Consider the following 144,179-nt stretch of genomic DNA (forward strand, 5'->3'; position numbering starts at 1 on the left):
TTAGGGGATTTGGCAGTAGAATGGCCTTACTGAAGAGCTCAGTGACTTTCAACGTGGCACCATCATAGGATGCCACCTTTCCAACTAGTCAATTCATCAAATTTCTGTCCTGCTAGAGCTGCCCCAACCAACTGTAAGTGCTGTTATTGTGAAGTGGAAATGTCTAGGAGCAACATTCGCTCAGACGTGAAATGATAGGCCACAAAATCTCACCGAACGGGATCGCCGAGTGTTGAAACGCGTAGCGTGTAAAAATCGTCTGTCCTCGGTTGCAACACTCACTACTGAGTTCCAAACTGCTTCTGGAAGCAAAGTCAACACAATAATTGTTTGGCGGGAGCATCATGAAATGGGTTTCCATGGCCGAGATCGGTGTGGAAGAACTTGACTGGCCTGCACAGAGCCCTGACCTCAACCCTATCGAACAACTTCGAGATTAATTGGAACGCCGACAGGTCTAATCGCCCAACATCAGTGCCCGACCTCACTAATGCTCTTCTGGCTGAATGGAAGCAAGTCGCCGCAGCAATGTGTGTATGCTAGTGGAAAGCCTTCCCAGAAGAGTGGAGGATGTGTAGCAGCAAAGGGGGACCACCTCCATATTAATGCTCATGATTTTGGAATGAGATGTTCGACGAGCAGGTGTCCATATACTTTTAGTCATGTAGTGTACCTTACAGTAAACCTAGTCAGTTTTTTATCCTTCCCATTTCCTAGTCCTGCAGTTTTTGTGGATTTCAGAGATTTTCCATTGTTCAGACTCCACAATGATCTGGCACTTCCTTCCTTCCCCTTATAACTTGTTCCACAATTCTGTCAGTTGAAAGATACGCATTTTGCACATTCACATAAATTCTACTGACCAAGTACTCAGTCAATATCTATTTTAGTAATGGGCTTGTTAAAAGCTACTAATTCATCATTTTAAATTCTACTAGCTTAATGTTTCACCTAATAGATTAATCATTGTTCACTGTATGAGGAAAACAATCCCTCTTGGTCTATCTGTGCCCATAACAGTGGGACTTTCTGCAGACAAATTCCAGAAAACTCATTACCCCATTGGTTAGACTATCACAGAGATCAAGATGAATGTATGTGAGAGCACAGCAGCATCCTCTCCACATAACCAGCCATGTGTGAAATCAGAGGTCTGGACAGGACTGATATCTTGTCATTATATTCCCCTGAAACCAAAATCCAAATTTATGTGATCTGCAAAGAAAATCTTCTCTTCGATAAAAGTGAAAGGGCAGTGTAATTGAATGATGTGCACCTGCAAATATCTTGACATGTAAATGTAGGTTTCTGATAGGTTGTGTCCTTCACAAGAAATGACACATTCAGCTCTCTACCATCAACACTTTAAAAAGATGGGATAAAACATGTTTCATCCGGTGGGCTTAGTTCTTCTCTGATAACTGATGGATGCAACGTTTGTTCAACATTTACTAATGTGAATGACCAGCATGATTAATAGATCATTACATATTTCAACCACCTTAGCTAGCTACAGTATGTCACATGCAATGCAGAGCAGAGCAGATCAGAACAGCTTGCAGATATTTGTTGATATGGGTAGTTCAGCAGGTTCAACATCGCTTGTGCGTGGAGCGTGCGTTTACGCAACGGAGAGCGCGTTTCTGGCACAGCTAGTGGGAAGTTCGTCTGTTCTGTGAATTGGCTGAAGGTAGGAGGCGGGGTGTGGATGGATGGAACTGTGCGCGATAAGGATATGCACCGGCAGCTTTGCTTCCTGGCTCCAACAGATCAGTAGTCTATAGAGAAAGATCAGTGGTTAATTGTACCTTTATGAGTTTTACTTGGTTACAGCAGAAGAGAACCCTGGTGGAATAATTTGTTTTTATCCGTGCGGGTAAAAACCTTCTGTTCATACAAAGAGTCCTGGAGCTCAATTCGATCATAACGTCGACAATAAAGACAAGGTAAGGAACTGTCCAGTTGCTTCTCAAACGAACCAAATCATGTTTTATTGATAATTGAAGCAATGTTTATCGATATCAATACTGATGAGGCTAGCAAACATCGGTCATTTGTGCCAAGCCTAACTTATTTATGGTATAAGTTATAGTTTCACCTGTTTTTGTAGGCTACACGCGGAGATTTTGTTTTTCTTCAACAATAAACCAACCTAAACTGGTACTTGCTCTGTGTTCTCTCCCTCAGTTCTATTACATTATCCTGTTGCCATTATCCATTACTTGGCACATGTTATACACTTAAATATTTTAAACAAGCTAGGAACCTACAATATGAATACCTAGTATTGTTATTATTATTATTATTACTACTTAGACACTGTACAAAAATGCATGTATTGACCCAGCTTATGGTGCCATTATCTACCAATTTGAGAAGAGAATTTACACATGCACATCAGGTGATGACCAAGCTTGGTCTCAAACTCACTACGCTTGCTATGGTTACCTAAAACAGGGAAGGATACTTAAGGTAAAAACAAAAGTAGGGTGGGTGGGCGTATAACGCGAACGTCTAACAACTCAAAGGTTGCCAGTTCGAATCTCATCTAGGACAACTTTAGCATTTTAGCTAATTAGCAACTTTTCAACTACTTTGTACTTTTTAGCTACTTTGCATGTTAGCTAACCCTTCCCCCAACCTGAACCCTTTTAGCTAACCCTTCTTCTAACCCTTTAACCTAATTCCTAAACTTAACCCCAGCACCTAATCCCTAGTCTAGCTAACTTTAGCCAGCTAGCTAACGTTAACCACCTAGCTAGAATTCGTAACATATCATACGTTTCCAAATTCGAAACATATATGTTTTGCAAATTCGTTACATATTGTATGTTTAGCAAATTCATGACAGAATTTTGTAACATATCATACGAAATGGGTGGCGGATATCCACAAATTAATACAAACCATACGAATCGTAACATAATACTAAAGTAAATTTACGTACAGAATAATACAAAATGCCCCGAGACCAGGTTGCATGACTGACTGAGGTACCGCACCAAAACATGCTTGTTTTCTTGTAAATATGCTGTAAACATGCACACATGCTGCTTTTCGACAGTAACACCAGTGTTACACTAGTGTATACACCCTAATGTTATACTAGGGAAATCGTGTTTCCACAGCTAGGGCGGACAGTGACGATTTGTGAAGAGCAGAATCAACTACATGATCAAAGCAGTTGCTTTGTGAGAAGGTGTTAAAGTTCACAGTTAACCATTGTTATGTAAATGTCAGCTGAAAAGTATCAGTGTCCTGGCTTTGGCCCCAAGAGAGCAGGTCCATCGAAGCCATGGCCCAGTGAGACACAGGTGCCGGCCTTTTGGGTAAAACACGGGTAAATCCTGTATGGAAATGCACCAACAAGGTGTTATTTATGAGCACAGCACGAGTCCAGGGGGACAATAAAGACATAACAGACAACGCTCACAGACACGGGCAGACACAAACAAACATCCAGCCACAGACTTACAACTTCTGCCTGAGTTTCCTGTTTCCTGGGAAAGACCAACAATGGGAGAGAGAAAGCATGTGATATCCTGTACGAGTTTTGTGTCACTCTGGACTCAAGTACCAAAATAAGGCCATAACACAATTTGATTGTAATGAAATAAAGTGCAATTGTAGGCTACACATAGGCTACTCAAAGTAGGAACTTTATAGTACAGTAAAGCCACAACTGACTGTAAACAGCAACCCGATCAGTACAAAGTTTGATTCACAAACCTCAGTTTACCTCAGTAGCTCAGTTCACTCGCTTACCTCAGTTCATTGGTGTCATTCAATGGTCGTTGAAATAGCTATACATGTTAAGCTATACAGTGCTAATGTGCCTGTCGCTACAGTGATATTGAAAAAAAGCATGAGGTTGGTTTGTAAAGGGGTCAATATTGAATTTGCAGTTCATAAAGTAAGTGTTACACAGGCCCGCAGAGACAGATGCAGAGGCAGACAGACACAGATGCAGAGCTATGTCTTATTATACTTGTGAGGACTTTTTGGGGACCAACAATTGATTCTCATTCAAAATCCTATTTTCCCAAACCTTAATTTGAAATCTAACCCTGAACCTAACCCTACGCCTTTTTACAAGTGAGGTCTGGCAAAATGTCCTCACTTCTCAGAATTTTAGTTGGTTTGCTATTCTTGTAAGGACTTCTGGTACTCACAAATACAGTAAAATGTGTACACACACACACACACACACACACACACACACACACACACACACACACACACACACACACACACACACACACACACACACACACACACACACACACACACACACACACACACACACACATTACAGTAGAGTACAAAAGCAGGACAGCATTGTGTTGACTTTAGTCTAGGATGTTCAGTTGCTTTTAATGGGCCCAGCGCTTCCAATTCAATAAAGCTATTAACTGTCACAGAAGATTCCATCGCTGGTGCCCAGCCAGCACAGATAAGTTATTTACCAATCAGAGCACATTAATGGACTCATCCATACAATCTAGCCTTTCAGAGTGTAAACGGTAGAAACATACCTTTTCTGTCTAGACGTAACTGTTTAGCCTACAGAAGCAACACTGTAGGCAACAATGTAGAAACCTGGTCCTGGGAATAGTGTGATTTCTCACCTTTAGACCAATCCTTTCTTTTGTCTTAAGATTTGGTTGTTGGCATTTTCTGTTTTTCCCACGCACCTATCATTTGAACGTTTTTCATGCACATTGAACAGGAAGATTGGTAGTTATTCGATACTGTGGTCATGCAGGTTTGTACAAATCATGTAATCTGACAGAGTGAGCAGGTCCTGTTGAATAGATTTTCCTGAACAGGGAATTCTAGTCTACAGGCAATACTCTAAACCCTTTACCGAATACAGATTACGACAAAAATACAAAATAGGGAAAAAAAGACTAATGCAATAAGTTAATGACCTCTCTCTTCTCAAAGTTATTAACTTTTGTAGAATTTCAAATATTTTCTCCAGTTCAGTATGCTTGCTTTAATGAATAGGCCTACGAGTGTGGCTATTCAACTTGATTATGGTAGTGCCTAATGTAAGTTCATGCCCCAAAGCAGTGCTGGTCAATGCCTGTTTGTGGGTCAACCGTAATCTTTAGGCTTAGCAGTGGAAATCAATTCAAAGCCCCTCCTACTGTAGATGGCAGGGTTGTCCAGAAAGGAAAGCTGAGTTAAGAGTTGAAGTAAATAATTAGAGTTCCAATTAGGAGTTTGGCAGGGTTCATTGTTTGTTTTTATGCCAGAGATCATGCCAGAGACAAGGGGGTGAAATTACTGTGAAATATACATACAATGCAAACAGAAAAACATCAAATGACTTGCACTTAATACCCTCTGTGCTCCCAGTCTCTCAAGGAAGGGAACTGTCACAAACATGGTTGACACTGTCAACAGGACTCTTTTTGTTGTTGGCTGTTACATTGCCTGTGCCCTGCTTGGTTGGTTATCTCTGGACCTTTTCCTTGTTTTACGTCTGCTTTTGTCCTTTCACAGGACATCCTGTGTATAACAAATAGTCTAACTTATTTTCATGTACTAAACCATGGACATTCTGAAATGTCCCTTTGTCAATTTAGGCACAGTCTTTTGAAAAACATAAATAAACTGAATGTTTTTGTTTGATTTAGCAGACATTTAAGAAGCAAGTGTGCTTCTTTGTCCTGTTCGATTTTTTTCTGTTATGGTTTCTGAGTGACTGTACTCATCCTCTTACGTGAGTGGAAGGTTTGAATCTCCTACTGTGACACATTTCATGCTTTGGTGTTCAGTGCGATGCAGAGTAGAAAGCACAGGGATTCGGCCTGAAAGGGGCTCCTCAGCTGGCAGGGAAGTCCTTTGGGAGGCAGGGCCCATATCATTTAGATGAAAGAGAATGCATTAAGCCAACAAGCAATCTATTTAAGGAGGAGAGAGGATTGCCAGTTTGTGGACAAATTCCACCCAAAATTCCCAGAGCACATGCATCTCCTTATACATAATTTAGAGGATGGATATAAGGATGGATTTATAGATTACCCATTTGTGTCAGTGGACATTGACTGAGGCACTTCACATTAAGTGCCCCTGTCTCATGGGAATAATGTGGGTAATGTCACAATTCCAAGCATCCAGATTCCAGACACTCCGTCTTTGGGCATGGCCCCATTCATACACAAAATGGAAACGGAAAATAGATTGTTATTGACCTATCTTTTATATGCCTATTTATGGGGAGCTCTAAGAATGAACTTTGTTGCTTTGAGAAACCGTGCTGCGTGTACGTTTGGTCACCTTACACCTCTCAGTGGGTATTGTGGTGTATAGGTAGGCTTTTAACAGGAGTGAGATGGAGCCTGAGGTATATACCAACCTCTTCCCCAATGGTACCACTGGCAAGGGTTGTGCACTGAGGAAGGCCAGAGGCTGTAGGGTAATATTTCCCTTGAGAAGAGCCAACATTAGCCGCACCACAGTGTAGAAAGCACCATCCTTTTGTTATTGTTTGTCTCTTCCTCAGTGTTGCAGACCAGCACTCAATTACGCTGAGGCTTGGGAACTGAGAATACCAACAAAGCAGACCCCGTCCCTGGCCTTTGCTCTGTGTCTGTCTGCTGGCTGTGGATGCTTTAGTATCCTGCTGCTTTGCCTGCAAGCTGGGGGAAGCTGTCGATGATCCTTCCTGTAATTACCGTGTGTGTGTCTCCCCTTCTTTTTATTACTCTCTCTTTCTCACTATATCTCCATCTTTCTCTCACACACACAGACAGACAGACAGACAGACAGACAGACAGACAGACAGACAGACAGACAGACAGACAGACAGACAGACAGACAGACAGACAGACAGACAGACAGACAGACAGACAGACAGACAGACAGACAGACGAGAGAGGAGCTGGAGTGCTCATTTAGGAGGTTTTTGAGGGCCTGAATGATAATGACCACTGAGAGAACTCTGTGCTGATTGGGGGGCTGGATATGGATGGAGAGACCTGAGCTGAGCAGCTATTATTCTCTCACTGTAGCAGCAATAGAGATGTTCACGGAGGCAGCTGTGTTCAGGGAGCAGACATACCCCAAAGCCTTGAAACCAGAGTGATCAATACTGCTCAGTGGTTAAATCCCCATGTGAGTGTTTCGCATGGCTACTGCTGGAGGGGTTTGCTTGGTAAAGACACGGCTAGCTAGCTACAGAGCCCTCTGAACCTGTGATGTATTGAGTTTTCTCCTCAATAGCTTGTCTAATGCCTGAAGTGTACTCTTTATTCTTATTGTCTTGTGTTTGCGAGATTGCCTCTCCTTGGACATGCATATACTCTGTTTGCTCATATTGGAAGACTGTACTGATCATGAAAGGTGTATATGTTGTTGATTTTAGGAGTAATTTCTGTGCTGTTTGGCAGATGGAAGACAATGTGTATATCCCACGCGTGGATGAGCCCTGCCTCATTAATGTTGTGTTCTGTGAGCCCCCCTCTCTCCCTCAGTAGAGGCCACCTGTCCTTTCCCCCTCCACACTGCTGTCCCTCCCCACCTCTTCAGATTCACAGAAGCAAGCTACTAAGCAGGTAGCCAGTAGCAGTCAGTCACCCTCACTGCTGCAGCTGCTGCTGAGAGGACAGGGGACTACCTGCCCCATGGACCAGCACCCTGCTGATCCATTTAATACAATGAGAGCCCTGATCACTACTACAGGAAGACAGCTATATGGGAATACGGCCCTGTTACAATGGGAACATTGAGATTGATATAAAGACACAAGGATACATTGTGATACAGACAATATAGAGAGTTCTTCAATGGTATACTGTCTTTTGATACTGTTAAGGGTGGCTCCACACTGTAGTGTAGGGTTCAAACGGGCTTGGTCACTTCCTAGACAATTCAATGCTACAGACAGTGGTGTAAAATACTTAAAACCTCTAAGGGATCGGTGTCCCTATACCGGAACGGTTTTTGCTAATGTGCGCTAATGTGACTAGAATGACGTTGTAACAGCCAACTTTCCAGGACATATGCATGTCTTATATGTGCAGAAAGCTTAAATTCTTGTTAATCTAACTGTACTGTCCAATTTACAGTATCTACTACCATGAAAGAATACCATGCTATTGTTTGAGGAGAGTGCACAACAACAAAAAACTTTTATCACGGCAACTGGTTTGATACATTCACCTCTGAAGGTAAATAATGTACTTATATTCAGTAATCTTGCTCTGATTTGTCATCCTGAGGGTCCCAGAGATAAAATGTAGCATAGTTTTGTTTGATAAAATAAATGTTTATATTCAAATGTAGGAACTAGGTTCTACAGTTTGAACCGCTGCTGTTTTTGGTTTTAAATATACTTAAGTATCAAAAGTAAATGTAGTTGCTAAAATATACTTAAGTATAAAAAGCAAAAGGGCAAATAATTAAATTCCTTATATTAAGTCAACCAGACAGCACAATAATTGTATTTATTTACGGATAGCCAGGGTCACACTCCAACACTCAGACATAATTTAACAACAAAGCATTTGTGTTTAGTGAGTCCTCCAGATCAGAGGCAGTAGGGATGACCAGGGATGTTCTCTTGATCCATTTCCTGTCCTGCTAAGAATTCAAAATGTAACAAGTACTTTTGGGTGTCAGGGAAAATGTATGGAGTAAAAAGTACATTTTAAATTAGTACTTCAGGCATTAGACAAGCTATTTAGGAATATAGTGAAGTAAAAGTTGCCAAAAATATAAATAGTAAAGTACAGATAGTACTTTAAAGTATTTTTACATAAAATACATATAATTTTTTTTTAATGACAGCATTTGCTTTCCAATCTACATTTTTGGCGCAATTGTATTTAAAAATTTGTGAAAAAAAGGCGAACTGACAGCTGCAACCAACCATAGAAGTATAATCCGAAGATTATTCCCATTCAAATCAAGACTGGCAACCATTGCTAGCGTAGCCATGAGTTTAACAGTCAAATTGCCAGGGTTAGAGGTTTCAAAAGCCTTCTATGGAGTATATGTCTATGGCCACAAAGCAACAAACTGTTCCACAGATAGAAGGAGCAATGGCAGTGGTCAAAAGGTGATTGAGCAATGATAAGCACACCAAATAAGGCATTAACGATAAGTAATAAAATAAAGACGGCACTTCTAAAAGCCTATTTCATACCATAGCCTGTTGAATTTGCAAGATCACTTTTCTTTCATTTAGATTTCGGCACAGATAAATGTTGCACTGGCTCGCCCATGGATTGCTGTTTCAGCATTGTCTCAATGAAGAGTTTGGCATTCGACTAGCCATGTGCGCCATGCACGCACAGCAGAGTTTCCATTAGGAAAATGTGGCAGACATTTTTTAAATTTACCGGACCCATATGCATAACCTGATTAGGGCATCCACCCATGGTGCTCAGAATGACAGAAATGACATTTAGTCACAGTGGAGGCTGCTGAGGGGAGGACAGCTCATAATAATGTCTGGAACGGAACAAATGGAATGGCATCAAACACATGGAAACCACTAGCCCATCCTCCCCAATTAAGGTGCCACCAACCTCCTGTGCATTTAGATGATTGTAATTCATATTAACAGAACATGCAAATCGAAGATGCAACGATGTGTGGTCCTTTTTTACCAAATTACAATGTGCACTTTGAAGATGTTAGAATAACTGTCCACATTCACTTTTCCTCAGCCAACAAGACGAGTAATGAACAGAAAAATCACTAGCCTCTGTCAATCTACTATAACCCATATTACTATTCACCCCAGTTGCCAAACTAACCCTGATTCAGATGACCATCCTACCCATGCTAGATTACGGAGACATAATTTATAGATCGGCAGGTAAGGATGCTCTCGAGCGGCTAGATGTTCTTTACCATTCGACCATCAGATTTGCCCCAATGCTCCTTATAGGACACATCACTGCACTCTATACTCCTCTGTAAACTGGTCATCTCTGTATACCCGTCGCAAGACCCACTGGTTGATGCTTATTTATAAAACCCTCTTAGGCCTCACTCTCCCCTATCTGAGATATCTACTGCAGCCCTCATCCTCCACATACAATACCCGTTCTGCCAGTCACATTCTGTTAAAGGTCCCCAAAGCACACACATCCCTGGGTCGCTCGTCTTTTCAGTTCGCTGCAGCTAGCGACTGGAACGAGCTGCAACAAACACTCAAACTGGACAGTTTTATCTCAATCTCTTTATTCAAAGACTCAATCATGGGAACCCCTACTGACAGTTGTGGCTGCTTTGCATGATGTATTGTTGTCTCTACCTTCTTGTCCTTTGTGCTGTTGTCTGTGCCCAATAATGTTTGTACCATGTTGTGCTGCTGCCATGTTGTGTTGTTGTCATGTGTTGCTGCCTTGCTATGTTGTTGTCTTAGGTCTCTCTTTATGTAGTGTTGTGGTGTCTCTCTTGTCATGATGTGTGTTTTGTCCTATTTATTTTTGTATTTTTATTTTACATTTATTCCCAGCCCCCGTCCCCGTAGGAGGCCTTTTGGTAGGCCGTCATTGTAAATAAGAATTTGTTCTTAACTGACTTGCCTCATTAAATTAAGGTTAAATAAATAAAATACAAATAGAAGAAAAGTTGACCTATTCTATTGGTCAGCTTGTGTCAAAATAAGTAGCCTATTCCAAACAGACTCTGGGCCAGTTGTGGGATGATAGATCCCAAATGCATACAACCAGTAGGCCTTGACTACTTGTTGTGAACGTGAACAGATCAGAAAGTTTAGCTTAAAATATTGATAAACTATTAGGCTATTTATTCACATTATAAGTGCAGCAATGCGCACAATGCAGTATAGGCTACGGGTAAATGTTCGTTCCATAAAGCAATTAGCGGGAAAACACCGTTGCCAATAGCGCACAGCACATGTGAGCTGTTTCATGTGTAAGATATTAAAATATTTTACACGCAGCTATTAGCATTGTTTGCTAATATGACTAGGATTGTGCTTTTGGCTACTGGACAATGAAAGAAAGTTGATATAAAATAATTGCCTCCACGGATGTGGTCTGATTTTGGCTAGGCTACTTTAAACCAAGGTACACATTCAGGTTTCAAACAATTTAAGTATATGTTTTGAAAATGCATAGCCTACTGCCTACAGTTCATTGCAAAGTGGTGTGTGACTCGCTGATAAAGCCTGCCTTCTGTTGCCTATGCATCTGCTGTTTGAGATGCTGTAGCATATTTCCTGCTCAAAGTCTCTGTATCTGTATGCTGTACGCGTGTGATACATAAGATGCATAACTAACATACTGTACACAATCGCAAATTTAATTCCACTAAATTATGCAAATTACCTATAGACCGATAAGCATGACCAGTCTAATGTATTTCCATCATATGGTATTCCATCAATGAATAGGTTAAAATGCATTATTTTGCAATGGGATTTTTCCTTCTTCTCCCGGACAATTGGCCTGCCTGAGTTAGCAGCAGGCGGAAGAGCAATATCCACCGTTGTAGTAAGGATAAAGCCTGACCTGGAATGTGATGCTAACGGAAGCTGGCTAGCTTTATAAAAGCCTAAGCAGGTCTAGCTTGTATACCTCACTGGACATTGAGAAAAACCTGATTCAGTGGCAGTGGGCTTGGCTCTAAAGCTGGATGCCTCGGGATCATGCAATAGAGACGATGCCACCACCCTCCCATAAGAGGGTGGCAACAGGTGTCATCCACACAATGGTAAAGTAATATTCACCCCTGAGGGAGAATGCAGAGACAGGGGAGGGAGGTTGTGTTAAAGGGTGCAGGGTGATGACCTTGATTATATTTCAAAGATATGCTACCCTTCAGGGATACGTTTGTCAAGATCATTCTTGTAGTCTGCTGTAACAAAGTAAAAACAGACAGGTTTACCCGTTGGCACTTTTGACAGTACAAACCACCTATGCTTAACTGTAAGCAGTATGGTTTCAAATGTCTTGCTGTATATGTTGTGCTTGTGTGTACGTATGAGACGGTGAGTTATAATCCTTTCCAGGGATTGTAGAGTATCAGAAGCAGTCTGCTACTACGCTCAGCACTCATGAACCCCCCCAACCCAGCACCCCTCCATGCCAAATCGTGAATCTCCAAAAGCTCAGTTCCCCGCCGAAGTGGACTAGAGAGACCCTGGGATAAGTGTTCACACGGTGACAGATTGAGAGGTCCTCTGTCACATTGGTGGTTTGCTGCAATGGACCAATCGTGACTAATCCAAATTGACTGCTGTGTATCCGCTAGCGTTTTTTCCCATAATGCCTCAGGGACTGTTTTGTCTATGAAATCCACACTCTGAGTAGTCACGGTCTGAGGTTTTCATTGTCCTTCTGTCTGTATTCCCAATGCATGTTTTGCTTCCCTATGCATGTTTTGCTGCCCTGATAAAGCTATGTAATTGATCTGATTATTTAGTTAGAGGATTGTTTGATAGTCTCATTACAATATCTAATAGTTATAGTAGTTATCACCTGGCAAACACTCTCTAATGGAGGATGTTATCTTTGTACAAGGACAAGAAAGAGCAGTGTATCAAATAAGTCAGTAAGTGATATGATGGGGTTGAGTTTAACTGCAGAGATGTACGTATTACGTGTGGTAGTTATATAGCTCTTTGAAGCATTGGTTTTTAGCATTGACAATACCCTATTTCTGCTGTGTGTGTCTGCGTACTTGACAGTTGGTTTATCATAGGGCTGTTACCGTATTACCGCCACACCGGTAGTCACGAGTCATGACCGCAGTCAAATTCCATGTGACCGTTTAGTCACGGTAACTCGGCTTCTTCAAGCTCTGATGCTGCTGATGGTCATTAGTAGCCTACCAGACTTGCTAACTACCTGGTACTCAGCACTCTCTTGTCCCTCTAATCACTCTGACATCAATGCAAATGTAATCGAAAATCAAATCAAACACTTCATGAGAGTCCACAAGCTTATGTTTTGCAACATTTCTATGCAATTGTGTGAGAAAACAAAGTTTTGATGGCCTCTTTTAAAAATAGGAGTATCCCATCAGCTTTCTATAGGCTAGGCCTACTATATTTATTTCTCAACATTCCTAATATTAAACACATTGCTTTGCTTTACAACAGGAGTATAGTCTACCTGGCTGGCATGAAAATGAACCACGGGAAAAGCGTCCTCCATTCGCTATTTAAGTGCATAGATGACATGTATTTTTCCCCCTGCCCCTGTTCTGAGACACATGCATGAAAATGGTCCATTCTCAATCAAAACAAATTTCACACATATATTATTTAGTATATGTAAAGACAAGATTAAACCAAGAATAGTCTGATGGGTGACAATATTAGCCTATCACTTGTGAATTATATATTGTCACTTGTGAATGATGTCCAGCTTTTATGCAGTAAGGCAAACAGAGCAAGTCTTTTTTTTGCGACTTTTTCAAATCATAGTCCCTCAACTTATGTAGCCTAGCCCATAGGCCTATATGTTTTGATAAGGTTTTTATCACAACTAAAGTGGCCAAACAGCTTCTTCAAATTAAGCACATTAATCTGCTTTACAACCGGTGTAGAGCCTAACATAGTTGTCAAGTGAGTTTCAAATTTGGGGAAGCTAATTTTCACCATTAAAATGTACGTTTATAATAAAGCATTACATGCATAGTGGCATTTGTGGTCAGTTTTGAGAATGGTGTTTTCCTGCTAACTAATTGCATTTTAGAACATTCGCGCTTAGCCTACTACCGTGTGTGCATTGCTGCGCTCATAATCTGAAGAAATAGCCTAATAGTTGATCAACATTTTTAAGATAAACGTTCTGATCTGTTGCATCAGCCTCATTGCTTTTAAAACGTTTTTGGATGTGAGTGGTTGCATTAATCTGGGATCTATCACATTCCACAACTGTCCCAGGACTATGTTTGGAATATTGATTTCTCGCAATAGAATAGGTAAACTTTTGTACTGTGGGGGATAGTAGATTGACTTAGGCTAGTTATTTTGCTGTTCGTTAAGCCTACTCATCTTGTTGGCTGACGAACAGTAAATGTGGACAGTTCTAACATCTTAAATACGCGTCTTGGAATTCGATAAGAAGGATGCGCGCAGTTGCATCCTTGATGTGTCTGTCTTTTACTTGTAGCCTACTTCGGGGCTGAGATGGATGCCTGTGAGGAGAACCTGATCACGTGACTGCATTGGCTAATAACAATTACGATATCTGAGAGAGCTATGTGAGTGATAGGTACTTAGGGAACATGCAGCTGGGAGAAGGGAATTATAATATCAACAACGGCCGCTGGCCGCAAAATGTATGGATGTTTTTAGGGGGCAGTACGGCCACACTAGGGGGATGCCGCCAGGAAATTGAAGGCATTATCAAGTGCTTGTCAAATTGTGAATGAGAGACTGATGAAGTGTGTGCAGCCTGTGCAAGAAACAAAGCAGAGCTCATGCCTTTCAACTTTTTTCAAATCATCATTAGAGTCTCATCATGCAGCCTTAGAATGTATAAAACATCTAAACATATAGCCCAACGTTTGTATCACAACTAAAGTTGCATAAATAACTCGATATTAAGAATATAGGAGGACCTGTTTCTTTGTTAACCGCTCAACACAGAATATGCGCACTCCCTCAGAAATTGTTTGGAGAAAACATCCTATTTTATTCAGCTATGTTAATTTGTATTCTTCATACTATACAATAATGCCACAGACTTCTAAGCAAATCTTGTCTGCTAAATGAACTAGTGCAGCCCATAGCCAGATCAGGGCCTAACATAAGAACAAGAGTATGGTATTCTGATCTTCTGAAATATACTACATTTTCTTCATATCATGTTTAAAATAAATTATGAATTTATTGTGTAGGCTATATTAAATGGATTTATTATACTTTTTAAGATGTAGATGTTCCAAAGGTCTGTATCAGTGGCTTGTAGGCTATGCGTGGAAGCCAGGAGATACTAAATGTTTTTATGTTAATTAATGGTCAATTACCGTGAGACCGGCAGTCATTTGCTTGACAATCACTGGCGGACAAAGCTTCATGACCGCCACAGCCCTAGTTTAGCATTCAGAATAACCTTTTCACTGGGTCCCTACAGACCTTCCTCTGGGCACCATTCACATTACTGTGGAAATTGGATGCATGATGGTGGTAATTCATCTATATTTACAGAACAAGGACAATTTCATTGCTGAACATAGCTATAAATAAAAACAGGAATTTTGCTATTGTGTTGAATAAAACGAGACAAGAAACATTTATTTTACAACATGACTGAACAGGGATGTTTTGTTGACCAGGCATAGCATGACACTCATGTAATTTATAGAATATTGTCACTTCCTAAACAAATACAGTATGTTAGAGGAGTTAGACAATCAAGTATGAGATATCAGCATACATGTTATATGAACCATTATCTGTCTCTCTCTCTCTCACTTGCTTCTTTACTTTCCCCCTGTCTTTGTCTGTCTCTTAGGACCCCCACAGAGAGCAGCCATTCATGACCTCCATCTCTTGCATATCATATTAAAACCCTGCAACTCCAGTTCATTTTTCCTCTCTCTAACAGCCTCTGCCTTTGCAAATCTCAGCAGCACCCACAATCCCTTGGGGCCGGGGGCTTATTTGATGAGGGCAGACAGTGTGCGGCTGACACCATGGCCTCCGTCCCACCCCCTCAGCCCCCTCAGCTCGGTGGCATCTGGGTTATGCACACTGGGTTTGTCACAGGCCTCCAGTAGGCCTCAGAGCAGTGTCCTGGAAAGCAGAGAACCAGGTCCAAAATCCCTGGACATAACAGATCTCAATGGGACGGTGGTGGCAGTACTGACCCCCTGACCCCTCTCCCTTTCCTCCACCCCTTGCCAGGCTGCACAAAGCAGGGCTTGACTGTACCGCCCCACCACACACAAAAAGCTTTTCTCTCTCTCTCATTCACCAACTGGAGCTTAATCACATGACTTTAATGGGGTATTATTGAGTGTGTGTGTGTGTGTGTGTGTGTGTGTGTGTGTGTGTGTGTGTGTGTGTGTGTGTGTGTGTGTGTGTGTGTGTGTGTGTGTGTGTGTGTGTGTGTGTGTGTGTGTGTGTGTGTGTATTAAACATATGCACTGAGAACTTCCCTTAAACACATAATGGGGACCTCTCAGTCACAGACATACTGAGAAAGAAAATACAAATCCTTCTCAGAATCTATAGTTTCATCCCTGGTTGATTGAATGCAGAATGTGTGCTTAATAGCAACCCTTCTGAATAGAGAGAGCTTATTGGAGCACAGGGGAAGAGTAAGTTATTAGACTTGATTTAATTTGGTAAACACTACAACGTACGAGACATGTAGCATAGTAATCAAGCGATCACTTATGCATAACTGCTAGACTTGATTATTTGAAGTGCTTTAATCCACTCATATTTTATTTATGACTACAAAATGTTCCCATCGGGATATCATGGTCTGGAACAGATTAGACACCTGCTCTGCTTCTGAACAGAGGCAGCAGTCAGGATACTTTCCATGTTAAGCCATGGCACTGCCCCTGTCACTCTGAAGGCATGGCATGGGCGTCATCTCTGAGAGGAAAGGGAATGCTAACACTGTCCACCATGCTGCCCTTGCCTCAGCCGTACTGTACTGTACGTGTTCGTGCCCTAGCCTGCCTGCCTGCCTGTCAGCTGTAGCTCTGTATGTGGAATGGGGCTGTGGCCCGTCAGCTGTAGCTGTGTGTCAGCAGCTGTTGCCCTGTACTGGAGCTGTATGTCTGCTGCTATGGAAGGCCATCCTCTTTTAGACAATTAACGGAGCGCTTACAGTACGTGGTAATTGCCATCCTAATGAAATTAGCTAGGGGACACAGATGCTTGATGATCATGGCAGCAATGTCATGCCCTCATTGTGTTCCCTATAGACCCAAGCCTATTAATACTGATAAGTTATGGAATTGGACTGAGAGGTATCTAAATTGAAACAGACATCCGCTGCCGCAGTACCAGAGCCAGAGCACGCCTGAGGTGTGTAATCATCTCCTCGAAGCACTCGCTAGTCAGATGAAAACGCTATGTGAACAGTTGTCAGGTAACACTCAAGACTATTGTGTACTCCTTAAAGGGGAAAATCATCCACTGATTTGGCCTCATTTTCTTTTGGCTTGCTCCTCCTGAAATGCTGGCGGCCATGACAGAAGCCAAATGTGAGTTGGCTTGGGGGTGTGGTTTGATAAGGGGTGTCAGAACCTTGCCCGCAGCTGTTTCACAACACTCAATTGCAACAAACAAACCTCTTGCAGGTTGTGTTCAATAACTACAGGCAGATGCATGGTGAGATGCCGGAGGACGCTTTGAATAGGTCAGTAGCCTCCAGAGTAATATGAGAATGCAATTGCTGAGTTTATGTAGATATTTTAAACTAAGTGTTTTTGATCACTTTAATGTAGTACATTTTTTAAATGAACCTTTATTTAACTAGGCAAGTCAGTTAACAAGATACTGTGCCTATCGGCGTTTTGTCTGGTGGTAATGGGGCTACCTTAGCAAACATGTCAGGGGTCATACCTTCCTTTGTGGTGTCCCGTATACAACAGGAGTTCCCTGATCCTAGTGCAGAATACACAGGGTTTCTCCCTCCACATATTGACTGATAGCATTGAAATTCAAAAAAAAAGAAAAGACAATACAAGTAAAAGTTGTGTGTATTAAGATTTTGATGCAGAGTGCCAGGTCTCTCCATTCAGAGACATCAGTATCAAGCCTGCCTGTCAGATTCCATCACATCTTGCAAGTCTCCAAGTGCTGGCTCCATAGATGCATTTGTGAACATCAATTACCAATGACAGTTAGGATAGGTGATATCTGACAAGGTCTTTGTGAGGTATTTGCAAGAGCCCCATTGATGGGCATGGCAAAGTAGATCAGTGAAATAGAATGGTAAACACAGCGATCAGGCTGGTTCCACCAGGTTAGGTTATGAAGTTGAATTGGGAAAAAACTCAAAACAGTTTTGACCTTTGACCAGGTCAAATGTCACCAACATGATTCAAGTGTCTTCCCTGTTCCTTTTATAGGAATCCTCACAGCTGGCCTTCTCTATGTTGCATGTTCAGCTGCAAACTGGACATCTCTCAAACAACTGCAGCAGGGAGTCCTCATAAACAATATATTTCCTCAACTTATGAGGTGGTGTTGACTAGTAGGGCCTGTGACAGGGTGATACAATAGACAGCCAAGTGGTGAATTGCATTTTGTTATCAAGAAAGAACAAAGATTTTTGATAATGCACTTCACAACCAAAATGACTCTACTACTTGTATCTGCTTGGCTGGTTAATTAACCTACTAGTTCATCAAACCGGGTAACTTTCAAACAACTTTTCACATAACACACCAATGTTAATGAAGCTGTCTGTCATCAGGGCAGTAACTCGGGTCACTGTCAGAGGCCTCATGGTGGCGTGTCCTTTTCATAGGAGTCAAGGGAGACACTGGCAGCAACGGAGGTGGTGTCACAGTGGTATTTGTGTCGCATGACACTTATTCTGAGCTTGTCTGACAAGCTGTGAAAATAACAAGTGAACAGTGAATAAAATTATTTTTCGAGGTCACTAAACCATTGCAATCACATTGCCTGACATGTTATAATACCCCTCTTTACTCCTTCTGGTAGGTCCCAGCATCTGTTCATGACCAGGGATCCAACTGTGCACTTTGTCTTAAAGAAAAACAGGGTCAATGATTGTCATCATCCCTCATTAAAAATATATTTTAAGAAATAACAATCTAGTTTGGAAGCTAATTCTGTGCTTTACAGATGTAGACTGACTGGCGCCAGATTGGATTAGATTCAGGCTGGTGACGACGTTACACTATGCAACCAACTGTGACATGTTTTGCTAATGCCACGGGTTGGTTTGGGTTTGTTGCTGCTACTTAGTACCATAGAGATCCTATTAAATTACTAGAGGGGCTATGTCATCAACCCTCAAAGTTCCAGAATGGGGTGAAAATGGCAGCCATAATTGGTCAGGGAGAAATCCAAACCAGTCTAATTGGAATGAACGGCAGTAGAGCAATAATACAGATTTTACTTATGCGGGAAAATAAAAGTAAGGGATGTGAATATCAGAAATTGTGTAAGAATTGTCAACCAAAAATGTTAATATAATTCTAAATACAATTGACAGGTTTTACACATTCTGTTTTTAAATAGCCTGTAAAATCATACATACACAGTGCCTTCGGAAAGTATCTGTTTGTCTTTGCCTCCATCCTGACTAGTCTCCCAGTCCCTGCTGATGAAAAACATCCCCACGGCATGATGCTGCCACCACGCTTCACTGTAGGGATGGTGCCAGGTTTCCTCCCGACGTGACGCTTGGCATTCAGGCCAAAGAGTTCGATCTTGGTTTCATCAGACCAGAGAATCTCCTTTCTCATGGTCTCAGAGTCTTTAGGTGCCATTTGGCAAACTCCAAACGGCCTGTCATGTGCCTTTTACTGAGAGTGGCTACCGTCTGGCAACTCTGCCATAAAGGCCTGATTGGTGGAGTGCTGCAGAGATGGTTGTCCTTCTGGAAGCTTCTCCCATCTCCACCGAGGAACTCTAGAGCTCTGTCAGAGTGACCATCGGTCACCTCCCTGACCAAGGCCCTTCTCTCCCGATTGCTCAGTTTGGCCGGGCGGCCAGCTCTAGGAAGAGTCTTGGGGGTTCCAAACTTCTTTCATTTAAGAATGATGGAGGCCACTGTGTTCTTGGGGACCTTCAATGCTGCAGAAATGTTTTGGTACCCTTCCTCAGATCTGTGCCTCGACACAATCCTCTCTTGGAGCTCTACAGACAAATCCTTCGACCTCATGGCTTGGTTTTTGCTCTGACATGCACTGTCAACTGTGGAACCTTATATAGATAGGTGTGTGCCTTTCCAAATCATGTCCAATCAATTAAATTTACAACCGGTAGACTCCAATCAAGTTGTAGAAACATCTCAAGGATGATCAATGGAAACAGGATGCACCTGAGCTCAATTTCAAGTCTCATAGCAAAGGGTCTAAATACTTACAGTACCAGTCAAAAGTTTGTACACACCTACTCATTCAAAAGTTTTTGTTTATTTGTAATATTTTCTACATTGTAGAATAATAGTGAAGACATTTAAACTATGAAATAACACATATAGAATCATGCAGTAACCAAGAAAGTGTTAAACAAATCAAAATATATTTATATTTGAGATTCTTCAAAGTAGCTACCGTTTGCCTTGATGACAGCTATGCACACTCTTGGCATTTTCTAAACCAGCTTCATGAGGTAGTCACCTGGAATGCATTTCAATTAGAGGTGTGCCTTGTTAAAAGTTAATTTTCTTTCCTTCTTAATATGTTTGTGCCAATCAGTTGTGTTGTGACAAGGTAGGGGTGGTATACAGAAGATAGCCCTATTTGGTAAAAGACCAAGTCCATACTATGGCAAGAACAGCTCAAATAAGCAAAGAGAAACGACAGTCCATCATTACTTTAAGACATGAAGGTCAGTCAACTCTGAACATTTCAATAACTTTGAAATTGTCTTCAAGTGCAGTCGCAAGAACCATCAAGCTCTATGATGAACCTGGCTCTCATGAGCACTGGCACAGGAAAGGAAGACCCAGAGTTACCTCTGCTGCAGAGGATAGGTTCATTAGAGTTAACTACACCTCAGATTGCAGCCCAAAGTAACAGACACATCTCAACATCAACTGTTCAGAGGAGACTGCTTGGATCAGGCTTTCATGATCTATTTTCTGCAAAGAAACCACTACTCAACAAATAATAAGAAGAGACTTGTTTGGGCCAAAAAAACACGAGCAATGGACATTAGACCAGTGGAAATTTGTCCTTTGGTCTGATGAGTGCAAATGTGAGATCTTTGGTTCCAACCGCCGTGTCTTTGTGAGACGCAGAGTAGGTGAATAGATGATCTCCGCATGTGTGGTTCCCATCGTGAAGCATGGAGGAGGAGGTGTGATGATGTGGGGGTGCTTTAATGGTGACACTGTCAGTGATTTATTTAGAAGGCACACTTAACCAGCACGGCTACAACAGCATTCTGCAGCGATATGCCATCCCATCTGGTTTAGGCTTTTTTTTATTTTTTTATTTATCCGTTATTTTACCAGGTAAGTTGACTGAGAACACGTTCTCATTTGCAGCAACGACCTGGGGAATAGTTACAGGGGAGAGGAGGGGGATGAATGAGCCAATTGTAAACTGGGGATTATTAGGTGACCGTGATGGTTGAGGGCCAGATTGGGAATTTAGCCAGGACACCGGGGTTAACACCCCTACTCTTACGATAAGTGCCATGGGATCTTTAATGACCTCAGAGAGTCAGGACACCCGTTTAACGTCCCATCCGAAAGACAGCACCCTACACAGAGCAGTGTCCCCAATCACTGCCCTGGGGCATTGGGATCTTTGTTTAGACCAGATGAAAGAGTGCCTCCTACTGGCCCTCCAACACCACTTCCAGCAGCATCTGGTCTCCCATCCAGGGCCTGACCAGAACCAACCCTGCTTAGCTTCAGAAGCAAGCCAGCAGTGGTATGCAGGGTGGTATGCTGCTGGCTTAGTGGGACTATCATTTATTTTTCAACAGGACAATGACCCAACACACCTCCAGGCTGTGTAAGGGCTATTTGACCAAGAAGGAGAGTGATGGAGTGTTGCATCAGTTGACCTGGCCTCCACAATCACCCGACCTCAACCCAATTGAGATGATTTTGGATGAGTTGGACCGCAGAGTGAAGGATAAGCAGCCAACAAGTCCTCAGCATATGTGGGAACTCCTTCAAGGCGGTTGGAAAAGCATTCCAGGTGAAGCTGGTTGAGAGAATGCCAAGAGTGTGCTAAGCTGTCATCAAGGCAAAGGGTGGCTACTTTGACGAATCTAAATTCTAAAGTATGTTTTGATTGAACACCTTTTTTGGTTACTACATGATTCCATGTGTTTTGTCATAGTGTTGATGTCTTCTCTATTATTCTACAATGTATAAAATAGTACAAATAAAGAAAAACCCTTGAATGAGTAGGTGTGTCCAATCTTTTGACTGGTACTGAATGTAAATAAGGTTTTTTTGTTTTTAATACATTTGCAAACATTTCTAAAATCCTGTTTTCGCTTTGTCATTATGGGGTATTGTGTGTAGATTGCTGATGAAATGGTTTTATTTAATCCATTTTAGAATAAGGCTGTAACATAACAATATGGAAAAAGTAAAGGGGTCTGAATACTTTCCGAAGGCTATGTGTGTGTGTGTATGTTTGTGTGTATATATGTATATACACTGCTAAAAAAATAAAGGGAACACTTAAACAACACAATGTAACTCCAAGTCAATCACACTTCTGTGAAATCAAACTGTCCACTTAGGAAGCAACACTGATTGACAATACATTTCACATGCTGTTGTGCAAATGGAATAGACAAAAGGTGGAAATTATAGGCAATTAGCAAGACACCCCCAATAAAGGAGTGGTTCTGCAGGTGGTGACCACAGACCACTTCTCAGTTCCTATGCTTCCTGGCTGATGTTTTGGTCACTTTTGAATGCTGGCGGTGCTTTCATTCTAGTGGTAGCATGAGACGGAGTCTACAACCCACACAAGTGGCTCAGGTAGTGCAGCTCATCCAGGATGGCAGATCAATGTGAGCTGTGGCAAGAAGGTTTGCTGTGTCTGTCAGCGTAGTGTCCAGAGCATGGAGGCGCTACCAGGAGACAGGCCAGTACATCAGGAGACGTGGAGGAGGCCGTAGGAGGGCAACAACCCAGCAGCAGGACCGCTACCTCCGCCTTTGTGCAAGGAGGAGCACTACCAGAGCCCTGCAAAATGACCTCCAGCAGGCCACAAATGTGCATGTGTCTGCTCAAACGGTCAGAAACAGACTCCATGAGGGTGGTATGAGGGCCCGACGTCCACAGGTGGGGGTTGTGCTTACAGCCCAACACCGTGCAGGACGTTTGGCATTTGCCAGAGAACACCAAGATTGGCAAATTCGCCACTGGCGCCCTGTGCTCTTCACAGATGAAAGCAGGTTCACACTGAGCACATGAGCACATGTGACAGACGTGACAGAGTCTGGAGACGCCGTGGAGAACGTTCTGCTGCCTGCAACATCCTCCAGCATGACCGGTTTGGCGGTGGGTCAGTCATGGTGTGGGGTGGAATTTCTTTGGGGGGCCGCACAGCCCTCCATGTGCTCGCCAGAGGTAGCCTGACTGCCATTAGGTACCGAGATGAGATCCTCAGACCCCTTATGAGACCATATGCTGGTGCGGTTGGCCCTGGGTTCCTCCTAATACAAGACAATGCTAGACCTCATGTGGCTGGAGTGTGTCAGCAGTTCCTGCAAGAGGAAGGCATTGATGCTATGGACTGGCCCGCCCGTTCCCCAGACCTGAATCCAATTGAGCACATCTGGGACATCATGTCTCGCTCCATCCACCAACGCCACGTTGCACCACAGACTGTCCAGGAGTTGGGGGATGCTTTAGTCCAGGTCTGGGAGGAGATCCCTCAGGAGACCATCCGCCACCTCATTAGGAGCATGCCCAGGCATTGTAGGGAGGTCATACAGGCACGTGGAGGCCACACACACTACTGAGCCTCATTTTGACTTGTTTTAAGGACATTACATCAAAGTTGGATCAGCCTGTAGTTTGGTTTTCCACTTTAATTTTGAGTGTGACTCCAAATCCAGACCTCCATGGGTTGATACATTTGATTTCCATTGATAATGTTTGTGTGATTTTGTTGTCAGCACATTCAACTATGTAAAGAAAAAAGTATTTAATAAGAATATTTCATTCATTCAGATCTAGGATGTGTTATTTTAGTGTTCCCTTAATTTTTTTGAGCAGTGTATATATCGTGTTTTTTTAACCTTTTTTATTGGAAAGCTATTTTCTTGTCTGCATTGTTTGAATGGAATATTGGCAGTGAATTTGAAAAATTTCTAAAATCATTCCTCAAACTGTCTGGCTAGCTAGCTAACAAACATACGGTGCAGATAAATTGTTCAAATTCATTTTTTTACACTATCTTATCCAGTGGTGGTTGGTGCCGTTTAAGATATAGAAATGTATGAGCCTTATTTCTATTACAGCATATCGGATGACTGTCATTCATATTCCATTCACCCAGCTCAGTGTAACATCCATAGGTTTAGGCTACTATATTATGCTCAAATTGTCCCTGTACCCATCATGAGGTTGCTACAACCTAGCTTTTTAAATTTAGTTTACAACGTAGGTGCAAAGGTCGAGAGAAAAATTTGAGTAATCAAGGTGACAGTGACACATTCAGTAACGCCTTGCACACTCTTGCCTGCATCTAGCTGATCTAGGGTGTAATCATTAGTCCAACAGTTGCAAACAACAGTTTCTATTCTATTCTATTTCTATCTATTAAAACCCCACCTCTTTAAGGAATACCTAGGATAGGATAAAGTAATCCTTCTAACCCCCCCCCCCTTAAAAGAGTTAGATGCACTATTGTAAAGTGGTTGTTCCACTGGATATCATAAGGTGAATGCACCAATTTGTAAGTCGCTCTGGATAAGAGCGTCTGCTAAATGACTTAAATGTAAAATGTAATGTAAATGACAAATTCATGTATGTTTATCCCCGTTTCGTTCCGTTTGCTTCCGTTTTAAGAAACGTTTTTCAACACAATCGGCAGAATTACTACGTCCCTGATCACACGCAAGCACAATTCACTTTCATAGCAGCCACATACAAGCAGCATCATCCCTTTGCTCATTATATAATTCCTTCTCACATCTACACGCTCTCTTCCTCTAACATTTTCCCTTCGCTTGTGCACAACACATCAGCTGTCTGTGACCAGGCGAAAAATCCTTTCATAGCCAAACATTCATATCATAACTGCTACACACAGCCTAAATCGTTGTTACCATATTAGCTAATGTCATAGTCAACATAGCTACTAGAACTAACGCGTTAGTTAACCCGCTACAATCATGCAGTAAGCAAGCTGTTTAGCAGTTACACCGGCAGGCCCCGGTGGCAATAAATTAATAAAATCAAGAGCCTAAGGTCTGCCGTCATGTTAAGTATGTTACTGTATAGCTACTGTATTCCAATTTAGGCATTTATAAGTGCTATTTTCAACCCGTATACAGGTATGGGTGTAAAAGGCTACACTAGATCAGGGATCTCCAACGCCTGTTCTGGAGCGCAACAGGATGTGCAGGCTTTTGTTTCAGCCCAGCACTAACACTGTGGGCTAGAACAAAAGGACAAATGTTGTAGACAACTTGCCTTACACTTATTCAGTAGTGGAGTCTAGTCTAGTAGTGTGATATTACTCCACCTACTGGTGATTTCTGGAAACTGCAGTATGTTCAACAAGGCAGCAGTTCCCTGATTCTCCACAACAATAGATTGTATTCTGGTTGTTAGAAGAGAAAAAACACAATTGGTGGTAAAGCACACTCTTGAAGTCATGAGGACAATAATTAGCACTGAAATAAATAGATTCCTCTGTGGAGCATATATGACTTGGATGGGGCTTGTCAGTGATGTGTTTATGAGAGTGACCTCAGAGTGAAGAGCGGGCCAGAATGTGAGGTCATGCTGCAGTCAGTGGTACCAGCCTCTCCAGTGGGTCTGTCATTATGGAGACATATGGGTGAATGAGCGTGAGAGGGACAGCTGGAGCTGTCCACTCACAGTGCGAGAGGAAAAGATAGATCCATACTTTCTTTCATCAGGGACTATAGGGAAAATTTGTAAGGTTTCACAGATCAGTGTGGCAGATAATACTGTACACGGCTCCTCTGCGTTGTATCACCACCACCATTCTTCAAAAGGCCCAGTTGAACTGAAAATGTGGATTTTGTGTGAAGGTAGTCTCATTCCCTTACAGTGCACTATAAGATTAGAAAAGCAAGAATAGTGTGAGGGGAAATGTCATAGAGCTGTAGCAATGTTTATAGAGCTGAATAGAATCTCCTCTTAAGACATGGGCATGGGTGATTTTAGGAATAGATAAAGAGTGGTTACTCCCAATGAGAGGTATACGGTTCTTACTTTCCTCTGAATTCACAGACAGTTTCTTGTTTTGGTCTCACCCCTACCTCTACCGCAAAGCTGCCGACTGGAGAAAAATCACACATGGACATCAGCTGTGAATAGCAGGCACCTGCAGACATTGTGCATGTGTGTGTTTCTGTCTTCTGGGGTTGCTGTATGTGCGTGTGTGTGTGTTTTGGCCTCTGCCTGTTATTTTGTCTCTCTTTGGAAGACAGCCCCTGCATGGCCATATGTGTTATAGGAGCAAACGGACCTTTCCCCTCTCACTGTGGAGGGAATCATCTGAATACTGCCTGGTCCAAGTCTCTGGATAGTATGGGATAGTAGATACAGTTAGAGGGAATGACACTACTCTGTTTAAAGTAGTATGTCATCTATAGGTCCTGCACTGGTTTTATATTGTATGTTCCTGCTTTATCTAGCGAAAACAGGCCACTGTTTTTATCAAACCAATGTTTTGAATATACAATTTGAAATATTAACCAGAAAGTATTTTGTAATTTTGACGTCGAAATGGAATAATTAAATTCCTCCTGAAGGTATATTCATAATGGAGCTAGATGTTAAAGCTACACTGCAGTGCCATACACTGTGCTTTATCTGTAGCAGATGCATTATTACAAAATGGTTCATGTTTTTGCAGTTGAACTTTACCCTGTGTGATTGTTTGGTTCAATAGGTATTTGTCTTTACCGCACTAGAAAACTATACTATAACTATAAGACTACACACATGTAGTCCAAAAGATGTAAGAATCATCTATGGCCTTCCAGTCAGGACAATGTGCAGATGGCACAGATGATGAGACAGAGATTTTCGATAGATGACAGTTTACACTTCTGAAACAGCTGCTAATGTTCCGTCGACAGTGGACAGTGCTGCTTGGGAACAATTGATTAGCCCATTTTTATGATGTAGCCAATGGTTTAGCTTTGTAGACAATATTTACCCACACAGTATTCAGGACTGTTATGAGTATTCATTCAACTTTGTTTCAAATAATCACTCGGATGTTGTTCAGAGGGCTTTGCAACGTGTTCTGTTGTACGTTTTGACTGCAGAATCTTTTGTGTTCTAGGAGACTCGGATCACTCAAACAAACAGCAGGATATTGTTTCCAGATGAGACACATCGTCCGACTGAACTATAGACTTATATAATTGGGACTCTACAGCCGAGAGCACATTTTCTCTCTTTTCACTTGTTTTCTTCAGTTTCTGTCAGAATTTTTATTTTTATTTTTTTTATTTCACCTTTATTTAACCAGGTAGGCTAGTTGAGAACAAGTTCTCATTTGCAACTGCGACCTGGCCAAGATAAAGCATAGCAGTGTGAACAGACAACACAGAGTTACACATGGAGTAAACAATAAACAAGTCAATAACATGGTAGAAAAAAAGAGAATCTATATACAATGTGTGCAAAAGGCATGAGGTAGGCAATAAATCGAATAATTACAATTTAGCAGATTAACACTGGAGTGATAAATCATCAGATGATCATGTGCAAGAAGAGATACTGGTGTGCAAAAGAGCAGAAAAGTAAATAAATAAAAGCAGTATGGGGGGTGAGGTAGGTAAATTGGGTGGGTAGTTTACAGATGGACTATGTACAGCAGAATGGTGTGTGGCTCTTTGGGAAAATATGAACATCCTTCTTTGCTAAAAGGAATGTAAAAATGCTTATTCTAAATAAATAAAAGAATTACTATTTTCCCACAGTATGTCAAATGTCAATGTTTGAAATCAAAAGCAAATCTATGGAAACCACTTTTCCTAAGCTATATCCATTACATTCGGTTTATTGTCAATTTCCAACATTTGACATTTTCCAAAGGAAGACAGTTTTAGTAATAGTGTTTCTGCTGTAATGCCTCTGCTGGTCCAAATCACACAGGTTATTTTGAGTTTTCCTGTGGAATATGATGGGCGGAGACATCTGCTCTCTTCAGGAAACTGCACCCGGAGTACTTTACAGAGAAAATGAATGACCTTCAGAAACCATCCTGAATCACTCAAATCTATAACAATATCTAATGTGATATGAGATATTAATTTAATATACCTGATAATAAGTGAACAACTACAGTACACTGTGTGCATTAAGACTGGGCATCAGAGGTTCCCAATCTAAGTTAACGACACAGTAGAAAACCTCAAGAAAAAAAACGATCCTGCTAGTCAGAAAGAATATAGAATGTTTATGAGGCGGAGATGGAGGGATTGAGCTGTCCGTCAGTCTTTGTGTGTCAAGTGTGTTTATGTGGTAAGCAGACCAATCTCCTATGGCTGGTTCTCTGTGGCTTTGTCCTGCCCTCCCTCTCCTCTTCGTCCTGTGAGTGTGAGCCTGTCTTGGACCAGGACCCATAGCGGGAGGCTGGGACACTCCACTGCAGCTCTACAACTCCAGCCTCTAGCCCAGAGCTGTGACTCACACAGATTACATCAGCAGGGAGACGTAGTAAAGCGAGTGTGTAGTAGTAGACTACTACTGAAGTTCCTCCAGGGTATTGACATTCACAACAGCATCTAGACACAGAGTGAAGTCGGTGTTCGACGCAGCAGCGTACATTCTCTTGGGCCAAGAATCTCTCAAGCATCACAGGCGTTCTACAAACTAGTATCAGTAGAGAAAGGCTGTGCTGGGCACCGGGAACCTTGTTCTCTGGGAGTGAGTGAGTGAGCGGTGAAGGGACAGCTATGGCTGTGAGCTTCATGTCTAGAGTGGAGGAGCTGCTGGCCTCAAGCAGCCAGGTTGTTTGGAGCTTGGCGGAGCAGACCCTCAGAAGGTGGTCCTCTCAGGGGCTCATGCCAGCCCGCCGCTTCCTACAGACATGGTGGCAGCTCGGGGACTTCTATCGGGTATGCTGAAACTGCATTACTAATCAATCCCTTTACTCCAGGAGAAAGGTTGTACTGTACATGCTGCTCAAATCAATGTGGCTTTTATTGACTGCTCTGTTGACAGGTACGGTGCCAGCTGCTAACTGGGAGGTACTGGTGCCTGGAGCAAGATCATGTCTGATCTATTCTAATTTGACTTGTCTTGTTGATATCTTGCTTTCTGTAAATGGGCATATCTGTCAGGAGTTGTCTGGGGTCTGTAGAATAACCATCATGTTGTGGCTATAACGGAGTATGTCCAAAGGGGAACTACATTTCAATTTCACTTTTAGAATGACATGCTCTTTTTGATAGATTGTCTTGGACTGGTTAGTGTCCAGTTGATGGTGTCTATTGGGTGAAAGTTTGCAGTTTGTACCTGTGAGGACTGATTCCCAGAGACGGGTTTACAGGGGTCTCATGGCACATGTGGAAGTCATCAGGAAGCAGCATGGCCAGTCTTTTGATCTCCCAGATAGAAGTGAAGCACTTTGAAATGCTGTCTTTTGCTGGAGCACCTGAATGGGATCTTGCGTGTGCACAAATGACACATCCTCTATAACTCTACGTACATGTCTGTCAAATCTTGAAAATGTTCAAAAATGTCAATAATTCAGATATGTCAAATTAGGAAAGGTTGGCCTTCATGAAGTACTACTAAACCAAATGACATGATTCATATTTGTAGATCATTATCAGTGAAGATGGATGGTGACAGGAGATGGTAATGAGTGAGAATATGTGGGGGTTATTGCAGTGAATTACAAGCGGGGTCTAACGCTGCAGGGCTGGAGCTAAGCCCATGTAGGTCAGTGTCTGGAGGTCGTGTGAAGAGGCCATGGCTGGAACGCCCCACCCCAATGACAGGCTGTCAAGGGGATGACCTCTGTGTCATGGCTATTACACATCACATGACCTTCCTTTAATCCTGTGGGTCAACCTCTCTAAAGCCATGGCCTCTAGCCTTCTGCAAGTGTAGGGGGAGGGGGGGGGGGCGCGCGGTCCATCCTTAGTGATTCTTAAAACTTAGTTACTTAAAGTAAAAAAATTGTTAGGATAGATAGTCACCAACAACTCTTATTTTACTGGCATGCTACTAGGAAAAAATAAATGAGTGAAAAAAACATTGTAGAGCCACAGCACGTTGTACATCTTTATAGTCTAAGGGTATTTTAGGCGTCTGTTTAAATGTTTTATGAGTCTCTCTGTCTTTCTGAAATTGGTTGTGCAGTGAGCTGTAGCGTAATTCTTTGGAGATAGGGTTCAGACTGAGCAGTAGCTCATTAGTTGCTAAGGCAAATTTAAAATAGGTGGTGGTATGAGGGTAGGTAAAGGGGGCTTTAGGGGGGCAAGAGAAGGGCACAAGCAAGGGGCAGAAAATCAGGGGGTGTAATTAAATGAGTACTACTGTTATTAGACTTTATCCCATTAAACAATGTTAGAAGACTAACACATTTTAGACCATGGAGCTACTGGCCTATTTGTTTTGATGTTTTGATGTCATTTGTCCGTAACAATGCAACATTGATAAATATAATGTGGTGTGGATCATGCACTGGACAACCGCATAATCCCTTAAAGGGTTACTATAGTGACTAATCCCTGCATAGACAATGGAGCTTGTGTTAATAACAGCTACAATAATTCTCTATATTAAGATGGATTACACAGAAAGCACACAATGTTCTATGCAGAGCGGCCCTATAGTATCTTCTGTGTTACAAAAACTCGAAGAATTTGATCGTCATTTTTAACTACTTTCCGAATGGCTATTGAACCATTTGGAAAGGGCTTGAATTCTCAAGGGAAATAATGACTCAACTTTGTTTTTTGAAATGCCTAAAAACTACACTTTGAGTTTAGAAAAAAGGGAGTTTACATAATTTTGTGTTTGCGCGACAGTAATTAAAACGCTTGGTCCAGACATGCTCGCTCACAAGTGAGTAAATTTCAATTAGGTTTTATGTATTCAAAAACAAAGCCAAAAAAGTAGCCTGTATAACAGCTTAAAATCAGCTCTGTTGTGGTGAAGGGTGATATGTTCTGGTAGACTGTAGTTAACATCAGCCCAGAACGTCTATTCCCACCCTGTGGTCACTGGTCCCTAACGTGACAGTCACTTTCCACCACAGAGGCCAGCCAAGCCAGTTGGGAGCCACATGTTTTTCACTCCAACGAGTCACAGAAATAAATGTCGTCTTCTTTGCCACATTCCTGAGTGTCAAGCAGCCTTGAGAGTCAACATTGACACGAATCCTGTGCAGCATCTTTCCCTGGTTTCCCTGCAACTTTCGCAGACCTCTTACATGGCCATTCTTTGTTTGTCTCTCAATTTTACCTGACCATTCAGTGTTTTCTTGTTTCTTACAACTGTGTTGGAAACAAATGTCCTTAATCATCTACACACTCTCAGAAGTAACAGAATAAGGAAAGCACATTATGGGTCTTAAAATATCACCAACAATATCACCAACAGTAGTTTGAATGCCCACTACGTGCCGTTCACTCCAAACACCTCCACACACTCATCTCACCCAAGGACATGGAATAATATACGGCAAGCACACACACACACCTGTAAAATGTGCTGACAGCACCCGAACACTAACATCCATTTGGACAATGGAAAAGGAATCCATTCATCTATTCAACAGCTATACTGTAGATTATACATTTTCTTGTCTTACATGGGAGGAAAGGCTCGGATCATTAGATTTGGTTCATGTTAATGAGAGTGGTGCAGAGGAAGGTCATGGATGTAGGGTGTGAAGCTGCCGTGCCGCTGGTTGGGTCTCAGCAGTGCATGGAGACACCAGGAATTAGATGGTGGTGCTAGAGTGAGAGTGTAGTAGCCGCTGTGCTGGGTGTCATGAAAGTGTCGCCATGCTGTCTGGGGATCTCATCATGTCTGTTCCCTTCCCACAGATGACGGAGGGCCGGCTATGCCAGGTGCACCTCCTGGACGACAGGAAGCTGGAGCTGCTGGTCCAGGTAGGTACGCACCCTCTACACAAACTCAACCTCTCTACTTTTAATTGTCGTTATTCTCTAGTGTGGATACTTCATGCATTTGTGTTCATTTGTACTCTACCTGGTTTCATTTTCCTAGCCAAAGCTCTTGTCCCGGGATCTGTTAGATTTGGTGTCCTCACACTTTAACCTGAAGGAGAAGGAGTATTTTGGACTATTCTTCATCGATGACAAGTATGTACAATTCCTAGCTACATTCTAGTTCACTGACATATGTCCAATATGTTGGTGTCAGATATAAAATACTGTACATGGGTGCAAACCAGTCTAGCTCTTTTTCCATGCTGCTGATTGCATCTCCATGACACAAGTTGAAATGATGCAACTTAAGAGAGAACTTTGTATTAGTCTAGCAGTTGACAGCACTGTTAAATAGATAGCATCTGTTGTAAGTAACATGAGTTTGAACAGAGTAGTCGTGGTGATGATAATGTATTCTGCCTATAACCCTTTAAATCTGCTTGTATCCTTCCCAAGTGGTCAGAGTAACTGGCTCCAGCTGGATCGCAGGGTTCTGGATCATGACTTCACTAAAAAGACTGGTCCAATGGAGCTCAAATTCCTGGTCAGGTGAGGGATCTCTCTCTCACTCTCTCTCTCGCTTTCTCTCTCTCTCAGCTGGTAGCCTACAGTATGGACCCCCATACTGTACCAGCCAGCTACCCTATAGTGTACCACATCTACCATCAGGCTGAGGCTTTGACAGTGTGTCTTACATGTTCTTAAATCCATTGACTTACCCTTCCTCTTTGCAAACTAGGCTATTAGGTTTATTTGAAAATCCATCGAGGGAAAGAAAGTAGGTATCTATAAATGTTGCCTAGGCTCAAAGAGCTATACTACATTGTTCATTCCCCCAGTGTTGATAGGAGGTACTTGTAACCCTGACCACATGTAGCTAGTCATGTCCAGTAGATGGTGCTAATGTAATATTCTGAAATATGAACGACTTCTGAAATTGGGGTAGGCAACCAGGAGCATTACCTTACACCTAATTCAAGTACTCCATTTAATTACATCATGTCTATTTGTGTTTTGCAGGTTTTATATTGAGAAGATAACATTCTTGAAAGAGAATACAACAGTAGAGCTGTTTTTCCTAAATGCCAAATCGTCAGTCTTTAATGTAAGTGGATGTAACTACTTTTCTTACATTTGTTACTCAATATGATTCTATTGAGCTTACCACGAGTCAGCTCTCCATAGCCTGTCCTTCAATTTCCATGCCAATGCACATATTGTGCTTACCCTGTTCCACTACATGCTCAGACATAAACCAATTGTTTGACCTGTGATCATTTGAGGAGTGAAAATATAATCCCACAAATGTAATTACAAGCCAAAGGTTCCTGTTGTGGAATCCTAGTTGATAGGATGAGTGGCTGCTGAAACTGAAAGTTGGCTCCAGACGTCAATATCTTAAAACAACAAGCATGTGGGCCAGAAACACAGTAGGTGGCCAGAGAATTCTTATGTCTACACATCATTTACAGAAGACAGTAAGGACTAGCTGTTTGACTGGACACTCTCCACTCTCATTACTATCAATTATTTTAAGCTCTTTCAAAAACAGTCTTTATAGTAATTCTTCTACAGAGTTATTTTCTAATGTGGGTTAAAGTCACTTGACTGCTGACTTCACAGAGACTTTCCTGCTTTTGTTTTATGTAGGCTACTCTAATGCAAAATTCTTCAACACAATGATGTCTTTCAGGCTTTCTCCAAGAGTACCAAATAGTTCCCTAATCCTTCAAAATATCATTTGACTTAGGGCTTTCTTTTGGAAACACTGCACTGTACCAACATGAAGAAGAACAATATCCTGATTCACTGCCTCTTCTCTCTGAGGCCTGTGCATATTTCCCATGCCACACACAGCTCAGCCAGACTAGCAGAAATCAATTTCTGAGCTGTGTTGCTGTAAAACTATTAGATAACCAAGAGGAGGAAATCATCTAGGCTACCATACATGTTGGATAATGCAGCTGGAGGAACAGGTCTAACATTTCATAATGTACACATACATCACATATTACATGGTCACACACACACATGTGAGAATTGTAAAATAAAGTAGTGTTATCTAGCAGTGATTGTAAAGGGTTGAGTGCTGACCTTTGACCATCAATTGCTTTTTTTATTGCAATTTGATTTTGGCAGATGCATTGAATAATGATCATCAATAGCACTCGTACTGTCTATTGCATTATTTTCTCCTCCTGTATTAACCATATGCTAAAATGTATTAGTCAATTCTACTGCCATTTACTTTATGTTCGTATTCGTATCTTTTGTTTTCTTATTGTTGTTGCATTGTCAAGAAGGTAAGCATTTCGTTGGACGATGTATACGTACATACGACAAATAAAACTTGAAACTTAATTACAGTTCTGGGTGACTTTAACCTCCCCACGTCTACCTTTGACTCATTCCTCTCTGCCTCCTTCTTTCCACTCCTCTCCTCTTTTGACCTCACCCTCTCACCTTCCCCCCCTACTCACAAGGCAGGCAATACGCTTGACCTCATCTTTACTAGATGCTGTTCTTCCACTAATCTCATTGCAACTCCCCTCCAAGTCTCCGACCACTACCTTGTATCCTTTTCCCTCTCGCTCTCATCCAACACTTCCCACACTGCCCCTACTCGGATGGTATCGCGCCGTCCCAACCTTCGCTCTCTCTCCCCCGCTACTCTCTCCTCTTCCATCCTATCATCTCTTCCCTCTGCTCAAACCTTCTCCAACCTATCTCCTGATTCTGCCTCCTCAACCCTCCTCTCCTCCCTTTCTGCATCCTTTGACTCTCTATGTCCCCTATCCTCCAGGCCGGCTCGGTCCTCCCCTCCTGCTCCGTGGCTCGACGACTCATTGCGAGCTCACAGAACAGGGCTCCGGGCAGCCGAGCGGAAATGGAGGAAAACTCGCCTCCCTGCGGACCTGGCATCCTTTCACTCCCTCCTCTCTACATTCTCCTCTTCTGTCTCTGCTGCTAAAGCCAATTTCTACCACTCTAAATTCCAAGCATCTGCCTCTAACCCTAGGAAGCTCTTTGCCACCTTCTCCTCCCTCCTGAATCCTCCTCCCCCTCCTCCCCCCTCCTCCCTCTCTGCTGATGACTTCGTCAACCATTTTGAAAAGAAGGTCGACGACATCCGATCCTCGTTTGCTAAGTCAAACGACACCGCTGGTTCTGCTCACACTGCCCTACCCTGTACTTTGACCTCTTTCTCCCCTCTCTCTCCAGATGAAATCTCGCGTCTTGTGACGGCCGGCCGCCCAACAACCTGCCCGCTTGACCCTATCCCCTCCTCTCTTCTCCAGACCATTTCCGGAGACCTTCTCCCTTACCTCACCTCGCTCATCAACTCATCCTTGACCGCTGGCTACGTCCCTTCCGTCTTCAAGAGAGCGAGAGTTGCACCCCTTCTGAAAAAAACTACACTCGATCCCTCCGATGTCAACAACTACAGACCAGTATCCCTTCTTTCTTTTCTCTCCAAAACTCTTGAACGTGCCGTCCTTGGCCAGCTCTCCTGCTATCTCTCTCAGAATGACCTTCTTGATCCAAATCAGTCAGGTTTCAAGACTAGTCATTCAACTGAGACTGCTCTTCTCTGTGTCACGGAGGCGCTCCGCACTGCTAAAGCTAACTCTCTCTCCTCTGCTCTCATCCTTTTAGACCTATCGGCTGCCTTTGATACTGTGAACCATCAGATCCTCCTCTCCACCCTCTCCGAGCTGGGCATCTCCGGCGCGGCCCACGCTTGGATTGCGTCCTACCTGACAGGTCGCTCCTACCAGGTGGCGTGGCGAGAATCTGTCTCCGCACCACGTGCTCTCACCACTGGTGTCCCCCAGGGCTCTGTTCTAGGCCCTCTCCTATTCTCGCTATACACCAAGTCACTTGGCTCTGTCATATCCTCACATGGTCTCTCCTATCATTGCTATGCAGACGACACACAATTAATCTTCTCCTTTCCCCCCTCTGATAACCAGGTGGTGAATCGCATCTCTGCATGTCTGGCAGACATATCAGTGTGGATGACGGATCACCACCTCAAGCTGAACCTCGGCAAGACGGAGCTGCTCTTCCTCCCGGGGAAGGACTGCCCGTTCCATGATCTCGCCATCACGGTTGACAACTCCATTGTGTCCTCCTCCCAGAGTGCTAAGAACCTTGGCGTGATCCTGGACAACACCCTGTCGTTCTCAACTAACATCAAGGCGGTGACCCGTTCCTGTAGGTTCATGCTCTACAACATTCGCAGAGTACGACCCTGCCTCACGCAGGAAGCGGCGCAGGTCCTAATCCAGGCACTTGTCATCTCCCGTCTGGATTACTGCAACTCGCTGTTGGCTGGGCTCCCTGCCTGTGCCATTAAACCCCTACAACTCATCCAGAACGCCGCAGCCCGTCTGGTGTTCAACTTTCCCAAGTTCTCTCACGTCACCCCGCTCCTCCGCTCTCTCCACTGGCTTCCAGTTGAAGCTCGCATCCGCTACAAGACCATGGTGCTTGCCTACGGAGCTGTGAGGGGAACGGCACCTCCGTACCTTCAGGCTCTGATCAGGCCCTACACCCAAACAAGGGCACTGCGTTCATCCACCTCTGGCCTGCTCGCCTCCCTACCTCTGAGGAAGTACAGTTCCCGCTCAGCCCAGTCAAAACTGTTCGCTGCTCTGGCACCCCAATGGTGGAACAAACTCCCTCACGACGCCAGGTCAGCGGAGTCAATCACCACCTTCCGGAGACACCTGAAACCCCACCTCTTTAAGGAATACCTAGGATAGGATAAAGTAATCCTTCTAACCCCCCCCCCCCTTAAAAGAGTTAGATGCACTATTGTAAAGTGGTTGTTCCACTGGATATCATAAGGTGAATGCACCAATTTGTAAGTCGCTCTGGATAAGAGCGTCTGCTAAATGACTTAAATGTAAATGTAAATGTTAACAGAATTATACTGAACGAAAATGTAAACGCAACAATTTCACTGAGTTACATTTCATGTAAGGAAATCAGTAAATTGAAATAAATTCATTAAGACCTAATCTATGGATTTCACATGACTGGGCAGGGGTGCAGCCTTGGGATGGCCTGGGAGGGCATAGGCACACACACTCGGGAGCCAGGCCTACCCACTGGGGAGCCAGGCCCAGCAAATCAGAATGAGTTCTAACCCCACAAAAGGGCTTTATTACAGACAGAAATACACCTCAGTTTCATCAGCTGTCCGGGTGGCTGGTCTCAGACGATCCCGAAGGTTATGAAGCCAGATGTGGAGTTCCTGGGCTGGGGTGGTCTGCGGTTGTGAGCCCGGTTGGACGTACTGACAAATTCTCTAAAAAGATGTTGGAGGCAGCTGATGGTAGAGAAATTAACATTAAATTATTTGGCAACAGCTAAACATTCCTGCAGCCAGCATGCCAATTGCACGCTCCCTCAACCTGAGACATCTGCAGCATCGTGTTGTGTGACAAAACTGCACATTTTAGAGCGGCCTTTTATTGTTACACAAGGTGCACTTGTGTAATGATCCTGCTGTTTAATCAGCCAATTGATATGCCACACCTGTCAGGTGGATGGATTATCTTGGCAAAGGAGAAATTATCATTAACATGGATGTAAACAAATTTGTGCATTTGAGAGAAATTAGCTTTTTGTGCATATGGAACATTGCTGGGATCTTTTATTTCAGCTCATGAAACATGGGACACTTTACATGTTGCATTTATATTTTTGTTCAGTGTGTGTATATATATTACATCAGTATGTCTGAGTAGCCAACAGCCATTTGCATTTGTTTATCACCTACAGTTGTTGAATTACTTAAGAGGAAACGATGGATCCCATTCCCAATAGTTCAGATGTGATAGCAAAACATGTACCCCCTATCTGGGAGGCTACCCAAGTATTTACGCGCCCTTGATCATCTCCACGCCACGGAGATGGTCTTACATCTTGAGCCGCAAGTCTGCCTTTCTACTTTAGAGGATAACGTTACTAGCAAGCTAACAACAGCACCGCCCTGTCCTCCATCGACTGACCTAAAAATTTCACCCACACCGCCAATTCATAACCCTGTATTGAACTTAAAATAAATCCATTTGATATCATACACACTATAAATACGTTATGGGATACGTGTATTTTGTGGATAGTGACCCAGCGTTGCCAGGAGTAACTTTTTTTCCCTGGGACACTGGAGGAACGTGAACCTGCTCTCAGAATGTACCATTTTGATTATAAGGGTGTTGACATTATATATAACTGCGATTATACTGGCTTTTTGTAACTATTGTATGCACGTTCGTTCTATGTTATTATCAACATAACAATAATTCGTTTCGAGCGTGGATGGAGAATATGAAAAACTCTTCTAATATTCCGACTCAACCTTAAACACGCACACCCACTTTTCAGTGACAATGGTTCAGTCGGTAACTGTGGAGCGGAGGTACGGGTGGTAATGAGATTTGCCTCAAGTCAAGTGCTACTGTTCGAATGCCGTACACTTGTTTTTCCACCCTATAATTTTGCCATTTCCTTTTTTTTTCACGACAGGAGATCATCGAAGTGGAGAGTGAAAACGTTTTCAAATTAGCTGCTTACGCCTTGCAGGTAAATTACTTTTTTGAAATGTGTGGAGTTGTCATTCATCAGCGATTTGAATCTAAACTGAATCTACACTGCATGCACGCTGTTACAAAAAGGGTTAGGGGTTTCGGGACTTTATTTTGAGAGATGTGTAGTAGTTACGTTTTCACTTTAATATTGAAATCGTTTACTACAATGATTGTAGTTCTTTAGCGTGCAATTATATGTTTTGCTGTAATGCTATTCAACACTGAGTGAGATTAAAAAGTGTTCGCGTGGTCCCAATGAACATTCAAGACTTGCAATGACATAGGCCTATTGCTGGTGAAATCCTCCAGGCTAGTAGGCTACTTGTTGTATCATCATTCTCACTAATAAGGGTGCTATTTTTTTCCCAGGAGGCCAAAGGAGACTACACAAAGTAAGGATTCACTCATGTCAACCCAAATCGATAAATAAATAATATTATTAGAATACAGTCAATTGTGTGAAATTATGATCTGCATGCCTCTTTTGTTAAAGACAATTGTAACAAAATTGCTTAACCTTACACAGGCTATTCACCCAGTCACATTTCCAACACGCTTTTGTGTAAGCTTCAAGTTTCTTAATTAAGCAGTCTACAGTCGTATTACAGTAAGCAATCTACACATTTGTTATTTACCCCATAATCAATGCTTCTATGTAGTTTGTACCACATGTTTGAGACCTGTGGTGTTGAGTCAAAGCTCAGTAGACAACCCTGGCAGGGAAGTTCGCTGGCTCATTTAATGGTTAATTACGTTGGTTCAGATTTTGGGTTTTATCTTAGTAGTTGATGATTTCCTTGATGTTGTTCTTTTGGTGTTGAGCTGGAATTTGCTTTACATGCAACTCTGTTTTATATATTCCCTGTTTTATATATTCCGTGTTGATGAAAGCATCTGTAGAACATACACAGTGATGCTTCTAGATGCAGTTGTTCTGCTCAGTTCTGATTGCGTGTTAAATGGGACGTGTTTTATTGTTTTCAATCTCCATTGCTCAGTAGCCAAATGCTATAGGCTCTACTCTGGAAAACCTGACCTCAATTGCTTTCTGTTGAGTTTGTGTCCTGGCTATTGCATTTCCTTTCCCTGCATCTAGTTCAGTGTAAGTATGTCTTGGGTTAGATTGTTATTTTGTGCAGGCAACAACAATCATTCGTCTTCTCCCTCAGAATGTTATTTGGGAACTAGGACTAATATGTTTTTGTGGCAGGATTAAGCACTTTAAGGCTTGACCTAGTGATAAGGTTTGTTATTTTAGTCGTCAGTTGGAGAGGGCTGAGGTAATCTGTAAATATTGTCCTGTCAGAGTGGACGAGCTGGTTATATTGCTGAACCTGTGGGGTGTTTTCCCCAGCTTGGGTCCCCTAGAGGCCCCTGGCCATTATCTGAACACAAGGCTTTGTGTTCTGCTCTGTAAGGAATTGTATGGTGTGAATGCACACAGTGATATTTAATGCTGAAAATGCAGTTTGTTTCTACGTCAAAGTCCCATCTTTGTACTCTCAAAAACTCTAGGACCTTCTTTTTTTTTTTTCAAGCCCACCTCTCAGCAAGCTTCAGAGTTGATGGTGATTGTATTCTATTCAGACCGGCCAGTGAAGCCCTTCACAGCTTTGTATTGCAGTATGTTAGGGGTGATTTACATATGTTTTTTAGCCCTGAGGTGTCAGGCAGCTACGTGAGTTAATGTTTCAGCCTGTGAGGGCGTGGGGATGTGCTGCACTTTGTCCTGACTGAAAGCACAATGAAACAGACCCTGTCAACAAAGTCTGTAAAATCAGTGTGGATGGCAGCCTGTCCAACTATATAGCCCAGCCTACTCTCTCCCGAGTTGTTCTTAAAATATGTATTAACCTTTCTCTCTGATGGTTTTCATTTGTACCTTTTTGGAGGAGGAAGGTTGGCAAATCCCCTCATATAACATATGCTGCTTAAGACAGGCATTGCAAAGGGCCCTGCAGCTCTGAGATTAGATGTGGAGGAGTTAGGGAGACCCCCTTTCCAATTTACAGCCTGTTCTAAGAGGGATGAGTCTTAAGAGTGCAGACCCCACTGTAAACTGCCAGGTGTCAGAGGGACTAACCATTATGATGTCATCTCTCGTGGTCAAAGCCCCCCCCAGTCAGATGTTGTTAGTATAATACATTAGGTCTATGGATTACAGCAGAGGTTTCCAACCTAGTGGGGCGCCAACATTTTGTGGGGTTCTTCCTTGATTTGAAGAAGAAAAAAAAAATATATATATATACACACACTGAACACAAATGTAAACGCAACATGCAACAATTATACTGAGTTACAGTTAATGAGGAAATCTGTAAATTTAAATAAATTCATTAGGACCTAATATATGGATTTCTCATGACTGGGAATACAGATATCCATCTGTTGGTTACAGATACCAGGACCTCAGGATCTCATCACAGTATTTTTGTGCATTCAAATTGCCATCGATTAAAATGCAATTGGGTTCATTGTCTGTAGCTTATGCCTGCCCATACCATAACCCCACCGCCACCATGGGGCACTCTGCTCACAACGTTGACATCAGCAAACCGCTTGCCCACGCGACACCATACATGTGGTCTGCGGTTGTGAAGCCGGTTGGACATACTGCCAAATTCTGTAAAACAATGTTGGCGGCAACTAATGGTAGAGAAATGAACATTCAATTGTCTGGCAACAGCTCTGGTGGACATTCCTGCAGTCAGCATGCCAATTGCACACTCCCTCAAGACATCTGTGGCATTGTGTGAGACAACTGCACATTTTAGAGTGGCCTTTCATTGTCCCCAGCACAAGGTGCACCTGTGTAATGGCCATACTGTTTAAGTAGCTTCTTGATATGCCACACCTGTCAGGTGGATGGATTATCTTGGCAAAGGAGAAATGCTCACTAACAGGGATGTACATTTCTGGGATCTTATTTTTTTTCAGCTCATGAAACATGGGACCAACACTTAACATGTTGCGTTTTATATTTTTGTTCAGTATTGATGCATTTTATTTTTTACAATTTGCGATTGTTTATACAGATCTAAAATGATGCATATATCCGTAACGCTTTAAGCTTGAAACAAGCGGTAAAATACCCTAGGAAGACACGACGCTGGTGCACATGCAAATATATTTGGTTGGTCTCTACGACAGTCAGAAGCAGAGTTACGACCTAAAGTCGACAAGTCAAATAAATTGGACTTTGCTTGGGAAGTAATCTTATACAATGTGTGACTCTGTTGCTATCAATTGATCTATTCACTTTCTGTAAATTTAGGGTTCATGTAAATTATCATAACATATTTGGTAGTGGAATAACATTTGGGTTATTCGGGTCTAGACTTTATTTTCCTTACGTAATTTAAAAATAATATCTAAAATATGCCTTGTCAAACTATGTAGAATTGCAGGAAAGGAACTTCAAAATAACAATTTTCCTAGGTCCCTCAAATGAAACAAAATCAAGCTAGTGGCTATGTGAAAAAGGGGCCCTGGGGGGGAAAGGTTGGGACCCCTGAGTTACAGCACCCCTGAGTTACAGCACCCCTGCCTGGCACTGTCAATTCACTCACTCGAGTGAAGATTCAGCCTGCTTTTACTGAGACTTTCACAGCAATGGGGACCACATCTCTTTTCACACCAGTCTCTTTCCCTGGATTTCCTTTCCAATGAACAACTCTCAGCCCACTGAAATAGCTGACATATGAGTGTTTAGCCTACACGCTGGCTGGCTGGCTGGCTGGCTGGCTGGGTGGAGGAGTTGCCCCCAGCCCACGCTGCAGGAAGATAAGACATCGTAATGAATTCCAGATTGCTGACAAGGCGATGTGGCTTCAGAGTAGATCACCCGACAACACCAGGCCCAGCGCCCTATAAAATGTATGCCATCAAACTCCATAGCAGTGAACTGCCATAGCAGCAGAAACCAGTGAACCTTGAAGCAGCTAGCTTGGGAGCAATTATTCAAGTGAGTCTCTCTCTGTAGTGTTTCACCTTTGTGTGGAGTAAGCAGGTTCACATAACTAGATCATTATGGCCTCTGCATGCTAGTGATTGTTTAGCTTTTTTCATTAACTTTGAAGATGGAGAAACCTCAAGTGAGATTATTTGAAAATGTAAGTTCAGCTCATGCGTTTTGTTTTGTTAGTACATCTGTCATTGTAAATAAGAATTTGTTCTTAACTGACTTCCCTAGTTAAATAAAGCTTACACATCCAATACGTTCAATGAAAAAGGACCCAAAACATAAGTATTATAAGTTGTCCTAGTAGTTTAGAACATGATAAAGATATGAAAGACCTGCCTGTCTGAGTCCTATCCCAGAGGCCAAGTCATATTTTTGAAAAGCTCTCTGAGTTGTACAGTACCTTTTTAACACTGCATGCCAGAACTGGTGAATGGCTTTTGTTCTGGCCTCCAATGCTCTGGCCTGCCAAGTCATAGCCCTCTTTGGCGATCAGTAATTGTAGAGCAAGTGCTCCCCCCTCGTGTGTTTTGGAGTGTTCACTATCACAGACCTTGATAGTGACATGCAGCACAGTTAGTGCAGAGAGATAACATGCTAATGCTGTGTTTTTATATCACTTCCAGACTTCTACATACTAATCGGTACTCAAAAGTGAGAGGAAATGGTATTCAAAATGACAAAGTATTGTAGACCTGTGTCTCATTCTTTGCACTGGTATCATAGATTATTGAAGTCAACACCTGTACTGTACACACCAACCTCAAGGAACGTTCAATGTGTATGTGATAGCATTAACAAACACATACTCATGAGTAGGGTTGCAAAATTCTGGGAACTTCAAATAAATTCCCAGATTCTCCCAAAATCCCAGTTGGAAGATTCCCGGAATCAGTCGGGAATGTTTACATTCTGTTTTACCCACTTCATATGTGTATATACTGTATTATAGTCAAGGCTCATCCTATATACAGTGCATTTGGAAAGTATTCAGACCCCTTCTCCACATTTTATGTTACAGCCTTACTCAAAGTCCTCAACTCTAAACACAAAGACCCATAATGACAAAGTGAAAACAGGATGAGATTTCTTTTTCAACTTTATAAAAAATAACAAATATTTACATAAGTATTCAGACCCTTTGCTATGAGACTTGAAATTGAGCTCAGGTGCATCCTTTTTCCATTGGTCGTCCTTGAGATGTTGCTACAACTCTATTGGAGTCCACCTGTGGTAAATTCAATTGATTGGACATGATTTGGAAAGGCACACGCCTGTCTATATAAGGTCCCACAGTTGACAGTGCATGTCAGAGCAAAAACCAAGCCATGAGGTCTAAGGAATTGTCCGTAGAGCTCCGAGACAGGATTATGTCGAGGCACAGATCTGGGGAAGGGTGCCAAAACATCTCTGCAGCACTGAAGGTCCCCAAGAACACAGTGGCCTCCATCATTCTTAAATGGAAGAAGTTTGGAACCACCAAGACTCTTCTTAGAGCTGGCCACCCGGCCAAACTCAGCAATCGGGGGAGAAGGGCCTTGGACAGGGAGGTGACCAAGATCCCGATGGTCACTATGACAGAGCTCCAGAGTTCCTCTGTGGAGATGGGAGAACCTTCCAGAAGGACAACCATCTCTGCAGCACTCAGGCCTTTATGGTAGAGTGGCCAGACAAACGCCACTCCTCAGTAAAAGGCACATGACAGCCCGCTTGGAGTTTGCCAAATTGCACCTAAAGACTCTCAGACCATGAGAAACAAGATTATCTGGTCTGAAACCAAGCTGGGACTCTTTGGCCTGAATTCCAAGCGTCACATCTGGTGAAGCATGGTGGTGGCAGAATCATGCGGTGTGGATGTTTTTCAGTGGCAGGGACTGGGAGACTAGTCAGGATCGAGGGAAAGATGAATGGAGCAAAGTGCAGAGATCCTTGATGAAAGCCTGCTCCAGAGCACACCTAATGGGGTGAAGGTTCACCTTCCAACAGGAAAACGACCCTAAGCACACGGCCAAGACAGCGCAGGAGTGGCTTCGTGACAAATCTCTGAATGTCCTTGAGTGGCCCAGCCAGAGCCCAGACTTGAACCCGAATTAACATCTCTGTAGAAACCTGGAAATAGCTATGCAGCAACACTCCCCATCCAACCGGACAGAGCTTGAGAGGATCTGCAGAGAAGAATGGGAGAAACTCCCCAAATACAGGTGTCAAGCTTGTAGCGTCATACCCAAGAAGACTCGAGGCTGTAATCGGTGCCAAAGGTGCGTCAACAAAGTACTGAGTAAAAGGTCTGAATACTTATGTAAATGTCATATTTACGTTTTTTATTAAATGAGCAAAAATGTGTAAATCATTTTTGCTGTGTCGTTATGGGCTATTGTGTGTAAATTGAGGGGGGGAACAACTTAATCCATTTTAGAATAAGACTCTTTTCTCTGTATACATAAATGATGTTGCTCTTGCTGCTGGTGATTCTCTGATCCACCTCTACGCAGACCACACCATTCTGTATACATCTGGCCCTTCTTTGGACACTGTGATAACAAACCTCCAAACGAGCTTCAACGCCATAGAACACTACTTCCGTGGCCTCCAACTGCTTTTAAATGCTAGTAAAACTAAGTGCATGCTCTTCAACTGATTTGCTGCCCCCACCTGACTAGCATCACTACTCTGGACGGTTCTGACCTAGAATATGTGGACAACTACAAATACCTAGGTGTCTGGTTAGACTGTATACTCTCCTTCCAGACTCACATTAAGCATCTCCAATCCAAAATGAGATCTAGAATCGGCTTCCTATTTCGTAACAAAGCCTCCTTCACTCATGCCGCCAAACAAACTAGATGTCGACCGATTATGATTTTTCAATGCCGATACTGATTATTGGAGGACCAAAAAAAGCCGATACCGATTAATCGTCCGATTTAAATAAAATAATATATTTAAAAAACTTAAAAAAAAAAAAAATGTATTTATTATTATTTATTTATTTATTTATTTGTAATAATGACAAATACAATTAACACTTTTATTTTAACTTAATATAATGCATCAATAAAATCAATTCAGCCTCAAATAAATAATGAAACATATTCAATATTCCCAGGTAGGAAGTTTTAGGTTGTAGTTATTATAGGAATTATAGGACTATTTCTCTCTCTACCATTTGTATTTCATATACCTTTGACTATTGGATTTTCTTATAGGCACTTTAGTATTGCTGGTGTAAAAGTATAGCTTCCGTCCCTCTCCTCGCCACTACCTGGGCTCGAACCAGGAACACATCGACAATAGCCACCCTCAATGCATTGTGGGTGGCTTGCAGAGCAAGGGGAACAACTACTTCAAGCTCAGAGCGAGTGACGTCACCTATTGAAACGCTATTAGCGCGCACCCCGCTAACTAGCTAGCCATTTCACATCGGTTACACCAGCCTAATCTCGGGAGTTGATAGGCTTGAAGTCATAAACAGCTCAATGCTTGAAGCACAGCGAAGAGCTGCTGGTAAACGCACGAAAGTGCTGTTTGAATGAATGCTTATGAGCCTGCTGCTGCCTACCACCGTTCAGTCATACTGAAATATCAAATCATAGACTTAATTATAACATAATAACACACAGAAATACGAGCCTTAGGTCAATAATATAGTCAAATCCGGAAACTGTCATTTCGAAAACAAAACGTTTATTCTTTCAGTGAAATACGGAACCGTTCCGTATTTAGTTCCGCAAATTAGTTTGCAACGAGCCAGGCGGCCCAAACTGCTGCATATACCCTGACTCTGTTGCACAGAACGCAAGAGACGTGACACAATTTCCCTAGTTAACTTCTTGCAACTATAGGGGGTGCTGTTCCGCATTAGCATATTTGGGTCTCCAAATTAAACTGCCTCGTGCTAAATTCTTGATCGTACAATATGCATATTATTGTTATTATTGGATAGAAAACACCTTCTAGTTTCTATAGAAGTTGGAATTTTGTCTCTGAGTGGTACAGAACAATTTCTACAGCACTTTTCATGACAGGGTTCAGATTTCAGAAATTTTTACCTCTGATCTGGAGTCTGTTTTTAAGGCGACAGTGAATGCTATGAAGAAACCGACACTGCCTACGTCTTCCTCTGGGTGTCTGTACGTCATCACGTTTTGAATGAAATCGATGGGACATTCACAGCCATTATAAAAGACCAAAATGTATAGGGACCGCCCTTTCTCGTCGTGCGCCTGAAGCGTGAAGGCCATCGGACTTGCCTCGTTCCAAATCGTTGTCTGACCAGCAATATTTCTCCGGTCATGTTTTCAATCGTTATAGTTGTTAAAAACATCATAATGTAGTTAATTTGGACCGTTTTATAGCAATTTATATCCGTTTAGTGCGATTTTGAGGAATTTATTTGTTGTGCACTCTGAAACTTTGGACACGTTTTGGGGTGTCGGTCGTTGGTGGTGGACATTTCGAAGGACAGAGGACATCTATCGACCAAAAGACGTTTATAACATAGAAAGGATACATTGCCCAAGAATCTGATGGAAGAACAGCTCAAAGTAAGCAATATTTAATATGATAAATCGTGTTTCTGTCGAAATATTTTAAACGCATATTTCGCCATTTTGTTTGGTATAGCTTCACTTGGCGAACCCTGTATTGAAAAGTAAGGATAATTTTAAAAATGTAAATCAGCGGTTGCATTAAGAACTAATTTGTCTTTCGATTGCTGTCAACCCTGTATTTTTTAGTCAAGTATATGATTAGCTTTCAATTAAACTAGATCACTCTGATAGATGACGTCAGACATATTGAGGCTTGATTTCCTAGTATTTTTATTGTGTAACCACGGTTTTGTATGGCTAAATATGCACCTTTTCGAACAAACTGTATATGTATATTGTAAAATGATGTTACAGGAGTGTCATCGGAAGAATTCTGAGAAGGTTAGTGAAATAATTAATATATTTTGGCGGTGATTACGTTATAGCGCTCTTTGGCTGGAATCGATGCTCTGGTAACGTTTGCACATGTGGTATGCTAACTTATCGATTTATTGTGTTTTCGCTGAAAAACGCTTAGAAAATCTGAAATATGGTCTGAAATCACAAGAACTGGGTCTTTCCATTGCTATGCTTTGTCTATTTTTATGAAATGTTTTATGATGAGTAAATTGGTCATACACGTTGCTCTATCTAGTAATTCTAGTCGATTTGTGATGGTCGGTGCAATTGTAAACTGTGATTTCTACCTGAAATATGCACTTTTTTCTAACAAAAACTATCCTATACCATGAATATGTTATCAGACTGTCATCTGAAGAGGTTTTTTCTTGGTTAGTGGATATCAATATCTTAGTTGAGCCGAATTGGTGATAGCACCTGAAGGAGTAAGAAACTGATGGAGTTAGAATAGTGGTGTATTTTGCTAACGTGTTTAGCTAATAGATTTACATATTTTGTCTTCCCTGTAAAACATTTTAAAAATCTGAAATGGTGGCTTTATTCACAAGATCTGTATCTTTCATCTGGTGTCTTGGACTTGTGATTTAATGATATTTAGATGCTACTATCTACTTGTGAAGCTATGCTAGCTATGCTAATCAGTGTGTGGGGGGTGTGGGGGGTGATCCCGGACCCGGGGTAGAGGCTCGTGAAAGGTTAAAAGAAATTCACGTTAGCAGGCAATATTAACTAAATATGCAGGTTTAAAAAATATATACTTGTGTATTGATTTTAAGAAAGGGGTTGATGTTTATGGTTAGGTACACATTGGTGCAATGACAGTGCTTTTTTTCGCGAATGCGCTTGTTAAATCACCCGTTTGGCGAAGTAGGCTATGATTCAATGATAAATGAACAGGCACCGCATTGATTATATGCAAAGCAGGACAAGCTAGATAAACTAGTAATATCATCAACCATATGTAGTTAACTAGTGATTATGTTAAGATTGATTGTTTTTCATAAGATACGTTTAATGCTAGCTAGCACCTTACCTTGGCTCCTTGCTGCAAACGCATAACAGGTAGTCAGCCTGCCACGCAGTCTCCTCGTGGAGTGCATTGTAATCGGCCATGATCCGTGTCCAAAAATACTGATTGTTATGAAAACTTGAATTCGGCCCTAATTAATCGGCAATTCCGATTAATCGGTCGACCTCTAAAACATACCCTCGTAAAACTGACTATCCTACCAATCCTTGACTTCGGCGATGTCATTTACAAAATATCCCCCAACACTCTACTCAACAAACTGCATGTAGTCTATCACAGTGCCATCCGTTTTCACCACTGCAACCTGTATGCTCTCGTTGGCTGGCCCTCACTACATATCCATCGCCAAACCCACTGGCTCCAGGTCATCTATAAGTCTTTGATAGGTAAAGCCCCGCCTTATCTCAGCTCACTGGTCACCATAGCAACACCCACCCGTAGCACGCGCTCCAGCAGGTATATTGTACTGGTCATCCCCAAAGCCTAACTGGTTAAATAAAGGTGAAATTAATAAAAAAGTCTGTAACGTAACAATGTGAAAAAAGTCAAGGGGTCTGAATACTTTCCGAATGCACTGTAACTACTGCTGTACACACCTTTTCTGTTAATATACTGTCCATACTGTCTATACATACACACACACAATCATATATTTCGATTCTGGACTCTGACATTGCTTGTTCTTATGTTTCTTATTTCCTTTATTTACATTTTAGGGATTTGGGTGCATTGTTTTGTATTGTTAGGTATTACTGCACTGTTGGAGCTAGGAATATAAGCATTTCGCTACACCCGCAATAACAGATGCAAAATGTGTACTCTACCAATACAATTAGAATGTGATATGAATAAGCAGGAAAACCGGTATCCTCCCAGGATTTCTGGAAAACTAGAGAATGTATCGAACGTTCCTGGAATTTTGCAACCCTACCTGTGAGTCATAAGTACCAGCACATACAGTTGCTGCCAAAGATATTAGCGCCCTTGCACTTTTCTTAAATAATTCCCTATTTCTAGTAAAATAAGTAGAAATGTAATAATAAAACAACTTTTGGTCTCCACCTTGTTATTGAATTTTCAACATAGCAAAACCAATAGTGTTTTTGGCATGGACAAAATTATTGGCACCCTGGGGCCAAGGTAACTGCCTACAAATTATTTTTGGAGCCATCAATGAGCTTGCTGCTACAGGCATTTTGGCCCACTCTTCAGCAGCAAACTGCTCCAGTTCAATGTTTGAGGGGTGCCCTCCACCAACTGCTGTTTTCAGCTCTCGCCATAGGTTATGGACGTGATTCAGATCTAGACTTTACGCTGGCCACTCCAACATTTTCTTCTTGATCCATTCCAGGGTGGTTTGAACGTGCGCTAGGCATCATGTATCACAACCGGCCGTGATTGGGAGTCCAATAGGGCGGAGCACAATTGGCCCAGCGTCGTCCAGGTTTGGCCGGTGTAGGCCTTCATTGAAAATCATTTGTTCTTTAACTGACTTGCCTAGTTAAATAAAGGTTGCATGTAATCAGCAGATTATCAGGTGTTGGAATCCAATGTTCGACCCAGTGTTCAAAAACGGTCTCCATTTAAAGGTTTTGGGTCTTCCAGCAGGACAACAACCCCAAACACATGTTAAAAAGCACCCAGGAATTAAAATTGTAAACTTAAAATCCATGTAAGGTGTGGTGACAAAGTTCAACTTATTTTAGAAGAAATAGGGAGGGACAAAGTGCAATGGTGTATTTGGCTGCAACTGTACATTAAAGGGGCCTTGACACGATGTAACTATTTGAATTGCCTTTTAAGGTAGACCCTCTGTTAACTTAAAAGGGCTCTTATCTGCTTCCACTGAGGCACTTTGGCAAGACATAAGTGGATATTAAGCCTAGTCTGTTGGGAAGCATTAATAGCCTGCCTGATAAAAATATGAAAAATGTTCAGACGTTGCACCTTTGCGTTTGTTATGAGTTATCACTTTCATGCTGTAAGACTTGGGAATTTAACTGTTCTGTAAAACCACAAACGCATCAACCAAACTCTATACAATACTTGAATATTCATATTTCGTATGATCTGTGTTCTGGTGTCATTGTTGGATATGGGGGTTTATTGAACTCCGAGAGTCATCATAGTGAGATCTAGGCTAGTAATTAGATATTGTAATACCAGTAATGACATTTGTATAAAAACAGTGTAATAATAACATATATTTTGACCAATTGGCAGTGTTGCTATTATGGAGCCTTTAAAATGTCCCCTGACCTTAAAACAATCAAATAAAATTGTATTTTTCACATGCGTCGAATACAACAGGTGTTGACCTTACCGTGAAATGCTTACTTACAAGAGGTACTGGCACCGGTACCGAGTCAATGTGCATGTTAGTTGAGGTAATTTGTACATGTAAGTAGGGGTAAAGTGACTATGCATAGATAACCGAGAGTAGAAGCTGTGTAAAAACAAAGGGGGAGGGGGGTGTCAATGCAACTAGTCCAGGTGGCCATTAGATTAATTGTTCAGCAGTCTTATGGCTTGGGGGTCGAAGCTGTTAAGGAGCCTTTTTGACCTAGACTTGGTGCTCTGGTACCGCTTGCCGTGCAGTAGCAGAGAGGACAGTCTGACTTGGGTGACTAGAGTCTTTGACTTTTTTTTTTTGTACCTTCTTCTGACATCGCCTAATATCTAGGTCCTTGATGGCAGGAGGCTTGGCACCAGTGATATACTGGGCTGTATGCACTACCCTCTGTAGCACCTTACGGTCGGATGCCAAGCAGTTGCCATACCAGGCGGGGATGTAACCGGTCAGGATACTCTCTGGTGCAGCTGTAGAACTTTTTGAGGATCTGAAGACCCATGCCAAATCTTTTCAGTCTTCTGAGGGGGAAAAGGCATTGTTGTGCCTTCAACTTTTTCTTGGTGTGTTTGGACCATGATAGTTTGTTGATGTGGACACCAAGGAACTTAACTCTCGACCCGCTCCACTACAGCCCTGTCAATGTGAATCGGGGCGTGTTCGGCCCTCCTTTTCCTGTAGTGCACGATCAGCTCTTTTTGTCTTGCTCGCGTTGAGGGAGAGGTTGTTGTCCTGGCACACTGTCAGGTCTCTGACCTCCCTATAGGCTGTCTCATCGTTGTCGGTGATCAGGCCTACCACCATTGTGTCGTCAGCAAATTTAATGATGGCGTTGGAGTCGTGCTTGGCCACGCAGTCGTTGGTGAACAGGGAGTACGGGTGGGGACTAAGCACGCACCCCTGAGGGGCCATTGTGTTGAGGATCAGCGTGGCAGATGTGTTGTTGCCAACCCTTAACACCTGGGGGTGGCCAGTCAAAGTCCAGGATCCAGTTGCAGAAGGTGTTTTAGCTTAGTGATGATCTTTGTGGGTACTATGGTGTTGAACGCTGCGCTGTAGTCAATGAACAGCATTCTCACAGGTGTTCCTTTTGTCCAGGTGGGAAAGTGCAGTGTGGAGTGCGATTTGAGATTGCGTAATCTGTGGATCTGTTAGGGCGGTATGCGAAGTGGGTCTAGGGTTTCTGGGATGTTGATGTGAGCCATGACCAGCCTTTCAAAGCACTTCATGGCTACCGACAGGGCGGTAGTCATTTAGGCAGGTTACCTTCGCTTTCTTGGTTACAAGGGACTATGGTGATCTGCCTGAAACATGTAGGTATTACAGGTCAAGGAGAGGTTGAAAATGTCAGTGAAGACACTTGCCAGTTGGTCTGTGCATGCTCTGAGGACACATCGTTGTAATCCGTCTGGCCCTGCGGCCTTGTTTAAAGGTCTTGCTCACATCGGCTACGGAGAGCGTGATCACACAGTCGTCCAGAACAGCTGATGCTCTCATGCATGCTTCAGTGTTGCTTGCCTCAAAGCAAGCATAAAAGCCATTAAGCCAGTTTGGTAGGCTCGTGTCACTGGCAGCTCGCGGCTGTGCTTCCCTTTGTCGTCTGAAATGGTTTGCAAGCCTTGCCTCATCCGATGAGGTTCAGAGCCAGTGTAGTAGGATTCAATCTTAGTCCTGTATTGACGTTTTGCCTATTTGATGGTTCATCTGAGGGCATACCAAGATTTCTTATAAGCGTCCGGATTAGTGTCCCGCTCCTTGAAAGCGGCAGCTCTAGCCTTTAGCTCGGTGTGGATGTTGCCTGTAATTCATGGATTCTGGTTGGGATATGTACATATGGTCACTGTGGGGACGATGTCGTCTATGCACTTATTGATGAAGCCGGTGATTGAGTTGGTATACTCAATGCCATTGGGTGAATCGCGGGAACATATTCCAGTCTGTGCTAGCAAAACAGTCCTGTAGCATCTGCGTCATCTAACCACTTCCTTATTGAGGGAGTCACTGGCACTTCCTGCTTTTGTTTTTGCTTGTAAGCAGGAATCAGCAGGATAGAATTATGGTCAGATTTTTCAAATGGTTCAACTGAGTGGCGCAGCGGTCTAAGGCACTGCATCACTGTGCTAGAGGCGGCACTACAGATCCGGGTTCGATCCCGAGCTGTGTCGCAGCCGGCCCCGACTGGGAGACTCATGAGGCAGTGCACAATTGGCCCAGCTTTGTCCGGGTTAGGGGAGGGTTTGGCCGGCTGTGGTATCATTGTCCCATCGCACTCTAGCGACTCCTTGTGGCCGGGCGCATGCACGCTGACTTCGGTCGCCAGCTGTATGGTGTTTCTTCTGACACATTGGTGCGGCTGGTTTCCGGGTTAAGCGAGCAGTTTTGACAAGAAGCACTGCGGCTTGGTGGGGTCGTGTTTCGGAGGACACATGGCTCTCAACCTTTGCCTCTTCCCGACCTTTGCCTCTCCCGAATCTGTACGGAAGTTGCAGCGATGGAACAAGACGAACTACCAATTGGATAGCACGAAATTGGGGAGGGAAAAAAGGAGTAAAAAGTGCTCAGAAAATAACAAATATAAATATATTTTCCAAATGGAAGGCGAGGAAGAGCTTTGTGTACGTCTCTGTCTGTGGAGTAAAGGTGGTCTAGAGGTTTTATTTGTAATTTTTAATTAAATGAAAAATGAAATGAGTTGAAACGGATTTAAGTTTGCCTGCATTAAATTCCCCGGCCACTAGGAGTGCCGCATCTGGATGAGCATTTTTTTCATATTGAAGATTTAAATGCCCCTTTTTTTTATGTCAAAACAACTGCTACAATGATGTTCTTGTGAACGAACTCTGTTAATCATTTGTACTATCCGTGTGTTTCCAGTGTTGAAAGCTCCAGATCGGACCTGAATACGCTACCAGTTCTACCTACCAGAGTCCTGAGAGAGCACCCCTCCCTGGCTTACTGGTAAGCAGTGCCACATTAGAAGCACTTTAACCACAAATGCACAGGGGGAATTAATCCAAGTGGATTACACACAGTCCCATAGATACCAGACCACTGCCTTGTCGATACCACCCCTCCCCCACCACATTCCCATTCCCATCAAAGGGTTTTTAATTGTAGCTAACACCTGGATGCACAAAGCAATTATTTTCCCATGCAGATGAGGGTGGATGTGCACCCAGAGTTCTGCTTGGTACCAGCAGCCTGTTTATCTCAGATGGGCTGTATTCATTAGTGCTCTGTTAATTAGACTGGCTGGCCAGTGGCTCTGCTCTAAGTGCGTCCTGCACAGCTAGGGAGGTGCTGACTTCATGTCCTCATGGGAGCTAGGCTGGAGAGGGAGGGAGGGAGGGAGGCAGGAGGCCAGGTCAGGCACTGTTTTAGAGCTCCTGTGTCTCTGTGCCAGTGTCTTGAGTGCATGCTGCCGTGTCTTCTTCTGCCTCAGCAGTCATCTGAGGCTGCAGCTCCGCTCACTGATGAACAGCAGCTGGAGTTGGATCAATGGGCAGATTGGAATTACAGGGTTGTGTGTGAGAGTGCGCACGCGCTGCAATCCCTCCATACTGTTAAGGAAAGGGAAAAGGGATACTTAGTCAGTTGCAGAACTGAATGCATTCAACCAAAATGTGTCTTCCACATTTAACCCAACCCCTCTGAATCAATCCATGCTGGATGATTGCAGTGGGAATGAGATGGGATGTGTGTGGAAGCTGAGAGAGAGAAATGAGATCCATTGGCTGGCCAGGTCCGTAGGCCAGCCAGAATTGTCTGCATGAACAGGCAGAATGTGTGTCAGGGAAGGACTGTCTCACCACATCCCTCAGTTTGGGGATGTTACAATCGGTGATGGATTAATCATTACAGCTTTTATTTCTCTGTTACAGTGAAGACCGAGTGATCGAGTGCCACGAGAACCTGAAGGGCCTCAGCAGAGGGCAAGCCATTGTGCAGTAAGTAACGTACTGAATTATCCTTTTATGTTCATCTGGGTCAAGTGCATGGAGGAAATGAGCTGCTGTGCACCTCTAGTCCAGCACGTTCTTCAGCACTGCTCCCTCCGCAGCCCCCTCTGTAGAGGCTACTCCTGGCTGTTGTTGTTTAAAGGGGATTGCTGTTGCGCTACCAGAATGTGTCATTTAATTAGGGGACAGCTAGCTCTTACTGTGGGCAGCCAGAAGTGTGTGGCAGTGGTCTGCTTTGTTTTACCTGGGAGAGATTAGCCTAGCGAGGTCATCCACACCCGGGGTGTATGATTTGAGTCGATCAGTGGACTGTCCTTCTTCTCTCTGTCAAGGCCATGTATAGAAATCGATGGCTCTGCCACTGTAAATGACAGTCTGCTAAATGACTGGGGCTTAAAGCCCATTCTAACCTCTGTGCAATGGCCGCTCACAGACATCGATGAAGTGTAACTGCCTGAATTACTGCTAACGTGTCTCCCTCTGTTTTGAAGGTATTTGGCCTTAGTTGAGTCCCTCCCTACATATGGAGTCCATTATTATCCAGTAAAGGTAAGAGCTGCACTCTGTATCAAACAGAAGGCATACAACATCTGTACTGTTGTGTTCATGTTTGCGTTCCCATCTGACTAACATTGTTTGAGATTAAGAAGTAGAGTTGTCACGATACCAGTATCGCGATACTACAATACCTGATTTTCCATTGGAAAAAAGGAAAACACAAAGCAGGCTAAACTCTTTGGTCCTTTAAGAAACCTACTGTATGGAAAATATTGTGTGCTATAGCTTTGGAAAAAAACATGTGATTCTGATGACAACATAAGGCTGCTTGTTTCCAACATTACGGCTGTTTTACTCAAGAAATTCAGTCCGCTTCATGTTTGGTTTCCTTGCCACGATACCTCTGAGTATCGTGATACTGGTGTTATGACAACCCTATTAAGAAGTAGTTATTTCCTATAGAAATACAGCCATTTTCCCTCTGGAGGCTGATTGGGGACTTAAGCTGGTTGTTTGCTCCGGCCGCATGCTTAGTTAACTGATGACTGAGTGATCCCTCTCTCTCCCAGAGCCCCAGCCACCTCCCAACTCACTCATTAAAGCAGGGTGTCTGAGCACATCAAACGCTGGTGTTAAAATGACTCCCTCATGCTGTTGATTTTTAGGGCTGCTTCAATGTATTTGATCTTCCTTTGTGCTGCTAGCCTAATGGGGTAATTGCCACAGTAATGGCCCTTAGTTTAAAACTGTACCACTGAAGCTGCTCTTAATGAGTGGTGTGCCTTGCCTTCTCAACAGGACAAGCAGGGCCTACCGTGGTGGCTGGGAGTCAGCTATAAAGGCATCGGACAGTACGATTTACAGGACAAGTTGAAACCTCGGAAGGTAGGTTGGCCTCCCTTTGTATGTCTTGTGGCTTTTGTTCCTTTTGTCATTCCTATGCTCCAACTCAACACCCACCCCCACTCCTCTGGTTAATAAGCCACCAAACTGTAAATAAAGGCAACAAAAAGCTTGTTCTTGGCCAGTGTCATGGAAAAGTGGAAAAAGAGAGGGAGGAAAGGGAGGTAAAATTGTGTTATCAATGTGGGTGTGGCAGGTAGCGGCGGCAGGTAGCTTAGCGGTTAGGGTGTTGGGCCAGTAACCTGAAGGTTGCTAGTTCGAATCCCGAGCCGACTAGGTGAAAAATCAGGTTAGTTTTATGGAGTAACTACAATGTTTATCCATCCTCAGTTTTCTCCTATCATAGCCATTAAACTGTTTTTAGTCACCATTGGCCTCATGGTGAAATCCCTGAGCGGTTTTCTTCCTCTCCGGCAACCGAGTTAGGAAGGACGCCTGTATCTTTGTAGTGATTGGTTGTATTGATACACCATCCAAAGTCTAATGAATAACTTCACCATGCTCAAAAGAATATGTCTCCCTCCTTCTCTAACTGATAACGGGGTGGTAGATGCCCAGTTTCCCTTATGGCTATGCTCAGGTGCCTACATACGCCATAGACATCATTTACACACACGCTTTTGTTGTTGGCTCAGACAGATTGCGCTCAGAGAGGCCAAGCTCATGAGCTCCATCAGCAGCAGGTTTTCATTTAGAATGGAAAATCAATGTGTTTATGTAACAAATGTTAGTGCCTGGAATCATATTGCGCCAGATCGTTCCTCTAATCAAACTGATTCACACCGAATCGTTTCAAACTAAAACGTATCAGAGCCCATGTATGTAGATGTGCATCAAATTGTCTTGAAAGGGAAAGATAAGATTCCTCATTTAGGGTGTAATGGTAATAACTACGACTGTGATTACAAATATGAAACAAAGTTACAGTTTTGGCCTTTTTAAATAAAGAAAATGCTACTTTTGAAATAAAGATTGTCCTCTACTCTATCATTATCCCTCTAAACATCCTCTGCTCACTAGTGAGGGGGGGAATCGATAATTACATAACGCAATATTATTTTTGCGCTAGTTGGCTGTACCTGCAGCAAAAGTCCAGTATTTATTTTCAGCACTTTTATTTCCATGACTGATCCAAACGTGTTTTCTCTTGTCCCTCTGTAGCAGACATATGGAGAGCAATGTATTTGGAACATCGATTTGCAATAAAATCACAGTATCGAATCACAATCCATGTAGAATCGCAATACATATCGTATCGGCACCTAAGAATCGTGATAATATCATATCGTGAGGTCCCTGGCCATTCCCAGCCCTACGTCTCACCTCATCTCATCTATTTTCAGGGGATTGTTATGTTACTTTCTATGCACGTTTTGTCTTGTGTGTTTTCCTCGGCCAGCTTCATTACTAGTATGTGTCTTATCTGTTCCATGTTGTGGACACCTGTTGACACAGCTGGATGTGCTGTTGCAGCGGATGCCAAGGCATTAATGGACATGTCCCACTTATTAAACCCAGCATATCGCAGCTCCTTTCCCAGCAGCCCTCCCAGTGGAAGGTGTAATTATGGCGCGCCATGGGGAGCAGGCAGGCAGGGCTCTGGGGCTGGAGGAGCTGGCACCAAGCCAGACTGGGCTGTCTCTGTGAGGGGCGCTCTGCTCTGAGAGAGAACCATGCTCCACCCAGACCAACCCAACCCACTGACCATAAAGGGAGGGTGCATTCATGCCAAAACTCCTCCTCAGCAATCCCTTGGTGAAAGGGTGGACTTTTAAAATTTTTACATGCTTTTTTTGTTTAGTACACAACTCTAGCCGCTGTTCTAGAAGGGCCTGTCATCTGGTATAATATTGATAGTACGTCCTGTTGAGGCTGGCGGCCTTTGTATTCAGCGCAGCCCCCCTCTGCACTTCTCCCAGCATGCCGCGCTCATTATGCAAAGCTGCCTGTCATTGTGTGTGTTTTGTCTCTTGGAGAGCAAACAATTGATCAAGTAATAAAACACAATCACCTTGGCAGGGGGGCTGAGAGACGCTTGGGAGGCTGGGAGGGGGCTGAGGGGGAGCTGCAGAAGAAGGAGCCCACTTCTGCACTCCACTCGTCCCCTGAGAAATCTTGGGGCATCGGGATGAAAAGGCTTTTAATTGAGGTTCTCCCAGAGTTCAGTGACATGCGCTGAAAGGAGTTACTGTAGCTTAACCTCTCATTATCCTCCTCCTCATGGATGTCAGTTTCATCACAACGTCATGAATGGGATGAACCAAAATGTCAATAGTAGCCAACATGTCATTCTGATAGTCTGTCTATTGAACTGCGTGTTCAAGCATACCACGACTATGGAAGAAGGGAAGTTTGCATTTGAATGGGTAGAGTACTGAAGACCATACAGGAGAATCATATGTATGCTAGAGCACCACATTTTACACAAAAGCTGTACTATAAATGAAAAGTGATTTCTAAGATGGCCGGAGGAGCAAGCATCCGTAGAGAGCTTTTAGAGCCCAGCTTGATTCATACAGGCTTGAATCATTCATGAGCTCTTTTTCACTCCCTGTCTCTCTCTGTATGTGTTTTTTTTTAAATAATAAATAAATTAACAATCACTTGCAGGTCCAGATATATGATCAACCAATGTAAGCACAGCTCAGTAAGGATGAAATTATTTCGGTAATGATCATATGACAGACCATACATTTTGGTCTTGGAACAGTAAAAGACTGCTCAAATATTTAAAAGGGTGTTAAAATCGAATGCCAGCTGTGGCAGTGGACCATACAAATCCATTCCACATACAAGCCATTTTCACACTTCTTTCACCCTAGTATATATTGGGTTAAAGTCATAGCCTTAATGCGTGTTTATGGAGTCTAGTCGACTGTAGCAATCTCTCCCGTCATGCTTCTGGTGGAAATGTTCCGTGTTACCAGCCAGCGTGCCATGTGACATGGTATGAGAAGGGTGTGGCCGTACGCATCCTGCATAGGGGTGCGAGTCACGGCCTTTGACACACAATCATTTTTTTTTTAATCCTCAGAAATGACTCTGTCAAGTCACAAAGCCCTGGGGGGTGGTCTGGGGTGGTTGTTGTGGGTTCAGGGTTGGGTCTGGATCAGAAAGTTCTGGGACTATCTATGACAACAGGCATTTTGGCATGGGCTCAGCCTCTAATGAGAAGTGTAACAACTGAAATTAGACCGAGATGGGGGAACTACTGTTCTGTACTCCAGATGACTGAACGGTGTCTCTCCACCATTTTCACCTCGTGTTTAGTTTTGGTGTTGGTTTGAAGGCTGTTAGCAGCACTGTCTTGGACTGTTCTCTGTCTAGACAGTGTGGTCTTGTAATCAGAGTTTGAGGTGTCACATTTTTTACATATTTTGGCAGTCACTACCATCGGCCACACTTGAGCACCTATTAAATGTGTGTGTTGAAATGATTGCATGACCTAGTTACGTAAATATGACTTATCGGTGTCTTTTCTGAATGTGCTCTACTATTAATTGAGTATTAAGTGGCCAGGGGGTTTGTGAATTGAAGAGGGGTGTCCCCCACAATGGGACGAGCCTGTGGGAAGTATGGAGGCTGCTGGTTCTCATTGTTCAGTAATTACCATGCTCCCAATCCACGGTGAGACTAGGAATCTAATTGATTAGGCTTGCAGTATCATCTGGAGCATCAATGGAGAAACTGGATGACTTTACTACTCCAGATCTCTGGAGATGCTTCTCTTTACAGTCTGTAAATCATAAACTACTACCTCTTTGCTTTTTTGGGGGGGGGGGCTAAAGTCTTGAAGTCTGAACTATTATCTTGTGAAACATTGCTACCTAATATACTAAATGTTATTGGCTACAGCATTTGTTTTGTCAGTTGCAGAGTTTGTGTTACATTTTTTCTTTGAAGACTACCTTGTGGTAGTTTGGTTTGCTGGTTTAAGTAACTGGCTTTAGAGGTGTAATGAGAGATTCTTCCTTGTCAGGTAGGGCCCGGTTCTAAGAACTGACCGAGCGCTGTCCTGTATTCACAGCGAGGTGAGGGAGGGGCCTGCTATTAATGATTAGACCAAAGTAGTAGATTCCTGACATATTTGCCTTGGGGGAGCGATGGGAGGCTGGAGTTGATGGCACTACAAACAACAGGGGTTGGCAAGGTATATAGAACACAGAACAACATCACAGAGGGTAATGAAGGTGCTAAGGGTCAGGTATGACTAGAAGGCTAATCTAAGATGTGTGGATAAACGGAACTGAAGCAGACTGAACGAGGGTAACAACGGTCAGTTCTCAGAAAATGAGGTAGAATACCTTTGTGTGCACTGTACACAACCTGTTCATCAGGTTTGACTGAAGAGGAAGTGAGTGATCGAGTGAGTAACACAGAGAGAATTTGAGAGAGAGAGGTGCAAGCTGGGTGAGGTGTTTGTGATGTCAGAGGAGGTGGGGGGGGAGGGGTGGAGCCTGCTCAGCTGAAACTCTTCCAACACCTTTCTGGCTGCCTGAGAACAGACAAGAGCGTATTGTTCAAAGAAGTCTCTAGCCCTGTGGGAAACATCCAGAGGGTTCAACAGCACCCTGATAATTCACCAGGGATTTAATAAGCACTAAAACCTGCTTTGGTAAGCCTTCCATTTTGTTCCCATTAACCTGACTAGGTAGTTTAGGATATATTCAGTTGTTATTTTGTTGTCATTCAGTTTTTTTGGGTTACCTGTTAGTAACTGTATGTTAACGTGCTGTGTAATCCACCATTTTACACCAGACTGACAGTATACTGGCAACATGTAGAACCTGTTTAAAAAAATAAAAAAATGGTTGCTGTTGTGGTATCATTTTTAAAAAAGTACTAAGAGCAGTTTTCAGATCAGAGAGGAGTGAAAGAATAGCCAATATACACTGTGATGTATGCTACATAGTACAGTGTCATGGGCTGGGCTTCTTGTGAGATGATTTTGATTTCTCGCTGAAGACTGTAGGTAGTCTATGATATATTACCCATATGCCGCTGTAGTCCAGGATAATGTGTTCTATTATTTAGAGCTCTGACTGTCTGCCTGGCTCGCAGGTACCTGGTAGAGAATGTTTATTTAGACCCTCTGTCATAAATCTACACCCCCGGATTCTGGTGTTAGTGGTGGTTTCTCTGTTTCTCACATAACATGAGAGCTCCAACTCTCTAAAGAAATCCCGTTTTCACCGTAAGCAGATGTTTCACCCTGACTAAAGTGCACTCCTTCTTGCCCTGTTTTCATTCTCCCTTCAGGCAGAATGAAATGAGAGGCTTCGTTTTCAGCTAGGCAAGTCTTGCTCTCTGCACTGGCTTCATTACTGAGTAGTAGCTGCTGTTAATGTTGCAAGTTCACTGGGATTTAACGAGGAAGGGCCAAGAGAAAGGCTGGTGTGTCTGGGACAAAGCGAAGAGTGTTTATCCATGCTTGTGGCATTTTCTTTGTGTTTCGATGGTACACATATTGGACGCCTCAAGCACTTTGGAATGAATAAGGATGTAAATGTTTGTTTTCATGCAGCGATGTATCAAACCACATCTCTTTGTAGGTCTGCACTCACTCAAACAAGGCATGGTCCCGTATACTATGTACTGAGTGGTGTGTCCTGTTTTTCTCTGTCTGCAGTTGTTTCAGTGGAAGCAGCTCGATAATTTGTATTTCCGTGAGAAGAAATTTGCAGTGGAGGTGAACGACCCTCACAGGTGAGAAAACCGATACTGGATACATCGATCGATCCTGGGTCATGTTCTGTTGGGCCTGACATGGCAAAAAAAAATTTGAACTGGAAAATGTTATTGGACAGGTTGCTGAAGCGCCTCAAAACGTTTTGTGCCTACTAGACTAGACCCAGAAATCACTCCTTATATTCCAATACTAGCCTTTCGGAAACGTTACAACTGGTATCCGAAGCCTTAGTTGTCTGTCTGCTGCCTCGAGCCCTTTTCAGAGCCTAGTGTTAATGAGCTGTCTCCAATACAACAACCTGCTAGTCACAAATGAAGGCCTTCCTTCCTGCTGTAAAGGACTGCTGCCGTCTGTGTTCTCGGGACATTGCGGCACTTCTAGCCTCGGTGCTTGATCACAGGTTTAATATGGTGCTGCTAGCCAGCTTGGCTGTGATTAAAAATCACTGGTGCAAAACCAACCTAATCTTGCTCTATCTCTCCGCCATGAATGTATTGAATTACAGAACCAGTCATGAGATTTAATTTGGATGCTGAGTGAGTTTATGCGAGGAATTGTTTTTGTAATCCCTGATTTGTGTATGATTCTGATATCAGTACCCATCATATCATGTTATTAAAAGTGTATCTACACGTGAGATCCAGGTATTCCCAGTCTGGATTAAAGAGATGACATTACTCCTAGCAGTAACATGAGTGATTTAAAAATGTGTGTGTCTATCTGTCTCCGTTAATCAACAGAAGGACAGTGTCCAGGCGTACATTCGGGCAGACCGGATCGGTCATCCACTCGTGGTATGCCAGCCACTCTCTGATTAAGACCATCTGGGTCATGGCCATCAGTCAGCACCAGTTCTATTTGGACAGAAAGCAGAGCAAAGTGAGTGTCTTCTCTTCACTCCCCCCTGCATCTGGAGGCTCTATGCTGTTCCTAGCCTTATCTCAAGGCCTCATCACCCTCACCACGCTATCGGATCTATCTCCACACACCATCTCTCCACTCCACCATGCACATCTGGCTTGTCTTTACCTTTTACTCCTCCCGGTTGCTAACATGTCTCTGCCCCAGTATCTTATGTATGTTGTACTATTGTTAGACTAGCCCAAGCTTGGCTATATGATTCTAGAAGTAATGCTGAGTTGCGTTGCTGTTTTTATTTGATGAATCAACGGAAGGGTCTTTTTGGATGTGTTTGTTTAGATTGTGCATATTTTAGTAGGTTGTTGTGCATTGCTATCGTTTCCAAGTTGAGTGTGAGCGATGAGATTTGTTCCGAGGGGGTGAATGAGTGCACGTGTGGCTGCAGTCAACAACAACAAAAAATTGCCTTCCAGAAGCAGATTGGGCTTCTACCAGTGCTCATCCAGGAATAGTGCTGAGGCTGATTAATGACAGAGAGACCGAGCTCCGCTCCCAGCCTAAACTGAAGCATGCAAACGGGTCTCTCATCGCACTGCACAATCATTAAGATGAAATACTGACTTTATCTTCTCTCCTTGTCTCTCTCTCCAGTCCAAAGTTGCCACAGCCAGAAGTTTGAATGACATCACCATGGACCTGACCGAGATCAGAGCGCCCAGGATCAGTAAGCTGTCCAGCTTAGAGAGTAAAGACCAGCTCATCATGGCCAGCAACGGATCCCTCATCTCAGCAGGTAGACAATAAGCTAACAATGAACTACGCTGGATGGACATATGTCTTATAGACTCCCATTTAAGACAAATGATGATTAGATTTGATGAAATTAGTGGTCATCATGGTCTAAATATAATGCCTGCCTGTTGCAGGATCAGCAGACTCTGAGGTGAGCGAGGAACAGAAGAAGGAAAAGATTGCTGACCTGAAGAAGAAACGGAAGGATCTGCAGGATACTCTAACTCAGAAACTGGAGGAGCTCAAGAAGATATGCCTGCGTGAAGCTGTAAGCATCTTTAGCATTCTCAAGGTCTTTCATGATTTCAAGTAGATTATATCCCAGCTGATATGTTCTGTTTTTTTTTTGTTTTGTTCCTCCAGGAGCTGACAGGCAGTCTGCCTAAAGAGTACCCTCTAGCCTCGGGTGAGAAGCCCCCCGTGGTCCGTCGGCGCATGGGGACAGCCTTCAAACTGGACGACCTCTTCCCCTATGACGCGGTTAGTGTGGCAGTCACAGGATGGGAGCGCTGGCTGTCATAAGTTTTAGATAATAAATCATGGGCTTGATTGACATTGTAGTGAAATATTATAATCATATATTTAGACTTCGTTCTGCACGTTTGTGTGTAAAATTCAGTTTGTACTGTGTGTTGTCCGGCAGGATCCCCACCTGAGGAACCTGGAGAGCAGGTTTGCCCTGCAGCAGAAGATCGTGGAGGCGGCGAAGAAACTGGCCAACGAGGCTGAGCTCTGTAAGACAGTGAAGAAGAAGAGGAGGAGGAACTACCTGGACGCCATGAGGAAGCTGCATGAGATTGAGGAGGAGATCAACGAATACAGGGTCAAGACGGGCAAGAAGCCCACCCAGAGAGCATCAATAATCATAGCAGGTAGCCTACACCATGCCATATCAGCCGGCAGACATCACAAACTGTCACAGTGAAAACATGGTTTACATTAGTGTAGCTTACAGAGGAGTCAGAGATCAGAAATCCTGCCATCAGCACCTTGTCTGTATTAGTCGGAAAGGAACTAGACTTCAGGCGATGGATTTTTATCAGATGTGGATTTGTTTATTTAATGGCTTCTAATGAAAAGCCCAAAACAAGCATGTCTAAAGCCTTAGTCTCTCCCCTTTTCTCAGATGATGTGAACCCCGCCGAACTCAGCTCCCTGTCCGATAGCCTTACTCTGGACGATGGTGAGTGCTGCGGAGGTTATATCATTCATTCATGCATACATACATGCATGCATACATTAGCTAAACCTCTGTATCATCCCCCATAGCTCTTAGCAGACCATGACAATGACAGTTCCTTCCCCTGTGTGTGTTTTAAGATGAGGATCTGGGAGACCAGAGGCAACGGTCCCGCTCGGTGCAGTACTCTCCCCGGCCCCACCACTCAGACACCCTCAGTCTCCACTACCAGTCTGATCGACGGGCCTCAGCTCACAACCAGCTCCAGGACCTCGGCACCAACAGCAGGTAGGCTTACTTGGCACGGGCCTGGCTAGTGGCTTCAGCCCTACTGGCTCTGGGCTGTTTTGTTATCCAGTCTCTGTGTTGCAGTTATTCTTGGGGCCCAGAAAGCCATAGCAGCAGCCAGTATAAACCTGTACAGGAGAACTAGGGAGGGCCGCCTGCATTCCTACCAGCCGCCTCCTTCTCTCCTACTGCCCCCACAATCTCCTCTTATCAGCCCAAACGCGCTCCACGTTTAAAAATAGACGGCAGTAAGCATGTCTCTGCCTGCTAAGGAACAGACTACAATCCCAAGGAGGGGGGAAAAAAGCAGTCTGGGACCAGAAAGCTTCTCTGGAAACGTTCAGAATTTTAATGTATTTGCTCACTGTGTGAACATTTACCAAATGACATGGATGATATGCTGTTGGGAGAGGAGAGCAGAATTCAGTGGTTCATGTAGGTTTCATACAGCTACCGTTTTTGTAATGTTATTTGTTTACCGTTCCATGAAGAGAAAGATCAATGAGCTATGAAATTACTGTCACCCAGGGGAAAGTTTTGAATGAAAACGCGGCACGTTTTTTCTGTTTTTTTGAGTAAAGACGCAGAGGTTGTGTTACCACGATAAAAGCTTCACCCTGAGGAAGTCAAGTGTGTGAAAAAGCATTGTTTTTATGTGCTTTAGATTAAATGATGGCGAAGTCCGGGAACCGTTCCACTACAATCACGCGGACGCCTTATCGAGCCACATCAGCCCTTACAAGCCTGCCTCCAGACAGCCGCGTGACGCACGCAGCATGCCTCCTACTCCACTCCTCACCCGCAACGCCTACAGCAGTACCCAGATCAGGTAGGCCAGGCATCCATGTCCCAATACACGCCTCGCATACACAGCTGCCTCCTGATGTTCACCACATCTGTCTCAGCACCAGCCATGAGCCCCAATTAGACTAACCTCCTGTCTAGAGTGTTGTTCTCTGTACAACGTATTGTAACCCGATGTGACACAGTTTTCCATATTTATTTGATATGAAAAGGACCGAGGATCCAATTCTAATGTTGTTTATTCCCAGGTCGGAGGACGGCCCTCAGCATTTCCGCCAGCGGAGTGGCAGTCTGGAGTCCCAGTCTCAGTTCCTGGTTGAGACTGCGCCTCCGGCACCCGCGTCCGTCTTGGCTCGCCGCAGCAACAGCACGGAGTTCCTGGACGACGGCTCATCCTACACCAGCCAGTCCAGCGTGGAGTACACAGCGCCCGGGAACCATACCCACCGCCCCAGGGACCGACGGCGGGGCAGGAAGGGCAACGTCTATGCCAACTCGGGCAGCATGCCCAACCTGGCACAGACTGATGCCCGCTACAACACATACCAGCCCCCCCGGGCACCGCGACCCACCACCACGGCCTACTACGTGACGGGCTACCCAGAGCCAGAGCCCTACTCTAACGGCGTCTACATGTACCACAACGAGTTGGAGGGTCACTACAACGTCCACCCCTCCTACAACGCAGCGCCGGCCTACCACGGACATGATGCGTACAGCAGTCGCTATGGTGATGACGAGACGGACAGTATGGCCCAGAACCCCTACGCCACGCTGAGGCCGCCCAGGAACCGCCACGCTCCGCCCAGAATGGAACACGTGACCAGGAACATCCAGAAGGCGCTGGTGGAGGAGCACCTGAGAGGCTGGTATCACCGCAACGCAAGCCACAAGCAGCCACAGGCCTATGACTACAATCAGAGGGGTTCCCATCAGAGCCTGGGCTACCAGACCATGCCAGCTCCCTACTGCAGGACCATGTCCTACTCCTCAGGTACAGACAGCATGCCAAAGTCTCTCCTCTCACATCACTCGCATCCAGTCTGTTATTCAAAGGCAATTATTTTGTTTCACTTGTATGAGCGGCGCAAAACGCCCACTCCTCCGCCAACTCTGCGTTCGTGCATGTTGACAAACGCTAACTTTCAGTCTCTCGTTAGCGCTCTATATCTTAGAGCTATGTCATCCTGTTCTAACTTTACTTTCTTCCTGTTTCTGTTCCAGTCTCGTCTCATCAGTCCTCTACAGCAGGAGGCCGGCCCGGTCACCTGGGTGGCGGTATGGTAGAGTACGACGCGCCCCTGCCCGTGCAGCAGCATTACCCCTCCTATGGCACAGCACATTACGGCACAGCTCACCACCCCGCCTACAGCAGGTGAGCTCCTGGCCCCATTTCAGCTTCTTACTTAATTAGATCTCCCTGATCCTACTTAAACATGGCCCTAAGAATCAATACTGTGTCATTATGGTGAATGGATGCTTGCTGGAAAATATTAAGCTGCTATTTGGTTTATCAGTCACACACCATTGTGGCCTGTGTGGCTGACATTAAGCTCCCTTACTGACCATGATATGTCCCAGACGTTTACAATACCCTTTGATAGTTGGTGCTCCCTCAGTCACAAGCCAATTAGCATGACTGCTTGGATTGGATTATAGCATATAACGTCTGTCTGTGCTGCCAATGGTCAGCTCTTCCTCTTACTGGGATTACGAATGGTGGTTCCTCTCCTGCTTTAACTGTCCACTGGACCGCTCTCTTCATAGATACGGCTCCTCTTCCTCCTCCTCCCAGCACTCTAAGGGTTCCTGGTACAGCCCTGATGGCCAGAGATGCTGTGGCTTTGTCCCTGCCAGCTCTTCCTCTGCTTCCTCCTTCCTCCCCTCCCCCTTCTCTTCCTCCTCCCCTCGCTGTGGGCTCCGGCTGGGCCCAGGGCTGGTAGGCCAGGGCTCTAGTCCCCATGCAGCAGCCCCACAGCTCCAGAAGCCAGATACTTAGTAAAGTCTCCTTTGCTAAGTGTAGCCCATGATGGTAGTAAGTAACCAGCTACCAGGCCTGTCTGTGGTTTTGCTTATCAGTCTGCCCTCAGCGTGACTTCATTGCTTGCTTGTTTTTCTTTTTTAAGTGAGCTAAAAACGTCCTGGTCTGTACCTTGGACTTCTCTTTTTCAATGCGTATCAAAGCTGTTTGTTTGAGCCGTCTCTCTCGCTCTCTCTTTCTCTCTCTGTCTCTCGCTCTTTGGTAACTGCATGGCTTTTAGGATTGTTTTTTACGTCTGCCATCTCTTTCAGCTGCCATACTAGTTCCAATTGTCATCCAGCGGTCACATTTCTCTTATGGGGTGTGCAAAGGCATACATACACCACTTAAGCTGCCTCCTCCCTCTCCGTTATTGCTATCACTCATCCTTGACCCTCTCGTGCACAGATGTCCCCCAGCAGAGTATGAGTGGAGGCGCTGTGGTAGACTGGAGCCGGGGCCAGCATGGGCTCCAGGGTCATTAGAGATGTATGACGCTGGTGCCTATCATGGTACTGAGTTCTGACCAGCGAAATGAAACCGCCTAATCAAAGGCACCGCACTAAAGAAAGGGTGAGAGAAAAAACGAACTACCCACAAAGATGCTATGGTGTTGGTGGGGACTCATTTTGTACGTGGCAGTTCTTCTACTCTTTACTCATGGTGGTGTCCACTGTTGGTGGTGGTGGGGTAGCAGCTCTGGAAGTGGTGGTATATGTGGAAGAAAATGTGACCCTGCCTATTGGATATCTGAATGCTGTGTGTTTCATGCTTGTTGTTCTGTGCATCTGCTTTGTTTTTAGGTGTGAGAAAAGTTTAATCCTGGGTCAAACACACAAACACATTTTGGCATTTTCAAACCGGCATAGAATTGTCCATTTTCATTTCTCTAGCACTGTATCCCAACCAATCAACATCCCAGGGTTAAATTATTCAAATTACTTTCCACCAGTGAGAAATGTCTATTTGCTTGGATTGTGTTACCAGCTTTGTTTATTTTTAGCCTAACCTGTTTTGTATCCTGTATGTGTTGCAGATCCTATGTAGATGTGAACCAAACCGATCCATTCATCAGCAGCCAAACCGATCCATTCAACAACAGCCAAACCGATCCATTCATCGGCAGCCAAACCGATCCATTCATCGGCAGCCAAACCGATCCATTCAACGGCAGCCAAACCGATCCATTCAACGGCAGCCAAACCGATCCATTCATCGGCAGCCAAACCGATCCATTCATCGGCAGCCAAACCGATCCATTCATCGGCAGCCAAACCGATCCATTCATCGGCAGCCAAACCGATCCATTCAACGGCAGCCAAACCGATCCATTCATCGGCAGCCAAACCGATCCATTCATCGGCAGCCAAACCGATCCATTCATCGGCAGCCAAACCGATCCATTCATCGGCAGCCAAACCGATCCATTCATCGGCAGCCAAACCGATCCATTCATCGGCAGCCAAACCGATCCATTCATCGGCAGCCAAACAAACTGCAGCTTGGATCCAGACGACCCGCGACTTTACTGGCACGAGGGCTCCTCCAAACCTGGAACTATAGTCTAGCGGTAAGACCCATCATGAACTGTCTCAACTTCCACTTTGTGACACTTTCATGTGCCTTGGACTGCACTTAGCTGTTTTTCTGGATGGAAGAAAGGACCCAAAGAATCAAATAACAACACTATGGAATTCACACAGGGAATGACCTAAAGTCGATGTACAGCTGATTTCAGTTCTCCTACACGGAATTGCTAAAGTGGGTCTACCTGCATACAGTCATAGTCTCTGAAAGCAGAATTACAACACGGTCACCTGATCTGAATGTTCTGGATTGCTAGATTTTGTGTGTTGGCACTTGTTGCGCACTGAGTTGCACTTGGTGTTGTGGCTGGTTGGATTAGTCTGAGGGGCTGGGATGACAGTAGGAGGATGGAGGACAATGAACATGACTTGTCCTGCGTGACCAATATATGGGGAAGCTGTATGCTCACCATTACAATGAAGGATCTTTCAAACAATGACATGTTGAAATTAAGGATGGAAACCAATGGTGACCTGCTGAAACATTCTCCAGTCTCTACCAGTTTCCAGAGCCCATTCTATGGTAGCGTTGTTTGTAGCTATGTACAGCCCTTTGCTATTCTTTGTTGGTCAGTCTTTTTGCACCAGCCATTTACAAGTATTTGGACCTCTCATTCTCAGCAATTTTATCATCTTTACTTCCAAACGCTTCAGTCTAACCATTAAAGACTCAACCGTGTCGGCTTTTATACCTTCAAAGACCATGTTAACACTTTATCAATGACTGTGATGTTAATCCTAAGTCTATTACAGGGCTTAATTTTGTCGATACAAGATTATTTTTTTTTATGCTTACTGCATCCCATGCTGGAATGGACTGGTGCTCTCCATTCCTCAAGAAGGAATTTGTATGTACCTGTTGATAATGTAAATAGATTGTATGGTTCTGTCTGTTTTTAGAGCATTTTTTTTTGTATTTTAAGAAGCATGTAATATATAGTAAACAATCAAATATTAAGCTGGTTCTTAGTTTTTTGTATAATTGAAATGCATTTGAATTAAAACATACATTTTGAACTATATCCTCAGTTCATTCATGTTTTACTCTCTAAAATGGTTGCTATTATGTGTCATGAGAAACACCGTTATAACTGAAAATAACAAATCTCCAGTAACTGATTCAGTAAAAGAGGATTTAAATCCAGATCCATTTAATCAAGCACTTAAATTAAATCGTCTCCGTTCAGCCAGTGTAATTAGTTCATTGGGTTTTACCGTAAAGAATGCTTTTTTTACTTAAAATTATGAATTTAGAGCTCAGGACAATAATATGATTCTTTTTAAAGTTCCAATGCAGCTGTTTTATATCAAATCATTTCTGGGTAACAATTAAGTACCTTACTGTGATTTGTTTTTAATTAAAATGGTCAAAAATAAACAAAAATAGCTTTTTATCAAAGAGCAATTTCTCATGTAAGAATTTTTCTAGGACTGTCTGGGAGTGCTCTGAGTGGGGAGGAGAAAACCAAAAACGAACTGTTATTGGCAGAGAGGTTTGGAACTTTTTTTATTGGCCTATTAACTAATTTACCGACTGGTGAGGTCACCAGGCAGGCCATAACACCATCCCACCAAAACAGACGGAAATCTCAGGCAGTCTTTTCAAACGGCTCTTACACTTATGTCACCCTCTGAATGGCACACGTACTCCATGTCTCAATTGTCACAAGGCTTAAAAAGTCTCCTCCCCTTCATCTACACTGATTTGAAGCTGATTTAACAAGTCACATCAATAAGGGATCATAGCTTTCATCTGGATTCACCTGGTCAGTCTCATGGAAAGAGGTGTCCTTAATGTTTTGTACACAGTGTATATCTATCCCCCTGCACTTGCTAGTGGCAACTTATTGGGGTGAAATATGACAATGTGACAACGAGTATATCAGAGTAGCAGAGTATAACCTGTCATAGCTGTTAACAACTGTTGCTAGCCTCAGAATTTAAGACTCAATTAGGCTGCTTTAGCTCCATTTTCTGACCACTGTGTAGTCGCTGGTTATGTGTCTGCAGAAGTTGTAAACCAGACAAACCAGTTTGTTTAAAGGCTGACACCCACTGCCCTTCCCATATATGACAAGCTAGAGTAAACTGCTCTAAACCTGGGCCTGTTCATAAGGGTACAACATTGAAGAACATTCAAAAAGAAATGCAGAAGTACATATATAATGGTCATGCTGAATAGGGAAAGGAGTCTGCTCTATTCATTAGATTTCTATCTACATTTTGCAACGTTTCACTTCACTTACTAGTCAAAACTCTGTCCATGTAGTTAGTGCGAGTGTGATTCTGGAACAAAACATGGAGCAGAATGTGACCCTTCACCTTTTTCCTCCCTCAGTCAGCCAGCCAGCACACATTTCTCAGCACTTCAAGTATATCCTGCTACCATTCCACCACTGTTGACCCTACTATTGAGGCTACAGTTCACCAGCTTGCTTTGTGTATCCCTCCTTGGAGTGTTATGGCTCTTAACGCCACTGAACTCTGGGGAGGTTTTGGAGGGTTCCAGGTCCTTGAGTTTACCCAAGACAGAGCGTGAGAGAGACATACTTTTGCAGCTGTCTTCCCCAGTCTCTCTCCACCTCCTCCCTGGACAACAGCTGTCTTCCCCAGTCTCTCTCCACCTCCTCCCTGGACAACAGCTGTCTTCCCCAGTCTCTCTCCACCTCCTCCCTGGACAACAGCTGTCTTCCCCAGTCTCTCTCCACCTCCTCCCTGGACAACAGCTGTCTTCCCCAGTCCCTCTCCACCTCCTCCCTGGACAACAGCTGTCTTCCCCAGTCTCTCTCCACCTCCTCCCTGGACAACAGCTGTCTTCCCCAGTCTCTCTCTACCTCCTCCCTGGACAACAGCTGTCTTCCCCAGTCCCTCTCCACCTCCTCCCTGGACAACAGCTGTCTTCCCCAGTCTCTCTCCACCTCCTCCCTGGACAACAGCTGTCTTCCCCAGTCTCTCTCTACCTCCTCCCTGGACAACAGCTGTCTTCCCCAGTCCCTCTCCACCTCCTCCCTGGACAACAGCTGCACCGGAATATCACGACGGCTGTTCCAGCTGACACAAGACTACATAAACAATGGGCTACTGTATGTGTCTATAGACCACAAAGACACTCCCCTGATATCAAGTGCAGACATGTGGTTAGCTAGACCCTGCCTGCTGCTTACCCTGCTCAGGGTAAAGCAGCTGTCAATCCGGATGATAATGGGTCATCACGCCTCAGGGCAGCAGGTCTTACTTCTGCTCAGGGAGCAATATTCCTGACCTGTAGTTGAGGGGTTAGCTGGATCAGTGTTCTGTACCTAAACTGGGGGGGGGGGGGGTATTGTTTGTGAGATCATGAAGAAACAGTAATATAGGGTAGATGTCTCATAGCACTGCAGGTTAAAGTGGTCTCATGCGGGATATGACCGACTGATACAGGGTTCTGATGGCATGATGGATTAAGGCATGCACAGCCAGCTGACAGTGTTGACGTGAGCCGGGATGAGCTGACTTCATGAATGTTGCATTATGCTGAATTACTCCATTTCATGCCCAGTGACTGACTTGTTCCAACAACGACAAGAAGAGACAGATGTTGTCATCCCCAAACCCATAACAGCACATGAGAACACAACAGCCAAAAAAATGGTAAATACAAAACTACATGTGCTGTCAGCAAACTGTGGTCAAATGCATTCACACAGCAAAGTTAATAAGCCTGATAGGGAGGATTACACTGGTCATGGTCTGCCAGTAATGGCTAGTTAGGAAATACCTTTTTGAATCCCTGTTCAAAATATGCCAAACACACTACAGCAAAGATGCGTGTGTTTTGGGGAGAGTCTCGGCAGCACAAAGGATGTTTCCTCACCGGGCTCCTTGCCAGAGTAACACGTATGTTCTTAAAGCCTCACTAAACATCTGTTCAGATCAGGAGGCAATACACCAAACACATGCCTGTTGGACGAGCTGCTTCACACAACAGACATGTTTGTGTAAATCAGCACAAAAGCTGGAGGGGAGAGAACAACAGCCTCCACCGTGTTCTCTGCTCTGAGACTTTACTTGAGTTTACTGCCGCTGGGGCTTGTGTGTTCGTGTGCTCCCAGGTTGCTCAATGTTGTCTGCATGAAAGAAAAGTGGCGCAGCAGGAGACATAAATCACACTTGTGCAGTTCTCTGAGAGGACCGATAAGGCCTTGCAGCTGAACTCTCTCTACCACTCACACTTAAAACACTGCACCCGAGTACACCCAGGCCATCAGTTCCTGCTGTCTATCTTTCTCTCTCTCTCCATCGCTCTCACGCACACACCCTTAAAAAAAGACACCGTTATGTAAATCATAAAACTTTCTCTCCAAGGCTTGTAAGTGCAATAGAATGATCACTTCATGATTTGAAATGAATTTCCAATGTGAGCCTATGAGAGGCCAAAGTAGCTGACACAGCAATCCAGAGAAGGTTTGGCGTTGAGTGACTGCAGATGAATCCACTCTGTCACTGACTGTGCAGTATTCCGCTCTTCACTATAATCTACTGCAGCCTATTGATTAGCATTGGGACAAGTGGAGAGAAGGTAAAAGTTAGGCCATCCATCACCCTGGAGGTACTGTGGAGATAAAACAGGGTGAGGCGCTGAGTGAATGCTGATGGGACATAGGTTAGGATCCCACATTCCTTTGAAGTTCTAAATCAAACGCTTGTTCAAAGGTCATTTGGTTATGAAATTATGAAATTCACAATATTGAATATCTCTCATATAGTTTATTAGGACACAATTGGCTCGGTTCTTTTGTTTGGTCCTTTTATTAGCGTAGAATGTCAGGTTACTTTCTTTCCCATGTTGTTATTAAATAAACCTTTGAATTCAGTGAGAAAAAAACACCCTAAGCATTTAATGGCTACAGATGTGAGTGCTACGGGGCGATTTAGACAGGTTACCTTGGCGTTCTTGGGCACAGGAACTATGATTTTCTGCTTGAAACATATTCAGTACAAGTCAAAAGTTTGGACTCACCTACTCATTCAGGGTTTTTCTTTATTTTTACAATTTTCTACATTGTAGAATAATAGAAGACATCAAAACTATGAAATAACACATATGGAATCATGTAGTAAGCAAAAAAAGTGTTAAATCAAAATATATTTTACATTTGAGATTCTTCAAAGTAGCCACCCTTTGCCTTGATGACAGCTTCGCACACTCTTGGCATTCTGTCAACCAGCTTCACGAGGTTGTCACCTGGAATGTGTTTCAATTAACAGGTGTGCCTTGTTAAAAGTTAATTTGTGGAATTTTATTTTCTTCCTAATGCGTTTGAGCCAATCAGTTGTGTTGTGACAAGGTAGGGGTGGTATACAAAAGATAGCCCTATTTGGTAAAAGACCAAGTCCATATTATGGCAAGAACAGCTCAAACAAGCAAAGAGAAATGACAGTCCATCATTACTTTAAAACATGAAGGTCAGTCAATCCAGAAAAGAGGATAAATTCATTAGAGTTACCAGCCTCAGAAATTGCAGCCTAAATAAATTCTTCACAGAGTTCAAGTAACAGACATATCTCAACATCAACTGTTCAGAGGAGACTACGTGAACCAGGCCTTCATGGTCGAATTGCTGCAAAGAAACCACTACTAAAGGACACCAATAAGAAGATGAGACTTGCTTGGGCCAAGAAACACGAGCAATGGACATTAGACCGGTGGAAATCTGTCCTTTGGTCTGATGAGTCCAAATGTGAGACTTTCTATTCCAACCGCCGTGTCTTTGTGAGACGTAGTGTAGGTGAACGGATGATCTCCGCATGTGTGATTCCCACCGTAAAGCATGGAGGTGGTGTGATGGTGCTTTGCTGGTGACACTGTCGTAATTTATTTAGAATTCAAGGCACACTTAACCAGCATGGCGACCACAGCATTCTGCAGCAATACGCCATCCCATGTGGTTTAGGCTTAGTAGGACTATCATTTGTTTTTCAACAGGACAATGACCCAAAACACACCTCCAGGCAGTGTAAAGGCTATTTGACCAAGGAGACCTGGCCTCCACAATCACCGGACCTCGACCCAATTGAGATGGTTTGGGATGAGTTGGACCGCAGAGTGAAGGAAAAGCAGCCAACAAGTGCTCAGTATATGTGGGAACTCCTTCAAGACTGTTGGAAAAGCATTCCAGGTGTAGCTGGTTGAGAGAATGCCGAGAGAATGCCAAGAGTGTGCAAAGCCGTCATCAAGGCAAAGGGTGGCTACTTTGAAGAATCTAAAATCTAAACTATATTTTGATTTAACACTTTTTTGGTTACTACATGATTGTGTTATTTCATAGTTTTGATGTCTTCACTATTATTCTACAATGTAGAAAATAGTAAAAACACAGAAAAACCCTTGAATGAGTAGGTGTGTCCAAACTTGACTGGTACTGTATTTATTTAACACTTGTTGAAAACAAAAATTCACAACTAATAATTTACAGTGATTTCACAATTTCTCCTTCATAGCCAAGCCGGTCAGTTGTTCCTCTTAATTGAAAATAATTAAGCATAGATTAAACACCTCCAGATCTTCTGAGGACTGAGACCAATAAGAAAGGTAGTAAAGCTTAGTAGCAAAGTACAGGTAGTAAAGTTCTACTCTCCACAAATCAGCATTTTCACATTGCAATGTTTGCATCAATAAAAGGGAGAATGCACAGCACTTTAAAAAGCTAATTCCCTACTGCTTAATTTGCGAGATAAATTGTGAATTCATCTATGGAACAATAAACATAGTTCTGTTTATTTTTCAATCCAAGTGACCTCAATCAGTCCGGTCACAGTTTTGCTTTTAGCGCCACAATATTTTCACTCCTTATATTTACAAAAGTCACAAAATATAAATAAGTTGTATAAATATTGCATATAGGGTTTGGCAACACTTGCCCAACTACACACACAAATCCATTCAATGGGGAAGACTCACGTGTGAACTATTGAGATGCAGACATCACTACTTTTAAAAAAAAAAGTGCCCTGACAAGTTTTGGGTGGAGTAACAAATATCCTGAGGTTAAACTAACGCGTGTTTTCAACACATGCTCTCTAGTCTAAACACACATACACTTGCATGTGCAATTATGCTCTCTAGTCTAAACACACATACACTTGCATGTGCAATTATGTTCTCTAGTCTAAACACACATACACTTGCATGTGCAATTATGTTCTCTAGTCTAAACACACATACACTTGCATGTGCAATAGGCAATACGGTTTCTAGCTGAAGTTTTCAAACAAGCTGAGATGTATTACAATCATTCCTATTCAACATTGACTGCATGCAATGAGACTGCACGTTAAAAGGGGGTGTGCAAAGGAATATTTTCCCATCCGGTCAGAGGCCAAGGAGGCTGATAGGGGACCTACGACAACACAGGGACTGTGTCTGTGTGGAGTTCTCATCCTTCCTTTAGTTTTCCTTCCAGGAATTCTTGGATCTTTTGCAGACTCTCTTCCTGCTGGCCCAGTGCATCCAGTAGAATACCTATTGGTGACTTCTTTAGCCCCGCCCCCTCCATTTTATTCTCCAGTTTATTCTTCATGTTGCGAAGGCGAAATGAGGCATGTGCAAAGATCACTGAAATCCAAAGAAATAGATGCAGATTAATACTCTTAAATTTGCATGACACCTCTCTGCCTAGAACTAATGTGATGACATAATGAAGTGTAAGCTAAAAGAAACAATTAATACAAAAATAACATACAGAGAAGAGGAAACGTGATCCCAAATATGAAGACCATGACGCCATCGAAGAGAGACATGAGGAAGTAGCTGGCAAGCATCACTGCCATGACAAATAATGTGGGGTTCTGCCTCTTAAAGTCCTTGATCATGGCCTTATTCTCTCCAGCCCACACTGAGCCCAGGAAGACCAACGACACCACCGCCATGCCCATGAACATCTCCATAGGGTTCAGGAACCTGCAGGGAAGCACAACATAATGAACGGGTAGGATCATACACTGGCTGGAACAGTGTGGAAGAGTTGAGCTTTCATACATTGTAGTCAGTGATACCATCTAGTGGTGAAAGACTGTCAATACATCAACATGACTTAAATTTTTCTAATGAAAATTTGTATTTCTACAAAACATTATTAATTAATAATCACAATAAGAGCAATTTCAAAGATTATGGTGACGTGTTACTGAAGTGAATCTACATCATCAAAAGATTACAAAGCAGTAACATTTACTATAACTGGCAAAAAAAAATGGCCTAATGAAGGATGAGAGGAACTTTTAAACAGCAAGTAGTTTTGACGTAGCCTATGAAGCAATGTTAGGGATGTTAGAATTCCCAATAGTTTGTCTCAGACTATATTCTAGAGTGTTGTTTTAGATCATACGACTCTCTGACGTTACATCTTCAGACTCAAATGGTGAGCTTTCCCCAACCCCCGGTTATTTTTATTTATTTTATTAAGGACAGCTTACTCTCTGTGCTCTATTCATCTCATATTCCTGTTATCTAGAACAGCAGCTGATAAGTGAGCAGGGATTAGGGGCTTAATAGCTGACCACCATAGCAACAGTGTGTCATCATAATCAAGTAGGTCTAGCCAAAATATGACTATTTTTAGAAACCCTAACTCCACATTTCTTAAGTGGAAACTCTTCCTCTTAAGTCATTTTTGTGATCAATTGTTAGTCATGTAGTCATGACGGGTTACATCTATGTTCCACCATTTGTGAAATAACAATGTCATAAATCTGAGCAATTCTAGAAACAAATGAAGAAATGAGACACTAGCAAGGCCTTTATATCAATTTTCTAAAGTGATTGTGAAATTAAATGTGAACATCATAACAGAAAAGCTTAACTACATTTGCAATAAGACTTTGCAAGTCGAGTTTCAGGAGGATGCAAGACACAAGTCTCTCAACCTGTGAAGCGTGTCCACATCCTCTATGCCCAAAATAGGTCTGGAGACTTTGTTTTACCAATCATGCACTCAGTCTCCCTTGGCATTAGCCAAGATATAGCCGTATCATGCTGCCAACCTTCAGACATGGCAATAGAAGGAGAAAGCTCATTCAGATGAATTGTAAGAAATTACAAAATGCCAACATATGCTTTGGTAGAAATGAACATGGCAGGAAGCTCCTATGATTAGACTTTAAAGTGAGGCTCTCTGCACCCATAATTCACAAATGATACCCAACACTTTAATTTCAGGCTGGCATCAGTTAAAAGTACAATCTTGGATCTGGGAATATGTTCATTGGTCATAGGTTACCCATTGAAAATTATTCTTTAAGAATGTATGCCTCAACTTTTAGCGCAACTGTTTTACCCTATCATAACCCAACATGTACTCCATTGTTCACAACAACAAAAAACAAGAAGCACCAATAATGTAGGCCTCTATACCAAAACAAGTGGCGGGGCTGTCATTTTGCTCAAAAACGAATCCCAGATTGTAGCTTTTATAGACGTCAACACAACAGTTAAGGTGATGGCTAGAGTTAACATAGATGAATAGACTAGGTAATGGTGGCCTACTGTAAAGCAGATTTCCAGATATTTTATGTTGTCGATAGAAATTGTGGAAAGCGTCTCATGCTACTTACCCCACAATAAGGAAAACCATGACAGCCATCGCCAAATAGTTCGTCTGATAGTAAAGCAAGTTGTTGACAACCCTGTTGTTCCATTTAGGTAAATCTCTCACGTCTGGTTTAGCAAATCGGTCAGAACTTGGGAAGAAATCGTCCCAGGGTCTCAGCGGTGTGAGTTCTACCTTGGCCATTTTGCTACTGTATGAAGACTATGAAATATAATTAATATGCTTGTTGTAGGCTGCATAAAGTATTTCTGGCTACAGCAAAAGGAAGATTATGCTCAAATGTCATGAAAAAATACCCCTTCCATTTCTCGCGATAGCTTTCAAACCAACCAGTCAACCAATGATGTATATAAACCAATTATTTATATACACACTAGATGACTTTCTAAGGCACTATTTTGAAGCCAACTCGCCTCCATCTCGCCTCCATCTTGGCACTACCCCACCGGCGTAAACAAATATTTTGGAAGGTATAGAAATGCATTTATTATTGTCTAAATGTGTTTTTTCCCACGTGTATTCTATTAGACACCTTAATGCATACGCTTAAATTATATTATGTGAGTTAAACATAAAAATAAAACATGAATATATATATTTTTTTCAAATGTCCTTTATTAAGAGTGAGTATTACAGTCCCAACTAAAAGAACAAAAAATACTTAAATACATGTAATTTTGAGACATGTAAAATGAAATACTGTAGAATTCCATTCATTCCTATGGAGGACTAGTGCTAATATGTCTGACCGGTGGCTACAAAGCCTCTCACTGACCAATACAGCGCATCAGCAATCCACGGTTTATATCCAACTGTGTTGGAGTTGACATGTATTGGCCATTGAGATGCTTTGAAGCCACCGGTCGGCCATATTGGCACTCCCCCAGTAGTGTTGTCGCGATACCAGAACTTTGACTTCAACCCGATACCAGGTTTAGTATAACGATACTCGATGCCATCATGATGCTAGATGCCATCAAGTAACTCAATACCAAAACAATACCACTACAAAAAGAAGGTGCTTTAGCCAAAGACGCAGAATGGAACTTGATCCAGACAGATCTTTTGAATTTAATATCATTACATTTTAAATGTATGATTTTTGAAGTATGCATTCATTAATCAATCTTACAATCGATTTGACTTTGTTTGTTTTTTACCAATCAAACTACATAACAACATAATGGTAATCATTTATTTGAATGGTATATCTCTAGTATATTGATAAACTGGGAAAATAAAGACGTAGCCTAGGCCTATTCATAATACAGTTTAATTCATATTCAATAGGAGTGTGTGCATGCATTGATTTATTGAGCTTGTTTTGGCTGATTTCATGGGGCTATAATCTGTTTCCCTTCCATTTTGGGACTTATTTTATTGTACTATTCAACAACATTTGCATAGAAGAAGCACGTTGTTTTGAACGAGGCATCAGTGGAGCAGGTATGGTGCTCTCACACTATAAGGGGGCATTTGCTGCACTGATAGACATGCCACTTTCAAAACAACTGGGAACTCAGAAATCTCCAACTTCAGACTTCAATGCGTTCAAGACAACTGTAAACTCGGGGGAAAAAACAAGCACCGACTGGGAAAAATCGTTTTGAACGGTCATCCAACTCGGAATTCCAACTCGGGACTTTCTGACATGAGGATCACTGACATCACGACCTCATATTTTTCAGAGTTTCCAGTAATCTTGAACGCACCAACATACTTGATCCTCTCCCAATCAGTAGATGACGTGGACATACTTGACAGAAGTACCGAAAGTACACAAACTATAGTACCGAAACCGTTTTTCATGTTCTAGTACTGAAAAAGTACCAAAGTTTCGGCATACCGCGCAACACTAATCTCTCTGATGAAGTTTGATATATTTTAGAGTGATCTAATGAATCAATATAAGCGTCATCAACCATATATTTCCAGTCTCTATTAATCTGTCTATAGCTCAGTCAAAATTAGCTGACAAGTGGAATTATGACATTAAGTATTTCGTTTAGGGGAAATGATAGGCTTAGGTAGAGACTGCCCAAAAGACGTAACAAAGTAACAGACCGAGGACACAAAAGTGTACAACAAAGTAACAGTTCATGCAAATAATGTTTGAGTGACATCTCACGTTGTTCTTCTTTACCCCGCCCTTTTTTTACGACGAAACGCACTCTCATTGGTCAGCGAGCTCGTGTTGTGAAAGCACACTTCCTGTTGTTGAATAAGCATGAAATGGGAATGTTTCTAACACTCCCAAAGTAGTGAAATTCTTCATATTTTGTTGAAGGTCAGTTCACATGAAATTGATACCCAGCTGCATGACGATATAAGTATACTTTACCAGATTTAATTGTTATATATATATATATATATATATATATATATATATATATATATATATATATATATATATATATATATATATATACATATATATATATATATATATATATATATATATATATATATATATATATATATATATTTCGCTCACATGAGCCAATATGCTTCAGTTGGCTACTGTACTGTAGCTAGCTTGTTATATGAAAAACATGGAATCCATGTCTGGAGGCTAGCTACTAGCTGTAATGAAATGTCTACGGTAGTTGCTTGGGTTATCTAACATTAGCAGAATGTGTGTTGCAACCACCACTAACGTTTGTTCATTCATTGCCACTGTACATCACAGCTAGCTAACCACAGCTAGCTATAGCTAACAGTCCCTCTGCTCAACATCATCTAGATGTGGGGGAGATTCCTGAATCCTGTGGTGATTAGCAGAGTTCGTTTCACTTCGAGTTTCAGAAGTCTCCTTACCATGCAGCTGAAGACTGCAGAGTTACAGTCCTTATTCAGTGATGGACTGAATGGAATAGCAGGTGAGAGCTGAAGCCAGGTATACTCTATCACATTCTCATCAACTTTTACTTAGCTAGCTACCAACCAATTTATCTGGATCAAAGTCTAGATATTCATAACTGCCTTTCAAGGTCTGTGGCATGCAAATTCATTCGTAGCACTGTTCAGAAGTTGATCCTCTCGAGTAATTTCTTTATACTCTAATTAGTGATGAGGCCAGGGTTTGAGAAGCAGGTTTGGATAAGAATGTATGAATCCGTGTGTCTACTTTTTTGTAATTATAATTGGGTGATGCAGGGGCCAATGCATGTCAACAGTATAGATCTTATCAACTTATGTATTTAGGCATGTCTGTCTTTCGCCATAGACCTCTTTGAGAAGTACACGTTTGAGCTGAGGATAGCAGGGGGTGCAGTGCGGGACCTCTTGTCTGGGAAACGGCCAGAGGATGTGGACTTGTGACCATGGCAACATCAGAGGATATGAAGAGCATGTTCCAGACTGCAGGGATCAGGAGGATCAACAATAAAGGGGAGAAGCATGGGACCATCACTGCCCGAGTAAGAGCATCTCAAGATTACTATGAAGTTTGACCAGCTATACACAAATATTCCCTGCGTTTACAATCCAATTAAAGATGCCGGATGTAAGACTGCTGTTGTAAAAGAAAGTGATGTTGCCTTTCATTAGCGACCTTTCTTTTTACACTCTGATTTTGCCATGATGAGAAAAATCACTTTCACACTACAGTCATTATAGCCTTTAAAACACATATTTGTCTTTTCATCTCTAGCTTCACAATGAGAACTTTGAGGTGACCACACTGCAGGTGGATGTTCTACAGACTGGCAGAAAGACGTAGAGACCTCGCCGTCAACTCCATGTTTTTAGGTGTGTTTATAGTATATATTCACCTCTTCTGGCGTTAATGTCAAACTTGACATTAGAAAATCAAAAAACGTGTCTGGTTAGATTTCTGTCCAAACAGGGTTAGATTGGATTCTATATCAGCGTTTCTGAAAGTTTGGTTTGCGGACCTGTTAATGGTGGGTCGCGACGTAAATGTATAATTATTTCATTAATTACTGGAATTGATTTGGCCAAGTGCAACTGCGCTCTCGGTTCAGTGCGCTCTCTGCTTAGCAGCGGTGTCTGCTCAGTTTGACAGCTGCGCGAGTGGGAGAGGTGAGGGGGGAGATGCCCGTGTGCTTTGCAGTTTTTTCTGCAGTTTTCTTGAAGTTCACTCCGCGACCCACACGCTGCTCTTTCATTCAAACTTTGAGAAATAACGAGGAGCGCCCACAATGTGTTTTGTGTGGGGAAGTGCTTAGTAATGAGTCTCTCAAAAACAAACAAATTAATAAAACGACACGTCCTGACCAAACATTCAGGCACAACATGACAGTAACCCAGGGAGTTATTGTGGAAAGTAAGTCAGCCAACAAGGCATTCTTGTCATTTTATAACATGTGATGATGATAAGCAGAAATAAGGGAGTACTATCTCTCATAGGAGTAGATGTGAGATCCTCTTTCAAACAATCCCCTGGCCTTGTGACGTTACACAGCTAATAACTAACATTAGCCAAAGCAACCTAGCTAGCTACTGATCGTGCAACCCTAAGAAACAGTACAGATGAAGATGAAAAATTCAGGCCTACTGTACATTTTACTGTATCAATTATTGTTGAAAACAAGTCTAGGAACTGTTGCTGTTAAGATAGTTCATTTTTATTCTGAACTGGAATAAACTGATTGAGGCAAGATGCTTTTTGAGGCAAACACACTGACACAGTTCTGGGTTGCTCATCTATAGCAGGAAGCGATGTCCTGCCTGGCTGAGAAAGCAGTAGATGTTCTGATCCAGTCTGGCACCACATACAATTGAAGTCGGAAGTTTACATTCACTTAGGTTGGAGTCATTAAAACTCGCCTGAAGGTACCACGTTCATCTCTACAAACAATAGTACGCAAGTATAAACACCATGGGACCACGCATCCGTCATACAGTTCAGGAAAGAGATGTGTTCTGTCTCCTAGAGATGAACGTACTTTGGTGCAAAAAGTGCAAATCATTCCCAGAACAACAGCAAAGGACCTTGTGAAGATGCTGGAAGAAACAGGCAAAAAGTATCTATATCCACAGTAAAACGAGTCCTATATCGACATAACCTGAAAGGCCTCTCAGCAAGGAACCGCTATAAAAAAGCCAGACTACGGTTTACAACTGCACATGGGGACAAAGATCGTACTTTTTGGAGAAATGTCCTCTGGTCTGATGAAACAAAATTAGAACTGTTTGGCCATAATGACCATCGTTATGTTTGGGGGAAAAGGGGGATGCTTGCAAGCCGAAGAACACCATCCCAACCGTGAAGCACGGGGGTGGCAGCATCATGTTGTGGGGGTGCTTTGCTGCAGGAGGGGCTGGTGCACTTCACAAAATAGATGGCATCATGAGGAAAGGAAAATTATGTGGATATATTGAAGCAACATCTCAAGACATCAGTCAGGAAGTTAAAGCTTGGTTGCAAATTGGTCTTCCAAATGGACAATGACCCCAAGCATTCTTCCAAGTTGTGGCAAAATGGCTTAAGAACAACAAAGTCAAGGTATTGGAGTGGCCATCACAAAGCTCTGACCTCAATCCTATATAAAATTTGTGGGCAGAACTGAAAAAGCGTGTGCGAGCAAGGAGGCCTACAAACCTGACTCAGTTACACCAGCTCTGTCAGGAGGAATGAGCCAAAATTCACCCAACTTATTGTGGGAAGCTTGTGAAAGGCTACCCGAAACGTTTGACCCAAGTTAAACAATATAAAGGCAGTGCTAGCAAGTACTAATTGAGTGTATGTAAACTTCTGACCCACTGGGAATGTGATGAAAGAAATAAAAGCTGAAATATAAAATACTAAATAAAGTGGTGATCCTAACTGACCTAAAATAGAGAATTTTTACCAGGATTAAATGTCAGGAATTGTGAAAAACTAAGTTTAAATGTATTTGGCTAAGGTGTATGTAAACTTCCGACTTCAACTGTATATACTGTATTTTATTCTATACTACACCACTGACTTAAACAGCCATCTCCAGCACATCAGAGGCTGCTGCCTATAGACATAGATTAGGTATCACTGGCCACTTTAAGGAAATGAAACACTAGCCACTTTAATAATGTCTCCGTATCTTGCATTACTCATCTCATATGTATAAACTGTATTCTATACTATGCCACTGTATCTTAGTCCAATGCCGCTCTGATATATGTGTATATTCTTAATCCATTCCTTACTTAGATTTACATGTATTCTTACCTGTTAGATATTACTGCACTGTCGGACCTAGAAGCACAATCCATTCCTTACTTAGATTTACATGTATTCTTACCTGTTAGATATTACTGCACTGTCGGACCTAGAAGCACAAGCATTTCGCTACACTCGCAATAACATCTGCTAAACACATGTATGTGACCAATAAATTTGATTTGATTTGAATATTACGATACTTCAGGTAATCCAGAGATCTCTGTGGTGTAAATGGGACGGGTGTTAATGTTGGACTTGGCTATGGCAATTAACAAATTCAACTTTAGTATGTGAGGGTTTCTGTATGGCGTTCTTGTCCTTGTCAATATCTCCCGGTCTGCCCCCAGGTTTTATGGTCATTGTCAGTCAAGGCAGGGGAACATGACCCCGCACCCCTGGAGGCTATCAGGGAGAACGCCCGTGGTCTAGCAGCCATATCAGGGGAGCGCATCTGGATTGAGCTGAAGAAGATGGTGTTAGACACCCATGCTGCTCACTCACTAGAGGTCATGTATGAGCTGGCCCTGGCTCATTCCATAGGTGAGGTAGAAAGCCCTGTTTCCTAGGAACTATGGTATGGGGAGATGTCAAATATATCAACAATCCTTACTCCAAAGGACCATTTTATGGATTAAATGTATTTGAAGTTCCAAAAAAGCCTGGCCTTTCTATGTCCTGCTTTTGTGAGGAATCACCCAAAACCATTATAGTAGTGCTGAGTAATTAGTGCCTTTTGAGGTCGTTTCGGTTAGATTATTTTCGATTTCTGGAACTTAAAAAAAATATATATACACATTAAATGCATTATGACATTATGACAAAAATAGTGAACATTCAATTACCAAAACATTGAAAATATTCCATGGTCTCTGTCAGGTCCACATTGGGTAGATATCAATATAAAATAGGAAACTACTATGAAATAATACAATATTTCAGTTGTGTATATTACCTAGTCTTTATTTGACTTTATTATTTTTAATTCCTTAAAGTCATCTTCTCTCTGCTCAGGCAGTAGCAGCCAGACAGACAATGTTATCTCTGTGCTCCACATACTGTACTGTCTTTAGTCATCCAATTTAGCTAGGCTAGCCTTCCTATGCATGCTGCAGAGCTGTTTTACAAACCATTTTACTAGTTCTTCAAAGTAGATAAGGCATACTTTCATAAACAGTCTCTATCCCTTGCTCTTATCATTGTGTTGTGTACATTCCTCTCTCATGTGGTCTGTGTGTATCTAATAAGGCAGGTGTAAAATTGTATCCATCTTTGTCGAAACTGGAAACAACAGGTGCAATGGATTATGGTCATCTTTGTTCATTACCACGTTTCTGAGCTGAACTAGGTTGAATATTTGCTTAATGACAACTCCTTTCAGCCCAGCGCCCCACAAAGTTGGACTTGATTTCTCTTGTGAAAGATTTAATTTCTCTAGAGAAACGGCACGTTGGGTTTACAAAAAAAAAATGAACTAAATGCAATTCAAGTAATTGAACCAACTTCGGTCAATTAGTTGTTTAATAACCAAAACCCCCCTTTAAATTTGGGTTATTCGCTCAGCACTATTAAATAGCCTAAATGTTCAATCGGAGAAACCACGCGACACAAGCTGCTTTCACCCTAAAGCCATTTGATGAGTCATTCTCAAAACAAAATAGAAAATTTCTGGATTCACTTTTTTTTTTCCCCATACATTGGTCAAAGAAGACCACCTTTCTGAGATATCATTATGGAACAGTTAAACCAATCCCACATTACTCATTAGCCTTTCATTGCTCTAATCTCACCAAGCACCATTGAGAATTGGCAATCTATCCAGTTTACAATTAGTCTTACTGACTAAATCCAAACTAAACCCTAAAGTATGCATGTAGAAGTCATGCAAACAATTACGTAAAGCAAACCTCAAAGCACTATGTTTAGGTCGTCATGGTGACAGATCACTAGAAATGTTCTCAGCTAGAGCATAGATTGTTTTTATAGATAGTCCCATAATTATAGTTGTGTAAGAGTTATGCTTTTATTCCCAGGTTTACCTGCAGAGGGCGACGGAGGAGATGAAGCGGGTCTGGCAGCACTTGGAAGGACCATTCTCCCAAGCCATGACTTCCTGGTCAAACACAGACGAGACCTCCATAAATCGCAGGATGATCCAGACAGCATGAAGCCCTACACTGACTATATCATAGATGTAAGCACAGCCATTGCATAACAAAATGAGTTGATGTAATGATACTAAGTGTATTTATAATTTTATGACTGTCAAGATGGTGTCCTTTTGGAACTGAGTTTGCCATGGATGGCCTAACCTGACAGCAGCACATGGTCTAGTAGATCATTTTATGTATATTGTTTGCAGAGTTGAGAGGTGGATGCTCAAAGTAAAGTGTGTCAGCTGCTTAGGTACCAGGGCGAGGACAAGTTACTGGCAGAGATGAGCAGATGGTCCATTCTTCGCTTCACCGCGAGTAGGCACGACTTGAGGAAGATGGGCATCACCTCTGGCAAGGAGATCGGCACTATTCTACAGAACCTACGAGACATGTGGAAAAAAGAGATGAACAAAGCCGAGCTGCTTAGTCATGTCAACAAGACATGATCCCCAGTGTGTGCAGTACAGGAAGGGGGTGAGTTTGTGTGCACGGCCCTTCTGCTGACTGAAATCTGTTGATTGCACTGGATCACAGAACTGTAAACGTCTGCAACCATCAGGCGTTACCCCCACACACACCTTTGAGTGTTGGATATGAGAATGAGAGAGAAACCCTACATTTCCTTACAATGTTGAAATGAAAAAATTTATCCCAGTGCAGCACATAGAGTTTGGATATTGTGCTCTCAGCTGAACAGCTGTCTATGAAAAAAATTTACGTTTGTGATCAACCAGAACCACTGCAATCTCTCAGCATCTGTGGCAGTATAGATACTGGAACCATTTGTATATTGCCTGCCCTGAAATGCCTTTGAGATTGGGCAATCTGGTGTTTAGTTTGGATTCAGTCAATAAGATTAACTGAAAACTGGATAGTTTGCCAATTCTCAATGGTGCTTGGTGAGATTAGAGCAATGAAAGTCTAATGAGTAATGTGGGATTTGTTTAAATGTCCCATAATCATATCTCAGAAAGGCGGTCTTTGTGGGGTGAAAAAAAAAACGTTAATCCAGGAATTTTCCATTTTGTTTTGAGAATGACTCATCAAATGGCTTGAGGGTGAAAGCAGCTTGTGTATAGTGTGGTTTCTCCGATGAAATATTTAGGCTATTTAATGAAGGTTTTGGGTGATTCCTCATGAAACCAGGACAAAAAATACCATGATTTAGGAAGAATTGTTGACATATATTTGACATTTGTATCTAAAAGCAAAAATGAGAAATAATGAATCAAAGTTGGCATATTTTTTGCATTTTGGCTTTACCAAGGGTTATGGAATAACAAAGTCCCAGAGTGAGATCTCTGATACTGTTAGAGTTATGATAAATTATATACAGAGAAATTGGCATAGTAGGCAATGTAACCAATCCAATCACTGGATTACCTTTTACTTGCATCATTGCACATCCTGCAAATTACCAGCAAACGCAACCATTTTGAATCCATTTTCACACACTCTGCTTTTAATGCTTACAAATGGGATTATAACTCTAGAAGTAGCAGAGATCCCACTTTGGGACTTTGAATTGCCTGCAGAGTATATTATGGTCTACATTATATATAAAAAATTGTCAAATAAAAAACAAATGTATATTTTCAATATTCATAAATTAATGTAAGAAATGTGTTAATGAAATCAAAATGCTACTGATATTACAGAGCAAGCGGTAAAGTTTCTGATGACGCCAATGTTTGCTTTGTAGCACCTACAGACAGTGCTTCATTTGTAAAATCGGGAGGTCCCGGAACACATAGTGAGCACGCGAAGAGGGGGGTTATCCTGGGGGGCTCTGAGGTACCAGAACACAATGAGAAAAACATTTTGTGAAACAACGTAGCAGCGTGGCAGACAGAGTAAACAGCCAAGTAGGCTATCCATGGTAGGGAAACGGACAGCACTCTACAAGGTGCTGATTTAATTCAAAGCATTTTAGACGTTACTGCAGTATGCACACATACTTTAGTATATTTGCGGGGCTTACACAAGTCCGAATTTCTTAGTCTGATTTTCTAGACATGAATGTACAGCATAATTTTTAGACGACACTGGGGGAAAAATGCCATATGCATATGCACACATACTCAGCTGTGGGGCTTACGAGACACACATTTCATATATTTTTAAGACCTCAATGTAGCAGCAGAACAAATCACAATATCGGAATAGAACTTCAAATAAAATAAATCATTGTAGGCTGCAGCAGAACACACACATGAGAATATATTGGCATCCTGCCTATGTGATAATATGAAGCACATATTCAGATTACCTTCACAGAACAAGTTTGTAAAGAAAAAATCCTACCTTAGTTTCCAAAACCTCCCACATTGACTCTCACCATGTCATGTCCATTTAACTCATGAGAGTAAATTTCTTGCTCAAAGCCATGTGACTGTGACGTTTAGCCTCCTAAGGCTGTTCGGAAGACTGTGGCTGTAGAGTCTATTTTTTTCATTTTGAGTGTTAACTATAACATGGGTGTCCTCTTTAACCTTGTCTAAAAGGCTTGCTGCCACCAAATGTGACTTGGTTCGGGCATGTTGAAAAAAACATTTCCTGAAGTCTTTTTGTTGTTTGTTTACGTCTATGGCATGGGATGTTAAATAACTGTACATTCCACCCACTCTTTTGCTACTTTAATCCCTCCAGTCGTTTCTAGACCCAAACTCCCTACCTTTTTGCATGTTGTACAACCCAACTTTGAATTCTGCTTGACAAGCCAGGGGTTATACGTTTGTTTGTTGTTGAACTGCAAATTGCACCTGCTCAGAGCACTTTGTCGGTGAATGCAATGCCCCCCAGCTTCCCGTCTCCCTCTGAGTCTGACTCGCTAGTAGGCTTACTAGCCAGTGGAGGTGCCAGTGGTAATACACTGGCGGGATTAGTATCGCTGCTAGCTATAGCATCGCCATCAGGAACAGTTTGCCCCGTACTCCTCTCCTCTGGCACTGACAGTTCTCTGGCTCGTTCCGGGTTTGATTCACCATCTTTCTCTAGGTTTTTGGACTTGAAAAATGTCATCAAAATCGATTGCCTTTTCTTATCCATTTAAAAAAAACTTTCCCATGATTCAAATTCAGTAGAGATGACTAGCCTAGGTGACGTGATTACGTAGGGACCTCTTCACTAGCTGACCACCACTCCCCATAACCTCTATGTACAAATAAGAGAGCAGGTCTGGAATCAGTGTGACAGTATAGGATGATTACACAGAAGGATCACCACGCTTTTACATGATGGTCTTTCTGGGGGGCAGGAGAAATAACAAGGAGGCAACTTGATTTAACGCTGATTGCTTTTATTAGAATGTCTGTAGTGCGAACAGTTAAACAATTAATAAATCATGCCGCGAGAGGTACCAGATCCGGGCAAATAGGTGCCGGAACAAACAAAGTCAAATCTGATAGGTGCCGGATCCTGTCCTCAAATTAAGCACTGCCTACAGATGGAACATTATGGAGTCTTAAATGAGGCCTCGGTAAGTCCAGTGGCAACCTGTCATTCAGGGATTTCCGGTTTTGCATGTTATTTTGACATTAATACATGTCACATATCCGTCAAACAAAAAATATATATCATTGTGTTAATAAAGTCGCATACAAACATGGTCTCTTTTTTGTTTTCTTGAGTAAGGCAGTTCCAAAATGCAGGTGTTTCAGCCTAGCTCAGTGCTTTCTGTGGTGGTGGGGCAAGCCAGCAGAAAATACAGTGCGTTGCGCCTTGATTGGCTCAGTGTTCTGTCACTCATGGGAACACTACCTCTCCGCCAAGTTTAAGGGTAGAGCTAGAAAATTCAAGCCCCTTGAGTGCTGCCATAGAGTTATATTAGAAGTGGCCATCTAAGAAGGCTCAAGGTCATTGGCCACAGATAAAATTACGTCAAATCACATATCTACAGTAGCTTTGATTGGGCATGTCAACATCATACTTTCAAAAACTTAGCTAGCAGTCATCATGAATCAAGTTGACAATCTACTTGCAAATCCTTTTTAATCCTTGTCATACAGTTGAAATTGGAAGTTTACATACACTTAGGTGGGAGTCATTAAAACTTGTTTTTCAACCACTCCACACATTTCTTGTTAACAAACTAGAGTTTTGGCAAGTCGGTTAGGACATCTTGTGCATGACACAGGTAATTTTCCAACAATTGTTTACAGACAGATTATTTCACTTATAATTCACTGTATCACAATTCCAGTGGGCCAGAAGTTTACATACACAAAGTTGACTGTGCCTTTAAACAGCTTGGAAAATTATGTCATGCCTTTAGAAGCTTCTGATAGGCTAATTGACATCTGAGTCAACAGGAGGTGGATGTATTTCAAGGCCTACCTTCAAACGCAGTAACTCTTTGCTTGACATCATGGGAAAATCAAAAGAAATCAGCCAAGAGCTCAGAAAAAAAATTGTAGACCTGCACAAGTCTGGTTCATCCTTGGGAGGAATTTTCAAATGCCTGAAGGTACCACGTTCATCTTTGCAAACAGTAGTATGCAAGTATAAACACCATGGGACGACGCAGCCGTCATACCGCTCAGGAAGGAGACGCGTTCTGTCTCCTAGAGGTGAACGTACTTTGGTGTGAAAAGTGCAAATCAATCCCAGAACAACAGCAAAGGACCTTGTGAAGATGCTGGAGGAAACAGGTACAAAAGTATCTATATCCACAGTAAAACGAGTCCTATATTGACATAACATGAAAGGCCGCTCAGCAAGTAAGAAGCCACTGCTTCAAAACTGCCATAAAAAAGCCAGACTACGGTTTGCAACTGCACATGGGGACAAAGATCGTACTTTTTGGAGAAATGTCCTCTGGTCTGATGACACAAAAATAGAACTGTTTGGCCATAATGACCATTGTTATGTTTGGAGGAAAAAGGGGGAGGCTTGCAAACCGAAGAACACCATCTACACCGTGAAGCACAGGGGTAGCAGCATCATGTTGTGGTGGTGCTTTGCTGCAGGATGGGCTGGTGCACTTCACAAAATAGATGGCATCATGGGGGAGGGAAATTATGTGGATATATTGAAGCAACATCTCAAGACATCAGTCAGGAAGTTAAAGCTTGGTCGCAAATGAGTCTTCCAAATGGACAATGACCTCAAGCATATTTCCAAAGTTGTGGCAAAATGGCTTAAGGACAACAAAGTCAAGGTATTGGAGTGGCCATCACAAAGCTCTGACCTCAATCCTATAGAAAATTTGTGGACAGAACTGAAAAAGCGTGTGCGAGCAAGGCCTACAAACCTGACTCAGTTACACCAGCTCTGTCAGGAGGAATGGGCCAAAATTCACCCAACTTATTGAGGGAAGCTTGTGAAAGGCTACCTGAAATGTTTGACCCAAGTTAAACAATTTCAAGGCAATGCTACCAAATATCAATTGAGTGTATGTAAACTTCTGACCCACTGGGAATGTGATGAAAGAAATAAAAGCTGAAAGAAATTATTCTCTCTACTATTATTATGACATTTCACATTCTTAAAATAAAGTGGTGATCCTAACTGACCTAAACAGGGAAGTTTTACTAGGATTAAATGTCAGGAATTGTGAAAAACTGAGTTTAAACGTATTTGGCTAAGGTGTATGTAAACTTCCGACTTCAACTGTATGAAGCGAAATAATGAAGAGAAATTATAGATGAAACAAATCGGTGCTCATTGGCCATTGGACATAAACATTACACATTGTTTATGTTAAAAAGTAAAAAATTGCGTAATGTTAAAAATTGCGTAATTCAACAATGAGTGGTTTGGAAGGAATCAGTGGCAAACTGCAAGCATTGCAAAGCAATCATTAGCCTGCTATTCAGTGGAGTGGCTGTGTGGTCCTAAGTCTAAGATTAAGGGTCTCTTTTCCTAGTTAAAAATGATATACATTCAACATTGGCCATGCTGTCAATGAAGCATGATCAAAACAACTTAACTCGGAACTGCGAAATCAGACTTTAGTGAGTTCAAGACAACTGGGACCTCGGGAAAAACGAGCTACGACTGGGAAAATACATTTTGAACTTTCATCCAACTAGGAATTGTAAATTCGGAACTCGGGCATCTTTCTAGAGCAGGCCTGGGCAATTCCAGTCCTTGGGGGCATGATTGGTGTCATGCTTTTCCCCATCCCTACCAAACACACCTGATTTAAACTAATTGCATTTTTTTATGAAGATCAATATTAGTTAATTATTGGAGTTGAGTGTGTTAGCTGGGGCTGGGGTAAAAGTGTGACACCAGTCAGGCCCCCGAGGACGAGTTGCCCAGGCCTGTCTAGAGCTACTACCTAAAGATCACTGATGTCATCATGGTTCTACCCCCCCCCCCCCCCCCCCCGAGTTCCCAGTTGTCTTGAAAGCACCATAAATCCAGAGAATACCAGACTTTGATGACAGTTTGATGAAATTTTCCCACGAAGGACCTTCTCTTCACCACCTTCCTGTTCAAGTGAGCACAGCACAACAAGGTGAGTCCAAAATTGTCTCGTATGTTGCTGAATAAATGATGTAATATGCCAGGGAGATATGTATACTGTAACTAAGAAAGTAATACCAAGTGTATGTTGTGTAGTAAGCTGTTAGTTGCCCATGTGCCTCACCCTAATAATTTGGTCTATTTTCACCTCTTAATTTCACCTACTGTTCTGACTTGGTGGTGCACATGTAGCCTATAACCTGTTTTTGAGAAATGTAATCATTGAATATTATAAGAGCTTTCATTGTCTGCTTATATGCCCCCTTTATTTATCCTACTGTTCTGACTTTTTGTACAGGGAGAACACCCTAAGAACGGCCCATGTTCTGAATTCTGTTGCTGTACATTTCAAAAGTGCTGAACAAATTGTTATATTGACTACGTCCGTCCTAGCTTGCTCATTAATGTCTTAATCGAAATTACGGATTGCCTCTTATCCACTTGTCGTCCCCTTATGCAATAGTTTGTACTGTACATCTCAATTGTCAGTAGAAACTACATTTGTTTAAGCAAGTCAGCCATATCAGCTATGTTTTTAAAAGGCAGTAAATGAGGCTGAATTAACTGTTTCGCTGCCAGACAAGGCTCCGCTGATAGCCAAGGCTCCGCTGATAGACAGGTGTAGCAGTGGCTGTGTTGGGACTCTGATGTTGGGACAGCTTTATGTAGGCCCTAACAGTTTGTGGACACCGTTTGTCACCGTTATAGTGCAATTCGTTTTTTTGTTTTTTTTACCCCACCAAGATTTCCATGCTATAATCGCCACTGGCTAATGCCAAATCAAATTTCATACATATGACAACATTTTAATTATTTATAAATTATGCTTTTAGCTACAAAAGTCATGTATGTATGTATGTATGTGTGTGTGTGTGTGTGTGTGTTTTACATTTTTGGAAATGTATAACATTTACGTAAATATTCAGACCCTTTACTCAGTACTTTGTTGAAGCACCTTTGGCAGTGATCACAACCTTGAGTCTTCTTAGGTATGATGCTACAAGCTTGGCACACCTGTATTTGGGGAGTTTCTCCCATTTCTTGTCTGCAGATCCTCAAGCTCTGTCAGGTTGGATGGGGAGTGTCGATACACAGCTATTTTCAGGTCTCAGAGTTGTTCGCTCAGGTTCATGTCCGGGCTCTGGCTGGGCCACTCAAGGATATTCAGAGACTTGTTCTGAAGCCGCTCATGTGTTGTCTTGGCTGTGTGCTTAGGGTGGTTGTCCTCTTGGAAGGTGAACCTTCACCCCAGTCTGAGGTCCTGAGTTTCTCCCATTTCTTGTCTGCAGATCCTCAAGCTCTGTCAGGTTGGATGGGGAGTGTCGATACACAGCTATTTTCAGGTCTCAGAGTTGTTCGATCGGGTTCATGTCCGGGCTCTGGCTGGGCCACTCAAGGATATTCAGAGACTTGTTCTGAAGCCGCTCATGTGTTGTCTTGGCTGTGTGCTTAGGGTGGTTGTCCTCTTGGAAGGTGAACCTTCACCCCAGTCTGAGGTCCTGAGAGCTTTGGAGTAGGTTTTCATCAAGGATTTCTCTGTACTTTGCTCCGTTCATCTTTCCCTCGATCCTGACTAGTCTCCCAGTCCTTGCTGCTGAAAAACATCCCCACAGAATGATGCTGCCACCACCATGCTTCCCCGTAGGAATGATGCCAGGTTTCCTCCAGACGTGACGCTTGGCATTCAGGCCAAAGAGTTCAGTCTTGGATTCATCACACCAGAGAATCTTGTTTCTCATGGTCTGAGAGTCCATTAGGTGCCTTTTGGCAAACTCCAAGCGGGCTGTCATGTACCTTTTACTGAGGAGTGTCTTCCGTATGGCCACTCTACCATAAAGGCCTGATTGGTGGAGTGCTGTAGAGATGGTTGTCCTTCTGGAAAGTTCTCCCATCTCCGCAGAGGAACTCTGGAGCTCAGTCAGAGTGATCATCGGGTTGTTGGTCACCTCTCTGACCAAGGCCCTTCTCCCCCGATTGCTCAGTTTGGTCGGGCGGCCAGCTCAAGGAAGAGTCTTGGTGGTTCCAAACTTCTTCCATATAAGAATGATGGAGGCCACTGTGTTCTTGGGGACCTTCAATACTGCAGAAATGTTTTGGTACATTTCCCCAGATCTGTGCCTCGACACAATCCTGTCTCTACGGACAATTCCTTCGACCTCATGGCTTGGTTTTGGCTCTGACATGCACTGTCAACTGTGGGACCAGTGTGTGCCTTTCCAAATCATGTCCAATCAGTTGAATTTACCACAGGTGAAACATCAAGGATGATCAATGGAAATAAGATGCATCTGAGCTCAATTTCCAGTCTCATAGGGAAGGGTCTGAATACTTATGTAAATAAGGTATTTCTGTTTTTTAGTTTTAATAAATTTGCAAACATTTCTAAAAACCTGTTTTCGCTTTGTCATTATTGGGTATTGTGTGGAGATTGAGGAAAAACATGAATTTAATCAATTTTAGAGTAAAGCTCTAACGTAACAAAATGTGGGAAAAGTAAAGGGTTCTGAATACAAATCCCCAAAATAATAAAATTTCTTTGTCCTGGTTTCGAGGAATCACTATTTTTTATGGATAAAGCAGGTGTATAATAAAAAGTTACAAGCTAAAGGATGTTACTTTAGTGACAAGAATAAATCCCAAGTTTGACAAGAACAAATGTTATTCTTAATTCTTAGTTTACCTCCCTATGCAATTTACTGTGTAGCCTACACAAGTAAATGAGTCATCATAATAATTTTTGAACACTAATGCGTGCCTTTTTCTGCATTTTTGCAGTGAATCCTTAGTGCTGGTAGCCTATATTATTTTAAGATGTATTGCATTATATATTTTTTATGGCTGAGTGGATAGAGTATGGCGCTTGCCACGCCAGGGTGTGAGTTTGATTCCCACGGGGGACCAGTATGAAAAAAAGGTATGTAAATCTATGCACTCACTTCTGTTAGTCGTTCTGCATAAGAGCGTCTGCTAAATGACTCAAATGTGAATGTATAGAAGGCGTCGTTTGGTTATTGTAAAGGTGCAGAAGGGTAGCCCCTCCCTTCTGGGGCACATCCATAGATATAAATCCTTTGCCACCGCCGCCGCTCCTCTTCATTCGCAGTGGTGGTGCTATCCGTCTCCAAAGTTTTCCCGCGTCTACGCTTTCTACATCTACACTTTCAACAATTGCACATTTACATAAACGTGTATTTCAGTTGCATACATTTTGGCAAGAGTTTGGTTCATGTTTGCTGTACTAGCCAATGTTTTACCTGTAGCCGTAGGTGGACATTGGCATAGGTGCCAAATTGTTTTCGTTTTCATCAGTAAAACTGTGACATTTTGCTTCAAATTATGACTTTCTTTAGTCCAAATATTAGTAATATAAGTTTGGAAACGGAATTGGCAGAGAATTTGCCCCGGGATGAGCGCTTGGCTCGAGTTGAAATAGCCCTTTTAAGCATAATATTTTTCAGTGGAGCAATCTTAAATTTTGGACTGCTATTTGTGCTGTGGAAGCGGAGGAAGCAGCTCTCGAGGATGCGCGTCTTTGTTTTTCACCTTTGCCTGGCAGACCTGGTTGTCACATTTTTCCAAGTTTGTCCGCAGCTGATGTGGGATGTAACGGACAGATTCTTCGGTCCTGACGTTTTGTGCCGCCTGGTGAAATATCTGCAGGTCGTTGGCATGTTTGCCTCCACTTACATGATTGTAGTGATGACCATTGATCGCTACCAAGCAATCTGTAACCCAATGGTTACTTTCCAGAGGCGGAGAGCGCGCTGGAACTTGCCTGTGTGCGTTGCTTGGTCTGTATCCCTCATCGGGAGTCTCCCTCAAGTGTTCATCTTCTCCCGAGTTCAAATCGCGCCTGGTGTCTATGACTGCTGGGCTGACTTCATCAAACCGTGGGGGCTAAAAGCTTACGTGACCTGGACCACTCTAGTGATATTTGTCTTGCCCATCTTAACTGTTATCGTGTGCCAGGTGCGTATTTGCCGAGCTGTTCAAATCAACTTTCACATGAAAACTCATCAAGTATCGACATTTCTCGCCAAGCCGCTGCCCTCCAGGGCAAGTAGCGTTGCTGGGGTGTCCAAAGCCAGGATCAAGACCGTGAAGATGACTTTGGTCATTGTTCTTGCCTACATTATCTGTTGGACTCCTTTCTTCACTGCCCAGCTGTGGTCCGTCTGGGATGTCCAAGCACCCACTGAGAGTAAGAGCTGTTCAAACTGTTTATCTAAGAAATCCCTCCTTTGTCACACGTTTTAATGCCTGGATTACAACTTTACTTGTAATGTATGTTTACTATAGCTTATGTACTTGGCATTTTGGCGCCACCTCCTATATGTATTAAGGAATAGAAATACATGAGGACGCTTTAGATAATATTTTGTGTGTTATATCTTTTGATATATATTTCAGCTGCAACTTTCACCATCCTGATGCTCCTGGCGAGTCTGAACAGCTGTGCAAACCCCTGCATCTACCTGCTCTTCAGTGGGAAGCGCCCCAAGATACGTATGGCTTTGGTGTGTGTTAGCCAGTCGGACATGAATGACTCCATACAAGAGGACGCCACTGTGGTTAGCTCGCGGTACAGTTCCAAGAGCCTATCTAACTCCAGATGAAACAAGTTGACCAGAGCTCAGTCTGGCTCAGGGGTGATTGGTGTCGCACTTTTTCTCCATCCTTAGCAAACACAGTGATTAATGCTGATAGAGCTTGGTGTATATAGATGTAAAGAGCATATATTAAATATTCAGCTCACTAAGCATAGCTGCGGGAAGTAGTGGTGCTGCAGCACCCCCTGAAAAATCAGAATACCTTTTGAATAATTTTGAGAATAGAAAATTCACACACACTGGGCCTTTTACGAGTCCTGTATTAGCCAATTTTTAGCCAATTTTTATTTCGATTTTATAAAAAAAATTCACAAACGTAGTGCACTGGGCCTTTAATATCCCTGTATTAAAGGCCCAAAATAGCTGTCTGTAGTGCAGGCATTTAAAAAATATATATATTTTAAACTAATACAGGCCTTTACTAGGCCTGTATTAGGAGACCGATATAAACTCAGCAAAAAAAAGAACCGTCCTCTCACTGTCAACTGCGGTTATTTGCAGCAAACGTAACATGTGTAAATATTTGTATGAACATAACAATATTCAACAACTGAGACATGTGACTAACATAAATGGAATAATGTGTCCCTGAACAAAGGGGGGGGGGGTCAAAATCAAAAGTAACAGTCAGTATCTGATGTGGCCACCAGCTGCATTAAGTACTGCGGTGCATTTCCTCCTCCTGCACCAGATTTGCCAGTTCTTGCTGTAGTAAGATGTTACCCCACTCTTCCACCATGGCACCTGCAAGTTCCTGGACATTTCTGTGGGGAATGACCCTAGCCCTCACCCTCCGATCCAACAGGTCCCAGACGTGCTCAATGGGAATGAGATCCGGGCTGGCCATGGCAAAACACTGACATTCCTGTCTTGCAGGAAATCACGCACAGAACGAGTAGTATGGCTGGTGGCATTGTCATGCTGGAGGGTCATGTCAGGATGCGCCTGCAGGAAAGGTACCACATGAGGGAGGATGTCTTCCCTGTAACACACAGCGTTGAGATTGTCTGCAATGACAACAAGCTCAGTCCGATGATGCTGTGACACACCGCCCCAGACCATGACGGACCCTCCACCTCGATCCTGCTCCAGAGTACAGGCATCGGGGGAACGCTCATTCCTTCGACGATAAACGCGAATCCTATCTCCCTGTAGCGCTGTCTTAGGCGTCTCACAGTACAGACATTGCAATTTATTGCCCTGGCCACATCTGCAGTCCTCATACCTCCTTGCAGCAAGCCTAAGGCATGTTCACAAACATGAGCAGGGACCCTGGGTATCTTTCTTTTGGTGTCTTTCAGAGTCAGTAGAAAGGCCTCTTTAGTGTCCTAAGTTTTCATAACTGTGACCTTAATTGCCTACCGTCTGTAAGCTGTTAGTGTCTTAAGGACCGTTCCACAGGTGCATGTACATTAATTGTTTATGGTTCATTCGACAAGCATGGGAAACAGTGTTTAAAACCTTTACAATGAAGATCTGTGAAGTTATTTGGATTTTTACGAATTATCTTTGAAAGACAGGGTCCTGAAAAAGGGACACTTCTTTTTTTGCTGAGTTTAGCAGTCTATAGCGCAGGCAAAATAAAAATCGCAGCACCCCCACCCCCAAACATCTTCCCGCTGCTATGACTCTAAGATCTAGCTACATCTGCAAATTGTTACAGCACATCTATGTTTATACGTTTTTCTGTCACTGAAAAGGAATATAGACGGGGAGCTGTGTACAAATATGTAAATACTGACACTGACAGTGTTATAAAGAAACCTCATTGCATATTTTTTGAACACAGATAGTCATTGTGATTCAGGAATGTTCTCATGACATGAATTTGAACATTCAAGCATTGAGCTGGTTAAGGTGATATATACGCAGTGAAATTAACTTGTGTAAAAAAGGGCCTATGCCCAACATACTGTCAGTGTTTGAATTCATATTTATTGCAATTTAGTTATTGTAACTATTGTTAGCCTCAGTGTTTTGCACATCTGATTTATGAAATTATGTCAGCATTAAAATGCATATTCAGGGTAGAAAATACATTGATTTCAAATATGCAATTTATTAATATATCAATTATAAAATATGAACTATTTAGTTTTGGAGCTGAAAACTACATGTGCAGAAAGTAGTCTACTTTATGATGTAGGCTACAATACATCTAGAATGCCAGTAAATGTAGACTATATCTGTTTTCCTCATTTGATCCAGGAGAGTGGGTCGGGTATATTCACAGCAGAGGTAGGCTACTTCAAACAGTGTCAGAGGGCACTGTGTCCCACGGCCAAGGGAGGTGATGGGTAGACACAGGAGGTAAGATGAATTCCAATAAAATAGCCTAATGATGTACTTAAGTTAGTTGTGACAAAATAAGTAAGAAATAAGAGTTGGCTCCTATTTTACTATACCATGGTCCATTTATATGAGACAGTTTGGAAAGTATCCTGCACAGGCCATCATTTTTAAAAAGAAAATGAGGATCTTATCATGGCTCTCCATCCTGAACCAATGACACTTAAGAAATCTCAACAAACTCTTTTCCACTCCCACAAACTCCTATTGGAAGACTGGTGGACTAAAAGCCTTAGGATAGTGGGATCAACACTCACACACTACTGCTAAGACCTGTTATCTTCTCCAGTGTGGCAGCTGTCTCAGTTTGGACCTTTTATGATAAAGGGTTCCCACCATTCATCAGCCAGATTTCTGACAACCAGACAACTCTGTCAGTTTGTTCATTCAGGAAGATATCCTGGTGAGTGGACTCAAAAACTCATTAGGAATCAAACCACACATAGGCCTACTGCACACATGTATGTACTTGTTTCTCTATCTCTCACACAAACAAAAAACACACCTGACAATATTTGCTTCAAAGTAAGTGTGTAAAAAGTGATGATGACGCACATTATGGTTGAAAGGTATTTCATTAAAACCTGCCATAGCCTATGTCACAGAATAGATTTGATTAGAAATACAAATGAAACAAACAGTCACCCTTAATGGCATTCGTAATTTGGTAAACACCTATGTTTGCATTCGCACAAAGGTTATTGTAGATGGTTCAATTAACCCCAAACAAATCTAACAGTCAACATAGAAAAGCAAAATGAGCTAGGTCTAAGTGCATTTAACGCAGTGTTTTAGCTTTAATTTGCATGTAGGATCCACTAATGTATCTCACTGCGATTCTAAAGAGGTGGATTTTCATACTGTGATAACGATCACCGAAATCGATCCACGAGTACCGCATGAAAACAAAACCAGTGGATAAGTGAGAACATGGGGCGAACTATTCTGGTGAAAGCAGTCGGTCTCCTTTGTATGGTTTTGTTAGAGTATGTGAACATCAAATGAAAGCGAAAATTACTAAACATGGTTCAACATTTTCATAATATTTGTAAGATTAAATCTCACACCATTGTATATAAAATAGTCTTAAATATCTCTTACTAAATAACTTATCTCGACATCTCCAAAATATCTTATCCTGTTTTCATGGCAAACTTGCTTTATCAAGTATATGTGAACAGAGGTTTGTGGTAGATAAATAACATCGCTTTGGGCAATGCACATGTTTCAGTGTCCAGTTAGGATGTACATGTTTAATCTTTAAGTACAAAGCTAAATAAATGAAGTGGACACAACTAAACACAATACATTAGCTGACTGTTCCATGAACTGTTGAGGTGATGGTTTGTATGATGCATCGAGATCAGCTATACATGTCAGATCCCCATGCAAGATAGGACAGCTCGAAGTGATTTATTTTGTGAGATACAATCAACGAAGCCACGTAACATCATGATCGATTCCATGCTTGTGCGACACTGACAAACCAGACGATGTCTGTTTCCAAAATGGCAGGGAATATCGATCATGTCTTGTTGTATGACGTAGGCTACTGTGTGAATCAGATTGGTTCATCAATGTTGTACGTCATCTGTTGGGGTTTCAATGTTCCCTTCGCTGTCAGTTTTGATGCTATCAGAGCACGTTCCCTCTATCCAGATGGCTATTCAAACGGGATCATTAATGAGATAAACATGCACTGCTCCTGGTGGATCATCCATCGAACCAATATTTGTGAAATTACTTTTTAAACAACAGCCAGCTTACAAACATGATTGTTTATAATAAGAAATGCATCATGTTTATCATGTTTTAACCATGCAACGCATTGCATAAGAGTAAACATGAATATGACCAAGATGTAACGGAAAATTCACAGGAGATTTAATGACAATGCAATTTTATGCGGGCTGTCCTGGTCTCTGATCCTTGAAGATAAGTGTTTATAATATTCGGGTTTGTATATAACAATCGTGTCTCTTTTCCGGCAACTGAATGATAAAATGACCTGCTACTGCCATGTGTTTACAAAAGCACCATGGGGAAGACTTGGTCGGGGACTCCAAAGAGACGGCGTTAGGTAAGCATGTATCAGTCAATAAGATTGATTCAGGGGTGTAAACGTTCATTTGTTGCACATTCCTGATCCTAGGCTACAAAATGACCACTACTACTGCAATAAAAAAAATACATATACAGGCCACAAAATTACCACTACAACAAACCTCAAAACAAGCCCCACACACAGATAGCAAATTACCAAATTGCAGCACAATCCCCCCAAATCCGTCCATATATCAACGTTGACAGGACAACAGCTTTCCCAGCGCAGGTACTGTACTATACTTACTATGCACAGTGCCATTCCCTACCGTTAAAGTTTAAAACACTGCACACTAAAATGACACTTCACAAAACGTGAAAGTGCAAGGTGCTATATATATATATATATATATATATATATATATATATATATATATAAAAGGAAAGGAGCATACGTTTTGGACCTTATATGCCTTCATAACCTGCTGTGCACAACATGTGCAAGCAGATACGTGATTAGAGACTGGCGAATAGGGAATCAATGCATATTAACAAGGAATATATAGGATAAAAAATAAATTGACAATTAAATGTCACAAATAATTGGAAAGAGACAACAGTCTGGGCTATATAACAACATCAGAAGCAATAGATATGAACTACTCGAGTAGACTAAAAAGCTGAGAGAGCAGCGGGGGAACATTTTAACATCTAAAAAGTCCAACAACTTCAGATCTTTCGTGACAAATAAATAATACACCATCAATAGATTCATTTACTGTGGATCTAACAATGTATGGTCTTGTCCATGCGGCTTGCAACACTGGTATTACGCGCAGACAACTACGGTTACGCATCAACGAGCATCGCAGTGCCATCCGAATAAATTACTTAAAATCACCAGTGGCCAGGCATTTTCATGAGGCTAATCATGCTGTGACTGATCATAAGTTCTGTGCCATTGACTGTTTTCTTAAGCCACAGATGCCGCAATTTGGATGAGCGCCTTCTCCAGCGCGAAGCCCGATGGATCTTGTACTTAAAAACTCTACATCCCCAAGGGCTTAATGAGGAAGTGGACCTTGTATGTTTATTGTAGTGTTGTCTGCACAACTGAGCAAGAGGACAAGTACATTTGAGTGTCTAGTTTGAGAAACGGACGCCTCACAAGTCATCAACTGGCAGCTTCATTAAATAGTACCCGCAAAACATCAGTCTCAATGTCAACAGTGAAGAGGCGACTCCAGGATGCTGGCCTTCTAGGCGGAATTGCAAAGAAAAATACATATAAATCCTATCTAGTTTGATGATTCTGTCGTAATCAGTGAAAACGTTATTGATTTTTACAGCTTTAAATTGCATTTTATAGATGTTATGTATTTCTATCAAATCAGAACTAGAATGTTTACTCAAAACAAAGGTTGTAAAAGTATGCTAGCCATTTATAGAATACATCATATCTAGTTTGATGATTCTGTGACAAACGGTGAATTAGTTATTGATTTTTACATTTGTAAATGGCTTTTGACGAATGTCTATTGAATGTCTGATGAATGTTGTTGAAGCACTAAAAACCAACTTTACCTCCGTCCCCTGCCGCTCTGAGCTTTTTTAGCCTACTCGAGTATTTAATTTATTTGCTTCTGATATTGTTATGTAGCCCAGACTGTTGTCTCTTTCCAATTATATGTGACATTTGAATTGTCCATTTTTGATAGTCTATATATAGCTTGTTAATATGCATTGACTCTCTATTCGCCAGTCTCTAATCAACTATCTACCTGCATCTGTTATACACAGCAGGTGTCTTAAGTAGGTGTCATTTTTATTTGTTTGTACAGCACTAATGATGGCATAAGGTTGACACGTATGCTCCATTGCGTTTTTATATAGTATCTTGCACTTTTTGTATTCTTTCAAGCATGCATTAAATTATATTATTTTTGCATCTCGGCCTCCTTGGGTTATTCCTATCTGAAATGCAGCCATACAGCACACAACAACATTTTGCACACACGAACGTACACGATGTCGAAGAGAAGCCCCATGAAGATTGGCAGCCCAAGATGCGCTCATTAAAACAGCACACACCGTAACCATTGATTCAGGGACATGGATAGAAGGCTACAGCCAGTCAGCGCAACGAAAGGATGCACTGCCAATTTCAGCACCACCGAAGTGGACAGCCAGGACAACAGGAGCATTGTGCCAGGGCTCACCTCTGAGCACAACCAATAGGCTACATCGGTCATTGTCCCTAAACACATACAATAACGCAAAGCTGTATATCTATCAATAGCATTTAGACCCGCAAAAGCAAGCAATGACATTAAGAATCATAGATAAATCTAAAATGCATTGAAGTTAAAAGGAAAGGCCTAAAGTAACTACATATTACATTTTAAAAATCTGCCAGGCTTACATGAGTGGAAAACCATTAATTAATAATTCTGGCATGGCCTAAAGGTTGTAGCTTACCATTTAGAAGAGCTGCAGCCTCCTTGATGATGTGTTGAACCTCATGATACATTTGATTACATTCTCCTTCCTGACTAAATTTACTTGCCAGGTCCCTCTTAAATGCCAGCTGGGCTTTTCGTTAATGTAATATGCTGTGTTCACTGAATATCTTATTCAGGGTGGAGAATGAATATTCGAACATTGCTGTAGATGCCCCAAATCAATGTTTCAGTGCCAACAGCATAGTCGGCATTGCTGACAAAGGCCCGTCATATCTTAGAAGAACACTGAGCAGGTTTCCATTTGTTGTTGCTGGTTGTGGTTGTGATTTCACTTTGCACGAATATGCGACCCACAATAAACTCCACTTCCACTGGTTCAGTTTTGGTTAGATCCAACAATGGCTTGACCTTGTTCACATCCAAAAAGTTTGGGCTCTCGGCATCCATGGCACACAGAGCTTGAAGGAAATGTCAAGGTAACAGAGCTTCAGCTAAACTCACAAAGCAGAGATGTCAAAGAGTGCATTGTGAATGCATATCTCTAAGTACCACACATTGAACAGTTGACAACTTTGTGACACTAAGAAGAGCAGAGACATCCCCATGCCTCCTCTGCCTTCCAATCATTCCTAATACGTGGCAAACAATTGGAGACAAGCCCCCAAAACTCAGGTGCAGACATGAGATTGTTTGGGAGAGAGTTGTCAAATGACTCTGGATTCTGTGTTTTTAAAGAAGAGTGCTTCTTTCAGAGAGCAGGTACACTGAACAAAAATATGAACACAACATGCAACAATTTCAAAGATTTTACGAAGGTACATATCTTATAAAGAAATCTGTCAATTGAAATAAATTCATTATGGATTTCGCATAACTGGTGTTTCATCCTAAGATGCTGGGTTCTTTTACTGAAGACTCCAAAGCGGGCTTATAATAAACGGAACATATTTATTTAATGTTCTCCTTAACACATTACAGCCGACCACTCTCTACAGTGTCTTCAGCACAACTCTCCCATACATCATTGAACTCTAACCGCCCTTGCGTCTCGTAACCCAATCACTTCAATGCAAGAACGGAAACCCCATTGTCATTTGTTAATTCAAATAACAACCCCTGCAAACAAATCCCATTGGCTATTTGCACCATTTCAAATCTAAACTCATTAACACATTTCTCAATACACCACAACCGGGAATCTGGTGGTTACAGATACCTTACAAAAAAGGTAAGGGCCTGGATCAGAAAACCAGTCAGTATCTGGTGTGACTACCATCTGCCTAATGCAGCGCAACACATCTACTTCGCATATAGTTGATCAGGCTGTTGACTGTGACCTGTGGAATGTTGTCCCACTCCTCTTCGATGGCTGTGCAAAGTTACTGGATATTGGCGGGATCTGGAACACACTGTCGTACATGTCGATCCAGAGCTACCCAAACGTGCTCAATGGGTGACATGTCTGTTGAGTATGCAGGCTATGGAAGAACTGGGACATTTTCAGCTTCCAGGAATTGTGTACAGATCCTTGCAACATGGGGCCGTGCATTATCATGCTAAAACATGAGGTGATGGCGGCGGATGAATGGCACAACAATGGTCCTCAGGATCTCGCCACGGTATCTCTGGCCGTGTCTAGACATGACATGACAGTTCATGCAGCTTTTGTATTCTGATCATGGAATTCCAAACCCGTCATACGTCTACATTTACATTTAAATGTGCCCTCCATGTCCACATTGTGTCCGTAGGGAAAATATGATAACACAACAACAACTGATGGCAGTAGTTAACTATTGTAAGCTAAGTAGCCAGCTAACCTCTGTAGCTAACCAGCAAGCTAGAAGAGGAAGCAACGTAAATGGATTGCAAACGAGTTAGCATAACTATAGCCATATTTTCTTCTTTCTTCTAAATATTAGCCAGATGGCTAGTATTTATGAGGCCAGCAAACACGTTCCCCACATGCAAGGAACGTATTTCCTCCAACGTATTTCCTGCTCAGTCTGAAAACACACGTTCTCTAGAGACTTGTGGGAGGAGTGCTGATGATGTCGCCCACTGTATGCGTTTTCGGTAGCCTGATTGCATCCAGACTGTGGAGGAATCCACACAAAATGCATCCCTGACCACCTGAAGTGGGCAGACACATCTGAACACAATCAGACCACAAAGTGACTTTTGTGCATCTAGACCCGTCTTTTCAATGCGAAATTGCTATTCTGATAGCAGAAGTTGCATGTAAGTTTCAAGTGTAGACACAACGTCTGTGCATTCAAATTGCCATCTATAAAATGCAATTGTGTTCATTGTCCATAGCTTATACCTGCACATGCCATAACCCCACCATCACCATGGGGCACTATGTTCACAACGTTGACATCAGCAAACTGCCATCGAAGGTGAGCATTTGCCCACTGGAGTCGGTTACGATGCCGAACTGCAGTCAGGTCAAGACCCTTGTGAGAACGACGAGCACGCAGATGCGCTGCCTAAGACGTTTTTTTTTTTTACAGTTTGTGCAGAAATTATTCGGTTGTACAAACCCACAGTTTCATCAGCTATCCGGGTGGCTGGTCTCAGATGATCCCACAGGTGAAGAAGCTGGATGTGGAGGTCCTGGGCTGGCGTGGTTACATGTGGTCTGCGGTTGTGAGGCCGGTTGGACGTACTGCCAAATTCTCTAAAACAACGTTGGAGGTGGCTTACGGTAGAGAAGTTAACATTCAATCCTCTGGCAACAGCTCTGTTGGACTTTCCTGCAGTCAGGAAGCCAATTGCACGTTCCCTCAAAACTTGCGACATCTGTGGCATTGTATTGTGTGACAAAACTGCACAATTTAGAGTTGCCTTTTATTGTCCCCCGCGCAAGGTGCACCTGTGTAATGATCATGCTGTTTAATCAGCTTCTTGATATGCCACACCTGTCAGGTGGATGGATTATCTTGGGAAATTATACATGCTCAGTAACAGGAATGTAAACAAATTTGTGCATCAAACTTGAGAGATATAAGCTTTTTGTGCATATTTCAGCTCATGAAACATAGGACCAACACTTTACATGTTGCATTTATATTTTTGTTCAGTGTAGATAGCTAGGGCCTCTCTGACCATTGAAGCTCTGGAGCATATTGAGAAAAACAAGTATTGTAGATGATTTGCTTTGTTATGTGTCTCTCAGGGCTTATATAAGGTTGCTCTATTCAATTGTACAGTATGCTGTAATTTGAGGCAATTTAGGCTACTCTGTTTTTCCCTCAGTCATATCTGATATAAATTCTGGGAAGTATCACTTTGATTCATTGTTGATACTTCAGATCTGACAGTAGCTAGGTAGGCTAATATTATAAAATATGCATAAAGAAAATATGCAAATTTCCCCACCAGTGGTGTGTTTCCATCAAACTATCTTGTTGCAGATAAAAAGCTGTTTGTAGTGCAGGCCGTTTTTTGCATACGCTTTCATGTACTGAATAAAAATCAAAAGTTCGATGTGTTTCTTTCACATTTTCAACTCTAACAATGGTTATGGCACAAAAACTGTTGCGATAAATGGCAAACTTGCCTAAGCTCGTCTTGGCGCATGCTCTAGACAACCGTTGATTATAAAGTGGAGTGGCAGCCCACTGGGCACACCATATCATCTCAACGTGGATGATATTTGTTTGAGACGTTGATCAATGAGATTTCAGCCAAAATTCATCCACTCAAAAAGCCAGCTAGAAGTTTGTTGAATTCCCAATGTGTTATTACTAGGCTTTCAACTATCTAAAAGCACAACCAAATTCCAATGGAAAAACAATGTCTGAGTTTTGTGTTTATACAACTACTCAATGTGTTATTACTGTGCTTCATCTAATAGCACAACCAAATGACCTGGCTTGCAGTTGAGATTACATTAAAAGTGCAAATTATCAATGCTGTTCAAGGTTCTGCACAGATTATTAAAGCAATTGTGAAGATCTCCACAGACCTGCGACCTTTGCATGCCATCTTTAACATGCATGCTTTCTATGATTACATAAGAAGACATTTATAGTTACAGTTGGCTAACCTCAAGATGTGACCATGGATCTATTACTCATTGTAAGGTTGAATAAATACTCTTACATTTTTTTGTAAGAGCCTTAACTTTAGGCTATTTACTGTATTACAAAAATATTGAATTAATTTCAATCAGTGTAGATGAAGGGGAGGAAAGAGGTTAAAGAAGGATTTTTTTGTCTAAAGGGTACGACCGCTCTTGGAAGATGGCAGACAAGAAAAAAATGAGCAAAGTGGAACATATTATGAATACATATAGAGTGGGGGATCTGTTGAAGGAGAAGATGATGAACAAGAAAAAAAATTGAAAATTGGAATATGTTTTGAGTGAATATGGAATGGAGGATTACACAGCACTTTTGGAAGAGCTAGAGAAGGAAATTGAACGTGACGAGAGTGAGGATTAATTCAATGCGGTGCCAGGTGGAGTGATGACCGACGAGAAGGAGCTGAGTGTAGAGGGAAGCGGTATGGTGAGGAAGTTTGGCGTCAAGTGCAAAAATAGGGATACGTGCTCCAGTAGTTCAGAGATGGAACCTGACAAGTGAAGATGAAGTACCTGCGGTGAAGACCGCTGAGTTCGAGCCTCGTCCCGATGATGACAAGGATGATTCTTGCACAGTGGGAGTGAGTTTTGTGTAGAGAATGAATCCTTGTATTCTGGCTGGTCCATATGTGATGTCAGGTTGGGTGGAGAAGAAGTTGGCGACTGTTGTCTGTGAACGTAAAATTAAGTGGACTCATGATGATTTATTGTGTTTCTCCTGTCCAGAAGGAGCGGGCGCTCTGGAGTTTTTCAATGTTATAGTGGAACATGTGCTTAATATTAGCAGCTGAGACATAAATATAGTAGCAGCTGGGATACTTCTCTTTTTATTGGCAACCATCAACTATCAAACGGGATTGTATATAGAAATGTCTGGGCTTTTAAGAACACATATTTCATTCCACGCATCAACCCCTGTTTGAGGAGCATGCAGCCTCTTGCTGCGTGACAGGTGGTATTCTGCCCAAACGCTGTATGCCTTGGGCTCTCCAACCCTGTTCCTTCAGCTACCCAGTGCTTAATTTAAGAAACCAAGTGAAATCTGTTCAGGAACATTGATAGTAGCATGTTTTTACAACAAAACATATTTCATTGAACTGTTGACAGCCCCTCTCTCTACGTGCTCGAGAAAGGAATGAAGGAGAGAGGGGAGGAGATGGAAACGCACAGCGGTGAGATATTCTGTAGCTAGAGGTAATGTGTCAGCCTATTAATTATGAAAATATAAAAAATTCCTATTACTAGGCTATTCAAAATCGGGTACAAATTCACTGTAATTGTAGGCTAACTCTGTAAGCCTCCCTGCACAGTCAATGAACCAACAGCATCGCCTAGGTCTATATGTTTTCTCCCAGACTCATGGATAGAAGGTTTGGAGCATAGCATAAGGTAACCAGTCCATCCAGTATGCATAATAATTCATTCAAAAGCGATTAGAATAATTTGTTAAATTTTGGAGTATAGGCTAGACCAATTATGTACCAAAGACATCTTAAATCTACGCCTTTCTGCTGTGCGTAGTAATATGCGGTAGGCTATGTATTGTAGAATGGCACAATCATTATTTTAATTCCGTTTTTTGGGGGTGGGGGGGGCTCATATATAAGCGTATGTGTATGTACAGTATACGCTCTAATATGCATATGGTTGTTTTGAATTAATCATCACCTTAAAGCGCTGTCCATTTAGTTGTGTTTGGCTTTGAAACAACATCCACAACAACCATGTTTTCCACTCTGTTTCATCCTTCTGAACTTCTTGTTTCAAATTGATTATTCACAGTGAGGTGAGTTTTAAAAGCATGATACTCTTTTGATGATGTGTTTGATGTGATTTTCAAATTTAATTTGCATTGACGTCAGAGTGGTTAGAGGGAAAGTAGAGCATTGAGTACAAGGCCATTAGCGACCTGGCGGCCATTAGCAAATTGGGTACCCACTAACGTATCAGCGGAGGCTGCTGAGGGGAGGATGGCTCATAATAATAGCTGGAAAGGAGCGAATGGCATCTGGAACCCATGTGTTTGATACCGTTCCACTCACTCATTCCAGCCATTACCACGAGCCATCCTCCCCAATTAAGGTGTCACCAACCTCCTGTTGAACGCATGTACAAAAAAAAAGTAGATTACCGTGACTCAACAGTCACGTGGAATTTGACTGCGGTCATGACTCAAGCACTCATTAAGACCAGGTGTGGCCAATTAAGAGGCATTAGCCCCGGAATACACTTAACAAGATAGAGGATAGAGCGAGTTTTGTTGATGCTGAGAATGGAATATATATGTTTTTCAAAAACATTCTCAGTGTTCTTTGAACATAGCCTAAAATGAACAGCTTTGTATGATTAAAGAAAAAAACACGGCTTGTTAACTCCATCCAGGTGGCATAGTGGACTAATTTACATGATAGAGAACATCAAATAAAAATAAATGTGTTTGCATGATTAGTGCTTATCCTGCTTATCCTATGTCCTATCTGTGCTTGGAGTTCCAAACAGCTAACCCAAACTAAGCTAGCAGTGTTATTAAAAGTCTTATTGAAACATTCAGAGAAAGTTTTATGGAAGTTATTCAAAAACTGATCATTTCCCTTCTCAGAATGTTAATAAATCCTCCTAGGAACACTTTCAGGCGACCATAGTAAAACATTCTCAGAACCTCCCTGCAACCTAACTGTACATTCCTAGAACAGGCAAAATGTTCACTTCCGTTCTAAGATTGTTTAAAAAACATATGGCTTTGTTCCTAGAACCAATGGGAGACCAAAAACTTACATTCCCACAATTTCCAAGGAAATAAATGTGCTAGCTGGGTTGTCACTGTGTCATCCTGTGAACCGCAATCATTGCTGCTTGCAGCAATTTTTGTTTTGTTTGTGAACGGAGGAGAGGAGGATCCAGAATCTTGGCAAAATAAATCTGCTGTACTATTGCACGTGCAATGATGTCCGAGGGAAAAAAGGGTGTTTGTTGTTGGAAGTAAATGGACGTGGCAGTTTCAGCGCAGCGGTCTAAGGCACTGCATCTCAGTGCTAGAGGCCTCACTACAGACCCTGGTTCGATTCCAGGCTGTATCACAACCGGCCAGTCCCATAGGGCGGCGCACAATTGACCCAGCATCATCTGGGTTTGGCCAGGGTAGGCCGTCATTGTAAATAAGAATTTGTTCTTAAACTGACTTACCTAGTTAAATAAATATTAAATAAAATAAATACATTTAGGGAATGTATCAAACAAAAAATTATTACAACAAAGAATAAAAATGGCAAGTTACTGTAGTAGAAGATTGTATTCAATTCTCTGGACATTCAGGACCTCTTCAGTGTTGTACTTGCATATCTTTGATATCAAATAGACAAAAGGAATTTTGGACCCAAACTACTTGGATAGAGTTTTCGTTATTGCATCACCTTAGTATGTTACAGCGGTAAAGAAAGAGGCATGTCTTTAGAGCGCAGTGGAAACAAAGAACCTGCATAAACATGTCTAGGAAGCTAGTAATCTCTAAAGTAAACTACAGCCATCAATGATCCAACTATGGCTGAATCAGAGATGGAAGAGGAGACACTTTTTTTCTGGTTCATTAACAGTCAATGAACTAAACAAACCAGACCCAGCTGCTTATGCATTGGTGCCTATAGGAGAGCCACCCCTTAAACAGATCACAACTGTGACAATATTTTTCAATGGTAAATGGCCTGAGTGGGACATCTTCATTTATCGACCATCTTTGGCTGAATCTCCAGTGCTTCAGAGGTAGAAGTCAGGCATTATTGTGAAAGTAAATTGCCCCCGATGATGGGGATGAAAAGAGGGGATCCATAGTGGAACATATTGATTGCATCCCAAGCCGTGTCCTCAGAGCATGTGCAGACCAGCTGGCTGGACTGTTTACGGACATATTCAATCTCTCCGTATCCCAGTATGATGTCCCCACTTGCTTCAAGATGTCCACCATTGTTGAAATCAAATCAAATAGTATTTGTCACATGCTTTGTAAACAGCAGGTGTAGACTAACAGTGAAATGCTTACTTACTGGCCCTTCCCAACAATGCAGAAAAAGAAAATAGATAAATAATAGAAAAGTAAAACACATAATAAAAGTAATAATAAATACACAATGATTATTGATAACTTGGCTATATACATGGGGTATCAGTACTTAGTCGATGTGCAGGGGTACAAGGTAATTGTGGTAGACATGTGGTAGGAATAAGTGACAGACAATACACGTAAACAGTATTTCTATGTTTTGGCCGGGTATGGTTCTCAATCAGGGACAGCTGTCCATCGTTTTCTCTGATTGGGAATCATACTTAGGCAGCCTTTTTCCCTTGTGTCATTGTGGGAAGTTATCTTTGTTAGTGGCACTTAGCCCTCTAAGTTTCACGGTTGTTTTCTTCGTTTGTTGTTTTGTTGGCGGCATTTTTCTAAAATAAAAGGAATATGTACGCTCACCACGCTGCACTTTGGTCCACTTCTTTTGACGGCCGTGACACTTGTAATGAATAATGTGGAAATTGAGCAAGTTTAGGAGACTAAACAGCTTGGAGTAACCCTGGATTGTAAACTGTCATGGTCAAAACATATTGATACAACAGTAGCTAAGATGGGGAGAAGTCTGTCCACAATACAGTGCTGGATATGCATGTCAATCTTCATGGCTCAAAGTGGAGGTGAGATTGACTTCAACACTACTTGTTTTTGTAACAAGTGTTGACAAGCTGAATGCACTCAGAGTCTGTTTAAACTACTAGCACACAGCTCGGACACCCATGCATACACCACAAGACATACCACCAGAGGTCTCTTCACAATCCCCAAGTCCAGAACAGACTATGGGAGGCGCATAGTACTACATAGAGCCATGACTACATCAAACTCTATTCCACATCAGGTAACTGATGCAAGCAGTTGAATCCAATTTTTTTTTAAACAGGTAAAAATACACCTTATGGAACAGCGGGGACTGTGAAGAGACACAAACAAAGAAATGACACATACATTGTAATATTGTTGTATGGTGGTATTATACTTGTTGTATTGTAGATATGTAGAAGTTTAAAACCTGTTGAGGATAGAGGGCGCTATTTTCACTTTGGGGAAAAATCGTGCCCAATTTAAACGGCCTCGTACTCTATTCTTGCTCGTACAATATGCATATTATTATTACTATTGGATAGAAAACACTCTCAAGTTTCTAAAACCGTTTGAATTATATCTGTGAGTAAAACAGAACTCATTTTGCAGCAAACTTCCTGTCAGAAAGTGAAAAATCTGAATTCGAGGCTCTGTTCCAGGGCCTGCCTATAAATGTGCTTTATATCTATTAGTATACATGCACTTCATACGCCTTCCACTAGATGTCAATAGGCTGTGAGAGGTGAAATGGGGTTTCTAGGTATTTCTATGGTCAAAAGATAGAGCTTGGAATGACATGACCCCAGAATTCCTTTGTTCAGGAAGCGCATAAAGGTCACCAGTATTGGCTTCTGAAAAGCATTCGTTATAGACGTCTTATATCTCCGGCTTTGATTTTATTTGATAAATGTGAAAATATCATCGTAAAGTATGTTTTTTCAATATAGTTTTATTAGATTTTTGATTTTTTTTCGGGAGTTTAGGCGTGTTGCGTTCTTTGCGTTTGGTGACGAAGGAGAGCTTAGCGCCACTTGGCTAGTTTTGCTTGCTCATTCGAGAGGGAAAAATGCCATTCTAAAACCAAACAACGATTGTTCTGGACAAAGGACCACTTGTACAACATTCTGATGGAAGATCATCAAAAGTAGGACCCATTTATGATGTTATTTCATATATCTGTCGAACATGTTTACTTTTAGTTTGCGCCCAGATTTTGGGCGCTCTCTCGCAATAACGTAAGCTTCATGTCGTGATGAAGTTCTTTTTAGAATTCTAACACGGCGATTGCATTAAGAACTAGTGTATCTATCATTTCCTATACAACATGTATTTTTTAGTAAAGTTTATGAATAGTTATTTGGTCAGAATAGGTGAGTGTCAGAAAAATATCCGGACATTCTGGGAAAAAGATGCTAAGTTTTCAGAATGTATAACCACGGATTTCAGCTCTAAATATCCACATTTCCGAACAAACCATATATGTATTGTGTAATATGATGTTATAGGACTGTCATCTGATGAAGTTTATGAAGGTTAGTGAAAAAATTAATATCTTTTGTTGGTTTATTCGCTATCGCTAACGTGCCTATTGCTATCGCTAACGTGCCTTCAATGAATGAATGCGGTTGTGTGGTAGGCTATTGTAGTAAGCTAATATAATGCTATATTGTGTTTTCGCTGTAAAACACTTAAGAAATCGGAAATATTGGCTGGATTCACAAGATGTTTGTCTTTCATTTGCTGTACACCATGCATTTTTCAGAAATGTTTTATGATGAGTATTTAGGTATTTCACGTTGGTCTCTATAATTACTCTGGCTGCTTCGGTGCTGTTTCTGATGGTAGCTGTGATGGTAGCTGCAATGTAAAACTGATTTATACCTCAAATATGCACATTTTTCGAACAAAACATAGATTTATTGTGTAACATGTTATAAGACTGTCATCTGATGAAGTTGTTTCTTGGTTAGTTTGGTTGGTTCTTGGTTAGTTTGGTTGGTTTTGTGGATGCTACCTGTGCTGTGAAAAATGTCTGTGCTTTTTTGTATTTGGTGGTGAGCTAACATAAATATACGTGGTGTTTTCGCTGTAAAACATTTTAGAAATCGGACATGTTGACTGGATTCACAAGATGTTTATCTTTCATTTGCTGTATTGGACTTGTTAATGTGTGAAAGTTAAATATTTCTCAAAAATATTTTTTGAATTTCGCGCTCTGCCTTTTCAGTGGAATGTGGGAGGAGTTCCGCTAGCGGAACCCCGGGGCTAGACTTAATAATGTAAAATGATGTACTGTTTTCTCTTTTGTTTTATATGTAATGTAAGTGCCTTAATGTGTTCGGACCCCAGGAAGAGTAGCTGCTGTCTTGGTGGAGACAGTACAGGTGCATCAAAGCTGGGACTCAGAGTCTGAGAAACAGCTTCTATCTCCAGGCCGCCAGACTGTTAAAACAGTCACCACTAGCCTTATTCACTGTTCTAGCAGGCTACCACATGGTACTATACCCTGCACCTTAGAGACTGCTGCCCTATGTACATAGAGTCATTGAACACTGCTCACTTTAATAATGTTTACTGTTTTACCCACTTTATATGTATATACTGTAATCTAGTCATGGCTCATCCTATAGAACTACTGCTGTACACACCTTTTCTATGTATATACTGTCCATACTGTCTTTACATAGCATCATATGTATTTGTGTATTTTAATATTATGTGTATATTGTATTTACATTTTTGTATTGCTAGTTATTAATGCACTGTTGGAGCTAGAAACACAAGCATTTCACTGCACCTGCAATAACATCTGCAAATCTGTGTACACATGCAATAAACTTGCATTCTGACAATAATTATAGATAAGATGCTTTTTTATTTTTTTATTTATTTATTTATTTAACCTTTATTTAACTAGGTAGGCAAATTGAGAACACGTTCTCATTTACAATTGCGACCTGGCCAAGATAAAGCAAAGCAGTTCGACACATACAACAACACATAGTTACACATGGAGTAAAACAAACATATAGTCAATGATACAGTGAAAAAAAATAAGTCTATATACAATGTGAGCAAGTGAGGTGAGATAAGGGAGGTGAAGGCAAACAAATATATGTATAAATAAATAAAAATATAAAAAGGCCATGGTGGCGAAGTAAATACAACACAGCAAGTAAAATAAAACTAAAAACACTGGAATGGTTGGTTTGCAGTGGAAGAAAGCGCAAAGTAGAGACAGAAATAATGGGGTGCAAAGGAGCAAAATAAATAAATAAATACAGTAGGTAAAGAGGTAGTTGTTTGGGCTAAATTATAGATGGGCTATGTACAAGTGCAGTAATCTATGAGCTGCTCTGACAGCTGGTGCTTAAAGCTAGTGAGGGAGATAAGTGTTTCCAGTTTCAGAGATTTTTGTAGTTCGTTCCAGTCATTGGCAGCAGAGAACTGGAAGGAGAGGCGGCCAAAGGAAGAATTGGTTTTGGGAGTGACCAGAGAGATAAACCTGCTGGAGCGCGTGCTACAGGTAGGTGTTGCTATGGTGACCAGCGAGCTGAGATAAGGGGGGACTTTACCTAGCAGGGTCTTGTAGATGACCTGGAACCAGTGGGTTTGGCGACGAGTATGAAGCGAGGGCCAGCCAACGAGAGTGTACAGGTCGCAGTGGTGGGTAGTATATGGGGCTTTGGTGACAAAACGGATGGCACTGTGATAGACTGCATCCAATTTATTGAGTAGGGTTTTGGAGGCTATTTTGTAAATGACATCACCGAAGTCGAGGATTGGTAGGATGGTCAGTTTTACAAGGGTATGTTTGGCAGCATGAGTGAAGGATGCTTTGTTGCGGAATAGGAAGCCAATTCTAGATTTAACTTTGGATTGGAGATGTTTGATGTGAGTCTGGAAGGAGAGTTTACAGTCTAACCAGACACCTAGGTATTTGTAGTTGTCCACATATTTTAGGTCAGAGCCGTCCAGAGTAGTGATGTTGGACAGGCGGGCAGGTGCAGGCAGCGATCAGTTGAAGAGCATGCATTTAGTTTTACTTGTATTTAAGAGCAATTGGAGGCCACGGAAGGAGAGTTGTATGGCATTGAAGCTCGCCTGGAGGGTTGTTAACACAGTGTCAAAAGAAGGGCCAGAAGTATACAGAATAGTGTCGTCTGCGTAGAGGTGGATCAGAGAATCACCAGCAGCAAGAGCGACATCATTGATGTATACAGAGAAGAGAGTCGGTCCAAGAATTGAACCCTGTGGCACCCCCATGGAGACTGCCAGAGGCCCGGACAACAGACCCTCCGATTTGACACACTGAACTCGATCAGAGAAGTAGTTGGTGAACCAGGCGAGGCAATCATTAGAGAAACCAAGGCTGTCGAGTCTGCCGATGAGGATGTGGTGATTGACAGAGTCAAAAGCCTTGGCCAGGTCAATGAATACGGCTGCACAGTATTGTTTCCTATCGATGGCGGTTAAGATATCGTTTATGACCTTGAGCGTGGCTGAGGTGCACCCATGACCAGCTCTGAAACCAGATTGCATAGCGGAGAAGGTATGGTGGGATTCGAAATGGTCGGTAATCTGTTTGTTGACTTGGCTTTCGAAGACCTTAGAAAGGCAGGGTAGGATAGATATAGGTCTGTAGCTGTTAGGGTCAAGAGTGTCCCCCCCTTTGAAGAGGGGGATAACCGCAGCTGCTTTCCAATCTTTGGGAATCTCAGACGACACGAAAGAGAGGTTGAAAAGGCTAGTAATAGGGGTGGCAACAATTTCAGCAGATAGTTTTAGAAAGAAAGGGTCCAGATTATCTAGCCCGGCTGATTTGTAAGGGTCCAGATTTTGCAGCTCTTTTAGAACATCAGCTGACTGTATTTGGGAGAAAGAGAAATGGGGAAGGCTTGGGCGAGTAGCAGAGGGGAGGGCAGTGCTGTTGTCCGGGGTAGGGGTAGCCAGGTGGAAAGCATGGCCAGCCGTAGAAAAATGCTTATTGAAATTCTCAATTATAGTGGATTTGTCGGTGGTGACAGTGTTTCCTATCTTCAGAGCAGTTGGAAGCTGGGAGGAGGTGTTCTTATTCTCCATGGACTTTACAGTGTCCCAGAACTTTTTTGAATTTGTGTTGCAGGAAGCAAATTTCTGCTTGAAAAAGCTAGCCTTGGCTTTAAAGACATGATCCTGTCAATCAGGTATACACACTGCAGCATAATACGTTATGAGCCTTTCCTGGCTGTTTTCAAGATTCAACAATCAAAACGTACAGTATATGGACTCAACCCTGTACAGACATGGCTTTAAATTCGGATGCACCAAGCATTTGATGCAAAGGATGATTGACAGTTCATGCTTTTGATGTCTACACGGAAATATTTCCACAATCGTTGTTGCTAATAAAAGTCATGACTCTAGTCTAGAGACACTTGACAGTAATAGAAAACTGCTTCCTATTTTCACAAAGAAAAACAAGAAAATATTCCAAGAGAAACAAAGAAGAAAATCAAGAGCATTTAAAGAGAAATAGAACTGATATGCAACTGCATCCAATCATTACCACACATTGAATGTCTGTGAAAGCAATGTGATTTGAGGAGGAATACTCTCTAATCTTATTACATTTACATTTACATTTTAGTCATTTAGCAGACGCTCTTATCCAGAGCGACTTACAGTAGAGTGCATACATTTTATTACATTTTTACATACTGAGACAAGGATATCCCTACCGGCCAAGAGCAGACGCTCTTATCCAGAGCGACTTACAGTAGAGTGCATACATTTTATTACATTTTTACAGACATTATTAAAGTGTGGGTAGCATAAATGTAACCACATGTAACATATGGATTTGCATTAGAATACGCATCAAAAGTCCCAAATCAGTTACACCAAACTTTTCTATTTTTCAAGTTATTACATAAAATTGATCAGAATTCCGAAGATTGCCGAAGTCATCCCGGAAAAAAAGACCCAACAAGCCAGCCTATTCCCTATAATGTGAACTTCAATGGAAATAACTTCAAATTAAACCAAAATTGTTAAATTTGCAGCCAACTTACAAGCAAATGCTTTATGAATATATTGCAAGGTTGCTAGCCAACTAGGTTGCTACCCATTGCTAGCCAACTAGGTTGCTAACGTTAGCCCTGCTAGGTTGTTAATTTTAGCCCTACCAGCCTGCTAATGTTAGCCCTACCAGCCTGCTAACATTATGTTAGCACATCATGAGTCAGCTAGATGCTATCAACGCCTAGCTTACAGCTACATTAAAGTAAACCAACGTTTTTGAAATACATAAACACATCTAACCAGTTATAAAATAACGTTATATGCAGTTAACGTTATCTTAGCCAGCAAACTAGTCAGCCAGTTAACGTTAGCTATTTTAGCCAGCTAACATAAACTCACCCCATTCCGTACAAATGTGCGCAACCGCAACATTCAAACGAGGCTACAAAGAAAACTAATGGGACTGTAGCGATTGTGTTGACTTCAAAATCGGGGGTGTGAACTAGGTTTCTATTCAAGCGTTGATCGACATGGTAATGGCTCTATAATATTGGAGAAAAGTAGAAAAAACAGACCCTCCGTTACATCGTGACGTGTCATGTCGTAACGTACAGCACGCATAAAGCAACTATTTCTGTCTTACAATCTCTCTCCACCAGGTGTAGCACTTCTCATCGTTTAAAAACAAGAAATGGACAGTGACGGGGGTAAGGGGGGGATACCTAGTCATTTTTTGCGTCATCATTGCATGCGATCATCATTCTCAAAGCCGCTGTTTACTTCTAAGATCACTTTAGCACCGCCCTAAAAACCTGATTCAAATTCGACACAAACCTTCAAATAGGTATGTAATGACACATTATATAAACTCTTTATAGTGTTTTATTTACATTTTAGAGGCGATAAGGTGATAAGTTGGACAGATCGAGTGAAAAAAAGCATTTTTCCCACACATCTCTCCTTCTCACTATCATGCATTAGTTTCGCTTCCCCACCCGCCATTTTTAAAAAGACCCGACGGGGCTCATTGCCTGCTTGAATTATGCAGAAACGGGCAGCGTTTAGGTCATGTAATTGATAATGTTGGAAAGGGGAGAAATTGTCCTCTACAATGGTATTGACATTACAGTTGATCTGGAAGTATTACGTTTTTGGGGCACTAAAATAAGAGCAATTGTACGGACCACGGCGATGTACGAGTTTACGTGAGTTTACGATACAACAATGAAGACCAGCGAACACAGGCAGTAACCCACATAACATAACTAAAACAAAACCCTTCAGCAGATAATAAAAGCTAAAATATTGACAGCTGGGGCCCAGCATGGTAAGGACTGTAGGCTGAGTTAGCTACCAACCAAAGCGAGGGCCAGGGAGTCACTTCCGATGTGAGAAGCCTAGCTAGCTATTTTAGCCAGCTAACTAGCCTTGCCAGCTAGTATATCACTGTAGAGGAAACTTCCGCCAGATATGAAATGTCAAAACGCCAGTCAAAAGCAGCAACTCTGAGCAAAGCAGGAACTCTGTTTCCCCTGGACCTTTTTGGAGAATCTGAGGAAGACAAGGTTGTGGTAACGTTAGCACAGGCAGCTGAGGCAGGGATCACTTTCCCGTTTCGTTTTGACCCCGAAGCAAGGCCGCAGAGAGCACGCTGGTACTGAATGTGAAGTGCAGGACGTGTGGGGGATGTTGATTGATAATTATGGCTAGTTAGTTTCCTACTGAGAATACACCCTATAACGTCAATTCCTTCGTTACTACGTCTGAACCATGGAAAAATTACTTGTTGTACCAGGTGTATTCCCATGCAGACAGCCATGGAGTCTGTGTCGTGTCAGGAATACCAGAGACAATGTCCATGATGACAGAGGTCTGCCTGGATGTCAATGTGCTGCTCACGGCCTACAATACTTACTGGCAGACTACGCCCAGGATGCTGACAGAGTCCATAGTCGACACGAGTTACCTAATCTATAAATAGAATCCTCACTAATCGAATGCAATAATAAAATCGAATAATGTTACACCAGCCCCCCTACCAATAGTATTACATTTTTCCCTTTCTTTTTAGAAAGTTCAGACAAGTTGCCTACAGGCAGTTCAGTTCATCAGCTGGAATTGGTGCTATCTTGGGCGGTACAACCATCCGCCAATTCCAACGTGTACAGTCAATGGGATAAGAAATGCTGTAGTTCCCAAATGAGGATAATATGCTCTAAACAGGCTTCAAGTTACCATACAAATAATTCAAACACATTTGTACCTTTTTATTAACAGTTATACAAATATATGTTATAACAATATTTGTACACCACTCTGAAAGCTTGGTGGCAGCGGCAGAGATGGTGTGAGGAGTGTCAAGGAGCCCAATGTCCGATGAACATAGACCGCAGGCGGGTGTGTAGGTGTGGAGTTAGACTTGTTACCGGCTCAAGGTGCTGCTTAAATTTATCCAGTGATCTCAGCTCAGTAATGGGAAATATACAAGGGCAAAGGGTACAAGGGAACAACTCTGTGTAACAAAACCCTAATTACAGTTACAGCTCTACCCTAGCAGACAGACAGGAATCACCTAGGGCTGAAAACAGGTGTGTTAATGGCAGTGTGACATAAGAAGGCTGATCAAATCAAATGTTATTAGTCACATTCACCGAATACAACAGATTTAGACCTGAAATGCTTACTTACAAGCCCTTAAAACTTCTTATGGCTGAAGGGGCAGTATTGAGTAGCTTGGACGAAAGGTGCCCATATCAAACGGCCTGCTCCTCAGTCATAGTTGCTAATATTTGCATATTATTATTAGTATTGGATAGAAAACACTCAAAAGTTTCTAAAACTGTTTGAATTATGTCTGTGAGATTAACAGAACTCATATTGGCAGGCAAAATCCTGAGTTGAAATCAAAACAGGAAGTCAGAAATCTGAGCTTGTATGTATTCACCATAGTCCCTAATGAAATCCCCTTGAGATATGAATGATTGTGCACTGCCTAGGGGTTCCACTAGATGTCAACCAACAATAGAAATTATAATGAGACTTCTATGATGTTGTGGGAGAGAATGATAGCAGAATCAGTCAGGTGTCCATCAAGCAGCCATTTTCTGCTTTTTCGTCATGGTACTCACTTGCGTTCCATTGCTCACGAAGACAAGAAAGAATACTCCGGTTGGAACTTTATTGAAGCTATATGTTAAAAACATCCTAATGATTGATTCTGTACTTAGTTTGAAATGTTTCTTTGACCGGTATTATCACTTTTTGTCCGATATAACGCTGACCAGATTTAGCGTTTGGATATGTAAACCAGATGCGCTAACAAAAGAAGGTATTTGGACATAAATAACGGATTTTTTCGAACAAAACAAACATTTATTGTGGACTTGGGATTCCTGGTGTGCTTTCTGATGTAGATCATCAAAGGTAAGGGAATATTTATCATATATTTTCTTGTTTATGTTGACGCCATCTTTGCGGCTGTGGTGTTTTACTTTTGAGCGCCGTCTCAGATTATAGCGTGGGTTTCTTTTTCCGTAAAGTTTTTTTGTAATCTGACACAGCGGTTGCATTAAGGAGAGGTATATCTATAATTCCATGTGTATAACTTGTATTATCATCTATATTTATGAGTATTTCTGTTGAAACGATGTGGCTATGCAAAGTCACTTGATGTTTTTGCCACTAGTTAATCTAGTCGCCTCAATGTAAACTCAGATTTGTTTATATAAATATGAATTTAATCAAACAAAACATGCATGTATTGTGTAACATGAAGTCCTATGAGTGTCATCTGATGAAAATAATCGAAGGTTAGTGATTAATTTTATCTCTATTCTGGTTTTTGTGAAGCTATCTTTAGCTGGAAAAAATGGCTGTGATTACTGTGGTTTTGTGGTGACCTAACATAATCGTTTGTAGTGCTTTCGCTGAAAAGCCTATTTGAAATCAGACACTTTGGTGGGATTAACAACAAGATTACCTTTAAAATGATATAAGACACATGAATGTCTGAGGAATTTTAATTATGAGATTTCTGTTTTTTGAATTTGGCGCCCTGCACTTCGACTGGCTGTTGTCATATCGATCCCGTTAACGGGACTGCAGTCATAAGAAGTTTTAACCAACAATGCAGTTAAGAAAATACCTAAAAAAAAGTAAGAGATAAGAATAACAAATAATTAAAGAGGCACCGGTGTCGAGGTAATTAAGGTAATATGTACATGTAGGTAGAGTTATTAAAGTGACTATGCATAGATAATAACAGAGAGAAGCAGCAGCATAGAAGAGAGAGGGGCGGGGGGCAATGTAAATAGTCTGTGTAGCCATTTAATTAGCTGTTCAGGAGTCTTATGGCTTGGGGGTAGAAGCTGTTTAGAAGCCTCTTGGTGCTAGACTTGGAGCTCCGGTACTGATTGTCATGCGGTAACAGAGAGAACAGTCTATGAATAGGGTTGCTGGACTCTGAGAATTTTTAGGGTCTTCCTCTGACACCGCCTGGTATAGAGGTCCTGGATGGCAGGAAGCTTTGCCCCGGTGATGTACTGGGCCGTATGCACTACACTCTGTAGTGCCTTGTGGTTGGAGGTCGAGCAGTTGCCATACCAGGCAGTGATGCAACCCGTCCCGATGCTCTCGATGGTGCAGCTGTAGAACATTTTGAGGATCTGTGGACCCATGAAAAATCTTTTGAGGCTCCTGAGGGGTAATAGGTTTCATCGTGCCATCTTCACGACTGTCTTAGTGTGCTTGGACCATGTTAGTTTGTTGGTGATGTGGACGCCAAGGAACTTGAAGCTCTCAACCTGCTCCACTACAGCCCCGTCATTGAGAATGGGGGCATGCTCGGTCCTCCTTTTCCTGTAGTCCACTATCATCTCCTTTGTCTTGATCATGTTGAGGGAGAGGTTGTTGTCCATGCACCACACGGTCAGGTCTCTGATGTTGGACTGAGGTGGTACTCAGGTTTCTAGAGGAAGAGGGAGAAAGAAAGAAAAATAAATTAGGATGTTACTCAAGTTCTCACATATTGTAAAACATTTAGATCATATTATTATCATATTATTACACAGTACTTTTTTTAAAATCTCATTGGTAATATACTATCTCAAGCTGTTCCAGAGTAGGCCGGAGAAGCTGAGGCATAAGGACAGCCACCTGCATTTAAAAAAGACCTACACTTTACGTGATCTACTCCCTCACTGTCTGGTCCTTTGAGGGACCTTTTTCCTCCAAACATAACGATGGTCATTATGGCCAAACAGTTATATTTTTGTGTCATCAGACCAGAGGACATTTCTCCAAAAAGTACAATCTTTGTCCCCATGTGCAGTTGCAAAACGTAGTCTGGCTGTTTTTATGGCTGTTTTGGAGCAGAGGCTTCTTCCTTGCTGAGCGGCCTTTCAGGTTATGTCGATATAGGACTCGTTTTACTGTGGATATAGATACTTTTGTACCTGTTTCCTCCAGCATCTTCACAAGGTCCATTGCTGTTGTTCTGGGATTGATTTTCACTTTTCGCACCGAAGCACGTTCATCTCTAGGAGACAGAACGCGTCTCCTTCCTGAGCGGTATGACGGCTGCGTGGTCCCATGGTGTTTATACTTGCGTACTATTGTTTGTACAGATGAACGTGGTACCTTCAGGCGTTTGGAAATTGCTCTCAAGGATGAACCAGACTTGTGGAGGTCTACAATTTTTTTTCTGAGGTCTTGGCTGATTTCTTTTGATTTTCCCATGATGTCAAGCAAAGAAGCACTGAGTTTGAAAGTAGGACTTGAAATACATCCATTTACACCTCCAATTGACTCAAATTATGTAAATTAGCCTATCAGAAGCTTCTAAAGCCATGACATCATTTTCTGGAATTTTCCAAGCTGTTTAAAGGCACAGTCAACTTAGTGTATGTAAACTTCTGACCCACTGGAATTGTGATACAGTGAGTTATAAGTGAAATAATCTGTCTGTAAACAATTGTTGGAAAAATAACTTTTGTCATGCACAAAGTAGATGTCCTAACTGACTTGCCAAAACTATAGTTTGATAACAAGAAATTTGTGGAGTGGTTGAAAAACGAGTTTTAATGACTGTATGAGTGTATGTTAACTTCCATCTTCAACTGTATGTACAGTAGCTTTGATTGAACTGATCATGTCATCATAATACTTCCAAAATCTTAGCTAACAGTCATCATCATGAATCAAGTTGACATTCTACTGGCAAATCCTTTTCAATCCTTGTCATATGAAGATAAATAATGAAGAGAAATTATAGATAAATATATTGGTGCTGTGATGGCCCCTCCCAGCTTTGTCTACTGGGTTTTGCTGTGCTTACTTCCTGCAGGAGATTGGTAGGTGGAGTAGGAGAGGTGGGCGGAGCTGGGAGGGTCGTCAGTGCTGATGGGGCACACCTGTGAAAGCTCAGTTGTGGCATAAAATCGGTATTTCCCAGTTCAGCAACAGATTCTCTCTCCGTGCATACCTTTGTTTTTTTTGTTGTGGCTTTGGCAGTTGACACTGAATCTACAGACCTTCAAATCGGTATTTCCCAGTTCAGCAACAGATTCTCTCTCCGTGCATACCTTTGTTTTTTTTGTTGTGGCTTTGGCAGTTGACACTGAATCTACAGACCTTCATGCCTCATCTGATTATTGTTGTGAGTGTGTACTTTATTTACGGAATAAATTAATTTTGTTATTCCTTTACTCAGTGTGTGGTTTCCCATTGTTACAATCTTGAGCCAAGTTGTAACAGGTGCTCATTGGCCATTGGACAAAAACATTACACAAGTTGTAAATCGCAAATTCAACAATGAGTGGTTTGGAATGAAGTGAGCACAGCACAACAATGTGAGTCCAAAAATGTATTGTATGCTGCCGCATAAGTTATGTAATATGCCTGGGAGATATGTATACTGTTGCTAAGAAAGTATTAATGTAGGGGCCCCCCGGGTGGCGCAGTGGTCTAGGGCACTGCATCGCAGCGCTAGCTGCGCCACCAGAGTCTCTGGGTTCGCGCCCAGGCTCTGTCGCAGCCGGCCGCGACCGGGAGGTCCGTGGGGCGACGCACAGGTTAGGGAGGGTTTGGCCGGTAGGGATATCCTTGTCTCATCGCGCTCCAGCGACTCCTGTGGCGGGCCGGCTTGGTTGGGTTGCGGCTTGGTTGGGTTGTGCTTCGGAGGACGCATGGCTTTCGACCTTCGTCTCTCCCGAGCCCGTACGGGAGTTGTAGCGATGAGACAAGATAGTAATTACTAGCGATTGGATACCATGAAAAGGGGGTAAAAAATAAATAATAATAATAATAAAAATAAAAAAGTATTAATGTTACTAAGTGTATGTTGTGTAGTAATTTGTTAGTAGCCCATGTGCCTCATGCCAATAATTTGGTCCATTTTCCCCTCTTAATTAGCCTATTTTAGAGATGTCATCATCAAATATTATAAGAGCTTTCATTGTCTACTTATATTCCCCCATTATCCTGACTTGGTGTACAAGGAGAATACTGTAAGAACCCCCATGTTCTGAATTCTGTCGATGTACATTTTCAAAAGCGCTGAACAAAGTTATATTGACAACGTCTGTCTTAGTTCGCTCATTAATGTCTTAAACGAAATTACGGATTTCCTCTTATCCGCTCGTCATTCCCTTATGCCGTAGTTTGTACATCTCAATTGTCAGTGGGAACCACATTTGTTTAAGCAAGTCAGCCATATCAGCTATGTTTTTTAAAAAGCCAGTAAATGAGGCTGTATTTACTTTTGCTGCCAGACAAGGCTCTGCTGATAGCCAGGTGTAGCGGTGGTGTTGGGGCAGCTTTATGTAGGCCCTAACAGTTTGGTCACCGTCATAGTGCAATTAATGTATTGTTTAATATTGTGTTGTGTAGTGGCTTTGCTGGCATGCATGCATATTTAATTTATATTTTTTTGCCCCACCAAGATTTGCATGCTAAAATTGCCACTGCATATGTTGAGAAATATTGCATTGTGGGTAGTTCTGAAGATCTCTGGAAATACATTTATAAATATGTAAAAACGCAAAAACATAACTGTTTGTAGTTTTAGGTAACCAGATCGTGACTACAACTACGTTACTAAGTCTTTGACCACACTTTGTTGTTACATTGCTTCCTACCCTCTGTGGTTACCTGCTACATTATGGTGGGAATCCATTCTCAGGCTGAATTGTAAAGCTGAGAATTAAATTGTTGATGTGTTTCTCTTGAGCTTGAAAAGCTCTGCTCACTTACATTCACATGGCCACCTGCTTTGTGAGTGGCGTCTGGAGAGCCTCTCATGTGGAGCAGTTATTCGTCCCTTTAAGGCGGCCCAAGTCCTTAGTGTCTGATTAGGCTCTACTTCCATGTCTCATCACAGGACCAGGGGAGAGTGGTACGTGTCATGACTACTGGTCAAATCAAATTGTATTTGTCACATGGGCCGGACACAACAGCTTGAACGTGAAAGGCTTACTTAAAAACCCTTAACCAACAATGCAGTTGGTACAGGGAGTATACAGGGAGTACGGGTATTGAGTCAATGGCAGGGGTACAGGTTAGTCGTGGTAATTTGTACATGTAGCTGGGGGTAAAGTGACTATGCATAGATATTAAACAGCGAGTAGCAGCAGTGTAAAAAGAAAGGGTGTCAATGTAAATAGTCTGTGTGGCCATTTGAATAATTGTTCAGCAGTCTTATGGCTTGGAGTTAGAAGCTGTTAAGGAGCCTTTTGGACCTAGACTTGGCACTCTGGTACCGCTTGCCGTGCGATAGCAGAGAGAACAGCATGACTTGGGTGACTGGTGTCTTTGACAATTTTATGGGTCTTCCTATGACACTGCATAGTATATAGGTTCTGGATGGCAGGAAGCTTGGCCCCAGTGATGTACTGGGCTGTATGCACTACCCTCTGAAGCGGTTTTGTTGGGGCGGTATGCGAATTGCAGTCGGTCTAGGGTTTCCGGATGATGGTGTTGATGTGAGTCATGACCAGCCTTTCAAAGCATTTCAGGCTACCGACATGAGTGCTACGGGGCGGTAGTCAGTTAGGCAGGTTACCTTCGCTTTCTTGGGCACAGGGACTATAGTGGTCTGTTTGAAACATGTACTGTAGGTATTAGACTCGGTCAGGGAAAGGTTGAAAATGTCAGTGAAGACACTTGCTGCAGTAGCGTGATTTGTTGATTTGTCAATGTGTGTGTGCATATGGTAAAATCTTCTTAAATGGTCTACTTGGTGCTCTGAACACTTTGGTGCTTTGCAGGTGCCAGGAATGTGCGCACACTGCTGTTGATGCCCCAACATTAGTATCACACTGTATGTTTCTTTGTTCATTCAGATAAAATTTATAAATACCTACACAGCCTATTTAGCTTTCACCACACTTGTGCTACACCTGTTTTTTTTGTGGCATCTATCATATGATTTCCTTCTCTGAACAAACTGTCAAAGCACCTGTAGTAATGTGTGATTTTTTTGTTGTTGCTGCATTTGTTTGTATTTGTACTTGTCCAATGCTTGTTGCGGTGTCAATGCTTCACCTCATACAACATAAACCTATAGCTCTAGATGAAACTGCCAAATCCTGAGGGAATATACTGACACAAGTAAACCAGCTTTGCCAAGAAAATGCCAGGAGTAGGTCCAAGTTCCAATAACCCATAATGAGTCTGCGGGGTAGAGTCACTGCAGGCAGGCTGGCAGGAGGCCGGGTGGGACGTATCTGAGAACGTGTGAATGCAGCCATCGCATCTTATCAGTCCCTTAGGTCTGTCGGTGGGTGGCTTCAGTATGAATGGGAGAGAGAACCAGCCACTGAGGCCATACCATATCATACTATTCTCGGAACAGGGCCGTTCTCACAAAGAACATGCAGCGATGGATGTGGCATTTATCATTGGAAGTCTTCTTAGGACCTATTAGGTTTATTCTGGCTTGAACCCTGAGGTGAAGCTACAGCTCCAATAGAGATTTAGAGCAGTTCCCACATAAAAATCAGTCACTAATTATACGCTCTATTACAGATGTAAAATGTAACTTTTTTTATATCTATGATCAGCCACATATTAATATGTTTGACAAGAACAACCCCAGAAGTGAACTCCATTTCATCATCTGCAGTAGAGCAGAGACACCTCTGACCTTTTGATACTTTTCTTTCCCTTGTCTACTTCCTCTTATTACTTACATCTACTCACACCCATCGCTGTTCACTTTCCCTGCACTTATTTGTAATTGCACTGTCAGTGAGATTTGATGCTTTCTCCCTCAAGTCATTCTCATGCTTTTGCTCTGAGTGGAGAAATAGCCTCTACACCAGAAATCGACTGTACTTTTTTTCTCCTGCAATTTACCATAAGTTAGGCTCTTTTTGTATGGTGTTTTTATGGAAGATTGCTGGTACTTGTTCTTTGTCCCCTTTTCAGTTTCATCAACAACAAAAAACTGAGTGCAAAAAGAAAGCAATGTTCGTCTGACCATTTCATCAAATTCCACCGAGGCATTTGCCACTTACCTCTAAATCACTTCCATTCAATCTTCCTTGAGTGGTGACTCATTCAAAAAGTGGAAGATTCAAGCTGAATTTAACTAGACATAGTTTCAACTTTTTACTTTTCCCTACAGCCTGTCCATTTAAAGTAATCGCATGGGGGTTGTAAGTAGACTACCTGGTTGAAAGTGAAGGATGTGAAGATGGAGGAAATACACTACATGACCCAATGTATTTTAACAGCTGCTCGTCGAACATAACATTCCAAAATCAGTGGTGTTAATATGGAGTTGGTCCCCCATTTGCTGCTATAACAGCCTCTAGTCTTTTAGAAAGCCTTTCCACTAGATGTTGGAAAATTGCTGTGGGGACTTGCTTCCATTCAGCCACGAGCATTAGTGAGGTCGGGGCACTGATGTTGGGGCGATTAGGCCTGGCTCGCAGTCAGCGTTCTAATTCATCCCAAAGGTGTTTGATTGAGTTTAGGTCAGGGCTCTGTGTAGGCCAGTCAAGTTCTTCCACACCGATCTTGACAAACCATTTCTGTATGGACCTCACTTTGTGCACGGGGGCATTGTCATGCTGAAACAGGAAAGTGCCTACCCCAAACTGTTGCCACAAATTTGGAAGCACAGAAACGTCTACAATGTCATGTTATGCTGTTGCGTTAAGATTTCCCTTCACTGGAACTAAGGGGCCTAGCACAAACCATGAAAAACAGCCCCAGACCATTATTCCTCCTCCACCAAACTTTACAGTTGGCACTATGCATTGGGGCAGGTAGCGTTCTCCTGGCACCCGCCAAACCCAGATTCGTCTGTCGGAAGCGTGATTCATCACTACAGAGAACGCGTTTCCACCACATTGCGGCTGAGCCGTTATTGCTCCTAGACATTTCCACTTCACAATAACAGCACTTACAGTTGACCAGGGCAGCTCTAGCAGGGCAGAAATTTGACGAACTGACTTGTTGGAAAGGTGGCATCCTATAATGTTGCCACGTCGAAAGTCACTGAGCTCTTCAGTAAGGCCATTCTACTGCCAATGTTTGTCTATGGAGATCGCATGGCTGTGTGCTCAATTTTTTACACCTGTCAGCAACGGGTGTGGCTGAAATAGCCAAATCCACAAATTTGAAGGGGTATCCACATACTTTTGTGTATATAGTGTAGTCTATGTTTTTACCCTTTAAGATACATTACACTTACCTCTGGTAAAGGTTCATTGAAGTGAAGGAGGATATGGTCACATTGTGCCTGGAAAAGGTCAATTGAAGTGAAGGAGGATATGGTCACATTGTGCCTGGTAAAGGTCAATTGTATTATTAAGAGCTGTTCCGCAGGCAGTTTCACCTGACTCTTGACCTCTCCCTCACTTCTCCTGTGTTGCAGACGCACAAATAGCCATACCCCCAAGACATGCTAACCTCTCACAATTACAATAACAGGGGAGGTTAGCATTTTTGGAGGGGTATTATATTTGTGGTGTAGCACAAAACAAGAAATGGACAGTGACGGGGGTAAGGGGGGATACCTAGTCATTTTTTTGCGTCATCATTGCATGCGATCATCATTCTCAAAGCCACTGTTTACTTATAAGATCACTTTAGCACCGCCCTAAACCTGATTCAAATTCGACACCAACCTTTAAATAGGTATGTAATGACACATTATATAAACTCTTTATAGTGTTTTATTTACATTTTAGAGGCGATAAGGTGATAAGTTGGACAGATCAAGTGAAAAAAAGCAATTTCTCCTCCTCACTATTACGCATTAGATTCGCTTCCCACCCACCATTTTTAAAAAGACCCGACAGGGCTCATCGCCTGCTTGAATTATGCAGAAACGGGCAGCGTTTAGGTCATGTAATCGATTCTGTTGGAAAGGGGATAAATTGTGCTTTACAATGGTATTGACATTACAGTTGATCTGGAAGTATTACGTTTTGGGGGCGCTAAAATAAGGTCAATTGTACAGACCAAGGCGATGTACGAGTTTACGTTAGTGGGCTATGTTCTCAAATAATCGTAAGGTATGCTTTCGCCGTAAAGCATTTTTTAAATCTGACACCGTGGTTGGATTCACAAGAAGTTAATCTTTAAATCTATGTAAAATATGTTTTGTTTTCTGAATTTTTATAATGAGTATTTCTGTATTTGAATTTGGCGCCCAGCAGTTTCACTGGCTGTTGAAGAGGTGGGACGCTAACGTCTCACGTACCAAGAGAGGTTTTAACAAGCTTGATGTAATTATTGCGTTCTAAGAATATGGGACCAAATACACTTTTGACTACTTAAACACATATTAGTGTATTTGTCCCAATACATTTGGTCCCCCAAAAATGGGGGGGACTATGTACAAAAAGTGCTGTAATTTCTAAACGGTTCACCTGATATGGGTGAACATACCCTCAAATTGAAGCTGACAGTCTGCACTTTTCATAGTATCATTTCAAATCCGAAGTGCTGGACTACAGAGACCAAATGTCACTGTCCCAATAATTACGTAGGGCACTGTATACCATTACAAAACGGCAGCAATAAGCAAATTCTCACAATATGAGGACCGTAATCAATTTTGATTTTGCAAAGCTGAGAAGCAAACATAATATATTCCACAGTAATATGCACTGTCACAGACTCATTTGAATGGGAATCAGCATGACTAACACTGCTGTCACCAGTGTGTCTGCCTGGTCCAGATAGACTGTTGGAGGTAGAATAATAGACTGTGGCCAGGGGCATCATGCACCTGTTATTTGAGGGGGCACAAAGTATGTGTAGAATTTAGCATTTTTCAAACACCTGATGCAGATTCTTCCTGCAATCTAGAGCCAAAATCATTATGCCTAATTCTATGTAAAAACATGTCTAAGCATACCTCTTTAGCTGTTCAATAGTAATTTTAATGATGGTGTCATTCTGACTGTTGTAAATCACAGTACTCAATATACTGCACTAACATGCCTAGGATTTTACATTCAAATTATAACAAAGTACATGAGATCATATCACACCAGCAATACATGCACATACAGTATCATGGCTGCAATATGCAACTTTTTGTACTGTCTGACCAAATTCACATAGAAATATGAGTTATAGATCTGTCATTCTCATGGAAAGCAAGTCTAAGAAGCGGTAGATCTGTTCTGTGTGCTATTTCTATGCTTCCTGTTCTTAAGTTTTGTTTTTGCGTCTTTTGCAGTTTTCTACACCAGCTTCAAACGGCTGAAAATACAATATTTTTGTTATTGAAAATAGATTTCACAGCTCTTTACGGTACAATGATTCTCTACACTATACATGGCTTGTTTTGTCAAATAAACTGAAATTAGGCGAACTATCAGAATTTTAGCAAGCAGGAAATGGCAGAGTTATTTTTGCATATTGCACCTTTTAATACACAAATATCATGATATTATCATAAGGTGCCAGTTTACATTTAAAACAAGTATTTTTATGCATATCTAAGCATACATGTAGAGCGTTCTGTATCCTCCTGACTGGTGTTTTTTTTTTAAAGACACTAAATATGCTTCTCTGTGAGTCTTATTCAGTATATTTAGTAATTGCTTGCTTTTCTAAAGTCTAGCAACCTTGCCAGCAGGCATGCCAGCTAGGATAGACAAGCTACTCTAATTTTATTGATAGCCTGAAATGGCTTGGTAGCTAGTTATACGGTTGGGAGATAGGTTCCCAATCTAGCTGGCTAGCTAAAGCCAACTTCATAAATTTGCTAGGTGGCTAGTATTACAGAGTATTACGTGGTCTGAATACAGAGTATTACGTTGTATTTATTCATCAAGAAGGAATCAATAGGCTACATAGCTTGATCAAATTCCTTTACAAACGTACCTCCTGTGAGTCCTGCCTATCACCAGCAGCTAACATCAAATCAAACGCTACGCGTGTCACACTACATTCTCTTTCCTCCTCCACTGAAGATACTGTCTGCACGCACTAAAGTATCTAGCATCCTGCCTAGCATATCTTTGCTCCGTGGTGCACCTTGTAAAGAACCACTTACTAGGGAGAATAGGGTGGGAGGGTGGGTACTCGTTGCCTGGGCCAGTCAGTGTGTGTCCCCCCAAAATAAATACTGCTGACAGATCTTAAAAAAAAAAAAAAAAAAAAGATAAAACGTGGACTTAAAAATCAAGTTTAGTAATGAATTGAATATCTGAAAAATCTGAGGAGGCACGTACCCTTGCGCCCCCTATGGGCATGACGCCTCTAACTGTGGCCAAACCTGCAGGTGCATTCTTCTGAGAAAATCAATCTGCCAGCCAACCTCCCTGTCTGGGCTGATTGCATTCAAGCCTGCAATCTTATACTGGAACGATGCCACAAACTCAATAGAGACACAGTGGTGATAGGCAAGGGGTTGTTCTGTGTTCGGGTCTCAGTGAGAAGTATGGTTACATGAAATTACAGTATGCCTGTGTTTATCTCCAACACCCACCACCGCCCAGGACATCTAGCGTGCGCCTCTCTACATAGCCATGAAAGGACATGCCAGACATGACAAGGACCAGGGCTTTTACCCCTGTAGCTACCTGGGTTTGATCCATGTCTGGGTTTTTTATTGCATAATACTTGTGTGATCACTCTTATCTGGAAAAAACATGGACACTTCACTGAGCCTCAGTCTTCAGATGTTTGACTTTGTGTAATGATGTTTGTTCTTATTTGCTGGTACATACCCTACCTACACTATTCATGTGTATCAGCGTCTGCACACACTATTGCGTAACTATATAATTGTCTATTACAAAACTGTTTGTCAATTGAACAGAATGGTATTGACATTGTCAATGTCACTGACACAAACAAAAACAAATACACCATCTTGTTCGCCCACACAAACACAGACATACACAATATGCTGCAGTAGTGCGGTGCCATGCCACCACTAAGAAAAGAAGGGGGAGATATTGAACATCACACCACTTAACACGGCCCAGCAATACACAGAGTGAGAGAGAGACACGCACATAAATTAGGCTGTTGATATGGTTGGTTTGCGTTAAAGAATATTAATTTTAAAGGCTTATTCATTGGATAAGCGTTGATGAAATCTGAATGCCCTATAAAGATTACAGCGTGTATTGCTGTAATCTTTAGGTACAGTTGAAGTCGGAAGTTTACATACAATTAGGTTGGAGTCATTAAAACTAGTTTTTCAACCACTCTTCTTGTTAACAAACTATAGTTTTGGCAAGTCGGTTAGGACATCTACTTTGTGCATGACACAAGTAATTTTTCCAACAATTGTTTACAGACAGATTATTCCATTTATAATTCACCGTATCACAATTCCAGTGGGTCAGCAGTTTACATACACTAAGTTGACTGTGCCTTTAAACAGCTAGTAAATTCCAGAAAATTATGTCATGGCTTTAGAAGCTTCTGATAGGCTAATTGATATCATTTGAGTCAATTGGAGGTGTACCTGTGGATGTATTCCAAGGCCTACCTTCAAACTCTGTGCCTCTTTGCTTGACATCATGGGAAAATCAAAAGAAATTAGCCAAGACCCCAGAAAAAGAATTGTAGACCTCCACAAGTCCGGTTCATCCTTGGGAGCAATTTCCAAACGCCTGAAGGTACCACGTTCATCTGTACAAACAATACTACGCAAGTATAAACACCATGGGACCACGCAGCCGTCATACGGCTCAGGAAGGATACGCATTCTGTCTCCTAGAGATGAACGTACTTTGGTGCGAAAAGTGCAAATCAATCCAAGAACAACAGCTAAGGACTTTGTGAAGATGCTGGAGGAAACAGGTACAAAAGTATCTATATCCACAGTAAAACGAGTCGTATATTGACATAACCTGAAAGGCCGCTCAGCAAGGAAGAAGCCACTGCTCCAAAACCCCCATAAAACAGCCAGACTACGGTTTGCAACTGCACATGGGTACAAAGATTGTGCTTTTCTGAGAAATGTCCTCTGGTCTGGATGACACAAAAATAGAACTGTTTGGCCATAATGACCACCGTTATGTTTGGAGGAAAAAGGGGGAGGCTTGCAAGCCAAAGAACCACATCCCAACCGTGAAGCACGGGGGTGACAGCATCATGTTCTGTGGGTGCTTTGCTGCAAGAGGGACTGGTGCAGTTCACAAAATAGATGGCGTCACGAGGAGGGAAAATTGTGGATATATTGAAGCAACTCAAGAAATCTCAAGAAATCAGTCAGGAAGTTAAATCTTGGTCGCAAATGGGTCTTCCAAATGGACAATGACCCCAAGCATGCTTCCAAAGTTGTGGCAAAATGGCTTAATGACCTCAATCTCGTAGAAGGTTTGTGGGCAGAACTGAAAAAGTGTGTGAGTATGGAGGCCTACAAACCTGACTCAGTTACACCAGCTCTGTCAGGAGGAATGGGCCAAAATTCACCCAACTCATTGTGGGAAGCTTGTGGAAGGCTACCCGAAGTGTTTGACCCAAGTTAAACAATTTAAAGGCAATGCTACCAAATACTAATTGAGTGTATGTAATCTTTTGACCCACTGGGAATGTGATGAAAAAAATAAAAGCTGAAATAGAATTATTTATCTGCAATTATTCTGACATTTCACATTCTTAAAATAAAGTGGTGAAAGTGAATTTTTACTAGGATTAAATGTCAGGAGTTGTGAAAAACTGAGTTTAAATGTATTTGGCTAAGGTGTACGTAAACCTCCGACTTCAACTGTAAATGAGCCCTCCCTTCCATTTGAAGTCCACCCTCCCACTCTGTGACTGGACAAAGTAGCCTAGGTGGCTAGGCTCATAGCATTAGTGGTGTAGACACCCAGGACATGGCTGAAACAGGACTAGAACTTGCCTTCATTAGAGTTCAGATAGGCTTCACGTGAAACTAAATGACTCTGAAATGTGGTCTGTTTTCCTTCTCATCCTCAGATAACAGCAGAGCACTGCATTCAGATGATAAGGTATGATTGATATGAGTTCCCACTGATGATAGTGATCATACAGAACAATTGAAAAGGGATGAGCTGTTGTTACCTAATTGTCATAATTATACCACTAATTTGAGTGTCATTGCTCCCGATATCAGTCAGATTAGTGACTAAGAATACCCTCTGTTAGATGTTGTTTCAACTAAGGTGATTGATCTTTTCATGATAAATTATAAAGAATAATAAAAAATTATTTTAACAAAAATGGGAAATATGAGTCTATTCTGATTTAAGATAAATCACAGATTATTTGATTATGATGGAGAAATTACCCCACCATGTGGTCCTGAGTGGTAGTACATGAAGGGGTCTCTTCATTTCAGCCATAGGAAATCCGAGGTCCTGCAACGTGTTTATGTTGTCCATTATATATGACTGACTCAGGTTTGCAGTTAATATTACAGCTGTATGGACATTGTAATACCATTCTAGGGTTAGGGTCAGGTTCAGGGTTACGGTAGCTGTTATCATTACAGTTGTAGGGACATTGTGATACCATTTTAGGGTTAGACCTTTGTTATGTGTTTGATAAATGTATTGTCAAACCTCAGAATATTATAGGGCCCTAGTCATTCCTGAGGCTTTAGGTTCCTTCGGATAATGGTGACAATAGAAACACAGTCAGACTTCAGTGTGATCAGCATGTATTGCACTGCAGTTTTGGTTTTGGCTTTTGCATTGAATAACAGATTTATACATGGAAAAACAGATGGTCAAAGAATAAGTCAAAAGGTCACTTGTTGTCCTTTGGATGGTGGACCATTCTTGATAGGCATGGCATGGGAAACTGTTGAGCATGAAAGACCCAGTAGCGTTGCAGTTCATGACACACTCAAACCGGTGCGCTTCGCACCTACTACCATACTCTGTTCAAAGGCGCTTAAATATTTTGTCTCACCCATTCACCCTCTGAATGGCACACATACACAATCCATGTCTCAATTGTCTCAAGGCTTAAAAATCCTTCTTTAACCTGTCTACTCCCCTTCATCTACAGTGGTTGAAGTGGATTTAACAAGTGACGTCAATAAGGGATCATAGCCTTCACCTGGTCAGTCTATGTCATGGAAAGAGCCGGTGTTCCTAATGTTTTGTACACTCAATGTATACTTCCATAAATATTTTAACTGGTACCAGACTAGCTTCAGACTAGTCTTGTGAGGCTTGTGGGCGTCCTAAAGCAAAACGACGGACATGTATGTACGTGTTCGTGAATCTCACCTTTCCATATTAGTGCGTAGCCCAAACTGTTCGGACACTATTTGCAGAAGTTAGTAGATCGGCGGTATCGACGTCAGACATTGGCAGATCGGTGGTACCGACTTTGTGACGATTGTGGTGGTCTCTAGCTTAAACAGTCGGATTTTGATGTGGATTGTTTTACTATGCTAATTAGACTTATGCAGGGGTGCAGACATTGACTCTAGGGGTTTATTGGCAAATCGGCACACAGAACAGTTGAAATGTAGGGAAAAAATAAAGGATGATCTTTTGTGGTGATAACTGTTCAGTTCCTGTTCTAGTCTCATGTGACAGTCCTGTAGAAAGAGAGATGATTACATCAAACATTGAATACTTTATATTGATTAATATCTTGATTAAATCTGCTGCTTAATTTTACAATCAATCAGTGTCTTTGATTGGGTTGATGATGGTGAACTGGTTGGATTAAAAAAAAATTGTGTCATAAAAAAATAAAAAGGTAAATATGTTTTTGGGGGTTTTGAATTTGTATTTTTTTAACTATACTGCAAGATTGATGAGTAAATGTATACTTTCTACGTATTCATTTTCTCATGAGCTCTTCTTGTGTCTGACACTTAGTCCAGAAGATGTCACTAGTGTTCTTTTGTAACAGCATGACGAACTCAGTCTGAGGTTTTGCTACATTTAGGCTTGGGCGGTGGACTGGGTTGCAACTTGCAACAGTATAGTATGTCCAGATCAACACTGTGTTTTAACTCTAAAACAACTAGTAATCTGAAGGTACTTCCAGTATTATAGAGTTGCCTAACTGCATAAAGTGTAAAAACACTTGACTCGGAGCAGCCAACTCTAACGCATTGGACGTGAGACACGAATTTGACCCTCTTCTAATGCTCTCATGGCACCCCTATTATATCTCACGCATTGAAAAGTGCTGATTTGATTTGTCAAATTAGTCCATTAGTCACCGTGTTAACATTTCAACTGCGCTCCAAATTGTTTTGAAATCGGAGCATCTACGCCTGCAATTTAATCATGAGCTCAACCTCTATAATTGTGCAATCCTGCCGCACGGCACATTGAAGTATATGATTGGTCTAGTTACGTAAGGGATCAAGGGGATTGGATGCATGTTTTAAAGAAACGTCCCTTAAGATTAGAGTGGAGCTGAATGGCGAGAGAGAACGTTCTCTGCAGAGTTTTTAAAACTCTAAAAAGAGTAGTTAGGTAGGGCTGTTTTATGTACAATGTTGACTACGTTGACTAAGAACACATTGACAGCAATGACCTGGGGAATAGTTAGAGGGGGGATGAATGAGCCAATTGGAAGCTGGGTATGATTAGGTGGCCATGATGGTATGAGGTCTAGATTGGGAATTTTTCCAGGACACCAGGGTTAACCCCCCTACTCTTACGATAAGTGCCATGGGCTCTTTAGTGACCACAGAGAGTCAGGACACCCGCACCTTACAGAGGGCAATGTCCCCAATCACTGCCCTGGGGCATTGGGAAATAAAGTGCATTTGGAAAGTATTCAGACCCCTTAACTTTTTCAACATTTTGTTATGTTACAGCCGTATTCTAAAATTGATTAAATTGTCCCCCCCCCATTCAATCTACACACAATACCCCATAATGACAAAGCAAAACTGGAAACATCACATCACAAGTATTCAGACCTTTTACCCAGTACTTTGTTGAAGCACCTTTGGTAGCGATTACAGCCTTGAGTCTTCTTTGGTATGATGCTGCAAGCTTGGGACACCTGTATTTGGGGAGTTTCTCCCATTCTTCTCTGCAGATCCTCTCAAGCTCTGTCAGGTTGGATGGGGAGCGTCGCTGCACAGCTATTTTCAGGTCTCTTAGATTGTGTTCAAGTCTGGGCTCTGGCTGGGCCACTCAAGGACATTCAGAGACTTGTTCTGAAGACACTCCTGCATTGTCTTGGCTGTGTGCTTAGGGTCGTTGTCCTGTTGGAAGATGAACTTTCGCCCCAGTCTGAGGTCCTGAGCGATCTGGAACAGGTTTTCATCAAGGATCTCTCTGTACTTTGCTTCATTCATCTTTTCCTAGATCCTGACTAGTCTCCCAGTCCCTGCCGCTGAAAAACATCCCCACAGCGTGATGCTGCCACTGTAGGGATGGTGCCAGGTTTCCTCCAGACGGTTGGCTTTCATCAGACCACAGAATCTTGTTTCTCATTGTCTGTCCTTTAGGTGCCTTTTGGCAAACTCCAAGCGAGCTGTCATGTGCCTTTTTTTCCTCGGGCGCCGAAGACGTGTATGTCGATTAAGGAAGACCCCCGCACCTCTCTAAGTCAGACGGGTTGGGTTAAATGAGTGGCTTCCGTCTGGCCCCTCTACCTTAAAGGCCTGATTGGTGGAGTGCTGCAGAGATGGTTGTCTTTCTGGAAGGTTTTCCCATCTCCCCAGAGGAACTCTGGAGCTCTATCAGAGTGACCATCGGGTTCTTGGTAACATCCCTGACCTAGGCCCTTCTCCCCCAATTGTTCAGGTTGGCTGGGCGGCCAGCTCTAGGAAGAGTCTTGGTGGTTCCAGACTTCTTCCATTTAAGAATGATGGAGGCCACTGTGTTCCTGGGGACCTTCAATGCTGCAGAAATGTTTTGGTACCGTTCCCCAGATCTGTGCCTCGACACAATCCTGTCTTGGAGCTCTACGGACAATTCCTTCAACGTCATGGCTTGGTTTTTGCTCTGACTTGTACTGTCTGAATACTTTCCAAATGCACTCTAGGCCTACAGCTCTGATTGGTTATGCTGCACCGGTTTGTGTAGAGTACGGGCTGAGTCATGCACAATAGAATCCTACTCTGATGTCTTCTGCCTAGAACAAAATCTCTTCCATAGTTTGTTTGCATTCTAAGTCTTGAATAGTTTGTTTTCTTTCTGTATGTTGCATTGAAAATGGCTAATATTTATTGATTCCATCACAATTGCCACAGTAAAGGGAAACATTGATAGTGTTAACTAACATGGAAAACTCTAGCAAGTTCAATCTCATGCTTCTCTCCTTGGGCTGATATTTCTCTTGTGCTCTCCCTGGCAGTCCTGGGGAAGCTGCGAGGCATTCTTGGGCCACTGCGTGCATGCAGCTTAAAGGGAAGATTGGTAAGGATGTATTTGAGAGACAACAAGTGCTCATTGTGCAAATGTGATTATGTTTTCAATAAACATTTGGAGAGGAAATAGTTGCGCACAGGTCGGTTGTGTTGCTAAACAACCAACCCGTCTATAGAGGTACTCTTTCCACTTTGTTCTATTGAAGCACACTGGCTGATGGAGGATGACAATCTAGAATTGATCTGTTTAGTTGTTTTATCTGAAAAGTAAATGTACATCAATGAATATATTAATGTATTCAGCAGTTGTCACATTATAAGTGTAAACTAGACACTATACAATTTGTGTTCAGTAGTTATAAGTTTTTAGCAGTTTGATTAAAGTCATAGTTAGAATGTATTTTAACAAATGACAAAAAATTCATATCAAAAGTAATGTGAATATTGATTGAATATCTATGCAAATTGAACGTGATTTTACTTTGTGATATTTGTTTCTTGCATTCAGTAAATTCAAAACATACTTATAGTTGTGAAAGTATACCACATATTTGTGTACCGAAGTGAAAATAATGATTGTTTTAATGTTAGTATATTCCCTTAGTGACACATCAGTGCCAATGGTATACGAGCATCACACACAGCAGGTGGACCAAGCACCTGTGCAGCACATGCAGGGCATAACTCAGCAATGCACTCAGCCCCCCACCACCTACATTACATTGGATGCCGAGGAGGTCTTCAGCTGGCAGGCAGGAACTGATGCATCATTTAACTACTTATTCATCCACAGGAATGAATATTGTAGAGCTCTGTTCTAAAGTTAACATGAGTAGAAAACCTAACTGTGATTCTCCCTGAACTGGCAATGCTAATAATCCCCTTTGACAGAGCAGGTAAAACTACATTAGCCTCTAGTCTAACATTGATCATTCCTGAGTGGAAAGGTACTTTAGTAGAGGCAACACTGCTCATAATATGTCTTCATTAATATCCATTTTTGATGTTGAATGGCTTTGGTTTTGACATGGCCACATCCTTGCACATGCACTTTGATACAGTACTTTTATACACACTGCCCTCTAATTCTGCATTTTCCTTGGGAATGGCTGCATGCGGATTGTCTAGTGCAGGGATGAGCAACTTTGATGGGGCTAGGGGCCACAAAAAATCTGAACTCATAATGAGGAGCCGCAGAGTCTCGTGGGTCTGTGTACCCATACATGCAGTCATAGCCTTTTGGAGCTTATAGCCTTTTGGAGGAAGTTAAGGAGTACATGTCCTGCAATTTTACTGTATTTGCCATGTGGCTTAAAGAAAATATTGCTCTTTTGAAGCCAGTTTAGTGCAATTCTACACATTTTGTCATGGGGCTGAGAGAAGATTTAGCAATTTTATAACACATTTCATGCAATTCTACACGTTGTGCCCTGACTTATGCCATGTTAATGTGATATCTGAGTGACATCGAAAACAAAATCAATGGGGGCCCCCAGGTCGGTAATTCTACAATGATTACTATAAGTTTAGATAGTTGGCTAGACCTAGTTACCAATCTAAAAAAATGAAGCCAGTATGGGCTAATTGAGCGACTGTCAGTAAATTAGAAATTGCACCTATTCTAACTCTCAACCGTAAGTTCAGACCCCGACTGAGCTCCTTATTTTGGGAAATTGATCCACGGGCCTACACCAGCTGCCCATTCCTGGTCTAGTATATTTCTAGCTAGTAGATGTTACGCTATTGGGAAAGCATTCATGAAACCTATGTGGTAGTTCTGTAACTACAGTACACTCTCTGCAGAATCTCTGCAGAACAGCATGAACAATATTCATGAAACATGCTGTTTTATCATGTGCGTGGTTATATAGTGAACTTATATAGTGGAAGTGAACCGCAAAGCTGGTTTCAAAAAATAAAGCAACACCTCACAGCACAACGCTTCTCCCCCATGTGATTGTACTGACATATACTGTATGTGGAACTGATAGATGCACACACACACTCTACATGTTCATGTTTTTAATTGTATGTACATTTTGAAGTATTTTGTCTGTAATTTCTTTTTTCTTATGTGTCAGACCCCAGTAAGACTAGCTGTCACCAATGGCGTCGGCTGATGGGGATCCTAATAAATCAAATCAAATCATGGTTTCCACTTTCACTGTTACGGTAGGATACCAGACCACTGGCCTGTTAACAAAATGAACAAGGTCCATTTGTATGTTGTGGAGCAATACCTCCATACTGTACATTTCCATTTCGAGATGATGATGCCGGCAAGTGTTCACTGCAGCATCCCACTGCCCTCCATTAGAACTACAAAAAACCTGATAAAGCTGCACTGTCACTGAAATCAATAATACCGGATCAGACTAGACCCT

General features: G+C 42.2%; 3 protein-coding genes and 1 pseudogene across 8 annotated transcripts; 3 read left to right on the top strand and 1 right to left on the bottom strand.

Moving 5' to 3' along the window:
- The first annotated feature begins 1,698 nt into the window (after positions 1 to 1,698).
- LOC139535572 (FERM domain-containing protein 4B-like) lies at positions 1,699 to 70,490 on the top strand. 6 transcript variants are annotated; one of them, XM_071335110.1, is made up of 24 exons: positions 28,471 to 28,924; positions 31,871 to 31,936; positions 32,055 to 32,149; positions 32,453 to 32,545; positions 33,017 to 33,101; positions 38,537 to 38,593; positions 38,968 to 38,990; positions 53,763 to 53,846; positions 54,770 to 54,835; positions 55,339 to 55,396; positions 56,144 to 56,230; positions 61,878 to 61,954; positions 62,678 to 62,816; positions 63,450 to 63,591; positions 63,725 to 63,858; positions 63,954 to 64,070; positions 64,234 to 64,462; positions 64,717 to 64,773; positions 64,911 to 65,058; positions 65,723 to 65,887; positions 66,111 to 66,856; positions 67,087 to 67,237; positions 67,630 to 67,897; positions 68,919 to 69,007. In XM_071335110.1, exons 1-23 carry the CDS (start codon positions 28,763 to 28,765, stop codon positions 67,859 to 67,861), a joined length of 3,213 nt encoding a protein of 1,070 aa, XP_071191211.1. In that variant the 5' UTR covers positions 28,471 to 28,762; the 3' UTR covers positions 67,862 to 67,897; positions 68,919 to 69,007. The 6 variants fall into 6 exon arrangements, with proteins under 6 accessions (XP_071191209.1, XP_071191211.1, XP_071191213.1 ...); XM_071335112.1 differs by lacking the exon at positions 67,630 to 67,897 and adding an exon at positions 68,291 to 68,455 and having other exon boundaries at positions 28,472 to 28,924; positions 68,919 to 70,490; XM_071335108.1 differs by lacking the exons at positions 28,471 to 28,924; positions 67,630 to 67,897 and adding an exon at positions 1,699 to 1,946 and having other exon boundaries at positions 68,919 to 70,490.
- Positions 70,491 to 75,844: 5,354 nt separating this feature from the next.
- Positions 75,845 to 79,379, bottom strand: LOC139535574 (PRA1 family protein 3-like). Its single transcript, XM_071335113.1, has 3 exons — positions 79,060 to 79,379; positions 77,190 to 77,407; positions 75,845 to 77,062 (listed from the first exon to the last, which is right to left on the bottom strand). The coding sequence occupies exons 1-3, from the start codon at positions 79,236 to 79,238 to the stop codon at positions 76,884 to 76,886; spliced, it is 576 nt and encodes a 191-aa protein (XP_071191214.1). The 5' UTR covers positions 79,239 to 79,379; the 3' UTR covers positions 75,845 to 76,883.
- Positions 79,380 to 81,196: 1,817 nt separating this feature from the next.
- Positions 81,197 to 90,981, top strand: LOC139536505 (CCA tRNA nucleotidyltransferase 1, mitochondrial-like; annotated as a pseudogene).
- A 5,952-nt stretch (positions 90,982 to 96,933) lies between these two features.
- On the top strand, positions 96,934 to 103,201 carry LOC139535575 (oxytocin receptor-like). Its single transcript, XM_071335114.1, has 2 exons — positions 96,934 to 98,046; positions 98,256 to 103,201. The coding sequence occupies exons 1-2, from the start codon at positions 97,182 to 97,184 to the stop codon at positions 98,459 to 98,461; spliced, it is 1,071 nt and encodes a 356-aa protein (XP_071191215.1). The 5' UTR covers positions 96,934 to 97,181; the 3' UTR covers positions 98,462 to 103,201.
- The last annotated feature ends 40,978 nt before the right edge of the window (positions 103,202 to 144,179 follow it).

Source organism: Salvelinus alpinus, chromosome 12 (assembly GCF_045679555.1).
Source record: "Salvelinus alpinus chromosome 12, SLU_Salpinus.1, whole genome shotgun sequence".
NCBI lineage: Eukaryota > Metazoa > Chordata > Actinopteri > Salmoniformes > Salmonidae > Salvelinus > Salvelinus alpinus.

Coding starts and splice junctions, on each gene's coding strand:
- LOC139535575 (XM_071335114.1), top strand. CDS start 97,182: ATGACTTTCTTTAGTCCAAATATTAGTAATATAAGTTTGGAAACGGAA. Junction 98,047..98,255: donor TGTCCAAGCACCCACTGAGA/GTAAGAGCTGTT, acceptor TATATATTTCAG/CTGCAACTTTCACCATCCTG.
- LOC139535572 (XM_071335106.1), top strand. CDS start 28,763: ATGGCTGTGAGCTTCATGTCTAGAGTGGAGGAGCTGCTGGCCTCAAGC. Junction 56,231..61,877: donor ACAAGTTGAAACCTCGGAAG/GTAGGTTGGCCT, acceptor CTCTGTCTGCAG/TTGTTTCAGTGGAAGCAGCT. Junction 64,463..64,716: donor AGCATCAATAATCATAGCAG/GTAGCCTACACC, acceptor CCCTTTTCTCAG/ATGATGTGAACCCCGCCGAA.
- LOC139535574 (XM_071335113.1), bottom strand. CDS start 79,238: ATGGCCAAGGTAGAACTCACACCGCTGAGACCCTGGGACGATTTCTTC. Junction 77,408..79,059: donor ATGGTTTTCCTTATTGTGGG/GTAAGTAGCATG, acceptor GCTTCCCTGCAG/GTTCCTGAACCCTATGGAGA. Junction 77,063..77,189: donor GATCACGTTTCCTCTTCTCT/GTATGTTATTTT, acceptor TTTGGATTTCAG/TGATCTTTGCACATGCCTCA.